A 121,533-nucleotide genomic window follows, 5' to 3' on the forward strand; every position below is an offset into this window, starting at 1 on the left:
GACACTCAGTTGAGGATCTGAGGTTACGATTTGGAATATAAGGTGTCAGACATTCCGATATATAAGCCGGGGCGAGATTATTTAAAGCTTTATAAACCATAAGCAGAATTTTAAAGTCAATTCTGAATGACACAGGTAACCAGTGTAGTGACATCAAAACTGGAAAAATGTGTTCGGATTTTCTTTTCCTGGTAAGGATTCTAGCAGCTGCATTCTGCACTAGTTGCAAACGATTGATGTCTTTTTTGGGTAGACCTGAGAGGAGTGCGTTACAGTAATCTAGCCGACTGAAAACAAACGCATGAACTAATTTCTCTGCATCTTTCGATGATATAAGAGGTCTAACTTTTGCTATGTTTCTTAGGTGAAAAAATGCTGTCCTAGTGATCTGATTAATATGCGATTTAAAATTCAGATTACAATCAACGGTTACCCCTAAGCTTTTTACCTCCGATTTGACTTTTAATCCTAATGCATCCAGTTTATTTCTAATAGCCTCATTGTATCCATTATTGCCAATCACTAAGATTTCGTTTTTTTCTTTATTTAATTTGAGAAAGTTACTATTCATCCATTCTGAGATACAAGTTAGACATTGTGTTAGCGAATCAAGAGATTTGGGGTCATCAGGTGCTATTGATAAATACAGCTGTGTGTCATCAGCATAGCTGTGGTAGCTCACGTTGTGCCCTGAGATAATCTGACCTAATGGAAGCATGTAGATTGAGAAGAGCAGCGGACCCAGGATAGAGCCTTGTGGAACAAATGGCTAACTTGCCTTTCCACATAAATTACCTTATTTGAAATTATGTCAGTACAAATCAGAATAAGGAAGGCAATATGTAGGGTGACAAATCTTATGAAAAACAATGTTTTATCTATGAGCTTCCTCCCCCCAAGTCACAGAGACAGCTGAATAACTTGTCCCAACTGATGGTGTTTCAGTTAATGCTGAGATGCAACTCCCTGGAATCTGGAAAAACACATGCATTCACCAACTTCTGATCACAAGCTTCTCATTCTCTTACTCTCCCCGTCTCAGCAACAGGCTTGCCATTCAGTGATGTCGAGAGCTGGTCTGGTAAAGTAGTATGGTCCATTCAGAGTATCCTCAATGAATAAAAGTTCAGGGGACCCTGCTTTTCAATATGTTAAAAAAAAAACTCAAGTTTGGCATCCCCAAGCTTGGCAGTTGATGTGGAGGCACAGCTCTCAGCACCTTACACCTGGCTCTTCATTTTTCAAAAGGTCAGAATGCTGCTTCATGTAGCAATTAAAGAAAGATTTTACTTTGGATGGGATATAGCACCTTGTACAATGGTAATTATTAACAAAATAAGCAGTACATTTCCACACTTCCTTATATACTAATGACAGATGGTAAATGGAAGACACAGGAAACTGGTTTCTGTCAAGCAATAAAGCATGCTGAAAAACTAGAGCAAGATGGTAGTTAGAGCAAAATGTGAACTGGAATGATCACAAGCTTTATTTTATTCAACACCCTTTACAGAACAATTATCACAAGTTGCAGAGAGTTCATGATAGTGGGCTGCAGGTTTCACAGTAGTGGTGACTCATAATGTTTAAAGCAGAAACCCTTTTTTGTGCAATGAAAAAATATATTGCACAGTATGATACAGGAAAAAAGGGCCAAAGGCAAAAAATAAATGCATGCGGTCTGAGACATTAAACATAGACACAAGAAAGAAAGGAGAGGAGGATGGGTGAAGGCACAGGGAAAGTCAAAATGAGACAGGACCTTAACAGTCATTAATGGAAAAAGAGGAGTGTGATTAGTACCTTACTATTGATGAAGGCAAAATAATAATTTATTTACAACTAATCACTAATATTGGAATGTTCTAAATGTTACTGATTTTATAACTATATTTAAATTTAGTATTTAACCCTTGTAATAATAAGACAAAGAGAGATTATAAATCTTTGGGGCATCATGAGGGCCAACCCCGTATATTCAAAATAGCTCGCTTAGGAAAAGAAAATGTCGAAATGACACAAGTCTCCATAAAACTGATCAAAGTGGCGTGGCGTCTGGTGATAAAGGCCTTGGGCAGGTACTGGCGGGTCCAGGAGTGCAGAAGCCATTAGTGATGTCAGATGTGTCATGATTATCAGTCTTTCTGTCTGCAGAGAGGGGAAGAGAAAAGGCATTAGTCGACAGTGCCCTCTGGCTTTCTGGAGGAAAATTACAATTTCTGAGCCCTCAAACTGCACGAGGATGGTGCAAGAAATTTTACGAAGGTGTGGAGGCTGTTCAGTCAATTAGGCCAGACAAGAGACAGTTAATAGCTGATTTGTCTAAATATCAAATTCATATTTTTAACTCTATCAAAGTTACCTTGCACATTTCTTCCAGATTCCCACAACCCTTTCAGTGAAGTGGAGATTCTTGAATATTGTCTTGATGGGGCTTCTCTTTATAATTTTCACTGGTATTGTTAAATAAGTAATTCACTATTTAACTGGAAAAAGTCTGATGCCTCAATTATATGTGTTTATTTTAGAATTTTGATGACCTGGATTAAGTCCTGATGTTACATTTTCTACCCCTTGTCCAAAGGGTTAATAAGTTTTGCATATTAGAATAGGATTTTACCCTTTCATTCTGGCATGGTCTTGGTTGCTCTCCACTGTTCCCATTCTTGAGCTGCTTGTTATGTGCTTTTTGTGGTGTGGAGAACAGGTTTGGTCTTAGTATAGCAGTTCAGAGTTTAACAGTGAAATGTTTCTTGGCTTCTCTTTATTTTTTCCCCAATACAGTTTAATATTTTAAAAGTGTTTTTAATGTTTTCTATAGGTTGATATGATGAGTAGCACCGCTGCCTCAAAAATCTATCATCCTGGGTTCAATCCCATACTTAGATGTTGTCTGTATGGAGTTTGCATGTGCCCACCCAATAAAACCCCCCCAGCGGTCAAAGTGGCTTTGACTACAGGTACTCTGCTTTTACTCCATCATTCCTAAACACGAACAGCTTAGGTTAAAAGGTGAATCCAAACTTTCCTGTATGTATTAGGTGGCTGTATGCAGGTTTTACACATTACAAGCCTTGTGACAAGTGCTACTAGGATGGGCTGTGCCCTCTCACAACCTTGAACTGAATAATAACACAGGCTTTAGAATGTTATATTTTTAACTTTCATGGTAGATGTGAATTTTGTTGCAATATAAACCTGTAAAATCTCATACAAAGTTAGTTCTTGCGGAATAGAGTAGCTCGTCTCGAATTTCTTCTACTCTGCATTTGTCAAATATAAACTGTGCTTTTTCAGATCTTTGCCCATTTTAAGATTTGTCAAGCCTTACATGTTCTGTGTGCTTTCTCTATGTTTCTATTGGTTGCTTTTATGTAAATGTAATGTGCTAGAATTCAGTATTCTAAAAAAAATGACATTTTGGTGTGTTGCTTAGTGTCATGGGCTATAAACCAGTGTTTTAAAGAAAAGGCAGAATTTCTGGAAAATTCTGCTACAGGTTATTGCTGATGGCTATCTACAGGACACAAATATTTACCTGTCTTGCTAAAGAGTCACCTGCTTTGAATAGTCAGACTGCTTTGATTTAGTATCTTATCTACACACAATGTGGGGATACAGAAATGTCTGCATCCTTGGAAAATTAACGAGTTCTGGGGACATTGGTTTCTAATCAAGTACTCAAAGTAAATGTGTTTACACTATTTGTTATACAGAGTAAATTGGCTTGCACCATTGTTTTCACTGATTACCATGTTCATCTATGCAGAAATTGAAGTATATATATATTTCTGGGAAAAGGAGAATAAAGGTAGAAGAGAACAGAGAAGTATGGTCTGAGACTTGGGACTGCTGTCTGTTTCTTTTATGCTTTACACCATATTGCTGTGGCTACACCCTGTAGCAACAGTGACTTGTACCTGGCCCAGGTTCCCCTAGGCCTGAGGTCGGTAACATAAAATTCTACATAATATAAACTTGAAGGAAAAAATAAACAGATTTTTCCCTGATGCATAATGGACCCCACTGAGAAGTTGAACTGAATCACTGTGTTAGAAACAGCAGCGTAAATGAAGCGTGATGGCACAGAAGGGTTAACCCACCGGTCTGTGTTTGTCTTCAAAGAGCCGAATGGAAAGTGGGCGTGTCCTTATGCTAATTTTAGCTTGAGCTCTATTTCTCACCATTGTCAACCCACCTCGGGCTAAGAAAAATATAGAATGCTAATTGGACACTTTAGAAGAAAGTAAGCGTATCTCTGAAGTAAAAGTAATAGTGGGAGAGAAAATCATAATTGTAGGACGAAATGTATTTTACGGTTCAACCGATATCCCGAAAAATTGTGTGTGTGTTTTTTAATCATGCGGGTACACGTTTTCATTCTAAAGTGGAGTTTTCATCCTGCCACAATACGAATCACAGATTTTTAACTTGTTAACTGCTAAAATAACAAATCGGCATACGCAATGTGATATGCAAAATATGATTATCAAAATCGTTGCCACCCTCCAAATGTGTAGCAATTTATTGAAGGTGTTGTAAGGTCGCAGAAAAGGGGTGTGTAGTGCTCCCGATACCTATGCAAAAGCGGGAAGATACGAGTCCTGCTCCTTCCTGTCTTGCTATATGGTTGCAAGACATGGACTCTATCTAGTGACCTGAGACGAAGACTGGATTTCTTTAGTACTGAGTCTCTTCGGGGAAAACTTGGTTACCGCTGGTTTGACTTTGTGTCGAATGAGCGGTTTCTCACGGAGTCTCGAATGAGTGAGGGAGTGTCAGTTACGGAACTACGGTCATGTGACCGATTCCCCGAGGCTGCGGCAGATAGAGGATCATTTTCGGAAGGTGGGACTGCAGCGTGTCTGCCTGAGGAGTTGCCAACCAGTATCCCAAGCTGTTTCGTTGTGTGGTAGGTGCGGCAACACGCCGTACCAGTGCATGCTCCCCAACTTGACCTGTCCTGATTGTATATATTACGTCAAAGATGGAAACATAAAGTGAAAGAGCAGCATTTACCTGAGTCATCTCTCAGTCCCAGGCTCAAGGGTTCGAGTCTCAGTCCAAGCAGTGAAACTGCGTGTCCGCATTGTCCTTGGACGGGTCCCGGTTCATAGTCCATACCAAAACCGGAGTAGATACGCGTGTTAAAAATGGATAGATGGAAATCGACGTAAATCTTTCTTTTTCAGGTATCCATGGAAAAAGGACTTCGTTTATATTTTGCATGTGGTATGCCTTTGAAGAACGTTTCAGTCCTTAAGAAATAAGTAATTTCAAACAGGTATGGTTCAATGCTTTAAAATGCATTGACCAATTTCGTGAGCATCGATGGTATCATACCTCTTTCTCATCACTTGTTTGTTCGAAAACGACGGTACTAGTGTCTTTTCCATACTATTCTCTACTCAAAACACATTGTTGTCTCGAGAAGTTCTCACGGACTCTCTGTATGCATGGCAGATCTTCCTTTGATGACTCGAGGATTTTGAAGATACAGTATACATAACAGCATAACAGAGAGGATTATGAATGGGTGCGAGTCATCAACAGTAGGAGTTGTCATTCCCGCATGTAATTGAGCAGCTTTATCTTAAATTGAAGGGGAGATTACAAACATGGCAATCCTATCAAAGTCGCAAAACAAATTCCTAATGGATCGGTGGCAGCGAGCCGATAGTGTGCAGGGTAAAAGAGCGATGAAAACAGCGATAATCCATTGGCACCTGCTACCGCGCTACATTATTTTGGGAAGGAGGAGGTTGGGAGCATGCACTGATGAAACTGCGCGTTGCCACACCCACCACACGACAAACCACCTAAGCATCCCAAATTAGGACCCGAGCTCCCCGCAAACGGTCTTAAAACACTGTGAACATAAACTACATTTCCCAGCAACGCTCTCTGTTTTACTGTTTCATGCTAACTAAAGGTTGCTTGAAGTTGACATTTAATATAATCTGCATGGATATCTTAATAACATTCTTTACTTCGATCACGGGATGCAGCTTGCTTCGTTCAACTGTTGAAACACGCGCTCTTCCGGTACATCCACCCCTAAGTGGGAGGGGCCTTTTGTAACATGGGCCAACCCTTTTCACTGTCGCCACAACCTCCGTCTACTGTAGGACTCGGTTTCCCAGGATACTTTGCGTCACTTTTTCCAGCGCGCGCCATCCCTCTTGCTGTAGAAGCCTGAATTCGATGTTGTTGTTGCAATAATGATGGCGGCGGTGGGATGCGGATCAGCGGCCTCGGCCTCAGTTGTCGGAGTTGGACTGGCCGGCATGGCAGTGGCGCGGGGTCGCTTTCCTGGCCGCCCGTGGGGGCCACGGAGTCGTCTTAGATCAGAGAAACGTTTACAGCTAGGCCGAAGTTGGTCCGAGACTGGGGAGGCTTCAGCGGCCGGCAGTCGGCCTTGCCACCTCGGGCTGGCGGCCTTTGAGGACCCGTCGCTTGTCCGCCTGCTTGGATTAGCGGCCAACCGTTGCCGATCTCGTCAAGCCGGTTACAGTTCAAGCGGCAGTGAAGAGGTGAGGCTTTTAAAAATTCAGATGAGATTTTTTAAACCGCATTTTAACGTTTTTTTCCTGCTCACAGTTCATTTGAAAAGAGGCACACAGGATGGATTGAAAGTATTCTATTAATAAAAAAGGAAATAGAAGGGTTTCAGAACACATATACAATGGGAACAAGGCATAGAATACAATATATAATTCTATTTCGGTGCAATCACAAGAAGACATCAGGGTGCACCTGATAGTTTGGAGTTTTAGCAGACTTGAATTCCTCACCTTGCACTGTACAAGAAACCTTGCAGTCAGTGTGTACCAGGCAGGAGCCTCTCGTACACTGATAGAGGCGCCTGTGTACGTATAAGTTGTTGCATGTTATATCAAAGTTCAACCGACGATGCTGTTTTAATTTAAGACTGCTGTGCTTCAGTGTGTGATCTTGTAGGTTTCTTTCTGTACGCTAAAATATCGCCTCAGGCAGATGGAGGGAAATCGCTGGTCAATGATGATTTACTGCGTGAGATAAGAAGTAAATAACACGGGATCCTTGAATTGTTTGGTGCACGTAGTATATGCATGTATTTATGCAAGCATACATCGTACCAGATAGTTGCTGTTTTGCATCAATGACTACATTCCAATGAGTCGTAGTTTTTAGTCTGAAAAATTTGGAAGCATTGTCTTTTCGCAGGAACAGGATACACAAGCCCATTTTTCGAATACCTACAGTACAAGTATGGTGTTGCCATGTGGCTGAAAACTCGGTGCACGCAAAGGAGACAGTGTGGGAACTCATGTTCCCGTTAATTTAAAGGGGTCTCAATTCGGGAAGAAGCATTGGATCTTAACTCCCTTCTAGCTACACTCTTTAACATAATAGGACGTGTGGACGACTTTATTTCTGGCGGCTGTTGTGTTTAGGGTGGTGCAGGGATATACTTTGATTTAATGTCAGCTTAATTTCTAAATGTATTTTTTCACTTTTTTAAAGTGCTGAAATAATTTTACAATCCCATTTTGGATCTAATAAAAAGAAAAACAATAATTACTATTGAAGTACAACATCACTTACAAATAACATGTTAATCAATATACATTTTAATCAGTTACAGAATAGTGCAGTGATAAAGGGATGTGCAGATGAAGCATGTGTGTATATACACACATCTTCATGCAGTACAGTATATTAAAGAATACACTAAGAAGCGAGGGTTTGCAACGGGCTGTGTAGCTGGGAAAGAAACTGTTTAAGTGTCAGTTAGTATTATTTTTAATTGACCTAAAGCGTTTAGCAGAGGGGAGTTTTTGAAACAATGATGATCTGGTTGAGATCAGTAAGATGTTGATACATTTGACAAGGTTTATGATCCTAGATACATACAGGTCTACAGTGTATGGAGGAACAGCACAGCCAGTTATTTTCTATTAGATCTCTTGTATGATAATAGTACAATTTGAAAAAAAAAATAGTTTTGGGGTGGACTATTGCTGTCCTAAACCAGAAAACAGTAGAGAATATGATCACACTTTAAATTATGGTTTGTAGAATTGTACTAGGATGGGCTGGCAAATATTTAATTTCTTTTGTTAGAGTAAAAAGTACATTTTCTGCTGAGTCTTCTTAGTGATGGAAGTAATGTTAATGTCCCAGCTCAGATTGTTTGGGATAGTTGTGCCCAAACTTTGAAGGATTCCACCAGATTGACTGTAGAGTCATTAATTTCTGTAGGAACGGGTTGTATCTGCTGTTTGTGAACATCAACTACCATTTACACTGTCTTGGTAGTATAGAGTATTTTATTTGACACGCACATATGCACTGGATGACTACGTTTTCCTGCAAGCATAATTATACACAATTTATGTAATATGTTTTATTTATATTTACTGTATGAGGAGACTATGTGAACTGTGCACAGAAGGTTGTTCATCTAGGATTTAAACCACAGAGCTGAGATAGCAGTGCTTACTTCTATGCCATGGTACCTTTATTCATACAGTGTTTAAGTAAATTGTTCTGTGCACTTCATTTTCAGAAGTGATTTGAGTAAGGTGTATGCAAATTAATTTGTTTATGCTGCATACAATTCATTCAGTTTATCAGATGTACTGTATATAGTATTAATCACAGGAAAATACATTGAGAGGAAGAGAGAGTTTAAATTATAATAGTACAATTTGGAAAAAAAATGGAATTTCATTTTAATCAAAAGTAGCACAGACAATTTGAATATGCAAATTGTTAGTGAGTTCTTTTGCAACAATATTCAATTGTGGTAACTTTTACTACATAATGTAAATCATCTGAGCATGCCTTTTATTTATCAACTAAAAATAAGTTTATTTTGGAAAATGTTTTAAAAAAATCTTATTTTTTTTTTAAAAGGTTAATTTACATTCATTTTACACCTGTAATTTACTGTTATGTTTTGATACAAAAGATAATTGTTTGCATCTTTGTAATGCTGACAATAAAAAAATATGCACACAACCCTCAGTTTCCAGATCTGGAATCAAACAGAAAATTGTAGCTGAAAGGTAGTTGTAATTATTTCATGCAAATCAGCACACATGTGCATCCTGTTCGGGCTTGATTCTTTCTTTGAGTTTTTGCTACTGGAGTTGGTTCTGATCTCTTGTAATGGGATGAGGGGTTTAGAAAATTGTTACCATAAAACAATTATGATTAATAGTGTTCTAAAAGTCTGCCTTTTGTCTGGTTTTCCACCCCTTGCCAGTAGAATAACTTGCAATACATTCATTATAACACCTTTTGAAATACCTGTGTAAAGGAAAACTTTCAAGTAAAGTAATTACAGGAAATATACAAATATAGATTTGGGCTACTTTTTCTAAATTGGCTCATAGCGTCTTTTTTGATATACACAATTCTGTCTGTTATTACATCATTATATGTATATAATAATACACGTTCTCCTATTTTTTAAGTCATGTTCTCACAATTGCAATGTGGTTAAGTGCAGACTCTTAACTTTGGAGAACTGTATTTCAGTTCATGTCAGGCCGCTGTCTGTTTGGCATTTGCACGTACTCATTTTGTGGATGGCATGGTGACACGATGGTAGAACGTCTGTGTTGCAATAAGGAAACTGGGCTTTGGGTGGTCACTGTGTCAATGTGATTTTCCTCCAGGTGCTCAAGTTTCCTCCCACACCGCCCAAAGACCTGCAGATTAGGTGAATTGGTGTTGCTAAATTGGCCTGTGTTCACCCAGTGATGGGCTGAGACCCTTTTCAGGATTTGTTTCCTGACTTGTGCCTGGTGATTTTTGGGATAGGCAGCAACTGTCCCATGATCCTGCCCCTGGACAAGTGGGGTGATAAAAGGGTCGATACTCCTTTTATCTGCCTTAGTTTTCTTTTTGTGCACTACATTTAAATTAGTCTTTGGTCTGATATAAGCTGATGTGGCTGCATGCATGAGTTTGTCTTCTGGTGATCAGGCATTCTAGTTGGATTTACTCCATGACTTCTGCCTGTTACTACTAGGATATTCAATCTAGACCCTCATGATCCTGCATTTGATTGCTCCTTTTTGATAGGAAGTTAAGAATATAATTTTTATCAAATTTTTAAATAAATTTCTTGCTTATTCCTATTTTCTTTAATAAATTGATAGCTGTGCTGAAGATTTTTTAAGATACGGTTAATAGTAAAGTAAAATAATTTGTGTTTCCATTAACTTCCTTAATGCGTATTTTGAAATTGTGTAATAAAAAATGGTAATGGAAACACATGAATTTGGGGAAAAAAACTCTCAAATTTTGTAAAAAAGGTAATGCTCTTGCTTGAGGTGGTTTTTCAGGCGATTTGACAAGCAATAATTTGCAAAACTGTAATGGAAACACTTTTTTTGCAGTTAGGTCACATGACATGACAAATTTTCAAATATCTGTGCAAATTTGATGTGGAGAATACAGCAGCATCATGAGCACTACCGGGTGACCTAGCACAAATGTCCCTGATCATTAATGTGTTGTCACGACCACCTGAGGAGCAATAGATGTCCAGTCATTCCTGTTAACATAGTCCCAATAACCGTCACTTGTTACATGAATAGCGATATGTGAGCTGTTGATTGCATCGTACACCTGAGATATTTTGTGTGCCTCGTAATTGCACTGCGAAAAATGCTGTTCCTCTTCCACGTCAGATAAAGTGATGTATTGCCTCATTAGTTCTGAGCATATGGCCTCACACGCCCCATATACACACCTGTGAAAAGTGCTTTTGCCCACACCAAAAATCTTGGCAAAAACCTTGTACTCCGCACAGGTAGCCAGTTTATAAAGTGTGATGGCTATGCACTTCTTGGTCAGGACTGGCTCCCTCATGTATGCTGTGCCAGGGGACACAAGAGGGCATATTGTGCTGCATAATTCCATGAATGTTGAGCTGGTCATCCTAAAAGTTTGTACCCACAACTCCTCAGTAAATTCACTGTGGACGATTTCAAAGAATTCCCTAATGCGTGGCCTCCACCAAGTATAAGGAGTTTGCCTTCCCTTTACTGTATTCACTCACTCTCATCACCTCTGATTTAAAAATTAACACAGTGATTGCAGATGCAGTTGAAGTAACAGAACCAACACCCATCATGTCATTTTTAATTTCAGGTGATAAAACAAACTTTATTTGCATAAAATCACTCAATGGAAACACAATTTCCATTTGTGTTTTGTTGACTTTTCAGAAGTATCACTTCTATTTTGGGCGTAATTAATGAAAGCATGACTACTGACATCATAGGTTTTTAAATCTCTCTCAAGGATTACACAAATATCTCTCTATTATATATAAAAAAAAAAAAAAAAATCTTGGAAGGAGACTAGATTTGATTTTCTCAGAGAAACACTTATACATCCCACAACACGAGTCCATGCCCGGGGCCAGAAATAAAGAAGTAGATGGCAAAGTGGAACATCTTAAAGAATTCAAAAAATGTTGGCATGGTACAAATGCAGAGCAGGTTAGAGATAATGGAAGTACAAAAATTCAAAAGTCTCAAAAAAAAGGATAGGAAAGATCACATTAGCGCAAACGGAAATTATTACTCGATGAAGTAACGGAACAGTGAAAAGAGATCAAATATATTGTTCTGATTTAAACTTTAAGTTGAAGACTTGTAGATTGTCTAATTTGTGTTGCCAGTGAGAATTAAAAGATTGCAAAAACTTTGGAGCGGTATGAAGTCCTGTGAGACGGAGACTTTTAACATGAGATTCTTTCAAGTCACGCCCTACTTACAACTATTTTCAAACAAGACCACTTTATCAGACACAGTTCCTGTGTTCTTAGTCATGTGAGTGCTTTTGGCAGACACACTTCCTGCACTCTCGGCTCTTATAAATTTTATCAGGACAATAATTTTATACGTTCTAGCTAACATGTCAACGACTAAGTGAAGAAGAAAGAGCATGGACAGACATTCGAAAAAGTTGTTTTATTTGAGAGGAAGAAACGATATTTACTCAATAGGCAGTTATACGTTGTGTTGTTACGATGTAGGTCCAAACATGGAATCACAATTCAATGCAATCTTGAAGAAAAGTTAATTCCAAATAATTGTTTTTACTTAAGTTTTAAAGTAAAAGTAAAAATAATGCATATGTAACAATTCCCATGAAAATAACAATCTCTTAAAATTGTATATCTGGTTAACCAAACCTGGGGGTGGGTGGGCTAGCAAAGCGAGCAGGGGGCAGAGTATTCAATATAAAAATTGTTAGTAATGGCAAAAACAACAGTTGATAAATGAAATAAGTTAAAACCCATAACACTTTAGTATTGTGATCTGTCAGTTTCCATTGCACAATTAAGTTACCTGCTAGATTTGGGGTAATGCTTTACACCCGGCATCCCAATGTATACTTTTGTATAATAGAGTGAAATATACAGTATTGATTTGCCTTTTATAACTTGGCCAAAAAAATGTATCTAAAGATAATTTGCTGTATTTACAGTGAGGCATTTAGTACATATTGAATGCAGTAAATCACTGATGTTGACTGCATTTATTTTATGAATTAATATTGATATAACAGGTTGAGCTTGGAAGCCTCAGTTCACTTCAGCAGTGTTGCAAACTGACTTTATATGTAAATAATTTTTTAACCCAGAACAAACCCGTATATGGGAATTAGCAAATACACAACTATGGCAGGTGGTGAAAATGATTTGAACATTTATTAATACTGTATTGGAGTGTGCAGTATGTAGAAGCCATCTGCCTGCATGGTTCAGAAGTTTTGGTGATCAGTTTAATGCAGAATAGATCTTTTTTTCTCGGCTGTTTTATTGGGGCACCCGTTGACTTTTGGTATTCATATTCAAAATTTTTTTAGTCTAGATGTTGCTCCATTTGATTGAACTTGTTTATGTAGATGATCATGTTTCTGCTCAGTCTTCCGTTCCATGTCTGTTCTGAAAGCTTTTTTTAATTGTGTTTATTTGTATGGTTTAAAAACATAACAAGTTGAACAAAACCCAAGCTGACTACATAGTCGGTTAAGCCTGATTGTATTTTTGTTCTTCTGATGTGTTTAAAATATTATTAGCAGTGGTTATTGATAGAGCTTGAAGTAATATTACATGCTGGCTAGGCTTGTAATGGTTTTTCTGCTATTACTTAGAGGCTGCATATTATTTGAGAAGGTGTTTTCTGCTTCCCCTATGAATTCTGTAGATTCTACTGAAGAAATACCTACATAGCAACTTTCTCAAACCCACAGTTCAGGATTATTGGCAGATAAAGAACATGCTGACAGCATCAAGCACAAAGTAGGAACCAATCCTTAATGGTGTATGCATTTTAGGGTCTACTCATGACCACACAGGATCAATTAAGAATCCCCAATTGAAGTGACATGCATGTCTTTGGGATGTATGTGGAAAAGTGAAGTTTTTAAGAAAAAAAAAAAAACAACATCACAATATTAGGGGGAATGTGAAAACTCTACACCGATAGCAATCAGAATTCAAATCCAGCCCTTTAAATACGCTTGCCTTGCTGAGGTCACCTTTGTCACTCATTATAGGGTAACATACAACTATAACCATTACGGGTGTGTGATATTGTCAAAAATGATATCTTGATATTTTCTCGGACTTTGACAATAACAATAATTGGACAATATTTTGCATCCTTTAGAAGCATATTTGTGAAAGTCTTATTGATCTAGGATGGCCTTGTTAATTGGATATTAATTGTAGCTTATTAATTAGATTAATGGAAATCGCAGTTAGGGAAAATAAGTCTTAGTTATATAGTTAAAGCTGAAGTAAAATAAAATAACTTTAAAATCTCTATTCAAAATATTACTGAGATCAAATGATGCAAGTGTGAGTAAACCGTTTCAAAGTGGCCTACAGGATTTACACAAAAGACCAACAAAACTATTATAATGAGAGCATTTCAAACAGACAATTACCCTTAAAGTAAACAAGATACGAATCCAAAAGGACTAAATTACTAATCATAATTGAACTATAGGTCATGAACATTACAGTCTGGATAAACATAAACTACTCTGGTGTAAGGTGATTTGTGCAGCATACAGACAGTAACAAAAATATAACCTACTGTACTATACTGTAAAAATCCAAAGTTCTGTCAAATATTGCACAGGAAAAAAACTATAGTATTTGTAAACAATTTCTGCCATATATTACACAAACATAGAAACAAACCCAAACCTATAACATTAAAAAAATTACTAACTTCAAGTTTTATCCAATATTGCACAAAGATATCAGAAAAAATAAAACAATTGTGAAATTCTACTGAGGAATTTTTGTGACAGAAACACCAGCGTATCTATAGCATTTGGCTTCAAAACAGCATTTTTATATGATACAACATTTCCTCTGGTGCTGAAAGGCAACTCAGAAGGGCTGCTTGAGGCAGGGATGCACAGGTATGATTTTGTAAGTTACCCCAGTTTGGGGAAATGTACTTGTGTTTTCTACCAGTCAAGTGGATTTCCATCATTGTCCACCTTTTTCAGTGGCAGTGTGCAGAGACTCGCCTTCACTGAATTCCTATGTTTTCTTGAATAGCTGCTAAAAGACTTTTTTTTTTTCTTTTTTGCTCCCTCACTTTTCATCGCCTGCTCCAAATTCTGCAGCCATAGGGGCATGATGGAGCATTGCGAGGAGTTGGGGATCTGTACGAGTGCCTTAAATAATGAAAGAAAAAAAATCCGCTTTGAATTTGTGGACCCCCAACCAAAATAGATGCCTTGCAAAATAAAACGTTTCTGATAGGCATATACTTATTATGAAAGTTTGAACAGATTTTTTTTTACCTGACACCTATGGGGCTCCATGCTAGATCAATTTCACTTAAATTGCATTTTATAAACGTACAATAGTTTTTACCAAGCTAGCTCTGTATTTATTGACTCATTCATCTCCATCTCGGTTTATTACCTGCAGCAGTTTCAACTACATTGAGTTACAATTGTCTTACAGTTACAGGAAATAAAGGCAATTGATCTCAACACAAAAGTGAAGGTGATCAAGCAGTATGAAGGAGAAAAGAAAGTGAATGCGATCACATGTGACTTGAAGTTATCCCATCGTAACTAGTGTTTACCACACATGCTGTACTTGTGCGCTCTGGCTTTAAATCCGGTTAACCTCTGAAGCTTCTGCATTCTCACTCACAATGTACCGTTTTGTGTAAACCGCCATGAAGAGGTAATGAAACCACACTGAACTCCTTTATCTGTTAATGTTTTTTATTCACAGTTGAGTGGAGTGCTCAGACTCTGCTGGTACAATTCCTCCTCCCACAGTTAACACATTGAACACTGGGATAGGCTCACACTGATGACGTAACATAACTCGGACAAAGAGGCTTGATTTTAATTGTTTTTTGCAAAGTGAGTGATCTACTCAATAATTTCAGCTTGCACATCGTTAAAACAACAATTTTGATATTATTGTTGACAATACATATTGCACACTCCTAGTAAACATGCTTTTCTTGCTGTGATAGTGCTGTGGATCAGTCATGAATTATGTGGTTCTCGGTGGGTAATTATGTGAATGCCCTTTGAACTGGTAGCTCCCAGTTGGACAAATTGGGAAAATAATGCCATTTCAGTTAGGTGAGTTTTGTGGTAACATTGACCTTGTACCTCCGTTGATAATAACGTGATGAAAAGTGAAGCAAAATGACACTCTAGCTCAGCATAGAACATCAGTTACTGACTTAGAAAAGGTGGATTGGGATTCTTCCAGTTGAGCAGGATACGTCTATTTGCTAGTAGAGTGGTTTGGTATAGGCAATTATAAACAATTTGCTCATCTCCACTTTGAGTCCATCTGGGAATGCACCAAACACAGCTGTTAAAGGGTCTGGAATGATTGTGAAACCAAGGCTGTTTGATAGGCCTTCAAATACATTTTATCCAAAATGATAATTTGGTGCACTCCCAAAACATGTGGTCCAGTGCGGCTGGAGCTAGATTGAAATGCTTGCAGGTGAGATCTTACCCTGGATACATTTTTAAATTAGACAATTTTAAATGAGATAAATATGATTGATTAAAGATTTTAAGTTGAATTATTTAATGCTTTGTGCATCTGGAATATATGGAGTGTATTCTATGTATAGCTGACTTTTAACTCCTTTTCTGAGATATTAATTGAAAGATCCTTTTCCATCCGTGCCGTAGGATCTTTGAAGGGAAGATTCTTTGAGATATTGTTGTTATATTGTTGAGATGCTGTCTGAGTGTTCAAGACTGATCAGAGTAGAAATGGGTGAGAGATGTGGAAAATTGGGTAGTTTTTTTTTAGCAAAATTTCTGATTTAAAAGTAGTGGAAAAATGTCTGTTGCTGGGAAGTTGAATTTAAAGAGTTATTGCTCCTAACATGCAGAAACATTATGTGTATACAGTTCTCCAAGAGTTTTAATCCTGAATGATTTCCAAAAATTACTGAATACTGTAGAAGTATACTGTGTAGGTCTGACAGGGTTGAAATAGGTGATTATTGTATCGAGGAGCAACAGATAATAGCTTCTCTGCCTTGAAGTGCATCCTGCATTAGTTCCATATTGTGAGTGACTGGTGGACAATTGGATTATTGCTATATTGATGATATTTACTAGGGCACAAAGCAGGGCATAGAAAGTAGAGCAAGAGTTTATTTCTTTTGCTGACCAGGCTTGTGTAAATTCATCAATTTGTGTATATTTCCAGGTCTTTATAGCTTATATATTTGCTGCCCATTAATAAAATTGAAAGGTAGTTCCATGCCACCTTCTACTTTAGGTCTTTGTGGAGTCGTCTTTTGAATACAAGGATGTTTCGAATTCCAGATAAATTAGGTTATAATTGAGTCTAGTTTCTTAAAGAACAATTTGTTAATGTATATAGGGATGCACTAAAATAGAAATGAAAGCTTTGGAAGGAAGTTCATCTCGACTTCCTTGCTAATGTGAGATGAAGGGTTGACTATCTGTTCACTCACCCATCCATCCATCCATTATCCAACCTGCTATATCCTAACTACAGGGTCATGGGGGTCTGCTGGAGCCAATCCCAGGTAACAAACCCTGGGCAGGGTGTGCGCACAAATGCATGTACACACACACACACACACACACCAAGCACACACTAGGGACAATTTAGAATCACCAATACACCTAACCTGCATGTCTTTGGACTGTGGGAAGAAACCAGAGTACCCGGAAAAAACCCACGCAGACACAGGGAGAACATGCAAACTCCACTCTCCTAACTGCGAGGCAGCAGCGCTACCCACTGTGCTGCCGCCGTCTGTTCACAACTTGTTTAATTTGTTTTCCATGCTGATAGTAACATTGTGTTGAAAAGGATGTTTATATTTACTTGTGATGTTTACTGCTAATAGTTTCAGCAATTTTGAGTTGCAGACTTTATTTACAAACTCAGTAAGTTGGGAGCAGTGCTTCTGTGACTACCAGTGGTATAGTCTGATGTTCCCAGTGACTTGGTCCGAACAGGGTTGATTTTGTCTTAAGTCACAGGGGTGAGCACTGTGTGTGTACAAGAGCTGACAACCAATGAGCGCTCACCTGGAAGTACAATACATTTAATGTGGCACTGAGGAATAAGGAACATCTGATGTCCTGCACATTATGTACCATGACAAAATAAAAAAAGGCAAGGGTTGAGCCTGAACTCACTATACCTGGACAGTAATTGTACAGCACTGGCTCTGTTAGACAGCACGTTATTGACTGTCATAAAAAAGGGCGAGCTTACGATATATGTAGAAGATCACACTGTGCTGGAAATTTGTCAGTGTCATTTGTCATCCCTTGCAATGTTTAGTTGTGTAATCTGACATCCTCAGATGACAAGATCAGCAATGCAGTCATCAAGTGTGACATCCCCTCTGACTACAGGTCGTGTAATGGGATGCTGACTTAAGGCAGGTAACATTTTGAATGAGAAGAGGACCAGGTTGTCTTAAAAATACAGATAAGTTTATATTGATAAAGGTGAAACTGCCCTTACTGAATAGTAAACATTAATTTTGGTAGCTTGATGGTCACTGAACAATATGTCTACGATATTTCATTTTATTTATATAAAAAAAAAAAAAAAAAAGCAAATAATGCCTGTGGTCTTCGGCTTATTTTAATTGTAAAAATTCCAAAGTAACACATTAATTTAAAACATGATGCTTTTATACGAGTTGTTTTGTAGGAGCTTAGTGTAGGAAAAAAAAATCATAATCGGTCAGCTCTAATGTCATTAATCTGGTGACCAGTATCAGACCTAAAAGGCGTAATTGGAACATCCCCTACTACAAACTGTAGACCAAATTTCTTTCTACTGAAAGTATTAATGATATATTTCTCTTTTTTAGTTTAGAGTGTACCAATTCTTAGCTTTGTTAATTGGGAAGTAAATCGCATATCTTATTACTTTTGTTTTAATAATTGTTTATTTTCAGTATAACATGAAATCTCATTTTCATAATAGTAGGATTTAATTATTTTCATAATAGGCACAGTCCCAAGATGTGCTGTTATTAGGTTGATTGGCAACGCTGGGGTTGGTTTTATACTTTTATAAAAAACACAATTATAGTTTTTCTGTTGAGGTCTGATTTATTTTTTTGTGTCAAATATTTGCATCTGACCTACAGTTAGTCTTTCCTATCTAGGCAACTGGTTGAAACTGCTGGCTTGCATAAATGAATGAAAGGTTACATATGTAACTTTATTTTATGCTAGTAGTATGATGCAATAATCTATGTAGGCAACAGTGATGAAATTAAACTAATACCCTATGACTAGATGTCTTGTAATGTGACATCATCTTTAATGTTGTTTACCATTGGTAAATAGTAAATGCCATATTCTTAATACTTTTAAGCATCCTAATTGTCTGGGACAACTGTTAATTCTGTATTATTTTAAAAGAAACGGTTTCCAAGTAGCATTTATTCAGGCTGAGAAGCATGGCTATTTAGGGTCCCCTATTAGTCTTTTGAATGAAATTGCATGTGGCAGGTGTGTAAAGAGCAGAGAATCCCCAAATTGACTAGTCATTTACACAAGAAGTTGTAAGGAGATTTTTTTTTTTTTGTAATTTACTGTGAGGTTATTTATTTATTAATTGTTTTCAATAGTGGAGTTAACAAATATATGTCTCCTTCAGTGTAGCTTTGACATTGTCTTTTCATGTTATTAGGTTGTATCATGGGTATACACTTGGTGAGCAAATTCTTAGGAACACTATACTAATACAGGGTAGGACATACTTTTGCTTTCAAAACAGACTTAACTCTTCATGGAATGGATTCCGCAAGGTGATGGAAATGTTAGAGTTTCTGGTCCACGTTGATATAGCATCACTCAGTTTCTGCAGAGTACCAGTAACCCCGCGATTCTCGAAAGAATCGCAAATCCAAGAATGCCAATCACTTTCTGTTCCCTCCGATATTTGGAGGGATGAAAAATAATGGAGGGTGGGTGCGTCCTGGGAAATTTTTCATTCAATTAAATAAACATATTTGTACTGAAGTGGTTTCTTTCTGGAGCAGTGACTCATCTGGTTCTGGTGTTTCAGAAGCGCGTTGTAGGCGCCTTCGTTTATTGTTTTTATCCATGCAGTCTCGTTTTTGTTTTTCTATGGCTGTGTCGCCAGCTAGAAGTCGTTTGCTGACGGCGGCGGGTTCACGTGCTGAAGTGACGATGGCGGTGGACCCAGGCTTGGAGGGGCACAGTACTAAACGAAGGTGGTATATGTGGTGGTGTGGGTGGTCGCGTTCGGGCAGCGATGGTAGTGTGTACGGCTTGCCTGTTGCCTCTGGCATCTGTGCATATATACTGTACAACCTTTACCTGCACGCTTTACCTCAGGTTTAGTTTACAGGTCGTATCCATACGGGCTTGTTTTTGTATTTCTAATCGTTGAGCGCTTTCTTTTTGGAGCCGTGACTCCTTTGCCTCTGCTGTTTCAGAAGCGCGTTGTGGGCGCCTTCGTTCATTGTTTCTATCCATATGGGCTCATTTTTGTATTTCCGTTAGTTGAGCTCTTTCTTTTTGGAGCCGTGACTTCTTTGCTTCTGGTGTCTCTGAAGCGCGTTGTAGGAGCCTTCGTCTATTGTTCTTATCCATGCGGTCTCGTTTTTGTTTTTCTGTGGCTGTGTCGTTAGGTAGAGGTCGTTTACTGTTAGGAATCATAATTCAACTTACTTTTAATACTGAATTACCATTATGTGATTCAAATACGTCACACTGACTGCTGGCACAGTGGATTAGAGCAAGTTTAGTTTACAGGTTGTGTTGTTTGGGCGCCACCTACCGACTCTGGGAAGCTGTTGGATTTGACTCTGGGGCGCTGAGGCGCTGTGCGCATGCGCCTCGGTGCGTCCTGCGTCCATGCATATAAGTATACAGCTGTGGTTTAGTAATATAGATGAGCTGCACCTTCATGCTTCGAATCTCCTGTTCTTCCACATCTCAAAGGTGTTTTATTTGATTTAGAATCTGTGACTGGGAAGGCCACTGAAGAATACTGAACTCGTGTTCATGAACGCAGTTTTAGACAACTTTTGCTTTGTAACATGGTGCCTTATCATGCTGGAAGTAGCTATTAGAAGATTAATAAATTATTGGCATTAATTGACACTCATGGTCAGCACCAGTACTGAAACAGGCTGTGACATTCAAACAATGATTGATTTGTATTCACGGGCCCAAAGTGTGCCATGAAAACATTCCCCACACCAATACACCATCATTGCAAGCCTAGACTGTTGACACAAGGTAGGTTGGTGCATGGATTCATGCTGTTGGCACCAAATTTTGACCCTACAATCTGTGCGCCTAAACATAATTTAAGATTCATCAGACCAGGCTATGTTTTTCCAGTCTTCAACAGTCCAGTTTTGGTGAGCCTGCGCCGACTGCAACCTCAGCTTTCTGTTCTTGGCTGACAGGAATAGAACTCATCATGGTCTGCTGCTGTTGTAGCCCATCTGGCTAAAGATTCAATGTGTTGTGTGTTCTGAGATGCTATTCTTCTCTCTACAATTGTACAGAGTTGGTATCTGAGTTACTGTAGTGTTTCTGTCATCTTGAACCAGTCTGGCCATTCTCCTCTGTTCTCTCTCATCAACAAGGCTTTTCTGTTTCCAGAACCCCCATTCACTGGATGTTTTTTGTTTTTTTGCACAGTTCTGACTAAACTATAGAGACTATTGTGGGTGAAAATCCCAACAGATCAATAGTTAAAGAAATACTTAAACCAGCTTGTCTGACACCAACAATCATGCCCCGGTTGAAAACAATGAGAGCATATTTTCCCCCCATTTTGTTGTTTGCTGTGAATATTAACTATGGCTCCTGACCTGTATCTGTATGGTTTTATGCTTTGCGACACTGTTACATGATTGGCTGATTAGAAAATTGCGTGTATAAGCAGGTGTTTCTAATAATTTGCTCAGTAAGTGTCTATGGTAAGACTGTACATTGAAATTTGTATGAATGGAGGTTCGAATCATATGCCTAAAGTAATTTACTTGTGCTCAAATTATAATAAACGTGAGAAGTTATATTCATGTTAGCTGTATTGAGTAGGGATGTACATACAGTAGATAAACTAATTATGTTACAAAATTTCATAAGATAATGAGCATCTGTTATAATGCCGTTGGTTAATTCTGTGTTTCAGAAGTACTATGTAATTAAAAAAGTGTCTTTCTGTTTACAATATTTGTAGTTTATTTTTAAACCAAGGGCTTATAGTATTGGTATTCTTCTCCAATAGGGAAAACAACAGAAATGTAACCAATTGTATCTTAGATGTTGTTGGATAAATGCATCAATCAAATGATAAATAATAATATTATTAGGTCACTGGAGCTGCTTACTCGAACATGCACAAATGTCCATGAGTAAAACATTCCTGCCTTAGATCAATTCTTGACTTTTTCTGCTTTTTCTAGGTGCTTAGCTTTTGTTGTTGTCACTGTTAAAATGTCAGATTTTTAACTAAATGAGAAATAGTGTTTTTGTTGATAAGTGAGTCAATCAACTATCTATTACATATTTATTTATGACTGGTAAGTATTTATGAGCGGTGTTCAATAATTTGTCAACCTATGAAAATAACATCTCATGGTCAAATTCACCACATTGCTTTTCAATATAATCCTTGATTTCAACACACTGGGTACACTTTCTCTCCAGTGATCGAATCCCTTCAGAATAGGATTCATCTTGGTCATCCAGCCAACCCATTACTGCCTCCTTGATGGCATTATCATTATGAAAGTGCCTTCAACGTAGGAATTTTCTTCAGGTTTTTAAATAGAAAATAATCACTAGGGGTGAGATCTGGACTGCGCGGTGAATGGTTAAGCTCTATGAAGTCTTAGTCCCTGATCACAGCCTTTGATATTAGAGATGTGTGGGATTGTACCTTGTATTCAAGCAGCAACATACCTGCTGACAGTTTCTCATTACATTTCTGTTTGATGGCCTCATGTTGTAATGACTTAACTGTGGAAGCGTAAGTTTCTCCAATGATGGGTTGACTTGTATGGCATGAATTCCAACAGCAGAACAGCTTTTTTATTCCAGACAACTGTCTCCATGACTTTTTGGCCAATGGCAGCACGCAGAATTTCTCAGGGGTAAGGGATCCCTTATGCTTCCATTGCATGGACTCTTGCTAGGTTTCAGGGTCATGGTGGTGAACCCTCATTTTATCTCCAGTAACATTCTATAAGAAAAGGTCCTTGTCAGAGAAAATCCAATTGACGAGTTCTTGTGACTGAATTCCTTGCAACATGCTTTTTGATCTGTTGTAGGCATTTGTGGAACCCATGGGGAACTGACCTTTGATGTCATCAAATGAGTATAGATGATTGAGAAAGCTGTCTCAAGTTGAAACTCCTAGTTCTTTGGCTATAACGTTAACCATAACACGATGATCACCCTTAATCCTGTCTTCATCTTCAATCGACTTCTAACCCTTCAGTCCTTTTTAAATTGCTTGTCCCAGAACTTCACCTTATAGTACGAAGGTGCATCATCACCATACACGAGAGGATGCGATTGCTTCAAAGCAGTGAGAAGAATGTGGGATTCCTTATGAAGTCCTCAATTGTAAAAAAAAAAAAAAAAAAAATGTCCTTCTGAAATGGCGAATACACTGAAGTGTGTAGTTTAGTCTGTAAAACAGAAGTTTTCCTATAACCACAAATGTTGAGGGAAAGTGTTTTTTTAGTGGGTTTTCATTGAGAGAAAAGATGTTTACTTCCAGTACTGAAAATTCTGGAATATTGGTGATGTACTGTGTTAAAATTTCCATTTTTCTGTACTTCTCCATTACTCGTATACCACACAACACTACTGTACATATAAGAGCAGATCAGGAGGGACTGAAAAATTTGTCCAAAGATAATGCTGTAAATGAAGCATGTTTAAGAAGCAGAAATCTGTCCATTTTACTAATGCATAAGCCAACCCTTCAAAAATGCAAATAGCCAAACCCAAGAAATGATCTTTAAAAACTGATATGTAAAATACTACATAATACATAGCATATCTAGAATAATACCTCAAAGTTAATGTGAAAAAAACACAACCATTTTATGTTTAAATGTCAGTTTTTGCATTTAAATACTTTTTTAAATGTATTTGACTAATATTTGAATAGTGGCATTCACTTTAAACAATACATTTTATTTTTTCATTATTGCATGCAAAGCCATCCAGCACCAGAATGTCAGTAAAAGTATAGGGTTTAATTATTTGCATGGGGATAATGGGGTGTGGGTCAGTCTCTGTTCTCATGTGGAGCTTGCAGATTGTGGGAAGGATCCAGGATAGCATGGCACTTCCAGACTTAAACACTAGTGTGGCGAATTGCTCAGGTATTAAAGTGACTTTAGCTGCAGGTGGAAGTCACATTTTGCTTATGGTGCCAAGCAGAGTTGTGTTGCGGTGCAGAAGTCTATTAGCCAGCGAAAGCGCTGTGAAGAAGCTGTCTGTTGTTAAGATTCTGCCTTTGTCTAGAAATGGCTCCGTAAGCTTTATGACCACAGACTCAGAAAGTCTTTGCCCTGGGTTGTATCTCAAAACACAGCTCTCAACAAAACGTTGCCAGGTGTCCGAAATTGCAGAAAACCTGTTGTTTTCCACACGTTCTCCACGGGTGTCATTGTTGTCAAAATGCAAATGCCGCATGATAGTCTGATAGCAGTCACGGGACGGCAAATAGTTCTGAGCAGGCATCAACCACAGCACCAACTGTGGTCATCGCCACTCTTGTGTAAAGAATGGAAATAAACTCCTTAAACTCAGAGATGGAGAGGCAAGTTCGTTGTACCACGTGAACGTCACTGAGAGAATGAAACTGAATAATTAAAAAAAATAAATAAAATAAAGCCCTAACTTTTACAAGTAGCCAAAATTTACACTGGGTGTTCGATTCAAATCAAATGTATATTTTTATTATAGTAATAATAATAGCAGTTCACTACTCAAAAACGTGGAGCACCTGGACTCAAACCCGGAACCTTTTGGTTATAAGGCAGCAGTTCTTACATCTGCACCATCCAAGAATACATGTCAACTTTCTGTCAATTAACATTTGAGCTTGGGTTTGTAACTCATTGACAGCAACATGTAAATTGAATGTTTTTTTTTTTTTTACACTTCGGTTATATTCTTGAATAAAAGTGTATGTATTTATTTGATATTTGGACTAGGGTGTTGTACTATGTTAGCCATTATGAATGTAGTGAAAAGTCAAGCAAAATGACACCTTTTATTGGCTAACTAAGAAGATTACAATATGAGTTGCCTCGAAAGCTTGCATATTGTAAACTTTTTAGTTAGACAATAAAAGGTGTCATTTTGCTTGACTTTTCACCACTTTGATATTTGGACTAAAGTCACACATTACACACTTCACATCATTATTAGAGTAACATGTAAAAAGTTTCTGCTTTAGGTATGTGTTCAGCATTTCTTGCCTCGCATTTCCTTTCATCATACACTTATGCAGGTCATTGTAGACATGGAACACACATGAAATGCATGTGTTCCAAATAAGGATATATTACTTACCCTATACAACTCCAGGCACCTCACATGCAGATAAAGAGCCTTGAGCTGGGAGAACTTTTTGCCCAAGTTGAGCTGTGGCGGTGGGGGGATGGGATAGCAGGCTGCTTGTGCTGATTGCCTCATTTGCAAAACAAAAGATGCTGATGAGGAGAGGTGCGAAAGAATTTAAGGTGCCCGGGATTACGAGTTTTTTCGTTAGCTTCAGGGATTGTAGTGTTAACAGCAGCCTCCCCCCTTGTGTACGTAAATTTCTACTCCGTTTTGTGAACTGGCGGCACCCAGTGTCAAAGCAGTGCTACTGTTTCTGTGGTCTACTTTTCCTTTTTTATATTCACATCTTTAATGCGGGTTTGATCAAATATACCGAAATTAATTGCATATCGTTAACTTGATTGTAATTGTATATTAATTGCATATCATTTCACTTGATGTTATCATTTTGTAACAATATAAAGGTGCACATAATGGCCAAACTACCATGGCTATTTTGACGTTGTTAGAAGACATTGCAAATGGAAGAATTAGAAGAGAGCACGTATTTATAGATGATGATGACGACTAGCTTCTAAGTTGATTTTGATTTCCAAGAGCTATCCTGTTGGAGCTCTGTGCTGAACTGGCATCATCATTACAAAGGCAGACTTTAAGGAATTGTGCTGTACCTGCTCCTTTGGAAGTTCTGTCCACTCTTGGGTTTTTAGCCACAGAAGCTTTTCAGCATGAACTTGCTGAGTAATCAGGTGTTTCTCAGTCATCTTTGAGTTGTGCCATGCCAGCTGTATAGGATAGTACTATTTGCTTGTCATTCAGATACAGTATATAAGATTTCCTTACACTGTGGTTGAACTGCGAAACATCAAAGAACAATTTGCAGCAATGTCCGGTCTTCTAAATGTAATTGGAGTGCAACTGCACGTAACTGCATGCACATTGCTCATCTATAGTAGGAGTGCCTATTAAAACGGCAGCTCTGCACAGTCGCAGGTGCTTTTTCCAACTAGTGCGGCAAAAGGCAAGCAGTCCTTTTACGGATAAAGAGGAGAGAATTGATCTGTTGTGACACTCTGCACCAACGCTACACAATAAAGGCGCCTTCAGAGAATTAATTTGCTTATGTAAATAGAAAGCATTTCCACTCTATTAATGTGCTGCTCTATAGTGTACAGAATGTGTGTCGCATTGTGCAAGCATGTAGCCTGCTCCATATATAATGTGGTACACAATCTTGGCTTGTTTGTACCTGAAGAGACGCTGTATGATGAACCTAACCCACCAAATGATCAGTCAAATCGGACAGCATTATAATTTCGTTTGAATCTAATTAGCAGAATGTAAAAACAGGTAATTAGATGAAGCATTTATTTTTTAACCAATTCCTTTAATTTGTGGTCAATATCACATAGTACAGCCCTTATACTTCTTAGTTCATTGGCTACATCCAGCCTCAGGAAGAGGAAAGATTAAATCAACTGCATGTTCACTCCTCTTCTATGTGACAGTTAATACAACGGAAAACATTTGGTAGCCGATTATCCTAATGCAAACAGTTAAAATCTAAAATATGTTGCATCGCAGGATTAATAATTGTGTGATGCAGGGTTGATTCCAGGTAGAAACTTAAAATCTGCTTTCTTCTCCACAGGGTGATGACTTTCCTGGATTCACCTTGGATGATGTTGCTATTGGAAGTCCGCTGCGATCAGCGCATCGCTTTAGGAGGAGTAAGTACCCTCATAATTATGATGAATTCAATCCTAATTTCTTATAAACTATATGTATATTTGAACATAAAAATCAATGCAGCTTCAGTCAGTCAGAAGAGTAATATGTAATGTATAATAATGTAAAGTTTTTTACACACATTCTGAAATATATAAGACGTGTAAAGATTTGGATGGCAAACGTAACCCAGTTACTTTGTGTTCTTTACTCATGACTGTTACTCTCACTTTGATGTGAACCTTAAAAGTGACGTTTGTTTAAACAAATGTTTTATTATAAAGCAAATATGAACCATAGATAGAATATTTTTCCACTCGTATGTGTACTAAAACCTGAAGCAGTGCTCCGTTAGGGAAGTAAGGAGGTGAGGTTTTGAGACCTTAGCTTAATAAAGTTCTTTCTGCTAGAAAGTTGTTGCTTGTTGTGATGGCTAGATTCATAAGTATTGTAAATCTGTGGATTGACATTTAAAAGCAGTACTTCTTGCACTGTATTGTTAAGCAATGCAAAAGAACTTGCATGAAGCCATCCTTGTTATAAACATTTTTACTCAAAGCACATGTGGCAGAATTGGTGCGGACTGTGTTATGCAAGCTACCTCTTTATTTAGTATTGCAAAATGTCTTTTATCCTAGTTGGTGGTGCAAGCATGGCAGCATTGAATTGATAACATTCTTCTGTTAGTTTTTTGCTTGAAAAAAGGCAGTGGCAATCTGCTGTGCTCATTACAGTGGGAATTTCATTTTATAACCTTGTGTTGTATGTGTGACTTCCTGCTTAGTATTTTGTGGGAGAAGCAAGGTTGCTTTTGAGCTGCTGATCAATCCAAACAAAAAGCAATTATAGATTAGCAATTTTTACTTTTTGTGAAAATAAAAATCAACTAAACACATTAAGTACATACTGCATTGCTCTTTGTAAATGCTACCATAAAAAAGAGCACTTCAACATGCAGCATGACTTGATGCAAGTAATCCAGAGACTTTAATGACCTCTTCTACAATGTAATAGGGGATGGCTGATATGTGGTATATCCTATTTGAGAAATAATTTTTAATTTAAACAAACTGTTTTTTAATTTAAAAACAATGTCCTTTATATTTAAGGAAATAATGTTTTTATTTACACTGAAAATCATTTCATCTACACCAAAGTACAACAGCGATTGTGTTTTACATTTGTCTACAAAGTACTTATACTTCAGAATTTAATGATCACTTTTTAGAACTAATGCGGACAGATAGCATGTTTCAAGTTTTCGGGTTCTCATTTATTGTTGGGTTTGAAACCAAAATGAGTTCAAACTGCAGAGGATAGTCTGACTTTGAAATAATATCCCCTTTCAAGATTAGTTTGTTAGGTTAATTGTCAACTTGCAGATCTTTATTGGAGACCTTTCAATGAAAGTATCTCTTCATGATTAAAATTGGGTACTTTCATGTGAAGTAAAATGTACCCAGCAAAGGAATGTTGCCATGCTCTCCACTTGATCCTGTTGGAATAGGCTCAGGTTCTTTGCAATTGTTTTGCAGCATGGATTAAGTACAGAAAAACAAAAGAAATGCTATTGTTAATAACATCAGGTATATTGTGCTCAAGGTAGGAAATAACCTTGGACAGAGCACTGGTCTAGCATAGGGTATGCTTTCTGTAATACCTGAAGTTTGATTTCTAATGTTATCTTACACAGTGAAAAGTCAAAGCTGTATCCTCTCAGCGGGGGCCAGTGAGTGGTCAAGCAGCTGAGATAAGCAGTGCTGAGCACATATTTTTAGGAAGATAATTGCCAAGCTCACACATAATGTAGATAGTGGCAGCAAACTACAAATGCCATCTTGAAATTTTGATTTAGTTTGTGTGAGTCAGTAAGAATTTTCTACCTCCATAGTTCATCCTTCCTTTGATGTTCTATAATTGTTAAATACAAAAGTTATATATCGTATCATACATGTACCATTTATTGACGATATATAAAGATAGTAAAATATTTTTTTCAGTTCTTACCGGTTTTAGTGCAAAAATGTATTTACACTCATTTTGCCTCAGTAGTGGCTATATCGAAGTGATTGTGTGGTTACAGCCATTTATCCAAAAGTAAAAAGTAAGAATAGAGATTAAACCCAGGGCAAGGTTCACATTGTACACTAGTGATTTGCAGCCACAGCCTAATTAAAATGTGTTTTGGCTGTGTAAAACTAAAGGTGAATGGACAGCTTCTTTTTCACCATTTCCTCCCCTGCAAGTGGGGCATAGGTAGAATGCAAAATTTGGCAGAAATTTTCAGTTGTATTTTTGTTTTATTTGTCAGCAAATCCCTTATTTACTCACTCTCATGTTTTTTCTTTATTTCCTTTTTCTGATTAGAATTTCTGAGCTGAATAGACTAGGCCATTGTGGTATAGTGCTCCCATGGCTTAACAAAAGGTGGCTAGATTTTAATAAATAATCATGCCCCAAAGAAGGTGCTGTCTCTAAGGATGAGTAGCAGGGTGACTGTGCCGCATACATGTGTGGAGGCGGGTGGATCAGTTTTGTGCCTTAATGATTCCATGAAGGGAGCAGCTCCTCGTACCTGCACTCAGTTAGGTAGCAGAGTTTAAGAGGAGCCTGCTTGGGCGAGAGGAGGGAATTTCAAGAAACAAAAGAAAAGAGAGACATCGGGAGGTTAAAAGATGGGAGAGAGAAGCTGGCAGGAAGACTGGAGAGTGTGGATGCAAGAGCGAGTGAGAGAGGGGAAGCAGGCAACAGTGAGGAGTGCCCCTCAGGGTAGTGTGTGGCGGAAGCTCAGGGGCTGAAGGGAGGTTACTCCAGGCGAGTGACGCTGGGAGCTGGAGTGACTCATTGCTCGCTCCCATGTTTGTCTGGTGAAGGTAGCAGGAGTTGAAAGATTGAAGGCAAGGCTCTGATGGGAAGCCATATTGAAGCCATGGACAGTAGGGACCTGAGCCTGGGTTTGGATTGGAAGCCATGGGACAGCAGGGACCCGGACCTGTGAAAGTAGGTCAACTGGGCCTGTTGGTTTGATGTCGCTCTGTGCTGCGAGTCCTGAGCAGGGTAAGCCAGGGAGACATCCATTTTAAGAAAGACCACTGGGGTCTTGATTTTTAAAGAAAAATTCCTGCTGTTGTAACGGATTATTTATGGAAGTGTTTTTAACCTCCACAGCACTTTGTTTTATGGATTATTTTTCTGCACTGTTTGAATAATTTTATTTTAATTGTTGGAATTTAGTAAAAGCAGTGATCACTGTTTGCACCTACCCGTTGCTGCTCTGTTTGTCCTCATTTGCCCGGCTTATCCCCTGGTTACGTTATTGTGGCAAGTTCAAGAGACTCCTGGAGGGGACTGGTAGTAACGAGCTAACCTGCACTATCTTGGCCATCTTACCCCTAGCAATGTAACCCAGCTTCTGCTGGGGAATTCCTATTTACTCCCATGCCAGCTGAGCAATATAGTCTTTCCATTGTGTCCTTGGGCTGCTTCAGATTGTTGTTCTACTGTATTGTGTTACATATACCCTTTCAGAGTGGCACTCTGGGGGCATCTAAATTTCTAGGATTAGAAATTACCAGGCACCACATTCTGAAAGTTTTTAAAACACGAGGTAAGACAAGATTTTGTGTTGTTTTTTTTTTCTTTTTTTTTTTCCAATTTTGCAATTTTTTTGTTCCCTTTCTTTGACTTAAATTATAAGTCATATCATATAGTGTCATTTATGACCTCACCAAAAAAAAGTTTTATTTGTGGATATATATTTAAAGCAACTTAGCAGTCTTTCCATTGACACTGGGAATACTCTGTTACAGTACATAAATACATAGGCATGTGGTCAAACCTTAACACTCGGGGATGTTAAAGCAGGGATAACCACCCATAAATGAGACAAAATATTGTTATAGGCATAAATGTACTTTGCTAGAACTTTAATGCAATGTTTGCACAGTAAAATATTTACCAGACCTCAAAGATTAGCAAACATGTTCACTATTTCTCGGTATTCAAATACTAAATAAAGTTCATTTTTGATTAAATGTAACTTTTTCAGGCTCAGGCTAGTTGTTCACTTCACCAAGCTACATTCTGCCTGTAAGACAAAGCGCCTGTAGATTAGTTAGAAAACAGGTAGTTGTAGCTCAGTAGCAGTGCAAATGTTGTAGCTCAGTAGCAGTGCAAATGTTAGTGTTGTATGATCTTTGAGAAACCACAAATTGCACAGAGAAAGAAGGACAGAGAACGTGTCATACTCCTATTACATCTACATCTCATTGTATAAATAATGTGGCAAAAGCACTTTACTAATACAGTGCTTACATTATACAGATCAATAAGACATGCAATGCTAACAATCATGACTGCTATTAATTTTTCTTTTTGTTTTAATGTAGAGTTTAATAATTAAAAAAAAAAAACAACAAAGCCAATCATTGTGCCAGATTGTGTGGATATTCATTATTATTGGATATCAAAATATTAGAATTTCATTGTAGTCTGTTCTATTGAATTTTAATGATCAAAAACAGCTCTCAGGATTGAACACATGATTTGTTACTTCTTTTCTAGGTTGCTTTGATTAAATCAATTTCCTCTAGTCTGTATTTTTTTTTTTTTTGGGAGAGATTTTCTTATTGTTGGTAGATTGCATGTACATGTTGATTGAATTGATAATTTTTTTTTAATTCAACTGCAAATATAATGTTCTTTTTTCTCTATTTTAAGGTAAAATGATAACAGTTCTACCCAAGGGTGATAGTTCATCAAAGCATCCTTTTAGAAAATCAGTATCTGAGCCTGAAATTCAAAAGACAACTGTGCAATCTACAAAAGCAAATAATCGACAGAATATTTCAAGGATTGTTAAAAAGACTTCAATTTCTGTTGCTGCTCCACCGCCAAAACGTACAGTTTCCAGTTCCATGAAGAAAACGAGAGCTAGCTTGAAAGAGGGTGCATCAAGTCTAGCTCAAATGAGAAGGAAGCGGGGCCCTGCAAGAAATCTTACTCGACCTAGGGGGAAGGAAGTCTCAAAAGCAACTTCTTCTACTAAAAATCCAAATAAAAGTAGACGTACGGGTAGGCCGTGGGGTGCAGTAAAATTAATACCAAAAGGGACCAACAAAAAGTCCACCTTAAATGATAAAAAGCCTGTCAAACGGCTTAAAGTGGTGGGCTTCAAATATGTTTCTAAAGCCAAGAAGCTTAGAGGAACGCAGCTGTCAAGTGCTCATGTAAAGTTAAAGGTGGGAAGGAAACCTAAACAACATACAGGCAAGGACAAGCAACCTATATCTTTGAGTAAGAAATCAAAAGCTTGTGATGGGAATGCCAGTGTAGTAGGCAGACCTAGAGGTGCTAGGAGATTTTCCCAGCTTGGTAATAAGACTGAAGTATCTGTGAAAATAAAGGATTTGAAAAAAGATAGGAAACGAATTCCTAAAGCTTCAGCTGTAGCACCTAGTTTTACAGAGGAAGATGAAAAATGTAGTTCAAATATTCAGACTGCATCAAATAAGATTTATGTTAAAGGAAAAAGAAAGAAGCTTACTGACAATAAGGTAATTAAAGAAAAGATTCCTGGGTTGAAACTAAGAAGGGTCAAGAAAATAGCCACACGTTTAACCAGTTCATCAGTAGAAGTATCTTCAGAATCAAGTAGCAACAAACTATTAATTTCTGGTACACAGCCTGCTATAGGAGAATTTTCTACTTCTTCAGAAGCAAAAGCTAGTACGTTTGTATGGACTCTGGTGAAGAAAAGAGGGAGAAAACCAAAAGTGCAGCAGTTAGATATTGAAAAGCAGACAATACCAGAAATTCCAGATGAAGAACAGCTAGCTGATTCTGAAAGATGCGTCATTGAAAATCCCATAATTTCTCATGTAAAACACAAGAAGAAAAGGGGAAGACAGAAGTCTTCATTGAAACAGAAAGAAGAGTGTAAATTAGATATGGGAAAAGATTTTCAGCCAAATTCAGAAGCTGTGATTGAAACGCCAGTAGAAAATGTAGTGCCAGATAATGTGCCATTATTAGAGGGAGAAAAAGAAGAACTTTCCATTCAAAATGTTTCTGAGACTTTATCCAGCGAAGCCCCCCTTACTGCTACATTCTCAAGTAAACCAGCGAGAAACGTACAAGTACTTAAACGAAAAAGAGGTCGTCAACGAAAGCCAAAAAGAATATTTCATAAAAAGGTCCAAGAACCAACATCTGAAATCGAAAAAGCTGTTAGTCCTTCTCCCATTCTTCAAGATGTACTACCTGGCCCCTCTTTAGTAGAAAATCTTTCACCTCAAGAGACCACACCGAAAACAAGACATTCTAAAAAAGGGAGACCTCGTCGGCACAAATACCTCAGAGCTCCCAAGTTGGCTAACAGTGAGGAAATTACTCCTGTGAGAAATAATTCTGAAGCTGACAGTCTTGAGGAACAGGAACTTGTTTTGAGTCTTCCTGCTCCAGACATTGTAGAAGAACAAACTGAAGATATAAAACTTGACATGACAAGTGAAAATGATGGGGGTGAAGAAGGGAAAATAGAAGATGGGATGCAAGCTGAAACAGAGAAATTGTCTGCAGATACATCTACTCCAGTAAGAAAGAAACTTGTTCGTGTGTTAAAGGCAAAATATAGAAGGAAGGCTGGTCATCTGGCAGCTTCTATCTCTTTTTTACCTGTAAGATCAAAAGGACGTCCGTCTTTAGCAAAGAAAGTTGATAGAGAGCTGGCACAACAACTTCTTTCACAGGCTGAGAAGGGTACTGTTGTTGAGCACCCTGCTTCAAGAGATCTAAAGCGTGGCAAGTCTAGATTTTTAAAGAATATAAGACACTTTATAATGCCTGTTGTGAGTGCCCGCTCCTCAAGAATTATTAAAACTCCAAAAAGATTCATGGATGATGATGGGATGTCTGTTCTCCCCCGTAAAAACTCTCCCAAGAAAGCTCTTCAACTTCCCTTGCACTCAAAATTTCCTTTGGAGCTAACGAAAGATGATGATTTAGCAGTGCCCAATGAGCAGTCATTGCCAGAACGTGACCAAGAATTCGTAGCTGGAGATAACAAAACAGTGGATTACTGTGAAGATGAAGCTGACGAAGCTGCTGTTTCTCAGGAATTAACAACACTGATTTCCAAACAACCTCCTTCTCCAACAAATAGTGTTTCAGACGTTATCTTGCCTGAAAAGCGAAGATCTTTGCTCAGGGAACCAAGCTTCAAATGGAGCATTCTTGGTGGTACTGTGAGTGATGTGTGTTCTTTAACAAAAGGTTCTAAAGAGTGTGTTCAACAAAGCAAACAATTAGTTACTCCTCATGTGCCTCCTGATGACACCTTATCTTCACTAGCTGTAACACCTGCCCTGTTAAAAAACACAGTTAATTTTTCTAAAACTGAGGACAAACTGAAAATTTATGAATCTCTTAAGAAACTGACAGCCAAGGCTAGCAAAAAAGTAATTAAAGATGTATCACAGCATGATACCTTTGAAAATTCCTCCTTATGCTTTGAAATGGATAGCAAAGATAAAGAATTAGGCAGTCCAGAGCCCAGCTCTGTTGATGACTGCATAGATACCCATTCCCTTAATACCGAGCCTGAAGAGAAAATAGAACTTGACACCCCAGAGAAAGAAAAGCTAAAAATTGAAGATATTGACTCGCCTGGAGTTGTTCGAAAAGTAGCAATACGACTTAAGTCCTTGAACACAGAGCTAGCACAGGAAAATGGTTCATCTCCCATATATTCAGATGATATCGGAGAAGTTCAAGATGAGCTGCCAAATGCAGATCAAATTGCAGAAAGTGATAGAACAGAAGTTGAAGAGAAGAGCTCAGCCCATAAAATTCGTCTCACTGGAGCCAATAAAAGAATGTTCCACTTGCTGAAGAGGGCAAAGGTCCAACTCATTAAAATTGATCAGCAGAAACAACTTAAATGCTCACAGGTAAGAATAATGAATAGTTTGTTATAATTATTCCATTTACAGTCCTAACCTGAAAATGAGCTGCAGCTACAGATGTGGACAAATTTATTGGTACCCCTTCAAGAAAAAAGAAGAACCCACAATTGTCTCTGAAATAATTTGAAACTGACAAAAGTGATTGGAACTCATTACTATTTATTCTGTATTTAACAAAAATCAGACTTTGCTTTAGAGTTTTGATTCAACAGAATATTTCCAATAATAGCACACATGAAAATGGCATGGACAAAATTATTTTATCAACAGGTTGTTTCTTTGTGAGCAAGCAGCTCAGCTGTGTCTAGTTTGATGGGGGACTTCTCCAAACTGCATGTTTCAGTTCTTTTCATAGATTTTAGATAGAGCTGGGCTCATAGGCCACTTTGGAATTGTCCAGTACTTGGTTCTTTGTTATTTTTGGGTGGTTTTTGTTGTGTGTGTTTGGTCATTATCTTTTTGGAGGAACCATGATGAGTGACTGAGACAAAGCTTTTCTGACACTGGGCAGTACATTTTGCTGCAGAATGTGTTCATAGTCTGTATATTTCATTGTTCCTTGCACAGACTCAAAGCACCCCATGCTATATGCAGCAAAGCAGCCTCAAAATACAGCCAATCCTCCATGTTCCACAGTAGGTATGGTGTTGTTTCCTTTAAAACCTTAATTTTTTTTGTCTATGGACATAGAGCTGATATGACTTGCCAAAAAGCTCCAGTTTTGTCTCATCTGTCAAAGGGACATTCTCTCAGAAGTGTTATGGCTTTTCAACATGCATTTTAGCAAATTCCAGTCTGGCTTTTTTTTTTTTCTTTCAACAGTGGAGTCCTCTAGAACTGCCTTCTATTGAGCCCACTGTCATTCAAAAAGAGACAGATGGTGCGATCAGACACTGATGGACCTTGACCTTGGTGTTCAGCTTGTATCTCTTTGGAAGTTGTCCCAAGTTTTTTTCTACCATTATCACTGTCCTTCTGCCATTCTGGGATCAATTTTTCTCTTGCAGCCATGTCCTGGGTTGTCACAGGATCATCAAGCTGCTTGAAGATGGTCTTATAGCCTTTGCCTTTAACATCCATCCATCCATCCATCCATTTTCCAACCCGCTGAATCCGAACACAGGGTCACGGGGGTCTGCTGGAGCCAATCCCAGCCAACACAGGGCACAAGGCAGGAACCAATCCTGGGCAGGGTGCCAACCCACCGCAGGACACACACCCACACACCAAGCACACACTAGGGCCAATTTAGAATCGCCAATCCACCTAACCTGCATGTCTTTGGACTGTGGGAGGAAACCGGAGTGCCCGGAGGAAACCCACGCAGACACGGGGAGAACATGCAAACTCCACGCAGGGAGGACCCGGGAAGCGAACCCAGGTCCCCAGATCTCCCAACTGCGAGGCAGCAGCGCTACCCACTGCGCCACCGTGCCGCCCTGCCTTTAACATGCTAGTCTAATTTTCTTGCTGATCTCCCGAAACAATTCTCTCCTTTGAACATCATCCAGAGAAAGCAGTGTAGGAAAAACGATGATACCAAACAGCAGAGTGACTGCTTTTCTCCATTTAATCAAGCTGAATGACTGATTGGAGACATGTGATAATAATTAAAGAAAGAAATTAGTCTGAAAACTCACTCTAATCCATTTATTTCTGATCTTCTCTAGAGAACTAATAAATGTGTTCAGGCCCTTTTGAAACATCTTTGTAGAATAAGCAATAGTTTTTTTCTTTTTACTCTTGCTTTGTTTTCTTGATGACCTATCAAGGCATGCAGGTATACATGGGACCATTGCTTTTCATTTAATCACTTTTCAGGAGGAATACAGCACTTTTTCAATGAGCTTTGAGGGTACCAACAAATTTGCTCACGTTTGTATATACTTCAGTGATCTTTATTTGATTAGTAGTTTTATAATTATCCTGTTTAAAAAAACATGCAGTTTATTTTGGTAATTACTTTTGTCAAGAAAATAAGTCTCCAATATATCAATGAAAACTGCATATTGCATGCAGAATACATATATGTACGGTCATATGAGAAAGTTTGTGAACCCCTCTTAATTCTTTGGATTTTTGTTTGTCATTGGCTGAGCTTTCAATGTAGCAACTTCCTTTTAATATGTGACATGCCTTATGGAAACAGTAGTATTTCAGCAGTAACATTAAGTTTATTGGATTAACAGAAAATATGTAATATGCATCATAACAAAATTAGACAGGTGCATAAATTTGGGCACCCCAACAGAGATATTACATCAATACTTAGTTGAGCCGCCTTTTGCAAATATAACAGCCTCTAGACGCCTCCTATAGCCTTTGATGTCTGGATTCTGGATGGAGGTATTTTTGACCATTCTTCCATACAAAATCTCTCCAGTTCAGTTAAATTTGATGGCTGCCGAGCATGGACAGCCTGCTTCTTTTGGGTCATTGTCTTGTTGGAATATCCAACCCCTGAGTAACTTCAACTTTGTGACTAATGCTTGAATATTATCCTGAAGAATTTGTTGATATTGGGTTGAATTCATCCAACCCTTGACTTTAATAAGGGCCCCAGGCCCTGAACTAGCCACACAGCCCCACAGCATGATGGAACCTCCATCAAATTTGACAGTAGGTAGCAGGTGTTCTTCTTCCGCCATGCAAAGCGCTTTTAGTTATGACCAAATAACTCAATTTTTGTCTCATCAGTCCAAAGCACTTTGTTCCAAAATTAATCTGACTTGTCTAAATGAGCATTTGCATACAAGCGACTCTGTTTGTGGCGTGAGTGCAGAAAGGGCTTCTTTCTCATCACCCTGCCATACAGATGTTCTTTGTGCAAATTGCACTGAATTGTAGAACGATGTACAGATACACCATCTGTAGCAAGATGTTCTTGCAGGTCTTTGGAGGTGATCTGTGGGTTGTCAGTAACCATTCTGACAATCCTGCGCATATGCCACTCCTATATTTTTCTTGGCCTGCCAGACCTGGGTTTAGCAGCAACTGTGCCTGTGGCCTTCCATTTCCTGATTCCATTCCTTACAGTTGAAACTGACAGTTTAAACCTCTGAGATAGCTTTTTGTAGCCTTCCCCTAAACCATGATACTGAACAGTCTTTGTTTTCAGATCATTTGAGAGATGCTTTGAGGATCCCATGCTGTCACTCTTCAGATGAGAGTCAAAGGGAAGCACAACTTGCAATTGACCACCTTAAATACCTTTTCTCATGATTGGGCACACCTGTCTATGAAGTTCAAGGCTAAACGAGCTAATTCAACCAATTTGGTGTTGCAAGTAATCAGTATTGAGCAGTGACATGCATTCAAATCAGCAAAATTACAAGGGTACTCAAATTTTTTGCACGGCCAGTTTCTCACATTTGATTTTAATTTCATACAACTAAATACTGCTTCACTAAAAATCTTCGTTCAAAAACACCCCAGTACTCAGATGGTCCTAGGAAATGAAAGACATACCACTGTTATCTTTTTTTGTTGAAAGTAGAGTAAATTATTATGCAGGCTGAGAGGGGTTCCCAAATGTTTTCATATGACTGTATGTATGTATGTGTGTGTGTGTGTGTGCATATATATATATATATGTATATGATATATAAAATTATACTCTCACACAATTAATTGTTTAGTCATTAATTGCACTATAACTGTTTTTGGTGCTTAAATATATACATTTACTATATTTGTACAGGTGGGGATTTTTTCTTCAGTTTACCAGCTAGACGGTCATAATTTTTGAGGTGTAACTATAAATATGGATTACGGTTTTAATTTTGCAGTATTTATTTCTTACCAAAACATATACTGTATGACACACACAAATAATAAACACAAATCTTTAAAAAAGTTGCAAATGTATCAAATATTTATAAGATGTGTTTAAAAAAGAAACAAGGTTAACATGTTTAAAAGGGTTTTAAGTAAGACTCATTTTGCTGTTAAGCTAACAAGGATATTGTTTTGTAAGCAGCAATTTCAAATTCTTCTTTATCATTTCTTTTTTCAATTAAAAATGTAAGCTGCTGCACTTAACACAAGCTTGCTGACCAAACTCACATGGTGTCCATACTTGGATAGGAGACCATCTAGGAAAAGCTTGGGTTGCTGCTGGAATAGGTGTTGGTAAGGCCAGCAGGAAGTGCTTACTCTGTGGTCTGAATGTAGATTCCAATGTCCCAATGCAGCTAAAGGGATACTGGGCTGTAAAAAATGGTGGTGTTCATTGGATGGGACGTAAAACTGAGGTCCTAGCTCTTTTATGGTCATAAAAGATCCTTTGGCATCCTTCATAAAGAACAGGATTTATCCCAATGTCCAAGCTAAATTGCCATCCATGCCCTGGTCATTCTGTCTTCCCTGTCATCCCCTGTCTCTAATTGTCTATTTCTCTCACCTCTATACCACCTGATAGCTCATGTGTGGTGAGCGTACTCATGCAAAAATGGGGCCCATCCCATTATCTAGGTGGATGCTTCACATTAGTGGTTGTTGAAAAGCACTCTGAGAAGTGAAAAAAGCACTTATAAATGTAAAGAATTATTATTAATTAAAAGACAAAATAAAAATGTCTGAATTGCATTAAAGCAACTTTTCTTGCTGTTTGATTACAGAAAATGACTTCTTTGTTTCCTTATTCTCAGCGTATTACTCCACTTTCTTTAAAGTAAAAGCTAATATTCCAATCATCTCTCGCTCTTTGGTTAAACATGCTTTGACTTACTGGTCAAAGAAGTTTGTGGCAGAAAAAACAAGATTTGCTGCCGGCTCACTTTCTGTCATACCTCGCAAAAAGGAGCACTAACCGTAAAGCATAGAAAAGCAGGAGCTTGAAAGATACTTTTTTGTGATTGTCCAATTTATCGATCACCAATTGAGTCTTTTGTAGTGAAAAATGGTCTATTTAGTTTGGCGCTCCCCTAATGTTTACTTTTTTTTAATGTTTAATTTTTTTTAAACATTTTTTTCACACCTAACCTTAATATTATTTGTTCTAACCTGAACTCACACTGCACCCTTGTGAATATATGTATCATTTTTTTTTAGCTTCTTTCTGGATCTGGGACAGTGAAAATCAGTCGAAAAGAGTCCAGAGATAAGAAAAAAAGAAAATTGTTAAAAATGAGGAAAGAAGTTCAGGATGTCTCCGAACAAGATGAAAATGTGCTACAGGTACAAAAATTATGATAGTTGTAAAGTATTCTGTGCTATTAACATTAAATCTTTAATAACTGCAGTTTATTCCTTAAACCACCTGTCCGGTAACTGTTTCAGACTTTTGGCACAAAATGCAAATAAAATATTATTGATTAAAAGCAATGTACAGAATCTATTTGTAAAATTATTTAATCTCAAATGGGTCATAATGCTATATTTATGCATGTATGTATTTGTGAAGTTTGAAAGGTGTTTTTCTAGTTAGGTGATACTAATATGAAGATAGGTTAAAATGTTAGTTAAAATATTTTTTTTAATTTGCTTTCTAGATTTTCCTTTTTTTTTTTACATTTATATTTTTTGGCACTTGTTAGATTTTTTATGTGCTATTTTACAGTTTTATTCCTAAATGACAACATTTTTACCTCTTGCAAATAACAGTTTACATCATTTATATATTTTTGGTCAATTGTTACTTAGAGGAAAATAATGTTAGAAAAATTCTAGTTATTCACCCCACTAACTCTTTATAAGTTTAACATCACTTTAATTATTGTTTGCTTACATTAAAAAGTTCTACTCTTCACAGCTCATATCTTGCAGTCCTGGAATCAGTCTGCTCCATCTGCCTTTCTACCTAGATTGATATCTTCTGCAAGCTTATCTAATTTGCTTATTATTTTAATTTATAACATATATAAATAATATATACACAAATACACAATGCACACCTTATTTTTTGTATGTCTTGTCTGATTGCATACAATAGCCGCAACCTGTTACTTCTGGACCACGCATCAAACATGTGTGCCGAGATGCAGCAGTGGTATTGGGGCAGCCAAGAGCAGTGGTACCTGATGACATTCCTCGTCTCAGCGCCTTACCACTACATGAGAGGATGGAAATTGCTGCTTCTCCTATTATAGAAGGTAATGACATATGGCAAGTTTAAGTTAATGAAATGTTTACCCAGATAACCTATTATGATGAAAATGGTAAGTTCAAAAGGTTTTTCGGGTTTTATTTCTATGTTAACAATGGTAATGAAGTGAGCCGCAAAAAATGTAATTTTTATTTGCTACAAGTTTCAAATGTAAACGTACTAACATCTGTTTTAATTTGTTGCTTTCTCCTAATATTGTTAAATATACAGTGCTATGAAAAAGTAATTATCTAGTTTTGATTTATTAGAATTATACTGTTGACTTTACAAATAAAGTATTACAGCATTTACACTGTCAGTAAAATACTTATTTGGAGGAATATGTGTATGCATCTTTTGAAATTCAGAGAATGAAGACAACTTACATGGGAACTGAATAATCCATTTTGTAATCCACTGTATATGCAGAAAATGACATTCTGTAGCTTTTTTCTGTCTTTGCATTGTAATTGTATATATAATGTACTGTTTAGTTGAGCAATGGTTTGGTGTTTCAGAGAGGGAGATTTAGCTAATATGCACATTTATTTAAGCATGTCTTATAAACATTTGTGCATATGTGTTTGAAAATATTAAACATGACCAAAGAATAATGCAATTCTCACTGCTGTTGAATTTCAAAATAAAAATTTTGATATGAAGGTTATAAAAATGCCAGCTGCTTAGGAATTTGCTCCAGCTGAAATTGTTTAGTTCTATAATGGAAACAAATTAATATTTGGTATCACTATCCTATCTAAATAAAACCTGCTTTGGTGAGTATCAAAAAAAAGAAAAAAAAACACACAGCAGCAACAAGCCATGTAGTTTTTCTGTCAAATAGCAATAACCAAAAAACAAAACTGAACAAAATTAATAATTTTAAAGTTGTTCAGTCAAACAATATAATGTATGACATGGGTGAAAACATTGATACCTTTGCATGTAATTCAATGCACCATTCTTGCTGAAAAGTATTGATATTAAAAGATCAAAATACAAAAAGCTGTGAAACGATGTAAATTTTTGCTTATTCTATGAAGACATTTTAAAAATGGCCTTGACAAACTTATTGGAACCTTTTAGAAGTTGAAGGAAATAATTGTTATGATACATCAAGCTATGGCTGGGCTATATTGCCTATAAATAATTTAGCAATATTTTTACGGTATTTCACAATATATGATGTATAACATTTTGTAATCCCCATAAATGCTTGATTTAACCCTTTTTATTCATACAATCAACCCATAATAATTTTTTTAGTTTACTGCAAGCTGCAACTTATGTCTGTATTACATAATTCTTTGTTTATATTCATTAGTGATTTCTGTTGGAACGGTTTTAAACTTGTATGCAAAATAAGGAATTTGCAACAACGTTAAATTTAACAAAACAGTTTTTATTCAAACCTGTTTACTGCACACAACAAGTGCAAGTTTTGTGCATAATGTTTACGAAGACAGGTTATTTCACTTTGACAAACCACTCTGCAGAACCATAAGTCAAATCACGTTATATTAATGATTATATGATAAGCCTCAGTGTTATAACAACAGACTGATACTATAGAACAAGCTGTATTACTTTCAGTCTTGCTGTTTTTTGTCATTCTCTTCCAACCATTATAAGGACCTAACACCAAAACTGCATTTTTGAGTGATCTCTCTATTATAAAAAGAAATCCTGTCCCCTGTCCTGATAGTCTACGATACGTGATCTTCTCGGAAGATAATTTAAAGACCCGTGAGACGAAATAGACCTGCCACGGTGCGTCTCATGGGAACATAGAATGAGAGTCTTGCAAGACACACCCTACTTACAAGCAATATCAAAAAAAACAAATCAGTAGTGTAAAGGCAGTCATGTAGCACACACAGCTCCAGGGCTCTCAGTACATATAAAGTGTATAAGGTCAATAGGGTAGAAATGAAACGTCGACGATTAAACAAAGAAGAAAGAAAAGCGTGAAGAAGAGAGACCCAAAATCGATGGAGAGAAAAAAATGCTAAAAAGAAAAACAATAATCTAGGTGCAAGTTTAGAAAATAAGGAACGTGATGATCAGCCCGGAACAAGTGGAATGGAAAAAAAGCACGTCCAATCGGGCGCAGAGAAAAGAGACTCAAATGCGTTGGACAGAAAAAAGGGCAAAAAAGAATTATCGAGGTGCAAATTCAGAAAATAAGGAAAGTAATTATCAGCCCGGAACAAGTGGAATTGAAAAAAAAGCATGTCCAATCTGGCTCAGAATTAAAAGACAATGAATAAAAGAAAGTAGAACTTCATAAAGACGTTTACAAACGTTGATGCTAAACACATGCAGAGCAGGTTAGAGACTATGAAACCAGTGAAATTAGAAAGGCTCAAAAAAAAAAAAACCGGCCAAAAAACCCCAACCGAACGTGAGCAGCATTATACATCCTGCAAGAAAGAATTCAACCATGCCCGTGGCCAGAAATAAAAGACAGATATGCTTTTACACTGTCACGCAAGACCAGGCAGTGAGCCATCATTTAAAACAAGTCAACAGACCTCTAAGCTAGCAGTTGTTGGATTGCTTTTGGCAAGCAAGCATCATGTATTCTCAGCTCTTAAAACAACGACATGCGACAGGCAGAAGAGGCAGCTAGCAAGCAGCAAAAAGACAGCAAATGATCCAAAGGCATATCCTTAGTGTACGTTCAGCCGTAACACCCTTCACAACACGAGCAGTATTATACGTCTGGGAAGAAAGATGTAACCTCGCGCGAGGCAGGAAATAAAGAAACAAGTATTGCTTTTATAAAAGTTTTTAAAGTAAAAATGAAAATAATGCATATGTAACAATTCACAAGAAAATAACAACTTCTTTAAATTGTAGATTGCCTGCCTAAGGTAAAGTCATCCCTGATGAATGGGGACGTGGGAATGAGGGGTCCTTTCATCGGATTAGCGCTATTTCAGATGTGGAATGGCAAAATGGGGGAGGCAGCTTGATGAATGAGGTCCTCAGGACTTAAAACAAATCCAGATCATATTATGTGATATCATCTAATGTGAAATTCTACTCCGTACTTCTAGAATTTTTATTTTTATACTGTATTGAGGATTTATTCTGTTCTATGTATTGTACTGTATGGCTCAGAATTAAAAGACAATGAGTAAAATGACAAACTGGAACTTCATAATGACGTTTACAAACGTTGGCGCTAAACACATGCAGAGCAGGTTAGAGACTATGAAACCAGTGAAATTAGAAAGGCACAAAAAAAAAAACGGCGCTATACACATAGAGAAAGTTAAAGGATGTGAAAGTAAGAAAATTAGAAAATATAAGAAGGTAAAAAGAAAGTAAAGATCGCAGTAGCGCAAACAAACAAACTGCCTCATTTAACTATGCACCAGTCAAACTTTGGTTTTGCACAATAATTACTACACTATTGCACCTTAACACTTAATTCTACCTTATTCACATAATTTTACTTATTTATTATGTTCCACTATACTGTTATCTTTCAATCTATGACTTTTTGTTAATTTAACTGATATTCTGCACAGTTTTTGATAAGCGGATCAGGATGCATTTCACTGCGTGTTGTCCTGTATAACTGTGCATGTGACAAATAAAGAATCTTGAGAATTTCAAAAACGGAGTTTACTGCACATGCATTTATTGGTTACTTTGTTCATATATATATATATATATATATATATATATATATATATATATAATCTGTCTGCTTATTTAAAAAGCTACATTTACCCCAGGAGTCAAAAACGTTCTGTCTAGCCCTTGTACAAAAACCTAGACAAAAGCTGGGGTATCACCTTGGTAACCCCGTGTACTTTTGGAACTGTGAGAGGAAAATAGCATGACTTTACAGACAGGAGTCCAATGCAGAACTCTACTTATTTTTTACTTTGTAAAAAAAAAAAAAAATTAACTGCTGATGATGTAGATCGTTTTGTCTGTGCTGAAATTCCAAACAGATAAACCTATCCTGACCTCATTAAAAAGATTCAGCATATTGGGACTCACAAAATTACAAATATTGTTTTTACAGAGGTTCTGAAATAAAAGTGAAACTAATGAAATAGCAACAATTCAAAGAAAAAGAAATCTTAAAAGTGTGTATCCGGAAAACCAAACACGGGGGTTGGCGAGCGAAGCGAGCATGGGGCGAAGCCCCCTAGTATGCTTTATAATAGTTTTTAGTTCCAGAAACACTGCACAAGAACACTTCACATGATTTTCGCCAATTTCCTGTCAATTGCCCCAACCTCTCTCCTTCCCCACAAGACTCTCGCTTATGGGGCCGGGGAGAGTGACATGTAAATTAATTACAAGATAGCCCCTCTTCTTCTGTGGGTCCACATTTGTTGCCCTGGGTCATTCTTCAGAATTAGCTGATGTGTTGGCATTATATGACTATAGAATTGGCATGCTTTATACATGCTAGGGACTTGACAAATATACTGGGTATCTGAAAACAGAATGAAAAATATTGAATTCTTCACCCCCACTGTTGTGTACAGCTTAAATGCATAACTGGCAGCATCACACCATTGTATTTTTTCTGTTAATTTAGGTTTATTTATTCTAAGTACTAAGGTGTTGTACTGTGTTAGCCATTATGGATGTAGTGAGAAGTTAAGCAAAAATAACACCTTTTAGTAGCGAACTAGAAAGATTACAATATGCAAGCTTTCTAGGCAATTCAGGCTCCTTCTTCAGGCAAGATGTAATACAGAAATGTATTACTAATTTTACTAATTTATTCTAAATTAGTTTTAATTAGCTTAAATTCACTATAAAGGTCTTGGACATTTTTAGAACTGTGATAGCCTTGTAGCTCGAAGTATTAACTTGCTTTAAAATTCCATTATTAGCTGGAAATAATGATACCATAAAGGAATGCACATGATGTAGTGATTTTTCATAAACGGTTAGACCACAAAAACTCTCCCCGCACTATTTCACCACAGCCACCACCACTCATGAACTTGTCTTTTTACCAGTTCACTGACAAAAGCACCACAGATCAATCCGAGATTATTCCTTCATTACATATTACACCTCAGTATGGCAATATTTGCTGATAGCTTTTTATTGTATTTTTTTAGTTACATTTTATATTATATATTTACAGTATAATTTATTTTTGTATAGCCCAAAATCACACAAGAAGTGCCGCAATGGGCTTTAACAGGCCCTGCCTCTTGACAGTCCCTCAGCCTTGACTCTCTAAGAAGACAAGAAAAAACTACAGGAAAAAAAAACCCTAGTAAGGAAAAAAAATGGAAAAAACCTTGGGAAAGGCAGTTCAAAGAGAGAACCCTTTCCAGGTAGGTTTGGCGTGCATTGGGTGTCAAGAAGAAGGGGGTCAATACAACACAATACACAGAACAAAACACAAGTAATCCTCAATACAGTATAACAGTAAAATAAAAATATTGCAAGTACAGAGCAGAATTTAACAGTAGATGATATCCCATAATATAATTTTGGATTTATCATCACTAAATTATTAATGACTTTCAATCAATGTTTTTGTAGATTTTGCATTCTTCTGTGTTTAAGTGTTTATATTTTCTTGCATCAATCTTCTTAGATGCTGCTTCAGCCTCAGAGGTGGAGAGCCCACCTGTGTCTGAGCAAAAAGCAACTAAGATTAAGAAGTCTTCAGCTAGCCAGTACTATTTTCCAATTGGCAAGAGAGCTGTCCGCTGCGGAAAATGCAAAGGGTGTTTGCATCAAGATGACTGTGGAAAATGTATAAACTGCTTGGACAAACCTAAATTTGGAGGCAAGAACACTAAGAGACAGTGTTGTGTGTAAGTTCATCTTTGGGTTGCATGTTCATATAATTAAATATTTGATTTGCAACTATATTTAATAACCCTTTTAATTTAACCTTATTTTTGTGTATTGTTAAGCTCCTTTGTTTTGTCTAATACATGTGATATTTTCTTGTTTTGAAATTTAATCAAAACTGACTAATGCTAATTTATATTTTAAGTAATTTGCTAGTACTATCATCCAGACATTTTAGAAAAAAAATCTTTTGTATACCATTAATGAAGAGATATGAAAAATAGATTTACAATGGGAATTACTCAAAAGATAGATGAACAAGAATGTGTAAAGTAAGAATATATACACACACCACGTTTTTTTTTTCTGTCATGAACTATAAAGGGCATTAAAATCATTATTTACAGTATATTTGCTTTTCAACATCAGTACATTTAGTTACTTTTTTCTTCTTTTACAGCTTTAAAAAATGTGACAAAATTGAGCAAAGGAAGTTGATACGACAGGGATTCAAGTCTGGAAAAGGTAACAGATTCACAGATTTTAGTATAATTTCCTTTGCTGCCTTTTCACTTGTACCAGAAACTAGGTAATGTGCTTGAACAAGCTATGGAATTCTGTAGCCTGGCTGGTTTATGCTTTGTGTGTGGAAACATTTCAGTGTTTGGTTTCTGCCTTTGCAGGCCTCTTTTCAAAAATATATTATTGTGTGAAATAGTGCTGGGCGGTATGACCAAAATTCTATATCACGGTATTTTTCAAAATTCTACCGGTTTCACGGTATTCAACAGTATTTTTTTTCCCATGAACAAGTAGATGTTAACCACATTTTCCACTGCAATTACTGCAGTAGACTGGCTAAGAATAACCCATTTCACTGTCATGAGAATCATACATTGTACAACAAAATATTCTAATGTGATTGATAGATAGATGCATACATACTTTATTAATCCCAAGGGGAAATTCACATACTCCAGCAGCACCTTACTGATACAAAAAACAATATTAAAGATTGATAATAATGCAGGTAAAAACAGACAATAACTTTATATAATGTTAACGTTTACCTCCCCGGGTGGAATTGAAGAGTCGCGTAGTTTGGGGGAGGAACGATCTTCTCAGTCTGTCAGTGGAGCAGGACAGTGACAGCAGTCTGTCGCTGAAGCTGCTGTTTTGTCTGGAGATGAAACTGTTTAGTGGATGCAGTGGATTTTCCATAATTAATAGGAGCCTGCTGAGCGCCCGTCGCTCTGCCACAGATGTTAAACTGTCCAGCTCCATGCCAATAATAGAGCCTGCCTTCCTCACCAGTTTTTCCAGGCGTGAGGCGTCCTTCTTCTTAATGCTGCCTCCCCAGCATACCACCACGTAGAAGAGGGCGCTCGCCACAACCGTCTGATAGAACATCTGCAACATCTTATTGCAGATGTTGAAGGACGCCGGCCTTCTAAGGAAGTATAACCGACTCTGTCCTTTCTTACACAGAGCATCAGTGTTGGCAGTCCAGTCTAATTTATCATCCAGCTGCACTCCCAAATATTTATAGGTCTGCACCATCTGCACACAGTCACCTCTGATGATCACGGGGTCCATGAGGGGTCTGGGCCTCCTAAAATCCACCACCAGCTCCTTGGTTTTGCTGGTGTTCAGGTGTAGGTGGTTTGAGTTGCACCATTTAACAAAGAATAATTGACTAATACATGCACACAAGTATTAACACAGGTTTGTATTGCCCCATAAAGTGATAGTTTTCAAGGGGGTGGCACTAATGAAGAGAAGGAATCACATTGCATGACAATTGCAGTCAAAATATAAAACCTTTTTATTGAACAAATGTTGCAAACAGCTTAAACTATAATTTTGACAACATATTTTCAACCATCCAATGAGGCATTTAGACTTAGTAAAATATCCAGACGTGCTTGTCAAAAGTTTCACTGAACATGTCTGTGAAAAGGAATAAATAGTAAATATTTTTTGTAAACCAACTACACTTTCTGTTAATGTTAACAGTCTCTGTCCACTGACTCATTAGCTATATGGACTGTAATGGCATTGGTTATCTGTTCAGTTTCGGAGTGTTCTCTGCCCATTTTCACCACTCAGTACCTCCACTAACGCATGTACTCCGTTGCATGTGTGTTTAGCGGTGTAGCAGTGAAAAAGGTCTCCCCTTAAACAGTTTCCCACTGCGGCACGTTCCGAACGTTGTTTAGGTTGTTTAAACCGGTTTTGCGGTATAAGAAAAATCCATATCATAACAAAAATAATAAATGGCTTTAGTATGAACTGGTATACCTCCCAGCACTAACACAAAGCATTTAATGTTACGTTAACTTATGACAGGGTTTGAGAAAATCTAGTAACTTAAACATTGATTTTAGGATGAAGTTTAGTTTACGACATTCTACTTTAATTACAAAATAAACTATGAGAATAAAGTGGAAATGTCAAGAATAAAGACAACATGTCGACTTTATTCTCGACAGTTTTTTTTTTTTTTTTCTTCACTATGGCCCTAATACGATTCTGTAGGGCTATACCACAAATAGAATTATAAATGCAAGTTGCAGTTTAATTATTTATGTATATAGCTTAGCTTGAAGCAAGGTCCATATTAATGCAATTTGCCTTAATGACGGTTCAGTTGGTAAAGATGTCATCACCAAGTTGCACTTGTTTTATTTTATTTTATTTTTATTTGGTGAATACTGTGTAATGCACCTGGGCTTGAAGTCTTGAAGTAATAGTTATATTACTGGAAGTTGCACTATTATTTATTTTATTGTTATTATTTATTCGTTTAGATATTATGCAGTTTAATGATGGTAAAGTTGTTTAAAAAGTCACTTTAACATGTCAGTGAACAAAAATTGTTAACATTAATAGAAAGTGTAGTCGGTTTACAAAAAATATTTATTCCTTTTCTAAGACTTGTTCAGTGCAATACAACTTTTGACAAGCACCTCTGGATATTTTACTAAGTCTAAATGCCTCTTTGGATGGTTGAAAATATGTTGTCAAAATTTTAGTTTAAGTTGTTTGCAAAATTTGTTCAATAAAAAGGTTCTATATTTTGACTGCAACTGTCTTGCAGTGTGATTCCTTCTCTTCATTAGTGCCACCCCCTTGAAAACTATCACATTATAAGGCCATGCAAACCTGTATTAATACTTGTGTGCACATTAAAATGTTTTTTTGTACAATTCTCATGACAGTGGAATAGGTTTTTCTTAGCCAGTCTACTGCAGTAATCGCAGTGCAAAATGTGGTTAACATCCACTCATGCATGGGGAAAAAAATACCATAGAATACCATGAAACCGGTATAATTTTTGAAAAATACCGTGATATAGAACTTTGGTCTTAAGTGTTCCCCGACCCAGTTGTTAATCGCTACGCACTTCTTAAACTGACTTCCTCTACACTATGAGGAGGCGCAGGCAGCGATCGCTGCACATACAGTAATACATTCACTTCATGATATTCCTGCTTTCTGAAAATTTAGAATACTAAGATAAATACTTAATATCATTTTCAGGATGCAATGCATTAAAGCAGGTATTAAACATGCAAGGTAGTGTGGGCGGTAATGCTGCTCCCTCGCAGTAAGGGGTCACCAGGTGTATGTTCAATGTAGAGAAATTTATGGCAGGTGTGATGAGGCTCCAAAAAACTGGATGTATAAATGGGTATCGCACAGGTTTAAGTTAAATATTGTGTAAATGTTGGGTTCGTGATCGGAGACACGAACACAGAATTCAATGGATATTCATCTGAGTGGGATTTCTTTATTGCATGCATGCTGTCTCTGTCTGACATACCAAACCCCCAGTTCCTATCCTTCCTTTTTCTTTCTCCACATAACCAATCACCACATGATAAAAGTCTTTGTGAAATTAAAACTAGCTATAAACTTAGACCACGGAGTGTTCAGAATTTCAAAAAAAAATCTTCGTTATACATGTTTAATTATGCCATCCATTCAGGGTTGCGCCCATCCCAGCAAGCATTGTGTGTGAGGCAGGAGCAAATCCTGAACGGGGCGCCAGCACATCACAGGGTGAATACGAGCAATACATACACAAGCAGGGTTAATATAGCATAACAAAACCCCACATCCTACATGACTTTGAAAGGAAACTGAAGCACGCCGAATAAACCCACTAGAAATACATGCAAATTCAAAGCAGGGAACACCTGGGACCCCACTGCATCGAGGCAGCAGTACAACCTCCATGCCACCGTGTCCCCACATGATCAATACATACTTTAATGCATTTCATCATGAAAATTATATCAAGTACTTATTTTAGCATTCTAAATGTTCAGGGAGCAGGAATATCATGAAACTAATGTATTCTGTGTACTGCCTGCACCTCATCTTAGTGCAAGAGGAAGTCAGTTTAAGAAGCACGTAGCGATTAACATGGCTTCGGGAACACTTAACACAAAGCATTTAATGTGTTACATAACTTATGACGGGGTTTGAGAAAATCTAGTAAATTAAATATTAATTTTAAATGAAGTTTAGTTTACTTTAATAACAAATTACGAGAATAAAGTCAAAATGTCGACTTTATTCTCGTCATAAGCGTCGAGAATAAAGTCAACATGTTGTCACACTATTACAAAGTGCCCAGGTACATTACACAGTATTGAAAAAAATAAAACAAGTACAACTTGGCTTGTAGTATCATCCAGTAGTATAGAAACAGTATTAAGACATTTGAACATAATGGTCCACATCCAAGCTTTTAAATCCAAAGTATCTCCAGACAACAGACGTTACTCCTTTTTCCAGCAAAAGTTCTTCTGTGTCATCATGTCAACTTTATTGTTTGCTACAGCTTCAGTTTCAGAATGTTCTCTGTCCATTTTCACAGCGCACTACCATATGTATTCCGTTGTATGCATGTTTAGCATTGTAGCAGTGAAAAAGAGCCCCCGTGCAACACCTCCACTAACGCATGTACTCCGTTGCATGTGTGTTTAACGGTGTAGCAGTGATAAAGGTCCCCCTTAAACAGTTTCCCGCTGTGGCACATTCCAAACGTGGTTTAGGCAATTTAAACCGGTGTTGCAGTATAAGAAAAATCCATATCATAACAAAAATAAAAAATAGTTTTTGGTATGAACCGGTATATCATCCAGCACTAATTACAGTTGTTTAATGTTCTACATTACATTTGTCATGTTCAACTTCTGACAGAAAATAAGTAATATTTAAACCAAAATTAACGTTGTATTTTTACATCTCACTTAGGAGTATAAAGGAATCTTTAAGCTTGTGATTTGATTTATATTGTGATATATATCGACATCGACTGATATGAGAAACATTATCATGATAAAAATTTTTTCATGTCTCCCAGCCGTAGTTTCAGGTGTTAAAATTAAATTAACATTCTTATATAGCATATTTTCTGAGTTTAGTAGATAATTTTTTTAAAGTTTTTTTAAAACCTTCATTGCCTACTGACCATAGTGTTACAACTTTTAAAAAGCTAATGCTACCGCCCTTACTGTAATAATTTCCTTTTATTAATATGTTTCCAGTAATTCCACCTAAGCGACGGCGTGCTTCAAGTGTGTGTTACTCAAGTGATGAAGATACGGGTTCCATAGTGGAGCGGCAGGATTCAGTTGAGGAAGCAATGACTCCTGATCACCCTAGAAGCCCATCACTACGCAAACAGCCTCGCCGATGTGTCAAACTGCGCTCCTATTGTGATCTGTTGGATTCAGATGACTCTGAACTTGATTTAATCTTGTCTGGGTCAGCCTCTACCTCACCTGGTAGGAGAAGGGCCACTGCCCCACGCAGTACAGGTCAGAGTTCCACATTTGTAGATACAAATACTGTACTAGCATATGATTGTTAATATTAAGAAAGAATGCTATTAATAGATTTGTATGAGTAATGCATGCAAACAGGATTAGATATTCTTCGTATTCAGATATACATGTCTCTGTGAAAATTTCTGTAACTCTTCTTCTACTATAGACCTTTATCTGCATTGCAGTGCTCTTGTTTTGCTCCCCCTCTTACAGCTGGCTTAGTTCATATTTTTTTCCTCCCCCAAGTTACTTATCAATGAGTTATGTTGTTCAGGCTCCAAAACGCATATGCCTTTTTGACAAGTTTTTTATTCCTTCATTCCTTTTGATTTATTTATTTTCATACACTGTTGATTATTTACAGTAAGTGTTTATTTTTTGCAATAGTTTAGTAAAAACAATTTCATTACTTCATATTGTTTATTGTAGGCGACTTTGTGTCTTTGGATGAGATTCCAGATGAATCTTCAGATGATGGCAGTCGTCAGCGAAAATCCAGTGCTCCAAAAAATTTGTCTTGCAGACGCAGGCCTGAAAAGGTATGGCAGTATTTTCTTGGTTTGAAATGCCAACTTTTTGATGTGTTTTAAGAAGGCATTCAGAAAAATCCATGTATGTCATCCATATAAGCATTTCAAGAATTTTACACATCATTTATAGTAGCATAAAGGATTACTAGATAAGAAAATAAAACTTGTGTGTGTTCTTATCTCATGCTGCTTATGTCTAAGAATGGATCCAAGGGATACTGCATTGAAAGGCACCAACAACTTTAGGTGCCTTCACTACTGTGGTCTGAAACTATACTGCTTTCTTTAATTTGTATTTACTTTCAAAATTAATAAAACAATGCAGAGTTGTATTTCAATACTTTTGTCTAAACTGTTTTTTCATGTAGCTTATATTTGTGTAATGTTAATCCTTTATTATAGCTGACATTCTAAACGATTATTCTTACCTTTATATTTCAGTTTCCTGCTCTTAAAATAATGTTTTCACTGCATACACTATATATATTTTTTAATTCAAGTTTGACATTATTCTTTCAGTTTACAAGACCATATTTAGCACTGCATAGTACTTTATCTTAATGAAATGTCTGATCTATTTATACTATTGAACTATTTAGCAAAGTTTTATAGAATCAAGAAGTGTAAATGTTTTCTTCATATTTCAAGAATTCTTCACATTAAGACAAATAAGTAAGAAGTCCCCCTCCTCCACCCCCATAATATTCACAACTTAATATAAATAAAATATAATGTCAAAGCTGTATCAATAGTCATGAAACTAAGGATTACTCATTTGAAGCAAAAAAAAAAAAAATTGGTCTTGGTTTTTAATTGCATTTAAAGTTTATTAAATATACAGTAAATCATATAGATGGCTTGTGGAAGAACTGGGCTATACTCAAATAAAGAGAATGTGAAATTCTTAAGTTAATATCTGTATTTCAGAGTCAGCTAGATCAAACACCTCCCAGTGTATTGGCTGCCCTGGTTAATGGATTTTCACGCCGAGAGAAGGAACCTCCTAAACCTGCACACAAAATAAGGGTTGACTTCAAGGTCTGTATTGAACCAAAGTTTAAATGTTAATTGTGTGTATATATTATATTTTATAGCAATATCTGTATATTGTAGCATTTTTCAAAGCTTTTTATTTTGTTTTTCTGTAAGCGAATTTTTTTTTTGCTAACTTTTGTTAATTTTTGAATTTCTCCAACAAATAGGAGGACAGTAATATCAGAAATGTCTGGTTAATGGGAGGTCTCAGCATCCTTACATCCATCCCAATTACTACTCAGTATGTATGTCTGCTGTGTGCCAGTAAGGGCCAGCATGAGGTAATTTAGTTTTTCATACTGTCTTGCACTTATACCCTGTGTATCAGTTATCTTCTCATTTTTTGCTTAATAGCTTTGAATTGTATTGGTGTTTTTATTTAAAGTGTTTTCATTTCAATTTGAATATTCTACTTAATGTGTGTTAAGTAGAATATGTGTGTTAATATTCATTGCCATTTTCGATTCAGATATATTTTTGCTAATAATATAAGTTTTCTAGTGGCTTTATCACTTCCTAATTTTTTTTTTTGTTGCTATTAGCAGCATGTGGTGTGAAATTGAAAAAAAATGTTATTTTGAGAGAAAATAAAATTTGACTTGATTATTCTTATTTTTTAAGATGATATTCTGCCAAGTTTGTTGCGAGCCCTTTCATCTCTTTTGTTTGGAATCCCATGAGCGACCACTAGATGACAACAAAGAGAATTGGTGCTGCCAGCGCTGCAAGTTTTGTCATGTATGTGGGAGAAAAAACAAGCACTCCAAGGCAAGTTGCAACTTGAGGGCCACAGTTGATTTTTTTTTTCTTACCTTTTCTTCTTCAATTGTAATACTGATCGGGTTATATCTTACAGTGATAGTTATTGAGACTGTCTACTACAAAAAGAAATATTGTGGCATGTATTGTTTTGTCATGGTTATACTGTATAACTGTAGAGGATCTAGGATTTAATTTACTGCACTGTTGTTCTTTAGACATTAGGCAGAAACTTTGTTAAAAGGCTTGCTCTAAGAAGCACACTGGTTATTTTGAGGATGATTAGATATTTGAGTATGTATCAGCAGTTGGAAGTTACAATTTTGTTTATTTTATGTTTTGAAGGGGGGGAAAAGTTTTTGAATTTTGAAGAAATTGCACCCTATAGTTGCTCTTTGTTATGGTATAAATTAGAAGTTTTAGGTACTGTATATTTTGAAAATTTAAAATTGAAATATTTGCTTCAGCACCACACATTTTTGAGGTTGCATTTATTCTTTAGCCATTTCAAATCTTCAGAATGCTCTGTTCAGTTTCATTGCACTGCCTATATAGTTCCTACTCTAATTCAAAATATTTAATTAAACAGCCTCTTTTGGAGTGTGAGCGATGCCAGAACTCCTACCATCCTGCTTGTCTGGGACCTAATTATCCAAAACCCAGCAAGCGGAAAAAATCTTGGGTAAGCTCTGAAGTGTAATTTCTTTTTTGTTTCTTCTAAAAGGATGAAGCATAACACTAATATTAATATTAAAAAGTTAAAGATTTTCTAACAAGAATATTTTTCTTTGCTAAAATTTTGTCTTTTCTTTAAACTATTTTAACAATTTCAAATGAATGTTTTTGTACAAAGTTCAAATATTAAGTCAGTGGTTGGAAGGGAGAGGAGAGTTGATATTTTTTTTGTGTATGCTTGACTAATGGTAAGACCCATGGCAACATGAGTTCAACAGCCTGTGTGTGTGTTTTGCTTTTGTTTTTTTTGTTTTTTTTTCTTCCTGTGTAAATGCTAATTTAAAGGTATTAGGAAACAACAATATGATAAGTGACACATTCCTATTATTGCTAATAATAAAATTTAAATTTGATTTAGAGCAAGTGCTTAATTTAATGTATTGATTTGTTATAAATTAAATGTTGTTTTAGTGTATTTAGTGTAGAAAGTTGTCTTACAAGTTACCACAAGTCTTGGCATAAAGCCACACTTGAAATTCTTTGTTATGACTGGAAATGTGTTATGCTTTATGTACTTTTGTGTCCTCATTAAAGTTGACTCTTTTTGGGTTATTTTTGGTTTCTGTTTTGCAGGTGTGCATGACATGTATACGCTGTAAAAGTTGTGGAGTTACTCCAGGAAAGAGCTGGGACTCTGAGTGGAATCAGGAAAAAAATCTGTGCCCTGACTGCTGCAAACTGTATGACCAAGGTAAAGTAGTCTTAACTCCCACCTGCTAATATTGTTTAGTGTTGTATAGAAATCTTGGCTGTATCCCTGGAAGGACCCTCACCAAATAATACTGAAATATTTTTTCTCTTCAGTAAAGCTGCATTTAGTAACATATTTTAAATAAAGCATCTCATTGAGTTGCTTTTGGGTGCAGCTGATAGTGCATCAGTCCTAACCCATGGAAGTAAGTTGATTTTTGAACTAATGGGGTGTTTAAAATACAGTAGCAATGAGAGATTGTTGTGCTTAGTTGTACTAAACAGTACTACACTAAATTTCTGATAACCTCTTATTGTTGCAAAAAAAAGCAGGTCTCGGTTTTCCAAAAGGATAAAGTAGGATAACAGGCAGCATTATTTTTAAAAAGTTTTTCGCCTACAGTGTATAATACATACATGACGTGCATTTAGCAAGTGCATCATTTCCTAAACCTGTGTAGTGTTTATTGGCAAGTTTGGAATATCTAGCAGTAATTTAGACTATAAGAATATGGGCAATTGCAAAATGTTTGGATTGTAAAATCTTGACACTGAGAATTGAAATGATCAGTTGATAGTGCCTGCCTTTTTGCAGTACATATGAAACCTACGAAATGATTAAACAAAAAGCTTAGTAAATAAACCTCTTTCAATGTTAAAACGATGACACACATGCTATGTTTGTCTGAGCACATACTGTATTTTAACCGAACAACAGCTGACAAAATGGAAGTAGTTCTGCATGTCTTCTGTGCACTTCTAGCAATAAAGATACTTTGCTTGCTTCATAAATTTTAAATCTCATTCCAGTGGAGGGATGTATAACATGCTTTGCAGTTGATGATGGTCCCCTTTTGCTAAAACTGTATAATAATAATAATAATAATAATTACAAGTTGAAATCAATGAGGCTGCTGTGTGCTTTGTTTAGATTTCCTTAGAAATGTTTTTTTGTATTTTACAGAAACACACAGGCTAAATTTGTATTACATTTTACTACTACATAAAGTACAGGAGATCTTTTACTACACTGTGTGCACAATTATTAGGCAAGTTGTATTTTTGGGATTAATTTTAATATGAAACAAATACAATGCCATCAGTCAATCCAAACTGTTAATGAACCTGAAACCTGAATGTTATGCAAAGGAAATGTGAGTGTGAACATTATCAGGGGAGTACACTTGTGTGCACTATTATTAGGCAACTATTAGTGTGCAGAATTATTATGTAACTAAATCAAAAACTTAAATTTTCCCAATCTCCCTTGTTTATTTTCATCTTTTAAAGTGAGAATAATAAACAAACAACACATAATTTCCAAATAAACATTTCTGGCATGAAAAAAAAAAATCAGTGACCAATTTTGTCACTCTTCTTTTCAATAACAGCAATAAGCCTTCCATTCATGGAATCTGTTAGTTTCTTGATCTGTTGCCAATCAACTTTTTGTGCAGCAGCAACCACAGCCTCCCAGACACTGTTCAGAGAGGTGTACTGTTTTCCTTTCCTGTAAATCTCCTGTTTAAGAAGGGCCCACAAGTTCTCAATAGGGTTTACGTCAGGGGAGGAAGGGTTTTTTTTTTTTTTAAACATTACATGTGAGTAAATAAACAAGTATGACAATGTGTTTCTTAGTGATGCAGAAACTATTAGCTGTTTAGTAATAAAGCCTATATAGATGTATGCTGTTTATTATTTTTTTTTAGGTAACTACTGTCCCATCTGTTTTAAATGCTATGAAGACAATGATTATGATAGTCAAATGATGCAGTGTTCTAAGTGCAATCACTGGGTCCATGCAAAATGTGAAGAGCTGTCTGGTAAGTAGATAAGTGTTGAATGTAATCTTCTCATTTTAAACAGAGTAATGTATTTGTTTATATTTGCAGAAACGTGTTTGATAAGGAGTAGATTATCTCTTAAGCTACTTTCTGGAAGATACTTAACCAGATCAGTATTTAGCTTAATATACAGTATTTGTGTAAGCATGTTAACTATTTGTCTCATGATTAAAGATATGTAAGTAATCCCGTTGCTTGACAGTTTTTGTTTTTTGTCTGAAGCAAGAGTGCTCACTTCCAGCAGCAACCAGAGAGCACATATGCCTTGATCAATGATAAATGAACACCAGGTATTAAACTGGTGGCATATTACACAATTTCTAGTCAGTGAGCTTGTCAAACTTAATGTCTGCAGTTGCTGGATCTCAATACCTTGCATATGTCAGATAACACAACTGGAAATCATTGCAAGTAACAGATTTGTTAACCTTGCAGATTTCTCAGCACAGTTTCCAAGGTTTTTGTGGGCTTGACAAATTCTGACATCCAGTTAACATTTTTGCTAATTACACTGGTACCTGCACGAATGCTTATCAGATATAAAGAGTTCAGCCACAAAATCGGCTCTTTCTTCTTCCTTTTCTATTTTGTTGTGGTGTTACAAACATGCAACATCAGGCAAACTAGGCTGTCTTATGTTTGTGTAGTTCAAAACATCTGCTATTCTTTTCATTGTATGATTTGTATTTCTGGTCTAGCAGTCAGTGGTTGTCCACACTCTCTCTTATAAGAACCCTACCTTCCTGTATGACCAAATCACACGTGGCAGGGCCAGATGCAGTCAAGCCTCACTGATTCATTGGGAATTTCAATGACTGCAAGTCCCAGTAGAGTGCTGTGACTACCCCCAGTGCTGTAAGATTATTTTAACTGAAGGCTACAACTTAAAATAGTTGGAAGAGTCGTTTAGTGTGATGATGCTGAAGAATGCATTAGCAACTAAGCCAGGCTAAATAAGGTGTGAAACAAAAAACAAGAAAAACAGTTAATGCAAATCGAGCTTACACGTTAAAGGCTTAAGATCTGGAAATACTAGCTCTCTGCTGCATCCATGATATACTTTCTTGTTGTTAAGTAGGAGGTGGGGAAAGCTGCCTTAAAGTGGTGTGTGCTAGTCTGTAAAACACACTCATAAGACTATGCCTTTTAACTTTCATGCTAAAGATCTGTTTTGAGTTTCTGTATGTAAAGCCTGAGAATATACTGCAGTTTTATTTTTTTCATGGACAAAATGGAGTATAACCCAAAGATACTTTACAATTGACCGGATTCATTTTTCTAACCTCCAGCTGCATTAGTCCAAAAAGATGTTAATGTATTTTATGTAAATTTGACCCCATTCACATTTGCATGTTTCACAAATAAAGTGTAGAAATCACTAAATGAGACGACAGTTTAGCAGGACTGGGGCATTCATGTGATTACTCCAACCTACAGCACAGGATCTATGAATACACATGGTGTCTCTCTACACATGGTGCACAGGCCAGTCCTTGAGTCCAAGTAAAATTGCGGTGTCTTGAGTAATAGGAAGCTAAGTGGAGATACTTCCATCCATCCATCCATTTTCCAACCCGCTGAATCCGAACACAGGGTCACGGGGGTCTGCTGGAGCCAATCCCAGCCAACACAGGGCACAAGGCAGGGAACCAATCCCGGGCAGGATGCCAACCCACCGCAGGACACACACAAACACACCCACACACCAAGCACACACTAGGGCCAATTTAGAATCACCAATCCACCTAACCTGCATGTCTTTAGACTGTGGGAGGAAACCGGAGCGCCCGGAGGAAACCCACGCAGACACGGGGAGAACATGCAAACTCCACGCAGGGAGGACCCGGGAAGCGAACCCGGGTCCCCAGATCTCCCAACTGCGAGGCAGCAGCGCTGCCCACTGCGCCACCGTGCCGCCCAAGTGGAGATACTTGAAACTGTTAATTCAATATTGAACATTTATATACAAAAACTATTCAGATGTACTGTAAAATCAGGTTTGCACACAACAGACAATACAATTGGAAGGAAGCAGACTCAAGGATACACAGAGGGGAAATTATTTTTCACAACTGGTACACTGGCCACTACCAAACACCTTCAGAAATAGTCTTAGGTCAAAAGGCTTACTAATGATGACAGTCATCCCAGTTCTTTCAGTTTCTGTTTCTGCTTACTTTTGCTGTTAGTTACCTCTTAAACAGGTTTGACATGTTGTCCAGCTCCGGCTTGGTGTCACAGAATGGGTCACCTTTTCCCTTTCCCACCACTGTAGAGGCAGATTTTGCTCCTCAACGTTGCTGCACCCCTAACACCGTTACTGCAACGTCTACTACATTGGATCCTACTCCCCTGCTCTTCACAGCAGTTGAGGTGAGGATGCAGCTGTAGAGCCTACGCCCTGGAAATGTAGCTGGTCTGGAAGGTGTGTGTCCCAGACTGCTGAAGGAGTGTGCAGATCAACTTGCTGAGCCTCTGCAGATATTTTTAATTCTGAGTATTCAAGGTGGGAAGGTCCCAGGTCTGTGCAAAATATCATGTCTTGTGCCGGTTCCCAAAGTTTGGCGACCGACTGACATTAATGACTGTAGACCGATGGCCCTCGCATTATACATCACGAAGACACTGGAGAGGTTGGTTCTATGTCACCTCAGACCACAAGCCCAGCATGCACTGGATCATCTTCAGTTTGCATACCAGGAACACTTTGGTGTTGAGGATGCAGTCCCCTACATGCTACACCAGACTCACTCCTTTTTGGATGAACCAGGTGGTTATATGAGGGTTATGTTTTTTGATTTTTCAAGTGCATTCGGCACCATCAACTCCTCCTTTCTTAATGATAAACTGGAGTGGATGAGCATGGATTCCACCTTCACCTTGTGGATTCATAATTACCTTACTGGACTACTGCAGTTTTGTCAAACTGGGGAACTGTGTCTCTAGAACGGTAGTGAGCAACGTTGGGTCCCACAAGGTTTTGTTCTGGCCCTTTTCCTGTTCACATTATACACAGCAGACTTTAAATATAAGTTGGACTTTTGCCACATTCAGAAGTACACTGATAATACAACTGTTGTGGCGTGTATAAGGAATGGGCAGGAAGGGGAATATAGGGGTCTGATTGGAGCTTTCAGTGGCTGGAGCAGTAAGAACTGCCTGGCTCGGAAAACAACATAAACCAAGGAGATGATTGTTGATGTCCGCAGATCTTAGCTCCCCCTTCAGCCTGTTACCATCCGAGGGGAGGAGTTTGATGTGGTGCAGACTTATCCCCCTTGATGACAAACTGGACCAGGTCTGTGAACACAGATGTCCTCTACAGGAAGGTGCAGAACATGCTGTTTTTTCTTGGAAGACTCGGATCATTCAGTGTATGTAGCAAAATGATGTCTGTGTTCTATCAGATGGTTGTTGCCAGTGTCCTTTTTTGCTGCTGTGCGTTGGGGAGGCAGTATGACAGATAAGAACACAAAGAGGCTGGACAAATTGGTGAAGAAGGATGGCTCTGTGCTTGGTAGGATTGTGGTGGAAAGGTGAATGGGGAGGAAAGTACATGCCATCCTTGATAATAGCAGTCTCCCTCTCCACAACATTTTGGTAGGACAGAGAAGTAAACATAGCAGTCGTCTTTTCTCACTGTGCTGTAGAACAGAATGCTTTAGGACATCATTTGTTTCTATTGCTGTATGGTTTTATGACTGTTGTCAACACAAGTGATTCATAACTTGGGTCTCATGTTTGATGCCATGCATAAAATTCACACTAAAACATGGCCAACAGACTAAAGTGGAAATGTGCTTACGCACAAAAAAAATTCAGATCCACAAAACTGTGCGTAAGCCAACTTCCACACACTTCCGCTCCATAAATCCTGGTCATCGTGAAATGTTATGTATGTGCACATGCCTGCCATCCCACCCTGATTCTTTCCAGAATTTTGCATATTTTAATATGCAAATCAATATAAATATCACCTTCTGTTCAGTGTTTGGTTAAAGACAATGGCAAAAGCTCATGAAAAAAGGAATTTCAGCCAATGCAAAATGGAGGCAAGGAAAAATGTACAATTTGTTGGCTTAAGCAGTGGTATAAACAACAAAAGGAAGTTGATTGAGTGATAATAGCGACAGAGACACTCAAAAGTTAAAGTTCAGAAAGTCGCACAGTGCCCGAAAAAAAAAAAACAGTGGTCAGACATCAAAGTTGCTTTGAAAAGGCGAGCCATAGCCCACTGTCCAAGTGACATACGGAAGCATATTAAGGTACAGGGGCATGTTAGTAAAGTTTTTATTTTATTTATTTATGTATTTAAGCTATAAACACATTTGGTTTAAAGGTTTTTGCCGGAGAAAGTATAAAATTTATGCTGTGAGACCTCCAACAATAACATGTAATCCAGATGATAACTATCTTTCTTTGATTTACAATTTGAGTACACAAAGCCGGATAGCACGTTAGTATCCTAGTAGTGAATCTTGTCACCTTTCCAGAATAAGTAACAGAAAATAATATATAGGTGTATGTGGAAAATATCATAGTTTAACATCCAACTACAGCCAAATTTTTCTTGTGACTTTGTTCCCAATTAACCAAGTACATTTAGTTTTAGTGACATATTATTGTCAATACAGTAAAGATACACATTATTCTCAGTGCTTCAGTAATACAGTTCATCCAAGTTCATAAAATTGAGCATCTATTTGTATAAATATTTTGAATGAAAATATTTGTGTTGGAGTTCAAAAGTAGCATATATATGGTTAGTCTACCTTGCTCCTTATTTTGAATAATAATAGGTAAAAAATATGCATGAATATCTCACTGCAAAAAAAATCTCTTGTTTTTTGTAGATGAACTGTATGAAATTTTGTCAAACCTCCCAGAGAGTGTTGTATATACATGTACCCCCTGCAGTGAAGGCCAGCCTATAAAGTGGAAGGAAATGCTGACATCTACGTTGAACCAGGGTATTAAAAATGTCTTACTGGGTCTTCTTACATCAAGACTATCCGTTCATATGTTACGTTGCAAAGAGGTGAGGATGCCAAGTACCTTTGGTCTGATACTGTGTTGTTAAGTGCGTACAGTGGATTCAGAATGTATTCACACCCCTTCACTTTTGGCAAAATTTATTGTCTTGTATACTTAATTTTAAATGGAAAAAAAGTCATTGCTGACCATCAGTCTACACTCTATAACCCATAATGAGAAAGTGAAGACATGTTTTCAGAAGGGTCTGCAAATTTATTTAAAATCAATAACTGAAATGTCTCATTCATGTCAGTATTCAGACCCTTAATTCAGTACTTTACTATAGGGTTTAAATATGGGCTTTGGCTGGGTTACTCAAAGACAGTCCGGAATTTGTCCCGAAGCCACTCCAGTAATGTCTTGGTTGTATTCCATCAGGGTCATTGTTATGCTGAAAGGTGAACCGTCTCTCCAGTCTGAGGTTCCATAAACTCTGGAGCAGGTTTTCTTTAAAGATGTCTCTGTAGTGGGCTGCGTTCCTCCTTCCCTCAATTTTGACCAGTCTTCCTGTCCTTATCCCACTGATAAGCATCTCCATAGCATGATGCTGCCACCACCATTCTTCACCATAGGGATGGTTTTGGGCAGGAGATGAGCAATGATAAGACTTCTGCCCAAAGAGTTCAACTTTTGTCTCATCAGACCAATGAATCTTTTCGTTATGGTTTCAAGGTCCTTTAAACTGTCACTTTCATCTAGCCACTCTACCATAAACACCTGTTTGATATACCACTGCTGAGATAGTCGTCTTTCCAACAGGTTCTCCCGTCTCAGCAGAGGACTTCTGAAGCTCTGTTAGAGTGACAGTTGGGTTCTCGGTATAGCTGGATGACGATTTCTAGGACGCTGGTGGTTCCAAACTTCTTCCATTTCACAATTATTGGGACACTATGCTCCTGGGAACACTCATAGCTTTAAAAATGGTTTTATACCTTTGCCCTGATCTGTACCTAACCATAATTTGACTGTGCAGGTGTACAGAGAGTTCCTTGCACATGCAGTGTGAATTATAACACCTTGTATACATAGGTGTGTGCCCTTTTAAACAGTATCCAGTCTATTGAGTTTAGCACAGGTGGACTCCAATCAAGTTCTAGACATGTCTCAAGAATAATTACAGCAAACAGGATACACTTGTCCACAAATTGGAGTAGCTTAGCAAAGGGTCTGATTACTTACACCACTTGATTTTTAATAAACATGTTAATCTATCTGAAACATGTTTTCACTTTGTCATTATAAGTTATTGAGTGTAGATGAATGGGCAAAAATGGGAAATTTCTTCTTTTAAAATTAAATCTACAACACAGCAAACTGCAGAAATTGAATGGGTCTGAATACTTTCTGAATCCACTGTGTCTAGTTGTATAGCTTTTTTGATATAATCACATTTATTATTTGGTGGTATTTTTATGTTGTGTTCTAAAAATAACACACACAGTTGCTGAGCACATAGCATTACACCAAGTCAGCTGTTTGTGTCGAGCTTACATTTTGTCACTCAGTCTAAGTGAAGTATTTCTCATGCACTTTTTAATGGTCTTTGTATAGTTCTGCTACTTTTAATGGATATTATGTCACACATCCTTCAACCTCTAGGAGGAGTCAAAGGGTTTTATTTTATACACAACAATTAACATGTTCTTGCTTAAGCCACACCTCTGGATCTTAGATAGCTTAATAACACATGTACATATCCTTCAAATTTTTCTTTTCAACTGCTCTGTTTTCTCTTTACATTTTATAGTGCTTTACTATGTATACTTAACTTGTTCATGGTAGCCCATCTGAAATAGATTGGCACATCACTCACTATATCCTCACATTAATCGTAAAGTCTTTTAAAGCCCCAAGAGGCATTTGGGTCTTTAGAAACTTTCCCTCGCTGTGGCTGTGATAAAAGTGGCTTGTCTTCGACAGTTAGAAAAAACAAACTCTGCATCATATAAGGTAGCTAGATTTAGCCCTAGTTGGCTTTAAGAAATGGCAAGATCTGGGAAGCCCCCACAGTCCCAGTTTTGTAATATGCAAATTAGGCAAGTTAAAATAGGTAAAAAAAAAAAAATTTCTGTGCTGAAATGCACAAAAATAAAAAAGAAAGGTGACTGATTAGTTTTTAAGTGTTTGCAGAAAAACAGTTAAAAAGGTAAGGATTTCATTTTTCTTTGTAGGCGGTAATTTGGTTTTCTTTGTATTCATCCAAATAAGAATGCACATATTTTGGTATGTAAAGTGGCAGCTGAACACAACATAATTTACAAAATATAAGCATGCCCAGAGGGAGTTTTAGTTGGTAAAATTAAGGGCCATCAGTCTAAAATGTTTATTTCTTTGCAGTGTTCACTGATGGCAGAATGTAATTCAGTTGTTGACTACAGCCCAGTCTGTGATCTCCAAGCTGTAGGCAGGAAGTTTGACAGGGGGGAGTATACTTCACTGGTAAGAACCAATTCTTTCTCTCTTTGTTTGTTGATTTTTAGTAGTTTAAAATTTGTTTTGAAAAAAAATTATCTACCTTTTTAATTATGTTAAATAATAGTGTAAATAGAAATACCAGCCTTAGGTGTGCTTTACAAATGTACCTGGGTTTTTGTTTTAGTTGATTTACAATTATTTTTTTTTTTTAAGAAATCTTTTCATGAGGACATTGTGCAGATCATCAGGAGGAGAATGGACGAGGAGGCAAAGCTCCCCATGGATCAGCGCCAGACTTCTGTAGCTAGATCATTCTATTTGAAGGTGATACTTGAACTATATCCAAGGGTCATGTTTTCTAAAGGATCACAAGCCATAACTTTATGCTTTTATCAGTGCAGATGTAATGCCTCTAGAAAAATATTTCATTTGCTCAGTGCTTTTTGATTCAGTGGTATATTAACTTAATTTTTAACATCTTAACATAACGTCAGCTTTATTTTTGCTTAAAAACAAATCAGATTTTAACAGGGTTTTTCTTTATATTGAATTGATTTAGGTTAAATCAGTCTTTGTTGGTTTGTTCACACTTAACTGCAGATTTCATAATCCAGGCTTAATTATATTGTATGAATGCTGTACAACTCTGTACTTATAGCACAAATAAAAATCTGTATCCTGAATTAACAGAGATATGGGATTAGATTTGCTGTTCACAAGTCATTTCCATAAAATGAAAAAGGTTATTTCCTCACTGCATAAAAGAAAATGTTAGAGACAAAATGTGTCTCAAATCTCATTTCAGTGTGAGAATTACCCTATTCTCCCTATTCAGGTAAAGTAAATTCTGACACAGGTCTTTATTAACTGTTTTTGTCATATATACAGTATATTAAATATATTTGGTTTCAGAAGAATTAATGAACAAAGCTACCTTTTTACAATTTATTTTCTTAATCCTGAATAATCACTATTTTTTTTGGAATCAACTTTTTTGTTATACATGAATGTAAAAATGGCACTTTTTGCGTATTTTGTTTAAGTCTTTACAATTTTATTCATGTATATACTTGAGGATCAATCAAATGTGTAGTTTCAAATGCTGTAGTGGTACTGTACATATTTTCATTTCAAGTGTGTGTTAAATGTGTTTTTGTTTGTGTTTTTTTATTTTTTTTATTAGCTCTTGGAGAGGTTTTTCAGTTGGTTTAATTCCCAAGATCCCAAAATTTGGGATCCATCTTCAAGAAAAGTACCCAAGTGAGTATTCTGAGACATTAGCCTGCTAATTGGAGACTATATAAAGATATTAGAAAATTCCTAGTATATCTAAGCAAGATACAAACTATAGACTTCTTGCTTGTCATAGTCACTATTATCTTTCTTTATTAAGCTGGGAAAATGAGGGCTGTTATTGTGGAGTTCTTGCATGTTTAAAAAATGAATCACATTAACATTTTAATGCAAATGGTAAATATATAATTTACACCTTTTGATAAATTTTGTTATCTTGAGTAGATTTAAAAAAAAAAAAGTGTTATTAACAAACGCCAGAAAACCAAGACTGTGTATTAGTGTGTGGTAGAGGAATATTGTCAGAAAAAAAACGTTTTTTTTTCAGTTGGCATCTTTTCACCGATCTTAATCAAAAAGTGCTTATACTTTTAAAAACAAACCTGTACTTAGTTTTTTTTTTTTTTTACTCTTTGTTAATATTAACTATCAGCTATTATAAAATTCTTAGAAACATGGATTTTACCTAATTTAGTACTGACAAAATTTGTTCATTAAATATATATGTTTAACTTGTGTTTTATGAATAACACAAGGGGGCTCCGCCCCCTGCTCGCTTCGCTCGCCTACCCCCGGCGTTGGGTATCCTGAAATACATTAGTCGAGCTCGTTCGTTTTGGAGCCGTGCCCGCTTTGCCCGCGGCATTTCAGACGCACGTTGTAGGCGCCTGCATTCATTGATTTTATCCAGGCGGGCTCGTGTTTGTATATCCGTCAGTCAAGCTCGTTCATTTTGAACCCGTGCCTGCTTTGCTTCCGCAGTTTCAGACACGCGTTTACTTCACTCCGCAGTAGTGCCACTCACAATATGGCGGTGACGCCTGTGCCTTCACTCCGCAGTAGTGCCACTCACAATATGGCGGTGAAGCCTGCGCCTTCCGTACTTTATGGACCCGTGGGGCCTTCGTAGCCTCTTCCATTTGAATCTGGGCTGCAGCGCAGAGTCCTCTTATTTGTGTGGCTGTGTCGGTAGTTGTTAGCCATGGGTGCGTTGTTGCTTCATTACTCATTCACGTCAGTTGAGCTCTTTCGTTTTTGGGCCGTGACTCCTTCGTGCGTGTGGATTCGACTTCGCGTGCGGTTTATGAGACACGCGCTGTACGCGCCTGCGCAGTACGTCTCATGGTCCCATCGCCGTGTACCTGCGTCCATGCCATCCGGTTTACCATTCTCGGTTAGTAATATGGATAAAAATAGCAAGTGTAATATTCAGTTGCCCTTCACTGTGTTTTACTTTTATATTTGATTATTGTTGTTTGAGTGATGACCCGATGCATTTTCATCCAGAAACACATCAATTAAATCAGAATAAGTAGCACTGACAATAATCCATATTACTAACCGAGAATGCTAAACCGGATGATGGACGCAGGGACATCCGGCCATGGGCCGTAGCTGCAAAAAGACGTACTGCGCAGGCGCAAAAAGAGTCCGCGAGAGTCGGCTGAGGAGCCGAGAAAGGCGGACAAAAGAGGGCGAGAGAGGCAGATGAGGGTCTGCGAGAGGCGCAGGCGCAAAAAGAGTCCGCGAGAGTCGGAGAAAGGCGGACAAAAGAGGGCGACAAAGGCGGATGAGGGGCCGCGAGAGGCGAACAAGACCACAGAAAAAAGGAGTGAGCACATACAAAAAGGAGTCACAGAGATGAGGCGCGACAAGCACCGAAAAAAGGAAAAGGCACATAAAAAAGTAGTCAAACGCGGGCAAAGCACGAGAAACATTCCACACGAAACTAAACACACCAAAAAAAAGAACAGACGAGCGCACAACAGCAAGGCACGACCACAACCCCCCCCCCCCCCACCCCCACCCCCCACCCTACAGGCACGGGACGGGACACACACCAAGAGGGGGATTCAACAAGCCCATGGAAGACAAAAAAAAAGAACACAAAACCACCCCACAGACCCTAACCCTACAAGCAAGGGACGGAACACACACAAAGAGGGGGATTCAAACAAGACACAGGAACACAAAAAGAAAGAAGACACTCGCGCAACAACAATCCCCCCCACACATCCATAACAAGTGACACCCAAAGCCACATATTCTAAAGTGAACGTCGACACCTTCACACTAGGCAGCATAGGTGTCAGCATAGGTGGATGTCCTTTCAATAAAGCACTATTAACCGTTCAACTGCAGAAAAGGATACATATTAACAGTGAGTGCGATCCTCCTTATTACTTATCCATATTTCGCATGCTGAGAAAGAAACAAATCATGAATACACGGTCACGGGTACAAAACGATTCGGAAAGGATAACGGGAACAAACACACGAACACGAAAGAAACAAGAAAATAGACGGCGGCGCATAAAACGCGCTTCTGAAACACCGGGAGAAAAAATGTCTCGGATCAAAAAACGCAAAGCACAAGTGACACCGTTACAGAGACGTGCCCAAATGGACAGACACAATGAACGTAGACGCATTCAGTGCGCGTGTCAAAGTGCTGCATCGAAAGAAGCACGATTTCAAACCGAAAGAGCTCGCGTATCAGACATACAAAAAAGGGAGCGAAGAGACAGAATAAATGAACGGAGACGTGTACAACGCGCAAATGAACTGACAGAAAAAAAAAAAGCAAGACGCGAAAAGCACAAAGCTCAAATGACTGACATACAAAAACGGACAAGGCTCGATACAAACAATGCACAGCGTAGACTGAAACGGACTTTGCGCAAAGCGGAGGCGAATAAAAAAAAAAGAAAAAAATAGCACGTCACAAATAATGGACATGCAACAAAAAGGCAATCAAACGCAAAAAGCAAAACATGCCCGTCGCGGACATCAACGCCACACACCTGTTAAACGCTTACGCCAAATGGCTGAAAACGCCTTCAATAAGGAATCCACTATTGAGGAAAATTCATTGGGATTGATGAATGTCATTTGCAATCATTGTCATTCACTTAACTTCACAGAAGAAACAACTGGCAATACAAATAATGAATTTACACGTTTTTGTCAAAAAGGTCAGATTAGACTGCCTCCTTTACATTCATATCCTGAATATCTAAAGAAGCTTCTAACTAACGATGTGCCTAAAAGTAAAAACTTTATGAACTGCATTAGATCCTACAATAGTTCATTTGCTTTTGCATCTTCCGGAGTACATATCAGGCCACCAAAAGGCAATGGCCCATACTGCTTTCGCATATGTGGACAAATATTGCATCGCATTGGAACAGTGCACCCTGAAACAAATCAACAACGCAAATATGCACAAATCTACATCCTAGATCCAGATGAGGCAATCTATCAACGCATGAACCTTCCTGGACATGGACAACTTTATGTTGCCTTCTCACGTGTTCGACGTTCATCTGACGTTAGAGTTAAAATTATAAATGATCCATGCCAAGGAAGACTCATTCAAGGACAAGACACCATCTTTACTACTAATGTTGTATACAAAGAAATATTCCAATAAAACATTAATATATGCCAAACACTCTATTTGTTATTTCTATGCGCATCATCCAAAGCTGCACACTATTCTATATCTAATTCATACATCTCACTCTTTGTCATGTCCCAACGCCAGGGGTTGGTGAGCGAAGCGAGCAGGGGGCGGAGCCCCCTAGTTATTAAATAAAACAAATCAAGCAGAGTAGAAGAGCCTTTTATGCATTTGCTAAATTTGATTTGCTCTTTGTTGACATCTAATCTTACCAAAAAAAAATTTCAGTGGATCAAAAAATAACATTTTTTGCCATTTCTGAAAGCATCACTCCTGTTTTCCACATAGCATTTGAGAATAAATCATTTAAAGAAAAATAAGCTAATAAGGTAACTCGGAAAAAGAAGTACTGGCTAATCTGAAGATCTTTTCTGGGCCATTGTTTCTCAGTGGTCATCTGTTGGATTCCACTGGTAAATTCTGTAATTGTTCTCTCTTGTTCCAAGTGGAATCCTTCCAAATGCCGTTTTGCCTCCATCTGCTGAACATGTATATGCCCAGTGGAGAGAGCGTGAAGATTATGGATTGAGTAGAACTTTCTCAGGAAGTCACGATGACCTAGAGAGAAAGTCTTTGTATGGTGAAAAGGTCTTAGATACTAGGAACTCTAAATCAAAGGAGATGTCATTGCAGGCAAGATTGGAAGGTATGTGGTTAACCAATACTCACCCACCCAAAGTAATGTGCTGTGACACACTTGCATATTTTTAGGTAATGTTCAGAAGGATGGTAACCTCAATATCTTTTTTTAGATGGACCAGACCTTTCTTACAGCATTGATCATGATGCAGTTGAAAATAGAGATAATCAGCGACAATGTGCACTTTGCTTAAAATTTGGAGACGACAAACCCAATGTAAGGGTTTTTTTTTTCTTCTGGTGGGTCAATACAGGGTTTAAAAGGATAGGATTACATTATAGTTAGTGTAAACCATCCACTGTTTGAATTCTGGAAATTGTATGTATTAGTGTCTGACTTTCTGTGTTGTATACATGTGAATAAAGTATTCCTTCATGTCGGTAGGTTGCATGATTAATTTAAAGATTTTCTGTATTACTTTTAGATATCAGTTTATCAGATTATCTGTCAATGACAAATATTGTGGTTGAGTTGCTAGATGAAGGAGAAAAGACATTATAGTTAGGCATAGTTCTTTACTTCAGATTTGCATTACTCACTCTATTTTCATTTCTACAGAATTGTACGAGAGTAAATGTAAAAGTAAGGGCAATTTGAAAATGATGTGGTAACTTCAACGGATAGAAGTTGACACAGCATGTTTGCAATGGCTTATAGGTAGTTTGAACTTGCACAGACTTCTGCCATTAGTCTAGTTGAAGCCAAGGTCAAATGAACATGGACGCTGTGCTGCAGGATTTGCACGAGACAGTGAAGCCTGCTGAAATTCACCTAAGGATGTTAACTCAGTATGACAGTGAAAACGTTCAGAAACTATCCATTGAGTTATGCTGAGTATAAAGTTTTAAAGTGGGAAGAACAAATGTAACTGACAAAGCTCAAATGGTTAACCATCAACATTGTGCACACAAGCCTACATTGACATGGCAAATGCCTTCATCATAGAAAACTGATGGATCACATTTTCTGCTGTTACGGTACATTTGGATATCGGCTTTAGATCTATACATGTCATAGTGCATGATTACTTTTAATACCACGAAGTTGGCGCAAGATGGATACTCAAAACAGGTTACTTACCTGAACATGCCAACATTTAGTGAATTTCAGCAGGTTTCATTCCCTCTGCCCAAAGCAGTTTCATTACAGCTCCGTTGTTCAACAGTGGTGCACAGCACAATCCTGCAGTGGATCGTCCCATTTTCATTTGACTTTGGCTTCAAGTAGACTAATGGCAGCGCGCTGTGTTGTGCATGTTTGAATTACCCATAAACCATCACAAACATTGTACTGTGTCAGCTTCTACCTGTTGCGGTTACTACATAATTTTTATTTTGCCTTTACTTTTTGATTTACACTAATATCTTAACTATCTACAGCTTAAATGGTATGTGTGTATTTCCATATATTTTTGCATTTATCACTGCCAGAATTTTTTTAAATTGGCTAAGTGTGGCATTTTTAATTCTCTTGAATTGCATTTTGTTGGTAAAAATAATTGTTTTGTTTGGGTAAGATTTTAGAATGTTAGTTGTACTATATTGAATTGTATTCTGTGTCTTTCTGTTAGGATGCAGGCAGACTACTTTATCTTGGCCAGAATGAGTGGGCACATGTGAACTGTGCATTCTGGTCTGCAGAAGTATTTGAAGAGGAAAATGGTTCCCTGATGAATGTACATATGGCTGTAGCCAGAGGCCGCTTAATGGTTAGTGGCATATATTTCACAAAAAATGTGTATTCAAGAAAATTGTCTGTCTCAATTTGGGGTTACAGTCGTTTGACATGGTCTTTAAGTAGTTATTTACAACAACTTAGTCATTAGCCCACTAATGAATACATGATGCCCAGTTTCAAGAATAATATTATAGTAATAACAGGTTAAACAGATGGTAACCTTTGTCAAATGTATTTAAACAACTTTGTAATAGATTTTCTGTATATATTAATGGTGCTCACAAGATTTAAATTATATTAAAATGATCTTGAAACCACATATACTACAACAGCAAAAAAAGGTACTTGTTCAGTATTTTTCAAGCCAAAGTTATTTCTTCACAGTCAAGGTACTTACTAATTTTCCTCATAAAATTGTATTCAAAAGTGAAACATTTTTTATAAGTGTTAAAAAAAATATCTAGCCTCTGTAAGAAATTGCTTGTATTTAAAAGATAAAGTATTATTTACTTATTGACATTGGTGTAGCTCCCTTCACACCCTTCACTTTTTTCTAATTCTAACTGCACACTTGTGTATTCCCTTGCACTCAGTATTTATATAAGTTTGTTTAAAACCTAATTTATACTAAATGGATATGTTGTATAGTTAAGTTTAAAATAGTAAGTTTTATTTGCTTTGCATTTTGTCTTGTCTAGAATTGTCTGCTTCATTTAATGGCCAAAATGTGTACTGTTATTTGAAGTTAAAAGTGTTTTAAACTTATGTAAACAAAAGAGAAAACTAATACCACACTTTTATCCACATCTGTGTTTTTTGTTCACCTGTCAGCGATGTGAAAGATGTTACCAACCAGGTGCCACAGTGGGATGCTGTCTTTCATCCTGTCAAAGTAATTATCACTTCATGTGTGCACGTTCACAAAACTGTGTTTTCCAAGAAGATAAGAAGGTGTATTGCCAGAGGCATCGTGAGCTGATAAGTGGAAAGGTATGTTTAGTCAACCTAGAGTCTGTTAAATAAATGTTTACAATTTTTTTTTCTCAATACTGACTTGGTTCCTTAAATTATTTGCTTTTTCACTTAATGAGATGTATAATAGAAAAAAAACTATATAATCATTTATTATAATAGGTTTTTCAGCACCATAGTTATTACTACCTTTAACCTTTATAGTAAATTTTTTAAATTACTAATTGTGTTCATATTTTGGAAATTTTTATTTCCTCAAGTTAATGTTGCTTGATCTATTTTTGTATTTGATATTTAAATGATGATAAACATTTGTTCACAAAAAATAAAGTTTGTGTAAGTTCATGTTCATTTTTATGGGCTTTTTAATATGGTTTTAATATGGTTGCTTTATGATAGTACATCTATGGAAGCGTTGTACAACATGTTTTTAAAAATTGCAAATACGTTTATAGTGTGAGAAAATTACAAATTAACTAATTTGTCTAATTTTTTATTAGAATGTTTTGCAACTGTTTAACTCTTACTTTTTTGCATAATTATGTGAGATGTGCAAACTTTAAATAATCCTCCTTTAATAAGCATTAACACTGTAAAATAAATTTACCTGATGACATGTAGTTTTTCATCAAACTCTTCATTCTTAAATAAAATGTTGTTTAAGTATGATATATACTTTCACAGTATTGGGTTTAAATTTTCAGTCCTAACAGTGTTACATAAAATTAATAGTTAAAACTCTGTGCTCTTTAGACAGTATCTGGTATGAGTTTTGAGGTCCTACGGAGAATTTGCATCGATTTTGATGGCATCAGCTTGAAAAGAAAGTTCCTGACGGGGTTGGAACCGGAGGCAATCAATTTAAAAATTGGTAAGAAATTATCTAGCCAACAACTATACAGTAATCCCTCCTCCATCGCGGGGGTTGCGTTCCAGAGCCACCCGCGAAATAAGAAAATCCACGAAGTAGAAACCATATGTTTAAATGGTTATTTTTATATTGTCATGCTTGGGTCACAGATTTGCGCAGAAACACAGGAGGTTGTAGAGAGACAGGAACGTTATTCAAACACTGCAACAAACATTTGTCTCTTTTTCAAAAGTTTAAACTGTGCTCCATGACAAGACAGAGATGACAGTTCAGTCTCACAATTAAAAGAATGCAAACATATCTTCCTCTTCAAAGGAGCAAACAAACCAATAGGGCTGTTTGGCTTGTAAGTATGCGAAGCACCGCGGCACAAAGCTGTTGAAGGCGGCAGCTCACACCCCCTCCGTCAGGAGCAGAGAGAGAGAGAGAGAGATAAAAAAATCAATATGTGCCCTTTGAGCTTTTAAGTATGCGAAGCACCGTGCAGCATACTTAAAAGCTGCACACAGAAGGTAGCAACGTGAAGATAATCTTTCAGCATTTTTAGACGAGCGTCCGTATCGTCTAGGTGTACGAACAGCCCCCCTGCTCACACCCCCTACGTCAGGATCACAGATAGTCAGCGCAAGAGAGAGAGAAAGAAAAGTAAGCTGGGTAGCTTCTCAGCCATCTGCCAATAGCGTCCCTTGTATGAAATCAACTGGGCAAACCAACTGAGGAAGCATGTACCAGAAATTAAAAGACCCATTGTCCTCAAAAACCCGCGAAGCAGCGAAAAATCCGCGATATTTATGTAAATATGCTTACATATAAAATCCGCGATGGAGTGAAGCCGCGAAAGGCGAAGCGAAATATAGCGAGGGATTACTGTAATTTATACAAACCATTTAAGCAATTATTGATTCAAAGGGAAAAAAATAACCTAAGCAAGCATTTCAGTCAATTACTAGTTTGTTAGTAATACATTAGTTTGCATCCTGTATAATATAATATGACTGTATAGCAGGAACATAGCAAGAATTAATTTTTGGGTGGGCCTGCACAAAAGTGGGTGGTCTGGCCTGTAAATGCCACCATTGAAGCACATATTGTCCAGTTTACAATCCCATCCTGGTGAAGTGTAATCAAAGTATAATCAAATGGCACAATTTGCTTAGCTTTAGGGTCTGGCCTTTTTTGTGGCAAAGGATGGGGTTTGCATAGAGTGTGAGAATATAATATCATATGATCATCATAGAATACCCTATAAATTTAAATGGTGTGTACTACATTTATTCACTGGGATTTTCTGTTCTGAAGAACATTATGATGTCAATTTCACGTGAATAAGTGAATGCCAGGATTATTCAAGATATTATTTAAATTGTTTGAAGCTGCCTTTACAACAACACACTTTTCAAATCTGTTTTATCAGAAAATCACTTGGTCATTAGCTGATTAGTAGCACTGACTACAGAAACAAATGTGCAAGCTATTGATGCTTTAATTCTCTAAAACCAGTCTCTTTTTTCACATACAGTGGGGCAAAAAAGTATTTAGTCAGCCACCAATTGTGCAAGTTCTCCCACTTAAAAAGATGAGAGAGGCCTGTAATTTTCATCATAGGTATACCTCAACTATGAGAGACTTAATGAGAAAAAAAAAATCCAGAAAATCACATTGTCTGATTTTTGAAGAATTTATTTGCAAATTATGGTGGGGAAAAAAAGTATTTGGTCAATAACAAAAGTTCATCTCAATACTTTGTTATATACCCTTTGTTGGCAATGACAGAGGTCAAACATTTTCTGTAAGTCTTCACAAGGTTTTCACATACTGTTGCTGGTATTTTGGCCCATTCCTCCATGCAGATCTCCTCTAGAGCAGTGATGTTTTGGGGCTGTTGCTGGGCAACACTGACTTTCAACTCCCTCCAAAGATTTTCTATGGGGTTGAGATCTGGAGACTGGCTAGGCCACTCCAGGACCTTGAAATGCTTCTTACGAAGCCACTCCTTCGTTACCCGGGCGGTGTGTTTGGGATCATTGTCATGCTGAAAGACCCAGCCACATTTCATCTTCAATGCCCTTGCTGATGGAAGGAGGTTTTCACTCAAAATCTGACGATACATGGCCCCATTCATTCTTTCCTTTACACGGATCAGTCGTCCTGGTCCCTTTGCAGAAAAACAGCCCCAAAGCATGATGCTTCCACCCCCATGCTTTACAGTAGGTATGGTGTTCTTTGGATGCAACTCAGCATTCTTTCTCCTCCAAACACGACGAGTAGAGTTTTTACGAAAAAGTTCTATTTTGGTTTTATTCCGCTTCTGGATCATCCAAATGCTCTGTCGCAAACTTCAGACGGGCCTGCACATGTACTGGCTTAAGCAGGGGGACACGTCTGGCACTGCAGGATTTGAGTCCCTGGCGGCGTAGTGTGTTACTGATGGTAGCCTTTGTTACTTTGGTGCCAGCTCTCTGCAGGTCATTCACTAGGTCCCCCGTGTGGTTCTAGGATTTTTGCTCACCGTTCTTGTGATCATTTTGAACCCACGAGGTGAGATCTTGCATGGAGCCCCAGATCGAGGGAGATTATCAGTGGTCTTATATGTCTTCCATTTTCTAATAATTGCTCCCACAGTTGATTTCTTCACACCAAGCTGCTTACCTATTGCAGATTCAGTCTTCCCAGCCTGGTGCAGGTCTACAATTTTGTTTCTGGTGTCCTTTGACAGCTCTTTGGTCTTGGCCATAGTGGAGTTTGGAGTGTGACTGTTTGAGGTTGTGGACAGGTGTCTTTTATATTGATAACGAGTTCAAACAGGTGCCATTAATACAGGTAACGAGTGGAGGACAGAGGAGCCTCTTACAGAAGAAGTTACAGGTCTGTGAGAGCCAGAAATCTTGCTTGTTTGGTGACCAAATACTTATTTTCCACCATAATTTGCAAATAAATTCTTTAAAAATCAATGTGATTTTCTGTTTTTTTTTTTCTCATTTTGTCTCTCATAGTTGAGGTATACCTATGATGAAAATTACAGGCGCCTCTCATCCTTTTAAGTGGGAGAACTTGCGCAATTGGTGGCTGACTAAATACTTTTTTGCCCCATTGTATGTCCCATGTTTAAGTCCACCTTTACACTTGTAAACTAAATATTAATCCATTATTTGCAAATTCATGTAAAACAGCCTTTAATCTGGTTGTTTTCAATGTGCCCCACATAAATGATCAAACTTTGTTATTGCTTATGTCTGCATAATAATGACATAGAATTAATCATTGAACTGGTGTGACTGTAACTGCAGTAACTACTCATAACTATAGACTGCATGCCATTCATTCCCATGGTATTTACTATAAGTTTATTCTATTTGCTTTCACTATGTTTCTATTACATTTTAGTTGTTATATGAATACTACTTTGGACCTGAAGTTGAATAAATAAAACATGTGTGCTGGTAATTTATCATGCGTATTGTAGGTAAATGCAGCATGCCTAATAGTGTGAAATTCCTTTCTGTTCTAGAATAATGTAGCTGTACTGCTACTGTTGTAATCAGATTCTTTATATGATCAATTGACAAAAAAATATCACTAGTATGCTCAGCTTTGCCCAGCTCTTAGTCTTTTGGTGGCTGCCAAAAAATCCTTCTGTTTAATGTATAAACAGAATATAATATATATGTATAAGTAAATTTAAGTCTTCAGTTACAAATCTACAGTATTTCAGCAAAAAAAAAAAAAATCATAATTGATGATGTTTTGGTCACAATTGTCTTTTGAAGTCATGTCAAATAATATCATATTTTACAAGACCATGCTGTTGTGCCAAAAATAGATGCCTTAAAGGTCCCTGAGGCACCCATTTGTGTACAGTAATCTGCAGAAATATAATGCATGGATTTTGAATTGTGTGAATTAAAGGAAAAATTGCTGAGTAACGCAGACTGCTGGTTGTGTGCATCACACAAGATCATCCCAAATTGATGCACGCTGTTCCTCAAGCTGATATCTTTCTAAGACTTTGTAGTTTTAAATCATTGAGCCTTAATTTGGGTGGTCTCTGACATCTGTGCTTCAAAATGTGTTAAAAGAAAAGTTGTTGCATATCATGGGGTCTGCGGTGGGTTGGCACCCTGCCTGGGATTGGTTCCTGCCTTGTGCCCTGTGTTGGCTGGGATTGGCTCCAGCAGACCCCCGTGACCCTGTGTCAGATTCAGCGGGTTGGAAAATGGATGGATATCATGGGGTGTGCTTCAAGTATCCAAAATGGAACCTCATTCCACGTGTTATTTCTGCTTTCAGTGAATTCAGGACTGTTTCAATATAGTTCTTCCTATAACACTAATGAGTCAATTGGAGTTTTTATATTTATTGTATTTCACCAGCTACCCAAATGTTTACCTTAGCTATGCATTTTTGCAGAGCCTGAAATTTGATTAAGTACAGCACATAAAAATAGTATAACCTGTAAAGCATTGTTGTATTTTATTTTTTATTTGTAGGTTCTTTACAAGTTGAAAAATTGGGTGTATTGACAGAGCTCTCAATGTTTCAAGGAAAGCTGCTTCCTGTTGGATATGAGTATGTAATTCTTTTTAATATCTAGCAGTTAAAGATCTGAGGATTTAAATCAACAAAGGCCTCATCTATGTGTGAATTGTTTTTCCTTAATATTGGTTAACTTGACTAATTCAAATTACAAGAGAAATATGCTGTTATCTAATATATAATTCGTAATATAGTGACATGATTTTTTTTTCTACAAAGATTCAGACTAGCTATATATTAATTTTGCAATGACAAGAACAAAACTTGAATGTTATAGAACTGTATCTGTGTGTGCAACTATGGTCACTGAGCATTAGAATGTTATTTATTTATTTTAAGCAGAAGACTTGTGGCCTGAAACCAGAAAAAAAACCTCTCTGTGGTTGCATTTGTTTTACCAACCAACGAAACTATACCGCCTGGCACAACACTTTGGCTTATGTGCATGAATAAAGACTAAAACTTTCCTGTATTTTCAGCTTTGTCCAAATATATCAAATTTGGTCTCTGTTTAAAAATGCCCCATTTTTGACATTGAAGATAACATGCCATGTGTATTTCAGACCTACAAAAAAATCCATTCTTGAGGTATTTTCTAAACTGTAATTGGTCTAACTAACTTCACAGCAAAAGAAATATTTTATGCACATTATTTCCGAACTAGTTTTACAGTTGGAATTCTTTGTGCAAAAGCATCTTATTCATTGGTTTCTGTTCATTCAGAAAGGCAGGCTTGATTGTATGTAAAGTATTTACTTTAAAATGCTGTATACATGTTTTTAATAAAATTATTTTATATATAGTTTGCTTAATTTCAGTGTTTCATTTTTTTTCTAGTGGTTCTTCTTTTAATTGGATTCTCCCTCTAATCATTCTTCTTTTTTGGTTAATACAGACATGTTGATAAACCTTAAAACTACTCCTCACTTATTGATTTAAGAGGTGCTGTCTTACTACAGGAAGTAACTACAAAACGTTCAATACTGCTGCTGATTAGACTTTCTTAAAAACTTGGAAATTTGAGTATAAATCACATCAACGGAAGAGCATGTTTACAGTGCTGAGTGTTTAGAACAAGTTAGGTAGCAAATATAAGTAATACAATTCAGCAGAACATTAACATATAAAGTGCAGAGTTTGATTAAACTACTTCATAAAGCAGTCTGTTTATTTCTGCTTTATCTCTTAGGTGTTCTCGCTGGTACTGGAGTACACTTGACCCCAAGAAGCGCTGTAAGTACACATGTCGAATAATGGAGGTGCGACCGCCAACAATGGAGAAAACTGAGGTGGAAACACCAGACCAAGGAGATAATCTTACTATTGCCCACAGCCCTCATCCAGATATAGGTACATTTTTTGCTATATTTGCATTTAGTTTCATCTGAGGCTGTGCAAAGTTCAAAGACTGCAAGTCTAATCCCAAGAAACTAGTTATTGTCAATGTCATTTTATATGGTTTAGCAGGATGCAAGCACAATTTTAGTGTCTAAGCTGTAGCTAAATTAATTATTCTTGTGAGAAGTTGGAAAAAAAGAAACTTAAATAATGCTGCTCTAGCATGTTTAAGCCCTGTTTTAAATTGATACTCTTAAGTGAAGCTTCTGATTTCCTACAGATGTGCAAATGTTGAATCTTATCTCTTATCTCTACATTTGTTGTATGAAACAATGTACTTAAAAAAAATTTTAATCTTGTAGTGAAGCACCATCCCAGTGCCTTTTACAGTTACATAGTACATAGTTGTTTAAACATGTTTTTTTTAATTGTCATGTAGATCGCAGGCACATTTTGAGCAGATAATGGCAAAATCTTAAAAATGGTAAGATAGGATAAGTATGGAGTCAATTGAGGAGTAGTAGAGAGGGTTTTAAAGCATATTATGTTCAAGACAGGATTAGTTCATCATGAAATTTGCAGTTGGTAAGAAATTAAAGGGGACTCCACAGTGACTAAAAAACTATTAGATTAATGAAGCAAATAACTCTAGTGCTAAATGTATGGAAAGTATCAAAGCATCAGTTAAAGGAGCATTAGGAAAGATAAAAGGCAGTTAGAGAAAAATATTGCAAAAAAGTCTAAAAATGTTATGAAAGAGATTAATTATTTTGGTAGTAAAACAACTACTTCAACATTTATTTATATATATATTATACATTATATATAATAAATATATATTATATATTTATTTATATTTATTTATATCCATACAAAAATGTAACTGACAAAAGAAAGTTACTGGAAGTGGAAAAAAAAATTAAGATTAGGCAATATATATTGAAGAATAAATAAAATAAGGTAAGGTCACATGGCCAGGAGGACTGAAAAAATAAGCAAAATTTACAAGGGTCCCAAGGCCAAAAGTCCACCCAGTCTAGACTGGGCATTCTACCTAACATACATGTTCCTAAATCAAACCTCTTAGTTTTCATGCTTCACATAAAAAGATTTGATGAAGTTGGTCTTCTGAACAACTGAGACATCCGTCTTCATTCCGACATCTCAGGAGGCTGCATGGTGCTTGGATCAGGTGGTGGTGGCGGCACAGATCACTACCCACAGGAGAACTGGAAAGAAACAGCAGAAAATAGTGCGGATTAGCTCAAATAGAAGATCCTTGAAGAATGTAACCATTCTAGGCCCATATAGTCTACAAAGAAAAAGCCTAAATTAATGTTTTTAGCAGTTTCTTAAAATGTTCCACAGTATTGGCCAAATGAATTTCTATAGGTAAGTATTCCAGAGTTTAGCAAAAGGCTGCCTCGCCACTTCTTTTAAGCTTGGCCTTTGGAATTATAAGCAGACCTTCATTTGAAGATCTAAAGTTACAACTTGGAGTGTAGGGGACAAACATTCCAAAATATAGGACGGGGAAAGATTATTTAAGGCTTTATAAACCAGTAGTAGTATTTTAAAGACAATTCTGAACGACACAGGTAACCAATGTAATGGCGCTAAAATTGGTGAGATGTGCTCAAATTTTCCATTTATAGTTAAGATTCTGGGTGCTGCATTTTACACTAATTGCAAACAAATTGATGTCTTTTTAGGTAGTCCAGTTAGGAGTACAATACATTAATCTAGTTGACTAAAAATAAAAGTGAGAATTAATTTTTCAGTGTCTTGTAAAGTTATTTAAGGTCTAACTTTATTAGTTTAGGTCGGAATCAATGACTACTTCTAAATTCTTTACCTCGGTCTTAAACTTGATTCCTTAGGTTTAAAAATTATTTCTGATATCCTCACTATATCCATGTTTTCCAGTCACTAAGATTTCTGTTGTTCTTTGTTTAGTTTGAGAAAGTTATTACTCATCCATTCAGAAATACTGCTAAGACACAGTCAGTGAGCCAAGAGCATCAGGGTCATTAGGTGCCGTCAATAAATAAAGCTGTGTGTTGTCTGCATAGCTGTGATAGCTCACCTTGTTTTTTGAAATAATCTGACCTAACGGAAGCAAGTAGATTGAAAAGAGCAGTGGACCCAGAATAGATCCTTGTGGTAGCGCTTTGAGTACTGAGAAAAGCACTATATAAATGTAATGAATTATTATTATTATTACACCATATACAGTATCGTATATCTCTGAGGTTACAATTACCACAACTAACCAAGAATTTTCTACCTTTTAAGTAAGACTGAAATCAATTTAAGACGTTCCTGCAGAGGCCCACCCATTTTCTAAGGTGATTTATAAAAATACTCTGGTCTATGGTGTCAGATGCTGCGCTAAAGTCTAAGAGAACAAGAACAGATATATGGCCTCTGTCTGCATTAATTCGCAAATCATTTACTACTTTACTCAGCTTAGTTTCTGTACTATGGTTTGTTCTAAATCCTGACTGAAAATTGTCAAGAATAGAAAGTTTAATCATTCAGTTCTTCGGCTGCTTAATAACTGTTTTTTCTAGAATTGTCCTTAAGAAAGGCAAGTTTGAAATTGGCCTAAAATTGTTAGAAATGGTGGAGTTGAAATTACTTTCCTTGAGCAGGGATTTAACAGCTGCAGTCTTTAGGCAGTCAGTGAAGACCACGGTATCTGGTCTGGTAATGATGAGTTCACTATGTCAAGTACACTATCAATAAGGACATCGGAGACTACTTTATAAAAGCCTTTTAGGAAATAGGGCAGTCAAGGAAGAAATTGTGTATTAGGAACAATAAGTGCAATTTAAAATATACTTGCAGTGAAGTAGCAAAAGCTCTGAGGTTTTGACATATGAAAAAAATCAAATTCTCAGCATTTATAACATGAACTAAGAAAGTACTTGGAGATCTGGAAACTGTTGAGGGAGATGTGCTGCTTAGATTAAAAGGTTTAAATAATCACTGGCACCAGTTAATAGCTATCTTAGAGTGCTTAATAAGGTTTGTGATTACATACGGTACATTATGTAGAGAAGCATGAGTGGTTAGTGGTCAAATTAAAAAGAATTCAAGGTGCTGCTTATAAATTCATGTAAAATTAGTTTAAATACCAAAAGCAAAGTACAAGGAAATTTTTCAAAGTTAGGCAACCTTAGAATAAGTGTTGAAACTGTTGCTGTTTTTAATAAATGTAAATGATCATGATAAGAATATCAGTGCCATGCTGATCAAGCTTATAGATAATATCAAATAGGGCTGAAACGATTCCTCGAGAATCTCAAGTAATTAGATAATTAAAAATAATCGAAGCAAATTCTTAGCATCTACAGTGGGGCAAAAAAGTATTTAGCCAGCCACCAATTCTGCAAGTTCTCCCACTTAAAAAGATGAGAGGCGCCTGTAATTTTCATCATAGGTATACCTCAACTATGAGAGACAAAATGAGAAAAAAAATCCAGAAAATCACATTCAGATTTTAAAGAATGAATTTGCAAATTATGGTGGAAAATAAGTATTTGGTCACCTACAAACAAGCAAGATTTTTGGCTCTCACAGACCTGTAACTTCTTCTGTAAGAGGCTCCTCTGTCCTCCACTCGTTACCTGTATTAATGGCACCTGTTTGAACTCGTTATCAATATGAAAGACCACCTGTCCACAACCTCAAACAGTCACACTCCAAACTCCACTATGGCCAAGACCAAAGAGCTGTCAAAGGACACCAGAAACAAAATTGTAGACCTGCACCAGGCTGGGAAGACTGAATCTGCAATAGGTAAGCAGCTTGGTGTGAAGAATTCAACTGTGGGAGCAATTATTAGAAAATGGAAGACATATAAGACCACTGATAATCTCCCTCGATCTGGGGCTCCACGCAAGATCTCACCCCGTGGAGTCAAAATGATCATCTGGGACCTAGTGAATGACCTGCAGAGAGCTGGGACCAAAGTAACAAAGGCTACCATCAGTAACACACTACGCCGCCAGGGACTCAAATCCTGCAGTGCCAGACGTGTCCCCCTGCTTAAGCCAGTACATGTGCAGCCCCGTCTGAAATTTGCTAGAGAGCATTTGGATGATCCAGAAGAGGACTGGGAGAATGTCATATGGTCAGATGAAACCAAAATAGAACTTTTTGGTAAAAACTCTACTCGTCGTGTTTGAAGGAGAAAGAATGCTGAGTTGCATCCAAAGAACACCATACCTACTGTAAAGCATGGGGGTGGAAACATCATGCTTTGGGGCTGTTTTTCTGCAAAGGGACCAGGACGACTGATCCGTGTAAAGGAAAGAATGAATGGGGCCATGTATCGTCAGATTTTGAGTGAAAACCTCCTTCCATCAGCAAGGGCATTGAAGATGAAACGTGGCTGGGTCTTCAGCATGACAATGATCCCAAACACACCGCCCAGGTAACGAAGGAGTGGCTTTGTAAGAAGCATTTCAAGGTCCTGGAGTGGCCCAGCCAGTCTCCAGATCTCAACCCCATAGAAAATCTTTGGAGGGTGTTGAAAGTCCGTGTTGCGCAGCGACAGCCCCAAAACATCACTGCTCTAGAGGAGATCTGCATGGAGGAATGGACCAAAATACCAGCAACAGTGTGAAGACTTACAGAAAACGTTTGACCTCTGTCATTGCCAACAAAGGGTATATAACAAAGTATTGAGATGAACTTTTGTTATAGACCAAATACTTTTTTTCCACCATAATTTGCAAATAAATTCTTCAAAAATCAGACAATGTGATTTTCTAGATTTTTTTTTTCTCATTTTGTCTCTCATAGTTGAGGTATACCTATGATGAAAATTACAGGCCTCTCTCATCTTTTTAAGTGGGAGAACTTGCACAATTGGTGGCTGACTAAATGCTTTTTAGCCCCACTGTATATAACTTCACCTCAGCAAACTCGATGTATTTCACACAAATGATTATTAGTGTTGCACGTACTTATGCTGTGGATATGTGACATGAAGACATGATTTCGTGGTGCGGATTGCCGCCACGACAGGCACCGACCACCTTATGGCCACAGCTCCGATCAGCCGCCTCAACAATAGAGGCACAGAACATGGTCCATTCGGACTCGATGTCCCCACCTCCCTTGGGACGTGGTCGAAGTTCTGCCGGAGGTGGGATTTGAAGCTACTTCTGACAGGGGACTCTGCTAGACGTTCCCAGCAGACCCTCACAACACGTTTGGGCCTACCAGGCCTGACTGGCATCCTCCCCCACCATCGAAGCCAACTCACCACCAGGTGGTGATCAGTTGGCAGCTCTGCCCCTCTCTTCACCCGAGTGTCCAAGACATGTGGCCGCAAGTCCGACAACACGACCACAAAGTCAATCATCGAACTGAGGCCTAGGGTGTCCTGGTGCCAAGTGCACATGTGAACACCCCTATGCTTGAACATGGTGTTCGTTATGGACAATCCTTGATGAGCACAAAAGTCCAATAACAAAACTCCACTCAGGTTCAGATCGGGGGAGCCATTCCTCCCAATCACACCCTTCCAGGTCTCACTGTCATTGCCCATGTGAGCATTGAAGTCTCCCAGCAGTACAAGGGAGTCCCTAGAAGGTATGCCCTCCAGCACCCTCTCCAGGGACTCCAAAAAGGGTGGGTACTCCAAACTGCTGTTCGGTGCATACACACAAACAACAGTTAGGACCCGTACCCCCACCCGAAGGCGGAGGGAGGCTACCCTCTCGTCCACCGGGGTAAACCCCAATGTACAGGCTCCAAGTCAGGGGGCAATAAGTATGCCCACACCCTCTCTGCACCTCTCACCGGGGGCAACTCCAGAGTGGTAGATTGTCCAGCCCCTCTCAAGGAGATTGGTTCCAGAGTCCAAGCTGTGCTTCGAGGAGAGCCCGACTATATCTAGCCGGAACCTCTCAACCTTGCGCACTAGCTCAGGCTCCTTCCTCTTCAGAGAGGTGACATTCCACGTCCCAAAAGCCAGCTTCTGTAGCTGAGGATCGGACCGCCAAGGTCCCCCGCCTTCTGCCACCACCCAACTCACACTGCACCCGACATCCTTGGCCCCTCCCATAGGTGGTGAGCCCTCTAGAGGTGGTGCCCCTATTGTTGTGGCGGCTGACTGGAGCTGTGGCCGTAAGGTGGTCGGTGCCTGTTGTGGCGGCAATCCCCAAACCCGTTGGTGGACTACCAGCGGTGAGGGATGCTGTCAAGCTGAAGAAGGAGGCCTACCGGACCCTTTTGTCCTGTGGGACTCTGGAGGCAGCTAATAGGTACCGGCAGGCCACGCGGAATGTGGCTTCGGTGGTTTCTGAGGCAAAAACTCGGGCATGGGAGGAGTTTGGGGAGGCCATAGAGAACGACTTTTGGACGGCTTCGAGGAGATTCTGGTCCACCGTTCGGCGTCTCAGGAGGGGTAAGCAGTGCAGTGTCAACACTGTATATGGTGGGGATGGTGCGCTGCTGACCTCGACTCGGGATGTTGTGGGTCAGTGGGGGGAGTACTTTGAAGACCTCCTCAATCCCACTAACATGCCTTCCAATGAAGAAGCAGAGCCTGGGGACTCGGAGGTAGGCTTCCCCATCTCTGAGACTGAGGTCACCGAGGTGGTCAAAAAACTCCTTGGTGGCAGGGCCCTGGGGGTGGATGAGATACGCCCGGAGTTCCTCAAGGTTCTGGATGTTGTAGGACTGTCTTGGTTGACACGTCTCTGCAACATCGCATGGACATTGGGGACAGTGCCTCTGGATTGGCAGACCGGGGTAGTGGTCCCCCTTTTTAAGAAGGGGGACCGGATGGTGTGTTCCACCTACAGAGGGATCACACTCCTCAGCCTCCATGGAAAAGTGTATTCGGGGGTTCTGGAGAGGAGGGTCTGTCGGATAGTCGAACCTCAGATTCAGGAGGAACAGTGTGGTTTTCGTCCTAGTCGCGGAACAGTGGACCAGTTCTACACCCTTAGCAGAGTCCTGGGGGGTGCATGGGAGTTTGCCCAACCAGTTTACATGTGTTTTGTGGACTTGGAAAAGGCATTCGACCGTGTCCCTTGGGGAATCCTGTGGGGGGTGCACCGGGAGTATGGGGTACCAGACCCCCTGATAAAGGCTGTTCGGTCCCTGTACAACCTGTGTCAGAGCTTGGTCCGCATTGCCGGCAGTAAGTCGAACCTGTTTCCAGTGAGAGTTGGACTCCGCCAGGGCTGCCCTTTGTCACTGATTCTGTTCATAACTTTTATGGACAGAATTTCTAGGCGCCGCCAGGGTGTTGAGGGGGTCCGGTTTGATGGACTCAGGATTGGGTCACTGCTTTTTGCAGATGATGTTGTCCTGTTTGCTTCATCAGGCCGTGATCTTCAGCTCTGGATCGGTTCGCAGCTGAGTGTGAAGCGGCTGGGATGGGAATCAGCACCTCTAAATCCGAGACCATGGTCCTCAGCCGGAAAAGGGTGGAGTGCCCTCTCAGGGTTGGGAGCGAGATCCTGCCCCAAGTGGAGGAGTTCAAGTATTTCGGGGTCTTGTTCACGAGTGAGGGAAGAATGGAGCGTGAGATCGACAGGCGGATCGGTGCGGCGTCCGCAGTGATGTGGGCTCTACGTTGGTCTGTCCTGGTGAAAAAGGAGCTGAGCTGTAAGGCAAAGCTCTCAATTTACCAGTCGATCTATGTTCCTGCCCTCACCTATGGTCATGAGCTATGGGTAGTGACCGAAAGAACGAGATCGCGAATACAAGCGGCTGAAATGAGTTTCCTCCACAGGGTGTCTGGGCTCTCCCTTAAAGATAGGGTGAGAAGCTCAGTCATCTGGGAGGGGCTCAGAGTAGAGCCGCTGCTCCTCCGCATTGAGAGGAGCCAGATGAGGTGGCTCGGGCATCTGATCAGGATGCCTCCTGGACGCCTCCCTGGTGAGGTGTTCCGGGCACGTCCAACCAGAAGGAGGCCCCGGGGAAGACCCAGGACATGCTGGAGGGACTATGTCTCCCGGCTGGCCTGGGAACGCCTCGGGATTCTCCCGGAAGAGCTAGAAGAAGTGGCCGGGGAGAGGTAAGTCTGGGCATCTCTGCTCAAGCTGCTGCCCCCGCGACCCGACCTCGGATAAGCGGAAGAGGATGGATGGATGGATGGATTGCAAAATGGAGAAAGAGAGCTATAACAAATGGAGTACACTGTCCAATGCTGGAAAAGTCCTCTTTGTGTATTTCAGCAATATCCACGCAATCGGTGTCTCTTTACTGCAGCAGAAAACATTGCATAAAAGCGCAAAGCAAGCCTCAGTTCTGAGCATGTTGATATGCTTACTTTTCTTCATTGCAGCCACTACATGTTCCTTTAAAGGCTTATGCACACAAATACACACCATATACGGAGGACACAATTCTTCCAGGACTGTTTTATTTTGGCCTTCTATGAATGCAAGAAGACAGTAAAGGCTTACGTTATGCCTGAGCTTTAGTTGGGTTGAAACTTGTAGTTCTGAAAGTTATGTTGCACAGCTTAAAAAGCAATTTTTATGTGTTATTATTGGTTTATGCCTTAGTTTTGAGTTGTATGTATACATTTTTTATTGTACTTTGTTATTGATGTATTATTTTTGTATTTATTTGTTTTTACAATTCAGACATTTTCTTTTAAAACCCGGATTGTAATATGGCACTTAAACGCACTAAATGGGCATAGTTGTGACAAATAATTTTAGTGTATGCAATGTAGGCAATAAATTTTTTTTTTATCTAAAAAGGAAATTAGCTGCCTATTAAGAGAGATGTCTTATTTTCTTTTTTGTATATGTATTATTATCCTACATAAAGCAAATACTTGTCCAATTACATGATTAATCGATTGGTAGAATACACCATTACTTAAATAATCGATTGCTGCAATTCTGATACCAAACTATGTGGAATTGTAGAAAATATAGAATTAACCAAATTATTACAGACACACCTGGATATAGATAATCTTGGACAGATTTGTGACAAATCAAAATTTAATTAAGATAAATGTTAAATTTTACACTTATGAAGAAATAACATTAGGTTTTAACACACAATGAGGGTATGAAACTTGTAAGTACACATTTTGAGGATAATCAAGAAGTCGCAATGAACTTCTCACTCGACAGTGTACAAAAGGGTGAGTTGGTGGGGAGGGGAACAGCACTGCTTCTGAAGTACAATATTTCTGTTGATGTTCATTTTGGTGATTCCATTTGAAATCATAAACTTAAATTATTGTCATATTTTTTTTACATTTAGCTCTTGAAACACCAGCTAAAACTATGGAGCCTCCTCTCCCTACTGAACAGCAGTCGGATTTTCTAGTTCCAGCAAGCAAGTCAGAAACTGCTGCACATGTCAAAATCACTAGTTATTCGCAAGCCCGAAAGCCTGTTGGAGGATTCTTTAGACCCCTGCCTTCTCCAGGTAGGTATTTTGTTAACAATAGAGAGCAAGAATTTCTTCTTTTTTCTCAATATTTCCAAAACTAGACCAAATTCTGTCCTTGGTGTTATTCTCAATCACTATTTCACTGAAACTCACCTATATTAATAACACTAATATTTCAGTCTTCTTCTTACTTCATCACATTAAAAAAACGGTTTAGATTTTTATGAAAATTATGTGGCAGTTTTTGGTTAACCTACTATAGAATATAATCTACTATAATCTTTTTATCCATAATCTTGAAACAAAGTTTGAGACTTGAACTCTCTATTTTATTTTTAAAATATTTATGTAAATCTTCACTAGATTTTCAGGCATTTAATACTGAGAAACATCTATCCCTCACCTTCAAGTGACATTGGGAAAACTTGTTTAATTTGGCATTTTCAGGGGCTGAGTGTGTTAGCCTGAGAACTGTAGTGTCGATTAAAACATTTTTTGAGGAAACTAAACTAACTTAAGTAAACAAAGCTAAATTTGAATTTCACTTAAATCCCATTACCAAAATCAGAGGTGAAAATAGTACTGGGATATGTGTAATCAAGTGTTCCTTCTTCAGATGCTCCGAATACAAATTCAGTTATTCATTTTGGTTGAAGTATCAGCAGTTGCCTGCAGGGGTCTACATTGCCATGATTATTTAAAAGAGACAAAAGCAAAATTTACAAAGGTTTTGAGAGCTGATGGTGCTCCCTTCTGAACTTAAAATTTAATTTGTGCAAGTGTAGCACTTACTCATTAAATATATATACAATGTGTCTCATCTTTATTGGGCTTAGGTAAGGTATTAATCTGTGTATACATTACATCTCTACAAACTGTTTTTTGTAGTTTAATTAAAAATACCACAAATGCTGACAATGTATTTCTTTGAAAATGATTTTTATGTATGTGTACTCAACAAGTAAGTGAACACTAGAGTTTTTTACGTTGTCTTTCAGTTTTTGAAAATTTTATATTGTATTTTTTTTAATGCTTAAACATTTAAATGTTGAGATGCTGTGTTCTGTCATTCATCAGTTAGCCCCCCATTATCCAACCTGCCTATTCCAACTAAGGTTTGCATGACAGTACAGATGGTACTGAATTGAGAATGGGGATACGTACTGCATTATTTTTTGTGTTATCTGATGTTTAACTAATGCATTTTCCTTCAACATTATCTATCCTGTTTCCTAACTTTATTTTGCATATGGATTTCTTACAGAGAGCACAGCATCCAAGTCTCACCATATCCTGACTGTGAGTGATTTGGAAGACCCTTCTTTAAGGAGGCAAAAGCGACTAAGTCCCTTGTCCCACCATAGTGTTCCTCGAAGCAGAATAGCTTCTCCAACTACCAGTCTCCATTCAGGAGCCGTGACTCTCAGGACAGGCTCCTTGCACTCTAAAGGTGTAGGACTACCATTGTATGTAGGTGATGCTACTGATAATTCTTCGTTGTCCCCTCTGTCTCGTTCCAATAGCCATTCTACCTCATCTAAATCTCCTTTGGGGGTAGTTTCCAACCAGATGTCTACCTCAGGACTGCCATCAAACCAGCACTATCATCATTGTTCCTGGCAAAGCAGCAGTTCACCACCTAGTCCAGAGCAGAATTTTGGCAGCTTGTGTTTGTCACCTTTGGGTCCTGGAAGTCAACTTCCAAAGCCAAGGACATTTGACACAAGTGGACAATATGAAATTTTACACCAGAACTCGTCTGAGGTACCTCATGATTTCCTGGACACACCTGACTTGGAGCTGGTAACTTCTAGTGAAACAAACTCCTTGTTAAATCAGTCAAGTTTGGTAAAGGAAGCCCAAATTGCAGTAGATCAAGATTTCCCCTATGCAGCTTTTGATGATGATTCCGAAATAGCTGTTGCTTCTGTCTTGAGTGCAGCAGCTGATCTGTCTGAATTTGATGAGAACCTTTTAAATGATGATATTACTTTGCATTGTGGAGCCCAGATTGTGGTGGGGGAAGAAGTTGAACACCAGCCTGCAGATATCGATAATAGTAGCAGCAGCAGAAAAAATCAGATGATTCTACAGTCAAGAGCTGCAACAGAAGAATGGGGCAACACATCCTCAGATGAAGATATGGATAACTACTACAGTTTTGTTCGTACAGTTACCCATGGCAACCTTAGGGAAGAAGGTGAGGTAGACCCTTCCAACACTATTGCCCAACTAGATGGTGTTGATGATGGATCTGAGAGTGATGTTAGTGTGATCACTACTGATGGCTCTCAGACTATGAAAACAGTGACTAACAGCTCAACCAGTCAGGCACCACCAGCCATGATCTTGGACAGTCAAGGAGTATCCCATACTAATGGGTTAACTTCAGGAATACAGTTTACAGAAAGTTTCTCTGGAGGTATTATGTCATTTCCAACTGGTCCAATGAACGTTACATGCATGTCTTCAAAGGGTAATCTAAATGATGTTGGAGTAAAGGATTTGTTTTCAGAAGCGAACATAGTGCCAGTTACTGAGGCAGAGGTGTGTAATTCTTCAGGAGTGACTGTTTCATCTGCTTCTCCTCAAATTGTTTCAGAAAGAAGCCTCAGTTTCTCATCAGGTGAAGACCAACAGTGTAAAAATAATATTGACCCTGACATGCTTCAGTTATGTTCAACAGAAATATCAGTTAAGGAGTCACAATTATCAGGGAACTGCTCAACTACAGTTACAGAATTAAGTAAAGAAGTTTTTCTGGATCCAAGCAGTGGCCACTTTGTATCTGTTAATGATGGGTCTGTAGTGCCATTTGAAAACCTTGACAGTGTCAGGGCATCACAAGTTGACGTTTCATCTGAATCTTTAAATGCTGACCTTTTTTCATCTCCCCAACTTTCAGTGAATACTCAGACTGGTCAAACACCCTCTACTACAGTGGTGTCAGTTGAACTGCCACAAGCAAGCAATTATCAGGTTCAGTCTTCTACCCCTTATTTTAAACCTACATTATGCTCTGCTGTTCCATCTGTGGTTTCGTCTGTACTCAGCCAAGTCAATCCTGGAGTTAGCCAGGTAGATGCTCTTAAAACTAGTTTTGTATCATCTGCCTGCTTTCCCACAGAATCTGTTTCGGAGAAAAAAAAGTTGCTTCCCAGTTCAGCAGTGGATGGACCATTGATACAGACTATTGCATCTTCTACACATCACACTACACCTATAATTGCACGTAATGTTTCTGCAAACATGACTCTTATTCCTTCTGCGTGCTCTGTTTCAAATGCCACTGGAAGAATATCTCTTCCCCAGACAGGTGGTCTGCCTGTAGTGTCCTATAGTCAAGTATCTCTACCTGTGATCCCTTCCTCTTTGCCTACTGCCACTCCAACAGTTACTATTGTGCCATCTCAAGTAAGCTCTAGTCCTCAAATCAGAGAAGGAGTTTGCTTTCAAAGAAAAGAACCTTTGCTGTCTCAGCCAATACATCCTTCCACATCACCCCTTCTTATAAATGGTTTTAGCTCAGGGATCCCACTTTCCAAGGAGCAAGCGACTCCTCGGACTTGTTCCATGTCTATCAACCTTGCCACGCCACGTCCTACTGTTGAGCAGCCCCAGGTTGTGACATCTGCATTATCTGGACACACATTACTAACTGTGAGAGAAATAGGTGGACCAAATGTGGATGGAACCCCTCATGTTTTACTTGTAAATAAATTTGGTCAGGTTTTCATAAAAAATCCTGTTGATAACACTTTTCAGTTGCCTCCGTCTAATTCTCCTTCTCTTAGCCTCATAGGACAAATAAAATCACTCTTACAGAACAATACATTAGCAAGTACCATTGTAGCTGCAGGTAATCTGTCCACAGCTGGAGTAAGTCAGCCTGTTCAGTGCAGTACCATTTGCTCAGCCACGGATCGCTCCATTTCAACCCCTTTGCATTGCTTAATTCCAGGACAGCCTCCTACAGCTCGTTACATTTCTTCATCCAGCAATGGAAATGTATCTAACACAGAAGTGAATGCAATGCTCAAAGTGGGTACTGGAAAGCCTCAAAAGCCTCCTCCAAAGCCAAAGAAGAAAAAGAAACACAGTACTAACAAAGCAGAGCCTTTGGTGTCTACAGTTAGTCAATCTATTTATTCTCAGAACAGTATGAGTTCAGTGTTTGCTCAAGCATCAACACGCTTGAAGTCACCTCTCCCGGGTGGAATTTTAAAACCCGAGTTGCCTAATTGGGCCATCTGTAACTTAAATATGGATCCTCCTGTTAGCACATCTATTACAAAGGGTGTTGCAAGCTCTGACATCTCCAGTCATGGTCTTGCTTCTCTGGATTGTCGCCCTCTCAAAGCAGGATATCAACTACATAATAGTTCCTATCTAAGCAGCATTAAAAGTGTGCAGATGGGGCCAAGAATTGTGCAGTTAAACCCTCCCCAAATACCTGAGTTCCGAACCCCTCCAGCATTAACCCGGGCATCGAATCTTCCATCTTTAAACACTGACATAGCAAAGCAGCTTCGATTGGAATCTGTTGAAAAGGAGGATCTTGCCACTCCAGTTGCTCAGTCCCGCAGCCAGGTTCGAATAAAGAGAGTCTCCTCTATTTCAGACCGTATTGCTGTCAAAAAATCCAGGATTGAATCTGAGATCACTGAATCATCTAACTCTGTAGAAGATGTTCGCCGAAGTATAAACTCAAGGTAGGTAGAAGACTGCTAATACTGTGTCGTAGTTTTGTGGAGCAAAATGTTTCTTTGAGCCATATTCACTCATGCAGGTTAGCTAACCTTTTGTCTAACTAAATTATGAATACTCAAAGCTTCATGTAATTTTGTTGGCTCATGTAGTTTATGCCTTAGGCAGGTCTTATCTGTTTTTAAGTGGACATAGCATCAGGATTTTTTTTCCCCCAAATGCTTGTAAAAAGCATATAGTGTAAAACAGGTGACACATAAAATTATAAACCTTATGTTCGCTTTGGTTGTCAGATTTTATTCAGTCATTTATGATTATGTAAATATATGAGAAGCAAATTTTATTTAATTACTGAGCTTGGTATTGATATATTACTACCATACAACAGGGCATCTTTCTGTTGTCTGTTGTGTAATTCTTTAGATGTACAAATTCCGTCCAGGCATGCACATTTTTGCTCTTGTTACGTAATGCCCTTGCAGGTCTATTTTAATGTACTTGATGTACTTTTTCACATTGTTTATTTTTTTCTGTTTTTTATTTCTTCTTGAACACTATTCAGGTACGCAAAATAATCAGGTCAACATGTTACAGAACTTTTTTTTTTTTATACATTTTCGGTTTTATTTTTTCTCCATCTTTTTAAATCATTTTTGATTTCTGTTGTTTCAAATGTTTCTAACCTTTAAATTCTCAAAGATGTTAGAAAAGGAAAATTTTTGTTATACATTAATTATTTTAGGCTGTAGTTTAGTTTTTGCTTCAGTTTTTTAGTGGAAATAACAGGTACTGGGCAGCAGAAAGTAACCAGCTTTATTTAAAAGAAAAATTAATAAAGACTAAAGATTTGTTCCCACTCAGCATTTTTTTTGTGTATGTATTTGGCAAAATATAAGTATGCATCAAACTATCAAAATAAATGTGTAACATCTCAAGTATGATCCCTCACAGTTTCGTTTGTTTGCATAATGCTGTTTGTTCTTATTTTTAATAGTGTAGTGAAGAGTAATGTTTAAACTGATCGTAACACTTTATTAAATTATTATATGGAATAATATGGTAAACTTTATAAATTCTCATTTCTATAGTGTGAGGAGCTGTTTAGCCAGCACCACTAGGTTTATTACAATAGCCAGCATTCTGAGCAGTAGGACAGTCAAACTGTGATGCTTAAGTCAGTGCCATACAAGGCATACTCAAAAGGCAGCTTTTTTTAATTTAATATTCTAAATGTTCTAATTTCTTAACATTTCACCAAAAATATAGAGGGTTTCAAGTTACACTTAACATAAAGAGAAAACATGGGCTCTTGCTCCTCTAAACTCCAACCCTTGTATGGCTATTTTTCTGAAGTAGCTGGACTACTTCAGAATTTGAGGAACATGGTTCTGTATATATTAAAAAAAACACACTTTTTTGTTTCTTGTCTTTTGATTTAGCAAATCGGGGCGAGTACGTATTAAAACACCCACAGTAAAAGGAGTACTTGATCTCGATAAGATTCAGGAGCAGAAAGTCCATGACATTGGAAGCACTGGGTGAGAGACAAAATTCCTTATTTTCCGTCACATAAAATGAAATCATTATAATTATGGTAATTATGTATAAGCATATGTAATAATGGCTTATTTAATAAAAAAAAAACCTTGTGTCGAGAATTGAGACATTTAAGTGCATCTGTGGTTTAGTAGCTCATTAGAGCTGAATGGAGATGGAGTTTAATGATGTCATAATGAGTGTAGGGTTGTTTTAAAATATTTATATGCAGAATAAGATTGTAAATGACACTTTTAATCAGACAAGAATAAAAAAAGGTCTAGGGTTCCTTTAGGGTGGCACAGTGGTAGCGCTGCTGCCTCGCAGTTAGGAGACCCGGGTTCGCTTCCCGGGTCCTCCCTGCGTGGAGTTTGCATGTTCTCCCCGTGTCTGCGTGGGTTTCCTCAGGGTGCTCCAGTTTCCTCCCACAGTCCAAAGACATGCAGGTTAGGTGGATTGGTGATTCTAAATTGGCCCTAGTGTGTGCTTGGTGTGTGGGTGTGTTTGTGTGTGTCCTGCAGTGGGTTGGCACCCTGCCCGGGATTGGTTCCTGCCTTGTGCCCTGTGTTGGCTGGGATTGGCTCCAACAGACCCCCGTGACCCTGTGTTTGGATTCAGCGGGTTGGATAATGGATGGATGGTTCCTTTAACTTTATTGTATCAACTATGTAAAATGTGCACTTTGCATGGTTAAGATTTAGCAGACTTATGTGCAGTAATACAGCACAGAATAGTCCTGAACTCACATGTATGACTGTTACAAGTTTGTCTTGATTTGGTTTCAGCACATCCTTGATTAGTATTACTATTAATAATAACAGTGGATATTTTATGGTGATTGTTTTACTTTGTTGTTATAATACTGTTTTTCCTTAATCAAAATTTATGTTAAATGTTAAGATTTGTGTTGTACTGACTTGTGATATTCATTTTAGTCAATCATGGGACCACTCGTCTAACAGGCTGACAGACACCATCAATGAGAAAGGAAGTGACTGGCAAAATGTATGCCGAAGTGCTATTACCACCTGGAACAAGTACTCTGGTGTGTAATTTTTATGAGATGCAAAGCATTTTTAATATGAAGTGTGCAAAACATCAGTTTGAAAAAATGTATACAACTTTTTTTAAGAGCATTGTTTTTCAGCCAATCTAATGAGCAAAAAATATTTATTTTATTTGTATGTTCTCTTTTACTGTGATATTGGAATATAGATATTTATAGTGTGATTTTTGAAGTTGAAGGTTGTTCTTATTTGCTAAATTTCAAGTTTCTAAAGTAAAATTTAAATTATCAAAAAGTAAGCCTGGGCGGCACGGTGGCGCAGTGGGTAGCGCTGCTGCCTCGCAGTTGGGAGACCTGGGGACCCGGGTTCGCTTCCCGGGTCCTCCCTGCGTGGAGTTTGCATGTTCTCCCCGTGTCTGCGTGGGTTTCCTCCGGGTGCTCCGGTTTCCTCCCACAGTCCAAAGACATGCAGGTTAGGTAGATTGGCGATTCTAAATTGGCCCTAGTGTGTGCTTGGTGTGTTTGTGTGTGTCCTGCGGTGGGTTGGCACCCTGCCCGGGATTGGTTCCTGCCTTGTGCCCTGTGTTGGCTGGGATTGGCTCCAGCAGACCCCCGTGACCCTGTGTTCGGATTCAGCGGGTTGGACGATGGATGGATGGAAAAAGTAAGTCTTGTTTGATGCTTTTTTAGACAAAGGATGGATGCTCATGCAGATGATTTAAATAGTCTGACATTTATGTTTACTTAGGTGTTTATTTTCAATTTAAATTATGACCTGACATTAGTAGTATAATACAATAATACATGTAGTAGTATAATTCTTAAGCTTGAAGGTCAACTTGTATTCTTTAAGTTTTCCATTCTTTCTCCACCATTCAGAGACATTTCTCTTCAGTCATTAATGATTTTTTCTTTTTGTAGCCATGTCTATGGATGTTGGCTACAGTCCTGTGAGCCTTAAATTTGTTAATAATATTGACAACATTGTCATTGGGACTTCAAAATGTAAACATTTTCATATCTCCCATCACCAACAGACCCTGTATGTGTGTGTATGAATTTCTCAAATTTGAAAAGTATTTGAAACCGAATACCGTCACATGCTGTAAAATCTCATTAGACTTCCATGAATAAAAAAAAGAAAATGGTGCAATCTATGAAAACATAATTAATTTAGTTATCATCCAAATTTCATACCTTTATCTTGCTGTTTTGTTTTAGTTATGGTTTTAAACCAGTAAATAGGTGGAAACACATCAAGCTTCAATATAAATAAAATATTATTATTATGTAATAGAATGCCTTTATTTGTGCATTCATCAATTTATTTGTCCAAAACCTCGATTGTCCTTTGTATCTAAATGTACATTTTGACTTTGCATTTACTTGTACAAACTTGGAACAGGTTTGAAAGGTGTTTTAATTCATCATAGATCCCAGGGGCCCTAAGTAGTTGCTTAGCTTGATTATGGCAGTAAAAGGCTCTATATATTTGTATTATTGTTAAATAATGTTAGAATAGAATAAAATATTTGAATTTCTTTAACAATAAAAGAACATTTTGCTTTCATTTATGTATTTCAGGCACGGCTTCTAGCTCAGATGAGGAATATCCAGATCCTGTGCAAGATGAAAATACATCAGTGAAAGATCAGCCTCACCTGGTCTTTGAAATTAAAAGTGACGATGGGTTCCATGTAGAGGCTGACAGCATTGAAGGTAACTGTAGTATTGCATAAAGAGTATTTGTACCTTTTAATTAAGTGTGAGGTGTTAATACCCAGATATCATTGGTTATATGTAATATTAGATAGTTTCATTGATTATTTGGCATATTTCCTTTCTTCCAGTATATACAGTATTTAATGAATGGATATACTTTAATACATTTTTGCAGCCTTTATAATAAATTGCCAAACCAGTTAGTCATGTCTAGTTAGGAAAAGGGAGCATCACTTTGTTAAACTGCAGCGAAGTTGAACTATTGATAATTTTGAACTTTTTTTTTTTATACATATTTTTCAAGTAAAATACCAGAACAACCAACCTAATTTAAGTAAATAAGAGGTGGAACTATATGTGTATATAATTTATAACAAAGATAACCGTATATACAGTGTATAAATATATGAAATGGTTATATTACAAAAGTGTATCTAAAGATTAAGATGAAGTAATAGTTTTTAAAAAGTAATTCTAAAAGTGTGAGCAAAAGGTGTTCAATTTGTTGATATTGCCCATAACTTGAGGCAGCTTGTTTCCAACTTCACAAAATTAGAGATCTCTTAATGAAAATTATGAAAGCCAGGAAATAGTACTGGTATTTATTTAATAGACTATCATCTGACACCACACCAAAGAGACCCATAGTCTGTGGCATAGCAAGAAGATGAGTGAAACCTAGAAGAGAACCTTATTCCACTCATCATCCAAAAAGTTGTTTCAACACCAATGTCCAATGACCTGACCTGACCTGAATTGACCTAAAATACTATAATATAGGCAGAGGTTTGTTCATTCTAACCAAATTAATATGTTCAGTATAAAAATAAAAAGGTCTTTATGTACAGATGACTGTTGCACCTAAATACATAAACTTTTTAGAAAATTATTAGAAACAGGTAATGTAAAATAGTTCACTTTTGTTAAAATTCACTTCTATCAATCCATAATATAATTAGTGTTATGTTGAAAAATGTTCTATTTATCTCTGCAGAATCAGAGATGAATAAGAAAACTTTTTAGATTTATTTTATGACTATATAGAAATAACTAGTTGGTAACATGTGAATACAGGCAGAGTGGTGGCTCTGAGGCTAGGGATCTGCACTAGCAATCGGAAGGTTGCCAGTTCGAATCCCGTAAATACCAATAGGAACTCTGCTCTGTTGGGCCCTTAACCTGCAATTGCTGAGCGCTTTGAGTAGTGAGAAAAGCGCTATATAAATGCAAAGAATGTAGTTGTTTGTTTGTTTGTTTGTTTGTTTGTTTATTTAATAATGCAGGGATAAAACAATTCACCCTCTCAGGACAATTGTTAAATGTTTGTTTAGAATGGGAATCTAACGAAACCAGAACCTTCCTTTCATAGAAGGATACCAATTTCAGTGTTTCAAAAACTTAGTAGACTTCTTTAAATACAGAATTGCGTGGTACATTACAAGCCTTATTTGATTCAAGCATTGTGCAGTACCAGTGACTCATTGGAGCTGAGATCTGATAAAATGAAAGTCCTCAAGTTTAAAAAATACAGCTGTTAAGACAGGCAAAGAATTTGTCCCTTAGAATGAGGGAGTCACACAATTAAAGGCCGTGCAGCATTGAAGCAAGAGAGTGACGAGCTTGGTTGACCACTCTACCCCAAAAGTTCCAGCACAGAAGAATGACGAAAATGTTTTTGAACTCGATATCCTCAAGAATGCAATTATTTTTTTACATTTGGTGGTCTTCCTATTGTACCTGTTTTTTTTTTGGTTTTTTTTATGGAGGAGAAAGCAGTGAACTTGTGAATTCAACACATGGATGCCTGTCATCAAAATCTGTCAAAGTGTCCTCAACAGCTAAAGGGTTTCTGTACTCTGTAAGAAACTATGACCTGTAGCTCTGAAAAAGAAAACCAGTTGTCTGAGAAATTTTTTGACAGACATGCATATAGACACTGTGGGCACAATACTACACTAATTTTGTCTCATCTTGAAGATTATGGTAATTGTGTATAGTTAATCAGTATAGTACAGCGCCTCCCTGTCACACACCAGTGCTTGTCAGATGTTCTGCTACAATTCTAGAGTCATCATCCTGTGAACAGCTGTCAGATGGTTTCTGTAGTACTTTCTCACAAATCCTGTAATGGACAATGATTCATTTTTTGAAGCCCTTACATATCTTTAAAATTCATTTTCATGGAACCTCAACAAATTTTGATTCTCTTACTTTCAGAGGTTTTAGAGCACTTATTAGGGCATCAGAACCCCTGCCCATTTTACACAACCTTTGTCTTCCTCTTGTGTACCAAGTTTTTTAATGAAACAAAAAAACACAATTATCCAGATTTATGAGATTGTGTCCAGGTTGAGGTTTTGTTAATACAAGCATACTCTGTTTTTAAAGCTCTGTATTTTTATATATTTCTTTGTTAAGACTATAAGTCACCTATATATCTTTTATTAATTACCTGTTTATTTTTTTTTAGTTGCCTGGAAGGCTGTGACTGACAGAGTGCAGGAAGCCAGAGCTAATGCTAGACTCAAGCAGCTATCTTTTTCAGGTAAATGGTTATTAGTTATGAATTCCAGTGGCCTACAATACCTTTAACAAATTGGTTTGTATGAAATATACAGAAAGAGAAGTAGTTTTTTTAATGAGCAGTATATATGTGCTAATGTGTTATAAATGAGACTTGGAAAAGTTGGGAATTTCTTGGTGACCCTGAATAACTCTCACTTGATGATGCAGTATTTTTATTTTCCTAGTCCTCTTGCTACATTCTTTTCAACATTCACAAAGTCTGTCTCTTCCACTGTCACTGTAGCATTCAATTACATCTATCTGCACATACTATTTGACCCCTGCAACATCCTACAATTATCCTCTCCATTTTCTTTATTCTGGCCCCCTCCAAACCCACACACTCCCTCTCTCCGCTGAATTCTCACTGCTGCAAGTTGGTATGTGCCTTGGACTGCTAATTATTAGCCCTTCTTACCCATCTACAAAAAACTTCACCTATTTGCTCACAGATTATTATTGCACCTCTTCAAAACCAAATTCATTATACATAACTTTGAGACTGCTTAAGATTTCTGACCCTTGAATCAACTGGATTTCTAACAGCCCTTTTTACTTAATCTGCTGTCATTTTACTATACATTTGTTTGTACATTGTTCCTTTGCCCTCCAGTTATTGTGAGCTTCATCTGCCTTTCAGTTGTTGAGCCAGACACTTAAATATATTTTTATTCGGGATTTTAGCTTTCATGAGTAATAATATCTGCTAAGTAAACAATGATGATTTTAATAGGTTTTATCAGAGTCTGTGTAAAGAATGTTTAATTTTTATACAATGAACCCTGCCTCGATTATAATTGAGTTTCTTGTATCTGTCCTATACCACAGGTATGACGGGAATGCGCATGCTGGGCATGCTCCATGATGCTGTGGTGTTTTTGGTGGAACAGCTGTTTGGTGCAAATCTCTGTTCCCGTCACAAGTTCCATTTTCATAAGCAAGAACAGCATGAAGAGGAGTTATTTATAAACCCCAGTGGTTGTGCCCGTGCAGAGGTTTATGTTAGGTATGGGAAATTTTTTTTTTTGCGTTCCATTTCTGCAAACAAAACATTTAACTTATTTTACAAAACATGTCTCGGTAATTAATCACAGAGTTGGCACATGTCACGTTACATACAGGCACTTCAGCTCCTTCTGTAAAGTGCTCTTTTGTGTTGTACTGCATAGATGTATTAAACCATTTATTCTACATATTTTGTAATCTAGAGTGCCAGATCAATTCCCTTTTAACTCTTGGTAGCTTTGACTTCCATGACTTTTGTAATAAATGAGCATGCAAATCTTTTTCAGTATATCTGGAATAGAGATGAAAATATTACATCTCTACAGTGGAAAACTGTCAAATAAATCTGGTGCTTAATGATGGATTTTAAAACATTATTTGATCGTATTTACATTCTTTCCTGGATTTTACAGATGTTAGCATTGTTACCTAACATCCTAGAGGTCTGGGTTAATATGTCAGTTTTGTTTACTGTGTGACATTTTTGTGTGCCTTGTGTGTGTTTTTGTTTATACTTTTCTGGCTACTCCAGTTTAAAATGCTGTACAGATTAAGTTGATTATTGACTCTAAACTGGACTTATATCAGAGAATAAGCTCTATCACTTGTGTCCATGTAAGTTTAGTATGGTGTAGGTGCTTGAAAAATGGCTACTTCCAGAACTGGACCTACATAAGGGCTAGCTTTTGCTGAATAAATCATGATGGAGAGGTGACCCATGCTGGTCAGCCAGGATCAGCCTAAATGAAGCCGTAGGAAGTTCCCATGTGCACTTGTCATGCTCAGGGGGGTGAGGAAGAGTTTGGTGCAGTGAGCAGATGACAAGTATGGGTGTAACAAATCTAAACTTACTAGGTTTTGGCATTATCGACAGGCTCTTTAGACATGCAATGTACAATAACAACTGTGACAGAGAAAAAGAGAGTGTGTATGTGGATGTAAAAAAAATAACAGCATTGACTCTGGATCCAGATTCTTAATCACTTGAAAACCACAGTCATACCACCATGGATGTGGAGAGCAAAAAGAAAGAAATTGTAAAAGATGTATTAATGACAAATCAGAACAATTACTTTAAATAATTATACAAAATGACTAGAGAGAGTTCCCATATATTGATTATGTACATTAACAGAATCCTGTGTGTTATTTCAATTTAGGTTTCTAAGTGTTTGAATAGCTACTTTTTTTTTTTTTTAAATGGCCAGTTAAATAAAATACTATTGGAATGCTTGAAGTAAATCCCAAGTCATTTCTGAGTATGTGCCTAAAACCACCGTGATGTTGAGAATGACTTAATTTTGTTCCATGATCAGCCGTTATGGTAAGGAAATATGTAATGAGATCATAAAGAAAATTGTTATCTGTTTATCTAGAAAGAGTTACAAAACTCCTTTTAAGACCCTGGGACTCTACCCAAGTACAGTGAAGAGCCTTAGAATCTGTTAATGAAATGTGTTGCTTCCTATTTTGTTGTCATAAACATAGATTAGAGATATGGAATGCATGTTTGCCTTCACTCTTTGAGCTTCAAAGTTGACATACTTGATAAGTTTTAAGACGTCTGGTTTCAGGTTTACACTAGTGTCCCACAGCCTTTTAATTTACTTTAATTGTACAAGTTCTGTTAAATTATGCCTTTTTTAATAAGAATTGTTTTGATGCAAGTTTCCTGATGATTTCTGGTTTTGCATTTCTTGAAGGAAATCGACATTTGACATGTTCAATTTTCTGGCTTCTCAACACCGTCAACTTCCTGAAAACTTGCCTTATGATGAAGAGGAGGATGAAGTGCCTCTCAAATCAACCAGGTAGTTCATTTGAATATTTTCATTTAGAATGCTGCCTCTGTTGGGTAAAGGAGTGGTTAGCTAACATGTTCCTAAGATTAAATACAGTATATACTCTATATTTCTGTTGTGCTAGATAAGTGGAGATAGTAGCATTAGTACAGCTCCAACACTGTATTAGAGCACACTGTTCCACCCTAGCACATTATGGACCATTTTAAAGCTAAGGTTTCTGAATGTCTTTCTCCTTGTTTGCATGACCTCATAATGGTTCATATTGTATGGCACGTTTATTTGCTTTAGCAGCTATTATGAAGGTTAAAACTTCTGTGTACCATGGGAAACCTTTTTCAGATGTAATAAAGTGCAATTTATATAATATTCAGTTCCCTTCACTTTTTGCTCACTTCATTATGTTGTAGGTTTAATTTTGGTAACATGAGAATAATCTACACTCAGTAACTCCTAATAAAAACATGTTTTCAGAAAGGTTTGCACATTTTATTAAAAATCAAAAACTGCAGTCTTTCATTTACTGTATATCAGTATTCAAACCGTTTGCTGTGGCATTCTAAATTGTAATCAGGTACATCCTGTTTGTTTTAATTATATTTGAAATATGTCTTGAGCTTAACAAATTGAATAGACTGCACATTGTTTAGTAAGACGCACACCTGTGTATACTGTAGAAGATGCCACAATTTGCACTGTACATCACGACAAAACCCAAAACTTGAAGACCAAGGAACTCTCAGTAGACTTAAATTATGGTGAGGTATAGATCATTGAAAAGGTATACAACCATTTGTAAAGCTTTGAGTGTTCCCTGGAGCTTAGTAACCCCAAGAATTGTCAAATGGAAAAAGCTTGGAATGACTAGGACTCTTTCTAGAATTGGCCATCTGACCAAACTGAGTAACATGGCAAGAATGGGCTTAGTCAAGAAGGTGACTGAGAACCCATTGGTCTCTCAAACAGACCTTCAGAAGTCCACTGCTGAGACTGGTGAACCTGTTGGAAGGATAGCCATCTCATAAACACTCCATCAATCAGGGTTTAATAGTATAGTAGCTAGGTGAAAACTACTCTTGAGTAATAGGCATTGACAGTTTAACGGAGTCAGAGGTAAAACATGCTCTGGGATGATGAGGCAAAAATGTTGTAGCTTTTGGGCAGAATTCCAAGCACTATGTCTGATAAAAATCAGGCACTGCTCATCACGCCATCATATTTGAATGGAAATGATTTTTTTGTTTTGTTTTTTGTTTTTTGCATTCAATGAGTGCTTTAAGCTTTTCCCATTTAAGTTAATAGCAATGTATGTACTTGCTTTCAAAGGGATTTTCAGAGTTAATTATCACAAATTAGGGGAAACGTATCTTAGTAAAGATGCAGAAATAAGGAGCATTTCCAGAATCTACAAACTTATTTCGAATTAATGGGTTTTTGCTGTCACTAAGGTATATTTTCATGAATTTGTTCGAGTCTGAGGGTCTGGCCTTGCAAGTGTCCTGCATGAAAACCAAGATCCAGACCTTTCATGATCTTTTGGGCATAGTCATCAATAGTATGTGTGTCTGCAGAGAGAGTGTTGACCTTATCAAGAGGTTTACTTACCTCGGTAGCGACATTCATGTCTCTGGTGACTCTTCCTGTGAAGTCAGTAGACAGTTAAGAAGAGAATGGGGGGTCATGAGGTCTCTGGAAAGGGGTGTGTGGCACTTCCAATACCTCTGCCAAAGGATGAAGGTCCTATCCAGTGACATGAGACTGGACTCCTTTGGTACTGTGTCTCTTCAGAGAATCCTTGGGTACTGCTGGTTTGACTTTATGTCGAACGAGATATTGCTCACAGAGTCCCAAATGAGGCACATTACCTGCATTGTGAGGGAGCGTCAGTTACTGCACTATGGCCATGTGGTGCAATTCCCCGAAGGTGATCCGACTTGCAGGATCCTCATTGTTGAGGACCTGAGCAACTGGACCAGGCCAAGGGGATGCCCACAGAAAACCATGCTGTGGCAGATAGATGGTCATTTCTGGAGGGTGGGACTGAACTACATGTATGCCTGGTAGGTTGATAACCAGGACCCTGAGCTATTTCATCATGTGGCAGGTGCAGCAACACACTGTACCAGTGCTTGCTGCCCAACCTGACCTTTTACGCATGTCTTTAGGGAAGCCACAACAGCACAGCTTTAATTGTACTTTATAGTGCAACTTTGGCAAATTAAATATGGTATGTTTTATTTGTGTAATATTTCCAATATATTTTTTCTTGAATGATCACATTTATTATTCTAACATGCAGTGAAAATACTACTACTACTAGGTTCACTAGATAACCAAATTACTGAATACAATCCTGTCTTCTATTTTGGTGTGATAAAGTGAGCTTTACTTTAGCACTTTACTGAGCTTTTAGCACTGCAAGCCTGACATAGCCTGAATTTTTTTCATAACTTCAGAATGCAGCAGCAGATCTCTTTTTTTCCACTTCCTATCCATTTTGATGGTTTATTCAGTACTTCTATAGCTTATGAAGGTGACATATCAACTTAAAACAGATTTGAAAATACGAGGATTGGAAAACTCTCAGTTCCAGTAGCAGAAAAGATGGTGTCCAGTAGCAAGAAAACCTTACACTAACAGTTTTCAAAAATTATTATTTAAATTCCTCAAATAGATTGTTTGACAGGACTAATAGCATTTGTCTACTAATTACGATGTAATACTGTTCTTTTAATGTACGTTGATTTTAGACATGTGTTCTTGCCTACTTATCATAAAATGTAGAGTATAATTCAAAAATGTATTGATAGTCTAAGACAGTTTTGTATATTTTTATTTAAATAAAAACAAACTAATTTCTTTTATTGGTCTTTGCAGACGAGCAACAAGTTTGGAGCTTCCAATGGCAATGCGATTCAGGCATCTTGAAAAAACTTCTAAGGAGGCTGTTGGAGTATACAGGTAAGGGATATTATTTTATTTATTGAACTACACCTGTATTATATTGTTCTTTATTTGGCCACGTCTTTCACAATTTATCAAGCAAAACTGCTCATAATGTGTGGTACTTTATATATTGTCCAGAATTACACTTTAGTTTACTAGAGTGATTTTTTTTTTTCTTTCTTAGTGGAGTTTGTCGTAAATGTTTTTAAATAACATTGAAAATTAAGCTTAACATGACAGCAGAAGTATCTGATACATGCCATCTAAATGTTTCATATTGATATATATGTCCTCTATCTACCAAGCAGCTTTATATTCTTCAGTGTTGATGTTTTGTTGGATTATTAGAGGAAAAATGGCACCAAAGTTGTTGTGAGATTGTGGGCAAACCCACAAATGTGAGTGAAGAGCATGTTCATTTGCTGTTGTGGTATGATGTTTGCCGCCAAGGAACAGTATGCATTGTTATGTTTATGGTACAAATTATTGCTTGAGGTCTTTTTTTTTTTTGTATATTATTTTAAAACAGCACCTTCATTTTTTGTCTTGCCCCTTGCTCACAACAGATCTGCTATTCATGGAAGAGGTCTGTTCTGCAAGAGAAATATTGATGCCGGTGAGATGGTGATTGAGTATTCTGGAATTGTCATCCGATCAGTACTTACTGACAAAAGGGAAAAGTACTATGACAGCAAGGTAAGACTGCGTTACTGTTGAAGATATTTAATTGAAGAACTACATCAGGAGTGCTCAATTTCATTATACTCGAGAAATAGTGTAATTGTCCATTTTCTCTGACCAAAGTGCATTTCTTGTTAATTGGGCGAAAGTGAATGTTTTTCACTACAACCGGGAAATAAATTAATTAAACACTAGTTATCCATGATAGCTTCAACAGTCCAGCTTTTCCTCCAAAAGCCTTGTATTTTGTTTTATGTTTAAATGGTTTTCATGTAATTGCCCCAGATTGTTTTTGGTTAATTACTTGATACATATTTGATATGGTGATGCAGTAGCTTACACAGTGATTCTGATATGATTCCCAGTCCAGTGTCATTGTTGTCACAGTATGCTCTCTCCATGTTCATGAACAATTTTTCTGTTTCTAAATTGGCCCTGTGGAGATGGATTGGTGGGTGATCAGTGATTGAATGGTATTCCTTCTAGGGGTGTTTCCTACACATACTGCCTTTGCTGTGCCTCCTGGCAACCTTGTCATTGACTCGTAGTTCAGAAAATGATTCAAATAAACGGAAGGTTGCTTAACACAAGTATATGAAACATTGTTGTTTTTTGGAGAAGAACAAGGCAAAGTCATCCACAGTGTCAAATCACATTTTTCAGTTTCCCCTCTTTGTAGATCATCTTCTAAACATAGAAGTACACTCTTGTGAGGAGCACCTTCAGCTATAATATAGTTGCTGTGTAAATGCTGTTAAGTTGTAAATCTTGGGGGTTAGTCTTCTGATGTATAACACCTATGCTTTTGTGAGTATTTTAGTCTAGTCAAACCTCATTTTGAGTCCTAGCTGTCTTGAAATGTTGTTTGTTACTTACGCAAAACATTTCCTTCTCCTGTTTGTGGCTTTTTATATAAATTATTTATTTTAACACTATTATAATCTAACAAAATACTTTTTTTTTTTTTTTTTTTCTGCATTAAAGGGGATCGGCTGCTACATGTTCCGCATTGATGATTTTGATGTTGTGGATGCTACCATGCATGGGAATGCTGCTCGTTTTATCAACCACTCATGTGAGCCTAACTGTTATTCACGAGTCATCAATGTGGAGGGTCAGAAACACATTGTTATCTTTGCTTTACGCAAGATTTATCGTGGAGAAGAGCTTACTTATGACTACAAATTCCCCATTGAGGATGCAAACAACAAACTGCATTGCAATTGTGGAGCTAAGAGATGTAGACGTTTCCTAAACTAGAGTGACAGATGTTTAAGTGGGTATGGGAGGGCACTCTGTTGTTGGTGCTGTTTTTTGTTGGGGCAGAGTGTGTACCACAAACATTTAAATACAGTCAACAAATTGGTTAAAATAGTTTGTTCTCCTTGCCACTGTCCACCAAAGTGCATTTTATTTTACAATTGACTTTCATTCTAAAAATCAGAGTGCAATTCATCCTCATTCCATTACTTCTACTTTTCAAGACGTAATACTGCTGAAAAACCTCTCAACTTGTTTTGCCCCAGCATTATATCCAAAAATAAATGACACGATGTCATTTTTATGTACATGATCTGTCAAAGATACTCTCCCCACAATCATTTTGACTTCTAGTATTTGATCTTACAGGACATTTGATTTTAATTTTACCATACTGCATAGTATTTTAAATACATGAAATGTGAAGAGTTAACACAAACAAAAACACTGCCAATAGGCAGCATATAAGAGTGGTTTTATGCTTGTAACTTTAATATAGAGACTACATACATGGTTTTGTTTTTTATTTTCTTGGACAAAACAGTTGTGTTAGTCTTGCTGTGTGAAACAAAGAACATATTTTACACAGTATTACAGTTAGTTCAAGTTAGTATGATCTACTTTGAATTTTTCTTAGCTCAACCAAATTATTTTATGGCAGCTGACTGACAAGGCCCTTTATCCCGAGTCCAGCTAATTAATGGTATCCTGCCTATAGGTGATTATTATATTACTTTGTTATGGCAATACAGTATACCGTCATATAACATACATATTTAAGCACATTGGGTACTCTCTGCTACATGAGGCCTGTCATCCAGTATCTTAGCATTCATCTGCCCTGTAGATGATGTTAATTGAGGTTTTTCAGACCAAAAGCTATTTTTTATACGTCACATTAGATATCCTCCCTTCTCTGAAGTCATTAGGGCATTAGTCTAAAAAACACACAAATCTGGCATTGATGTGTTAGGTGTCAAATCCTTTTGGCTTTCTTTTTGGCTTGCATTGTTCTAATTGTACTTTGCTGAGCAGACGTTCAGTAATAATCTTCTCAGTAGTAATTTGGAGCCCACTTTGAATTTCACTTTCAAACTTACTGTACATGCTTGACATTTTATTTATATAGTTCAGTAAGTGGGTAAAATGTTCTCTACTTAGTACATCTTGTTACCCGTTTTGTTACCCCACTTAGCTTGATAAGTAAAGTTCAGGTTAACTGTCTTCTCCCTTACAACTTCTCAAAAACGTAATGGAATTTTTGTTTTTGGTTTAAAACCGACGCTCTTCATAAAAGAAAACCAGAAGGTTTTATACACTAAGCCATTTTGCAGGCCAGGTACACATCTGTACATAATATTGTTTTTTTCAGAGTTTTAATGTGCATAAACATGTTTGTAACCTGGTGATAAGATTTTACATTTGTTTTGCAAAGGATTACAAGTTTTAAGCGCTGATTATGCTGTAAATCGATACAATTAAAATTCTTCAGGATTCGTTTGTTCATAGTTCTGTAAGAATGTTTGTGAATTAAACTCAAAGTTCCTTACATGAAAATGCCATATTTTAAGGATTTGTTTTTTGATGGAGCCAAATGCCTGTTTTTGTTTTGTTACATCCCTCTTCACTCTCTTAAAGCAAAACTGTTAGTGTTTTTTTTTTTTTTAATTATTTATTTATTTTATCCTTTGTCAGGTGTAGAAACAATTCCTAATTTAGCAGTTCCTAGTTTAATAGTTGTCAGGAATTGAGGGCTGTACAGGAAAGAAAATACAAATGATAAAAATGTATACAGTACTTGCTATTCCTAATACATTATATCTGCTTAACTGGTTTTGGGAGAAATCATGTTTTGCTGTTATTCTTCATAATACTATAGAACTTTTTTTTTCCTTTTACCAGATTTGTAGTTGTGCAGAAATTCAGACTGGTTCGATACAATTGTTAACCTACACGTTCTGTTAAAAAATCTTTTCAATATCTGTTAAAAATATACTGTGGCAGTTCTGTCGGTATTCTCATTCTTGTATCTTGGTTTTCATGCTGAAAACACATTTCTGTTCAAAAGTTTTCTTAATGTCACTTTTTCAGAAGTCTACCATACAGTTCTGAGCAGTCTGACCAGAGTTTTTTGTACTAAAGACTACAATTCTAAGAGTTGATGTTTTCTTGAAGTCCCTACCCCCTTCGTTATGATGCGGAGAGGAGAGGGGTGAGGGTCCTACCTCAGTAGCTTAAACAATAACCAAGGCTCTGGTCAGGTAAGACTGTCCATCTGTGCAATGAAGGAAACAAATCACTCGTTTCTTGCGTACTTCTCTTATACCGAGTTTGTACGTTTGGGGAGTTCTTTTAAACTTTGTGAACTGGCTTGATGTAAACGAAAAAATCTCAAGAATGTAAATAGTTGTAAAATAATTTCTAAACCTGTTTAATTTTTCTATGCACTTTTTTATTTATGATGTTATTTGCTTAATAAAAATGTTAAGATGTTTGAACAAAAACTTCTCTTTTGTTTGAGTTTATCTCCTGCTTGGTGCTTTCTAGAAATCTGTAGAGCATTAAGGGCTGCTGCCAGAAGTTTTGTTGTATGCTGACTGCACCCGGTCTGTATGTGTAATGGCTGATCCTGCACTCTGACCTCCAGAGGCCATGCAAAAAGATATTTCCCCTCTGGGATTAATAAAGTACAACCCCAAATCACAAAAAGTTGGGACAGTGTGGAAAATGTGAATAAAAAAAGAAAAAAGCAAGTTATAAATTCTCCTCAAATTTTATTTCATTGCAGACATTATGAACACAAAATAATTCATGTTTTTTTTTGTCAGCATCATTTGATTTGTAAATAAATATCCATTCTTGCCATTCAGGCTTGCAACACATTTCAAAAAAAGTTGGGATGGGGGCAATTAAGGGGTAGTAATGAGGTATAATAACTAAATAATGATGTGATTTGAAACTGGTGATGTTAACAGGTGATTGCAATCATGATTCGGTACAAAAGCAGCATCGAGGAAAGGCCTACTCCTTTAGGAGCAAAGATGGGCAGAGGATCGCCAGTTTTCCACCAAGTGCGGGCAAAAATCTTTGAAATGAAGAAAAACGTTTCTCAAAGACAGATAGGAAGAGATTTGGGCATTTCTCCCTCTACAGTGCATAACATAGTGAAAAGAATTAGAGGAATCTGGAGAAATTACTGTGCGCAAAGGCCAAGGGCGCAAGCCTAAACTGAATGGTCGTGATCTCCGAGCCCTCAGACGGCACTGCATTAAAAACCGTCATTCATCAATAAATGATATAACTGCATGGGCTCAGGACTACTTCAGGAAGTCACTCTCAAGCACTACAGTACGTAGTTACATTAGGAAATGCCAGCTAAAACTGTACTGTGCCAAAAGGAAGCCCTAAATAAATAGTGTCCAGAAGCGCCGTCGACTTCTCTGGGTTCGGAGGCATCTGGGATGGTCCATTGTGCAGTGGAAACGTGTATTGTGGTCAGACGAATCGGTTTTTCACATCTTTTTTGGAAGAAATGGACGCCGTGTGCTGCGGACCAAAGAGGAAAAGGACCATCCAGACTGTTACCAGATACAAGTCCAAAAGCCAGGGTCTGTCATGGTATGGGGTTGTGTCAGTGCCTTCGGCAAAGGTAACTTGCACTTCTGCGATGGCACCATCAATGCTGAGAAGTATATCTCAGTTTTGGAGGAACAAATGCTGCCTTCAAGACGACGTCTTTTCCAGGGACGCCCATGCTTATTTCAGCAAGACAATGCCAAACCACATACTGCGTGCATAACAAAGGCGAGGGTGCGGATGCTTGACTGGCCTGCCTGCAGCCCTGATTTGTCTCCTATAGAGAATGTTTGGCGCATTTTGAAACGAAAAATGAGTCAACGAAGACCCCGTATTCTTGCGCACCTAAAATGTTGTTTGCAGGAAGAATGGGACAAACTAACACCTGCAACACTTAGTCACTTGATTTCTTCAATGCCTAAACGTCTTTTAAGTGTTGTTAAAAGACAGGGGAACTGTACAAAGTGGTAAATGCTGTACTGTCCCAACTTTTTTTGAAATGTGTTGCAAGCCTGAATGGCAAGAACGGATATTTATGTACAAATCAAATGATGTTGACAAAAAAAAACATGAATTATTTTGTGTTCATACTGTCTGCAATGAAATAAAATTTGAGGAGAATTTATAACTTGCTTTTTTCTTTTTTTATTCACATTTTCCACACTGTCCCAACTTTTTCTGATTTGGGGTTGTAGATCAAATCAAAAAAATCTAAATCAGCTAGTCGCTATGCTATTTTCTCTTATCCTGCTGTACATTGTTAGAAAAAAGACACAAGCACTCTTCAAGGTGGGATTACTGCCACTACTACCGTGTTTCCCCGAAATTAAGCCCTAGTCAAGATTGTCAGCTGAAAAGTAAGGAGCCCTAAGGCCAGGGTTATACTTCACGCAACGCGTGTACCCGAGACATCTATTAAATTCCGAGGACACTGGCATCATTGTAGCTTCACCAAATCCCTAAACCTTCATGTCTTTGGATGGAAAACTGAGCCCACTGTGGAAACCCACCAGGAAAAACATGCAAACTCCAGGCAGAGATCACAAGGGACGTAACTCCCTGCGAGACAGCAGCGCTACCACTCTGCCACCAAGCCGCCCCATATGTGTAACTATTAACAGTATTCATTATTTAAACAAAGTTAACGATTTATCTGTAAAATGTAACATACATACTTTAATGCATTTTACCATGAAAGTGATATCAAGTATTGTATAAATCTAAGAATTCTAAATGTGCAGAGAGTTGGAATATTATAAATATAACGTGTTCTGTGTGGTGATGTATTGCTGCTTGCTGCTGCTGTCAGGTCAGGAAGAAGCCCCAGAAGCTCGTAGTGATATAACAACTAGGTCGGTTTTAAGATGACGTATACGACGGTTTGCTTTAATGATAAACAACGAGGTTAAAGTGGACATTTCGAGGTCAAAGCCGAAATTTCCACTTTAATCACAAAATAGACGTTTTCATTATGTCCTTATTTATTTTTCTCTGTGGCTAAAATATGCCGCTGTACAAAAGAAAAAAGATGGCACAGAAGATGGTATGTGAGACTTTTAAAATGTATTGCGTCATTACTTTGGGGAATATGCAATGCTTGGAATATAAAAGCAACATGAATACATTTGCATGTCGGCATTTTGCTTCACCACATTGATCCAGTCATCAAACATCGAAGCACGCACATCAATCCTGGAGGATCCTAAAAGCGGCTGGAGTAGCAAAAAATTCAGGGTTTGAATGTGGAGAGTTATGACGATATTCCAGAAGAAGATGACATGACTGTATTTGGATAAATGTATCTTGTTGTACATGAATAAATATAAAATACCCCCTGAAAATAAGCCCAAGTGCATCTTTTAGAGCAAAAATTAATATAAGGCCGGTCTTATTTTCGGGGAAACACAGTAGTATATGGACCAGTGGTGGAGCTACTGTAGCTCAATTTTCGCTTCACAAGTCAGCAATGTCATTTGTGCCATTTTATTGTTTTAGCATCAACACATATTCAGCAAAATGCAGATGAAAAAGAAAAGATTAGATAATAACACAATATCTGGTAATCAAAAGAAATCAGACTAAATAAACAAGAGATGAAAAAGTCAAACGTGGTGACGCACTGAGGCTTCCTCCACTTTACTGTTTTCAGGTAAAAACTGCATGTTTAAGCAAAACCAACCTCTGTCCACAAGGGCATTTTCACATCATTTACAAAATTTTTTTCGTCCATACTAAAATGACCAAAAACACATGAGGTGATTGTCCACCTACACTGGGCGGTCTTTAACCAGGCATAAGCTGTGGGGTTTTCTTTTTTTTTTCAGTAAACAGCTGATTTTCTGAGTCAGCCCAAATTTCATCTTTATCAGCCTTTGTTTCACATGCAGTATGATAATGGTGGTAACACTCGATAGCGTCTATTGGGCTGGCATATGATAGGAAGTATTACTGTCACATCAGAAATTCAGTGGACAGTCTTGCAGTTTTGATGGTCTTATTAGCCAATTTTTTTTTCCTGATGTCCTATGAAACCTTGTGTAGTGGGAATTGGTACCAAGGTACAATTTGGGCTCCAGTAGTTCATGTACCAAGCGTATCGGTGAGATCAGAGAGACAAAGTTACAAAAGTGAAGAAAGTGCCCTTTATTAACAGGTTCTACAAAGAAAAATGGTGCAAAAACAAAAGTGATGTGGCATCGTTAAATAAAACCCAGTCCTAACAACACACACAACAAAAGTGATAAAAACCAGCAAAAAGCAAATAGTTACAAAAACACCATCCTTTACTCGTATGCCACTCAAAAATCAGGAAAGGAAAAGAAAAAAGAAACACTTTCACTTTAACGCAGACTCTTGTTCTTGGTGACCAGCTGAAACTGTAGTGATGCTTGAAACTGCTTTTAAAGAGGAAGCTTCAAGTAAAACACAGGTGGTCTACGAGTGGTTTTCGTGTTTCAAACAGAGGGAAATATCACTTGTTCTTGCTCTGTGCAACTTTTTCTTGTCCCCATACATGAAAAAAGAACTCAAACGAAAGCGTTCTTGTACCATGGAGAGAGTCAAAGAAAAATCGCTACAGACATTAGACATCATTCCTCTTCAGCAGTTCCAAAAGTGTTTCCACCAGTGGGAAAACCGTTGTGACAAGTGCATTAATTCACATGGAGAGCACTTTGATGGAGACTAAAGTTTCAGTAAGTAAAAATTATTAAAACAATTTTTTTTCAATTCCGGTTATTTTTGGGTACCCCCTCGTATATCTATATATATAATTCACTAAGCCGCCAGCAAGCAAGACACCCATGGAGCATGCAGGATGGAGCCACGCCCACCAACTCTAAGACCATTGGATACGACGACAACTCGCAGAGCCACGCCCACCAACTCGGACGCAGCAACTCACAAAACACGGTGTCATTGGATACGACGACAACTCGCAGAGCCACACCCACCAACTCGGACGCAGCAACTCACAAAACAGGGCGTCATTCGCGTTCATCTCTGCTACACTCCACATGCACCTCTGGGCCACGTTGACTTTTCATTATTCTTTTCGGTTACGACGCACGACCACTTCCACCATCACAAACTGTTTTACATGCCATGGTCTTAGAGTTGGTGGGCGGGTCTCTGTGAGTTGCTCTTGCAAACGGGCACATGACCAGGCAGTATGTATGCTTCAAGAACGAGGGTGGACGCAGCAGGACCATCTAAGAAGAAGCATGTTTGTTGCAGATGTGAATCGCTGTATGCGGCGTGAAAAAAACAGTTTGTTTGTCGCGGATGTGAATCGCTGTATGCAGCATGTAAAACAGTTTGCGAGGGGTATCCCATGGTCTTACATTTGCTGGGCGGGTCTCTGTGAGTTGCTCTTGCGAGCGGGCACATGACCAGGCAGTGTGTATGCTTCGAGTGCGAGGGTGGACTCGACAGGACCATCTAAGAAAAATCATGTTTGTCGCGGATGTGAATCGCTGTATGCAGCGTGTAAAACAGTTTGTTTGTCGCGTATGTGACTCGCTGAATGAGCGTGCAACGGCGGTCCTCCAATTGTCAGTAACAGACAATTGTATGTTGCCCTCTCCAGAGTTCCATCTTTTCATTCACCTACAGTCGTATCCTCAAACCCACCCCATTTGGACAACTGTATCTTTCAGGAAGTGTTCACCCATCAATACATACGGTGTATGCTACGCCGTGGGTTGGCTAGTATATAATATTTATAGTGGCTCAAAAAATGTGTAGTGAAAAGAGTGGAGAAAATGATCACAGTTCAGGAAGGTTAATCCACACAATAACTGATAAGAGAAGAAAACAAAAATTCAAACTCATGAGTGAAGACAGGTGTAAAACAAGCACATCACCAAATCCCAGGCACGTCCACAAACTCCACTCATTCGAGGTGAATATTAATATTTACACAACTCAATCTCTTCATTGCTACAAATTGCTCCACTTGGTCAAAAGGCTACCTCTGCGCCTGCTGCTCTCCTGTCAGGTTTTACCTGACCAATCCTAGCATAGGTCTGCCAGCATCGGCCAATTGCTGAAGACATAGAGATGCCTACCTTGCAATGGGCTCCATGCCGGTGAGTGCTCGCTGTATCTTTACTCCCTTTTACTTGTGCGCACATTCATGCTTACATGCGTGTTGGTTCTCTGCTTTCAAGTAAGTACCGTACTTCTCTGACAGGTGTCTGGTCACACTATAAGTAATCTAACCTAACACAGTTAAAATATCTGACTACAGCACCCAGTTTTATTAAGAGTCTGGGAACTCTTGAAATTTAAAGGTAGCACATGGGTTTCTTTAAAGTGGGTGGTGAGTAAAGACATCGCAGCAATTTCAAAAGAAACAACAGTAACATATTACACAAGACAATACAAAATACATCGAGAAGATTAAAGTGGATAATAATTTTATAAATAGAGCACACAGTCCACACTCTTAAAAGTCCGTTAAAACTTAACAATGGAGAATACAACCTTTGGTGGTGTGAAGTCCAAGTTGGGTGCCGTGTTACCAGAACAATTAATCTTCCAACTGTCCCACTGAAACATTCTGTTTGCGGGGTGCTTGTTTACCAACAGAAGTCTTGCTTCACTTGGTCCTCTCGTGAGTCTTCCTTCACTCACTGGACGTGGTGCCTCTCTAGTGAAATTGTCTTTCTCCCTCGAAGTTGGTGTATGCTCTGTGCTTTGCGTCCTGTCACCCACGTACCCTCTTCTGCCTCCGAATCCCTGCGTTCTCGATGGACCATCTCCCCCTTCACCATCTGCCCTCTCACTCCATCCTCTAGACCAGATGTTCCCAACCTTTTTTTTGTCTCCCGTACCCCTTGATTAGGCTTTTCATTTATGAGTACCCCCTCTCTTCATTACCCCCACCCATTCCTCAAAAAAGTATGTTTTTTTTTAATTTTCTTAGGTTATCTAAATAATCAAACGACTCAAATTAACCTAATGACATTTATAGGCTTTTATTTTTGATTTTACGTTTTACAATTTATTTCAGTTTTTTATAATAGCGGCCTAACATAAGATCAAAACAAATAAAAACTGCATTAAAATAATTTTTACCCACATCTACTCTGCCTTGGAAGGACCGGGGGAGCAAGTGTGGACAGAGCATCACCTCCCCCGGAATGCTAGATGGCAAACTCCCTGGATGGCAGCAATACCTCGGACTCCCGCAGGGCTTCATGGAAATTGGAGTTAGTTACAGCCCTGTTGAGATGAGCCTGTGTGGGCGGTTCTTCTGCCGGAAGTGGGTCAACGAGCACCTGGAGCACTTCCGGGTGACCTATATAAGAGATCAGCAGACACTATTCCAGGAGCCAGAGTCGGGAGGAGAGGAGTGGAGGAGATAAAGAAGAGAGAAGAATTGTGTGGGTTCGTGCTTTATTTGGGAGTGTGTTGTGTCTGTTGGAAACGGAGAAGGTGTTGCCCACAGGCAAAGAAAAATAAAACATTTATTTGTTTTATAAGTGTGCCTCCCATGTCTATCTGTGTCAGGTCAGGCATTGATATAGCGCCTTTTGTTACAGTATGTTTGCAACTAATCTGCACTTCCCTCTTTCCCATAGTGGTAGACAGCCAGGTGAAATTCTTCCTTGTGCACCATGATTAGCGAGTAGAACAAGCTTACCTCTTAAGTTCTGTCTTACTGACCTGAAAAATCTCAGGACACATTTGTCATAACCTACCAGCAGCAAAATTAAATATCAAATGTGGCAGTGCATTCCATTATTTCTTTGCCATCACTAATGGCAATGCAGTACTCGAAAAATAGGGTGGCTTGTGAATCTAAGATTCACATCATCAGGATATTCATTGAAACTGGTGTACCCACCGACACTGGGATAGCGTGAAAAACCCCCACACGGGCAGTGTTAGGACCAGAAATAATAATAATAATAATAATAATAATAATGCATTTTATTCATAGGGGCACTTTACATTAGCAGTAAATCTCAAAGTGCAACATAAAAAGATTAAACAAATGCAAGACAAGATAAAAACAGATATAAAACAACAATAATTATAGCATTCTTGTTAATAAGCTTTCCTAAATAGAAAAGTCTTTAGCTATTTTTTAAAACAGCCCACCATCTGCTGTGTTCCCAGGCTCTCTGGTAGGGCATTCCAGAGCTGTGGAGCAGTGGCTGCAAAGGCGCGGTCTCCCATTGTATGAAGTTTGGTCAAAGGGGGGCGAAGGCGGTAGGTATTTGTAAAACGGAGGTTTCTTGTAGTGGATTGTAATATAAGGAGTTCTTTAAGATATTGTGGAGCATTTCCATGGATACACTGGTGAGTAAACAAACAGAGTTTGTATTCGATACGGAGATGGATTGGGAACCAATGAAGTGACCGAAAGATTGGTGAGATATGTTCATATTTCCGCACCCTCATCAGGATTCTTGCAGCACTATTTTGAATTTGTTGGAGCTTTTGAAGGTTCTTGTTGGGTATCCCAATGAGGAGTGCATTACAATAGTCCAGTGTGGATGAGACAAAGGCATAAATCAGCTTTTCAGCATCACAGAGGGAGAAGTAGGGATGAAGTTTGGCTATTTTTCGGAGATGAAGGAATGCAGTTTTACAAAGGTAATGGATATGTGTATCAAATGACAGATGGGAGTCTAACTTGACACCCAGATTTGTAACAGAAGGGTAGAGGGTCAGCTTCAGTTTTAGTGCTGTTCAGCTTGAGGAAGTTCTTGGACATCCAGGCCTCAATCTCATCCAAGCAAGAGGAAAAAGTTGAAGGAGGTGTAAGAGAAGTCGAATCCAGTCTCACATAGAGCTGCTGCATATCATCGGCATAGCAATGGAATGAAACTCCATGCTTGTGGATGATGTGACCCAGGGGTAGTATATAGATATTAAAGAGAGTCGGCCCAAGGACTGATCCTTGTGGGACTCCACAGGTGACAGTGTGGGTATGAGATTTAGCATCCCCCAAGGCCACATACTCAGTCCTGTCTGTAAGATAGGACTCGAACCACTCCAAAGCAATGCCAGAAAGTCCAATTGTATAGTGAAGATGATGAAGGAGAATATTATGATCTACCATATCAAATGCAGCTGCAAGGTCCAGGAGGATAAGGAGTGATGGAGAGCCATGGTCAGCAGCCATCAGGAGGTCATTGGTGACTCTAATCAGGGCTGTCTCTGTGCTGTGAGAAGTTCGGAAACCAGACTGAAATTTTTCAAACTGATTGAATTTTTTGAGGTGATCCTGAAGCTGAACCAAAACAACCTTTTCCAAAACCTTAGACAAAAATGGATGGTTGGAGATCGGATGATAGTTTGCTATCACTTCAGGATCCAAAGAGGATTTTTTTAAATGAGGTCTAATTTTTGAGATTTTCAAGGCCAGTGGGACTAAGCTGCTCTGGAGAGAGTGATTAATGATATCAGCAATGAGAGGGCTTATATCTGATACATTAGCTTTTACCAGAGGAGATGGAAAAGGGTCCAATGAACACGTTGAAGGTCGCAAGATTCCTGGAACGAGACGTCTCAATGACATAGCGAATACCTCGGGACTTACTTTGCCACAAAACACAAATGTACTTCTGGGACGCCCTGTGTCAGGGGTGAGAAACGTCGGTCCTGGAGAGCTGCAGTGGCTACAGGTTTTCATTCCAACTCATTTGCTTAAATAGAACCCAATCCTTTCCAGTATCAGACTTTATTTAATTTTATGGCTTGTTAGTCTGCAATGTAAGGTTCTTATACCGTAGATTTTTTCATTTCCAAGGATATCATCAAAATGATTTGAAGTCTGTCACATTTTCTATTAAATGTTTTATTAAAGGGAAACAGTGCATGATGAACACACAGAGATAGATGGTGAACTGCTGACTGCTTTGTCATTTACATCTTATTGCTAATAAGGAGGCATTAAAACAGTGAATGCAGCAGTTTAAGATTGAAATAAGCAGTTAAAGGTGGGAAAATGTAACAAGCGAGACCACTAAAATGAAGCATCAAAATGTCACTTAAGCAATAAGCGCTTCATCAGCAGTAATTGACTTCTCATTAAGAAACTGGCTTGGAACCAAAACCTGCAGCCACTGCGGCTCTCCAGGACCGACATTGCCCACCCCTGTCCTATGCAATTGGACCCCAGAACGCTGGGCAACTTGTTCATAGTGTGTGTGTGTGTGTGAGAGACAGAGATACAGAGAGACACAGACTTGGATATTGTTATAAAAATCACACATTTGTTTATTCCAGCATGTGTGACTAAATATCTGTTCTAGCTCATATAATTACAAAAAAAATGGAAAAATCAAAAGCAAGTTAACATTTACAATATTTACAGTGACTCCTAAAATATGTGCATATAAATTAAAGAAAACAGACTGATCTTCTTCCACCTTAAATGAGCACACTTCAGTAATGATTTTCCACATAGAAAATCCATCCATCCATCATCCAACCCGCTACATCCTTTGATTGATG

General features: G+C 37.9%; 1 protein-coding gene across 1 annotated transcript; it reads left to right on the forward strand.

The window, feature by feature from the left end:
- Window positions 1-6,146: 6,146 nt before the first annotated feature.
- Window positions 6,147-111,488, forward strand: kmt2bb (lysine (K)-specific methyltransferase 2Bb). The gene is made up of 37 exons (XM_028823033.2): window positions 6,147-6,533; window positions 26,771-26,849; window positions 31,567-34,796; window positions 39,864-39,989; window positions 40,744-40,903; window positions 46,490-46,712; window positions 47,153-47,217; window positions 52,254-52,526; window positions 52,965-53,074; window positions 53,993-54,103; window positions 54,268-54,381; window positions 54,722-54,868; window positions 55,449-55,541; window positions 56,168-56,285; window positions 57,994-58,107; window positions 62,982-63,166; window positions 65,500-65,601; window positions 65,791-65,901; window positions 66,761-66,837; window positions 70,780-70,979; window positions 71,086-71,189; window positions 72,544-72,681; window positions 73,482-73,640; window positions 74,376-74,493; window positions 78,981-79,059; window positions 80,216-80,376; window positions 89,623-89,790; window positions 91,019-94,466; window positions 95,901-95,999; window positions 96,933-97,042; window positions 98,588-98,722; window positions 101,196-101,270; window positions 102,119-102,296; window positions 103,999-104,106; window positions 106,975-107,058; window positions 107,610-107,739; window positions 108,709-111,488. Exons 1-37 carry the CDS (start codon window positions 6,222-6,224, stop codon window positions 108,982-108,984), a joined length of 11,520 nt encoding a protein of 3,839 aa, XP_028678866.1. The 5' UTR covers window positions 6,147-6,221; the 3' UTR covers window positions 108,985-111,488.
- Window positions 111,489-121,533: the final 10,045 nt, after the last annotated feature.

The sequence above is a fragment of the Erpetoichthys calabaricus genome, chromosome 17 (genome assembly GCF_900747795.2).
Source record: "Erpetoichthys calabaricus chromosome 17, fErpCal1.3, whole genome shotgun sequence".
In the NCBI taxonomy this organism is placed as follows: domain Eukaryota; kingdom Metazoa; phylum Chordata; class Cladistia; order Polypteriformes; family Polypteridae; genus Erpetoichthys; species Erpetoichthys calabaricus.

Coding starts and splice junctions, on each gene's coding strand:
- kmt2bb (XM_028823033.2), top strand. CDS start 6,222: ATGATGGCGGCGGTGGGATGCGGATCAGCGGCCTCGGCCTCAGTTGTC. Junction 58,108..62,981: donor AAAATGTGAAGAGCTGTCTG/GTAAGTAGATAA, acceptor TGTTTTTTGTAG/ATGAACTGTATGAAATTTTG. Junction 74,494..78,980: donor GGCAATCAATTTAAAAATTG/GTAAGAAATTAT, acceptor TTTTATTTGTAG/GTTCTTTACAAGTTGAAAAA.